Genomic DNA, 144,179 nt, shown 5'->3' with positions numbered 1-144,179 from the left:
CAATGGAAACAGTGACAGACTTTATTTTTTGGGGGGCCCCAAAATCACTGCAGATGGTGACTGCAGCCATGAAATTAAAAGACCCTTGCTCCTTGGGAGTAAAACTATGACCAACCTAGACAGTGTATTAAAAAGCAGAGACATTACTTTGCCAACAAAGGTCCGTCCAGTCAAGGCTATGGTTTTTCCAGTAGTCATGAATGGATGTGAGAGTTGGACCATAAAGAGGGCTGAGCACTGAAGAATTGATGCTTTTGAACTGTGGTGTTGGAGAAGACTCTTTAGAGTCCATTAGACTGAAAGGAGATCAAACCAGTCAATCCTAAAGGAAATTAGTCCTGAATATTCATTGGAAGAACTGATGTTGAAGCTGAAACTCCAATACTTTGGCCACCTGATGTGAAGAACTGACTCCTTAGAAAAGACCCTGATGCTGGGGAAGATTGAAGGCAGGAGAAGGTGACGACAGAAAATGAGATGGTTGAATGGCATCACCAACTCGATGGAGATGAGTTTGAGCAAGCTCTGGGAGTTGGTGATGGACAGGGAAGCCTGGCATGCTAAGTCCATAGCATCACAAAGAGTCGGACATGACTGAGCTAATGAACTGAACTGAACTGAAATAACACATGGGAGAAAGAAGAAATCAAAAAAGTAAGAACATATTTTGAACTGATGACATTCTGCTAAAGCAATAGTTAGGGGGTAAATTTCAAGCACTAAACACCTGTATCAGAACAGAAGAAGGTCTCAAAACAATAACTTCAGCTTTCAACTCAGTAAAAAGAAGAGCAAATAAAACTCAAATTAACAAAAATAATGAAGATCAAAGTGTAAATCAGTGAGATAGAAAACAAAAACAATAGAGAAAATCAACAAAACCATATTCTTGTATGCCAATGTTTGTTGTTGTTCAGTTGCTCAGTCGTGTCCAACTCTTTGTGACCCCATGGACTGCACCATACCAGGCTTCCCTGTCCTTCGCCATTTCCCAGAGCTTGCTCAAACTCATGTCCATTGAGTCGGTGATGCCATCCAACCATCTCATCCTAAGTCGCCCCCTTCTCCTCCTGCCTTCCATATTTCCCAGCATCAGGGTCTTTTCCAATGAATTTGCTCCTTGCATCAGGTGGCCAAAGTACCAGAGGTACCAGAGCTTCAGCATCAGTCTTTCCAATGAATATTCAGGGTTGATTTCCTTTAGGATAGACTGGTTTGAACTCCTTGCAGTCCAACGGACTCTCAAGAGTCTTCTCCAACACCACAGTTCAAAAGCATCAATTCTTTGACGCTCAGCCTTGTTTATGGTCCAACTTTCACATCCATACATCACTACTGGAAAAAGCATAGGTTTGACTAGACAGACCTTTGTCAGCAAAGTAATGTCTCTGTTTTTTAATATGCTGTCTAGGTTGGTTATAGCTTTTCTTCCAAGTCTTTTAATTTTATGGCTTTTCTTCCCAATCTTCTAATTTCATGGCTGCAGTCACCATCTGCAGTGATTTTGAAGCCCCCCAAAATAAAGTCTGTCACTGTTTCCATTGTTTCCCCATCTATTTGCCATGAAGTGATGGGACCGGATGCCATGGCCTTAGTTTTTTGAATGTTGAGTTTTAAGCCAACATTTTCACTCTCCTCTTTCACTTTCATCAAGAGGCTATTAGTTCTTCTTAGATTTATGCCACAAGGGTGCTGTCATCTGCATATCAGAGGTTATTGGTATTTCTCCTGGCAATCTTGATTCTAGCTTGTGCTTCATCCAGCCTGGCATTTCGCATGATGTACTCTGCATATAAGGTAAATAAGCAGGGTGACACTATACAGCCTTGATGTACTCCTTTCCCAGTTTGGATCCAGTCCGTTGTTCCATGTCCAGTTCTAACTGTTGCTTCTTCATCAGCATAAAGGTTTTGCAGGAGGTAGGTCTGATGATCTGGTATTCACATCTCTTGAAAAATTTTCCACAGTTGGTTGTGATCCACCCAATCAAAGGCTTTAGCATAGACAGTGAAGCAGAGATAGATGTTTTTCTGGAATTCTCTAGCTTTTTAAATGATCCAGTAGATGTTGGCAATTTGATCCCTGGTTTCTCTGCCTTTTCTAAATCCACCATGTATATCTGGAAGTTCTCAGTTCACGTACTGTTGAAGCCTTGCTTGAACGATTTTGAGAATTACTTTGCTAGCAGGTGAAATGAGTGCAATTGTATGGTAGTTTGAACATTCTTTGGTATTGCCCTTCTTTGGAATTGGAATGAAAACTGACCTTTTCCAGTCTTGTGCCATTGCTGAGTTTTCCAAATTTGCTGGCATATTGAGTGCAGCACTTTCACAGCATCATCTTTTAGGATTTGAAATAGCTCAACTGGCATTCCATCACCTCCACTAGCTTTGTTCGTAGTGATGTTTTCTAAGGCCCCCTAGTCTCCACACTCCAGGATGTCTGGCTCTAGGTCAGTGATCACACCATCATGGTTATCTGGGTCATTAAGACCTTTTTTGTATTCTTGGCACCTCTTTATATCTTCTGCTTCTGTTAGGTCTATACCGTTTCTGTCCTTTATTGTGAAATATTCCCTTGGTATCTCTAATTTTCTTGATGAGATCTCTAGTCTTTCCCATTCTATTGTTTTCCCCTTTTTCTTTGCATTGTTCACTTAGGAAGGCTTTCTTATCTCTCCTTGCTATTCTTTGGAATTCTCATTCAGATGGGTGTATCTTTCCTTTTCTTCTGTGCCTATTGCTTCTCTTCTTTCCTCAGCTATTTGTAAGGCCTCCTCAGACAATCATTTTTCTTTTTTTTTTCTTTTTCTTGGGTATGGTTTTGATCACTGCCTCCTGTACAATGTTACGAACCTCCATCCATAGTTCTTCAGGCACTCTGTCTATCAGATCTAATCCTGTGAGTCTATTTGTCACTTCCACTGTATAATTGTAAGGGATTTGATTTAGATCATACTTAAATGGCCTAGTGGTTCTCCCTACTTTATGCAATTTAAGTCTGAATTTAACAATAAGGAGTTCATGATCTGAGCCACAGTCAGCTACCAGTCTTGTTTTTGCTGACTGTATAGAGCTTCTTTATCTTCAGCTGCAATGAATATAATCAATCTGATTTCAGTATTGATCATCTGGTGACATCCATGTGTATAGTCATCTCTTGTGTTGTTGGAAGAGGGTGTTTACTAGACCAGTGCATTCTCTTGGCAAAACTCATTAGCCTTTGCTGTGCTTCATTTTATACTCCAAGGCCAAACTTGCCTGTTACTCCAGGTAGCTCTTGATGTCCTACTTATTCATTCCAGTCCCCTATGATGAAAAGGACATCTTTTTTGGTGTTAGTTCTAGAAGATCTTGTAGGTCTTAATAGAACTGTTCAGCTTCTTTCAGCATGCCAATGTTTATCACAGCATTATTCACAATAGTCAAATTTGGAAATGACCCAAATGTCCATCAGTAGATAAATAGTAGCCAGAAAAGTTCAATCCATGGAGAGAGAAAGTAGATTATAGGATGACTTACCGGGGCTGTGGGAAGAGGGGAATGAGAAGCTATTGCTTAGTGGGTAAAGAGTTTCTGTTTGGAGTTGTTAGGTAGTTAAAATAGGAAAAAGGAGTCCAGAATGGCAGTGGCTAAAAGATAAGGAAGGGAAAAGCCTGGGAAAATAGAACAAAGCAAGGTCCAAGGACCGGAGTGAGGACCTCAGGTAAAACAAACAGCACTCCTGGCTAGCCCAATTTACATAGGGCAGGCCCAGGGGGAGGAGAAAAAACATATAAAAAGAGGAGCCAAAACTGGGCCAGGGGCCTCTCTTCTCTTGGAGTCTTTTGGGTAGGCATGCCCTCATGCCTTGAGGATGTATTTTTCCTTTACTTTCTAAATAAAACTGAGTTGTAACATGGAACTGTAACACTGGTTACATCTGAGAGCTGTAACACTGGTCCATCTAAGGGCTGGTCTGTCCGTCACTTCAAATTTTTGTTGCAATGAGACAGAATGGAGGAAATTACAAACTCCCTGATATCGTGACAAAAAAGTTTCAGAAATAGACAATCCTGATGGTTGCACACATTGTGAATGTACCAAATGCCACTGGATTGTACACTTTAAAGTGGCAAATTTTGTGTTATATATATTTACTACAATTTTAAAAAATTAATAATGTAGTATATCAAAAACTATCTAATTGTACAATTTAAATTGAAGGAGGAAACAGACAGAACAGGCTCCATCTTGAAAGCAGGATTCCATCTTGGGCTGGACTATGGACTTTGAGCTATATGCCCAGTATCTATGGAAACGACATACCAATGGAAAACCAGACCCCCTGGATGAAGGAGCCTCAGGACTTGTACCTAGATGCTCCATCACCTAAAAGAATATACTAATTATCTCTGTAACGGAACAGGAACAAAGTCGTAAGTCCCATTATGCTTATAGGGGTATGACCATAGGCCTATTGATAAATGTCCACTGTTTAACTATCTAGGCTTATGACAGATGAATCATGGGTTAACTTTGATCATATCTCTCTTTTACCTTGTCCAGACTAGTTTCAAGGAATTTGGGGAGGTGGGTTTGAGCACATACACTTAAGGTATATAAGGTTTTCACAAAAACTGGTCCTTGGCTAAGAGGAGACTCTGCCTTGGGCCCCATGGTGTAACAAACTGCACTCCACTATCTGCATTGTCCTTCTGAGTGAGTTTGTTTCCCAGAATGCGTGGCTACAAAAAAATGAGTGAGCTGTATGGTATGTGAATTTATATCTCAATAAAGCTGTTAAAAAAAGAGTCTATAGTTTATGATTTCATTTATATAAAACTCTAGAAAATACAAACTTATATATGGTGACAGCTGCCTTAATTCACTACCACATTTTCTTTTACTGCTTCCATTTTTCCTAACACTTTTTCAATTCCCTGATTGCCTCTTTATGTTAATATTTGTCTTGAGAAAACACAGGTCTGCGGAGGAGAAAGTGGTCTCATTTTGCCACAGGAAATGTGAAACTTGGGGACTTCTGAACCGAGGAACTGGTATTGGGGTCCACATCACAGTGATCCTTGATTACCCAAAAGTGTAGTTTAAAAGCCAGTGGCTTGCAGACCATGCAGAGGGCGCTAGAACTCCATTTCCCAGGAGGTCTCAGGGCACAGGGTGGAGACTGCGTCTGACGACAGGGGTGGGACTCGGTCGCTGCCGGAATGATGCCCGGATCCCGCCTTGTTCGCCCAGCCATGAGAAACCTGGGAGGCTCTGTGAGCTGCGGTTGAACGGCGCTGGAAGACGACCGCTTTGCCAGGTAATCCTTATCGAGAACCACCCGCTAGGCGGGCCCCTCGATCGCTGTTTTCTCATTGAGTCTCCCCATCTCCAGGACGGTTGCCTTAGTGATCCACTTCCTTGGATGGAAGGGATTTGAGAATGAGATGAATTGTATATATTCGGGGGAGATTGAGCCTGCCCTTCCTATTGGGAAGCCGACGTTAGGCACTTATCTGTCCCAGGATCACGAGTCCAACCAGAGTTCCAGAACCAAGTACCCCTGGTGGAAAGGCTGCGAAGGAAATGCCGAGCGGGCTTGTGGTGGCTATGGATGGGTCACTACAATTGCGTCTCTGGTTTAAGTTTCCAGGCACAGGATAGTCTCCCCTGGCTCCAAGTTGGGGAGTGTTCACATGGCTTCCTTCGTCCCCGAGATTCTCGAAGTTGTCTTTGACTGCACTTGAACCAAAAGAATCACTCTTAAACGTGAAAAAGCTTCCTGGACTTAGATAACTAAGTTGCAGAAAGTAATAAATAAAAATGAGGGTCTTCTGAATTGTTTTGTTTCAGAAAGTTGCAGAGTGATTTAAAGTGAATTAGACTTCTAGAAAGGGGGAGACTTGGGGGAGAATGTGCTAGAAATAGTAATACTTTGAACTGCATTTTTGTCCTTACTGTGTCTTTTATGTTGTGTGTCTAACCTAGGAGAAAATTGACTGCTGAGCAGTGTACATCTGAAGAAGGATGCTTTGTCAGATGAGATTGGAAGATTTTAGAAGAAACTATAATTCCAAGGTTAAAAGTGAGTGCCTTCTGAGATGTTGGTCTCTGCAGATTGAGGCCACTTTCAGTTTCCAATCCTAGAGGCATACTTGATCTCTGAACTGAGCTGGTATCTACTTCACAGTGCTACTATGAAGCTTAAATAAGATATGTGAAAGTATTTTACACAATGCCTATAACAGGCTCTCAGTTTTTATTTTCCACTTGCTTCCTCATAGCAACTATTTCCTCTGGGCCATGCATTACTGTGTATTATTGTTTACCTTTTTATAAAAGTCCTGCCTTTACCATAAAACTATAAGCTTCTATCATCATTTGTTGTTTTTAACCCTATTTTGAGTCCCTCCTAGCAGTACATTGTGCATAGTAGTACCAGGGAGAGTGGGTGGATAGTGGTGGTGATGAGAGGAAATCTGTCTGTAGGGAGAAACCATTGTGCTGGATGCTGGAGCTGAAAGAAACAAGCTTTTCTCCTAACAGTGATAAACAGAATATTTGCCTTTCTCTTGTAACTCCTAGCCTTATCTCAGAGATCCCAGCCCTTTAAAAAGCATTGTTTTTATTTTCAGTATTTTTAACCATTTTAAAGTGTACATTAACTATATGCACATTTTTGTGCAACAGATCTTTAAAATTTTTTCATCCTGAAAAATTGAAACTCTATACCCCTTAAACAGCTCCCTATTTCCCCTTCCCCCAGCCCCTGGCAACTACTATTCTACTTTCTATGAGTTTGAGTATTCTGGATACTTCATATAAGTGAAATCATGCAATATTTGGCTTTTTGTGACTTTACTTCACTTAGCATAATGTCCTCAAGGTTCATCCATGTTGTAGTGTATGAAAAGATTTCCTTTCCTTTTGAAGGCTGATCTATGTATGTATGTGTGTGTGTGTGTGTGTGTATTTCTTTATATGTTATCCATCGATGTACATTTAGGTTGCTTCCACCTCTTAGCTATTGTGAATAATGATGCAATGAACATGGATGTGAAATTATCTTTTTGAGATCCTATCTTCATTTCTCTTGAATTATATTTTTTAGTATTATTTTTAAACTTGTTGACTATGGAGAAGTTCAAATATACACACAAGTAGAGAAAATCGTATAATGAATATGTGGGCTGGATAAATGAATCAGCTGTACAAAGCACCTCCCTCCTTTTGCTGAACCCCTCCCTTTCATTGAGAGTTTGCACCAGGTGATTATGTTTTGTTTTGTTCAGACCTGCGATGTTCTAGGTACATTTCATCATCTAGGCCTGCCGTCAGTGACTTGAGTGCCTATCTGCAGATCATTTTATTATAGATACCAGGAGTACTGGTAGATGTAAACTAGTAGAAAAGAGTGTAGTTGACTTTTCCTAGTTACAGAGATGAGGAGCTAAACTTAGGGTGCAAAGTGGTCTTTGTGCCTCAGAGTTTTTCTCTGGTTCAGTAGCCACCAACCCCCCCCTCCCCATCAGATGCACTGTTGTCCTTAAAGCAGTCACTCTGAATGGTACCTAGAGGAGGCTGGGAAGATGAGTCATACAGGCAGTAATTGCATTCAGATGCAAAAGAAATTAATCCAAACTGGGAAAGCCAAGGAAGTTTATTTTCAAGGAATGCGGTGGTGACTTTGCCCTATTTCTACTGTTGTTATTCAGTTGCTAAGTGTCCAGCTCTTCACAACCCCATGGACTGTAGCACGCCAGGCTTCCCTGTCCCACTATCTCCTAGAGTTTGCTCAAATTCATGTCCATTGAGTTGGTGATGCTATCCAACCATCTCATCTTTTGTTGTCCCCTTCTTTTGCCTTCAGTCTTTCCCAGCATCAGGGCCTTTTCTAATGAGTTTGCTCTTCACATCAGGTGGCCAAATTATTTCCATTGACTTTGTATGTTTGATCCTCATGTCTGTTCCTAGATGGAAAAAGACAGAGCTGATGGTCAGTGAATACTCTGGGATGGTTGCCTACTAGGCTCTGGACTTTTAGCTGTGGGACCTGTGCCAAGGAAAGGAAGACTTCTAGGGGGAATACCTCACTGGTCAGAATTGGCTGTGTGAGCAGAAAGCTATTCCTAGTGGGCCTGTGCAAAGCATACTGAGAGGGCCAACTTTTCTTTAAAGGAAGGTGAATTTGCTCAGTCATGTCTGACTCTTTGCGACCCCATGGACTATAGCCTACCAGGCTCCTCCATCCATGGGATTTTCCAGGCAAGAATACTGGAGTGGGTTGCCATTGCCTTCTCCAGGGGATCTTCCCGACTCAGGGATTGAACCCGGGTCTCCTGCATTGCAGGCAGATGCTTTACCCTCTAAACCATCAGGGAAGCTAAGTTTTCTTTACCTTGACCCAAAATGAAGTGTTTGGTTTGGTTTAGTTTTTGGCTATGATATGGGCCTAATAAGACAACAGGATGGAGGATATATCTATTCCTCTGAATTCCCAAGGTGAGAAACTGATTCTCAATTTTTTTTCCTGTGATCAAATACATATGATAATGTATCACCTTTCCTCCATGTTCTGATACTTGAAGTTAATGCAATGAGGATCAAGTATGAAATTAGGGCAGTAGTTAAGAAGCTAAAGAAAATGGAGTGCTATGGGGGCACTGACACAGCAGGACATTGACTGGATATGAATATGGGGGTGTAAACATGGATGTGTGCATGCTAAGTCGCTTCAGTCATGTCTGACTCTTTGCGACCCTACAGACTGTTGCCCGCCAGGCTCTTCTGTCCATGAGATTGTCTAGGCAAGAATACTAGAGGGCTTGCCATACCCTCCTCCAGGGTATATTCCCAACCCAGGGGTCGAACCCACATCTGCTATGTCTCCTGCACTGGCAGGTGGGTTCATTAACACTAGCACCACCTGGGAACATGGGAGCTCATAGTAAACATGTTCCTTGGAGATCATCTGTGTTTCATCATTAACTCGCAAGTACTCGATTCATGAAGAAATGGACAAGAATATAGTGGTGTTATAAACTGTAGTTTTACTCAGATAAGGACAAAAGGGATGAGGCAGAAGGGTTTGTCTAGCATTGTAATCACATTATAGAACTTTTGCCTTCCCCAGCAGAATAGTAATTTTTGTGAAGTCATAATAGCTTCTAACACTTTAATGAGTACTTCCTATGTGGCAGGCACTAATGAGTACAGCACATGCATTCTTTCATTTAAGCTTCAGGTTAAAAACTTGCCCAAGTTCACAGAGCTTAGGAAGAGAGGACTGGTTTTCGATTCCAGGTGATCTGACTTCAGAGTCTGCACTCTTAGCCACTTCTCTATATGGCTGAATCTGACTGGCCTACTTTTCTCTCCAGTATTTTGATGCCACTATGGTTTTTGCAGTAGTCATGTACAGTTGTGAGAGTTGGACCATAAAGAAGGCTGAGCGCTGAAGAATTAGTGCTTTTGAATTGTGGTGCTGGAGAAGACTCTTGAGAGTCCCTTGGACTGTAAGGAGATCAAACCCATCAATCCTAAAGGAAATCACCCCTGAATTTTCATTGGAAGGACTGATGCTGAAGCTGAAGCTCCAATACTTCAGTCACCTGATGCGAAGAGCTGACTCATTGGAAAAGACCCTGATGCTGGGAAAGATTGAAGGTGGGAGGAGAAGGAGGTAACAGAGGATGAGATGGTTAGATATCATTGATGGACATGAGTTTGAGCAAACTCCTGGAGATGGTGAAGGATAGGGAAGCCTGTGGAGAAGGCAATGGCACCCCACTCCAGTACTCTTGCCTGGAAAATCCCATGGATGGAGGAGCCTGGAAGGCTGCAGTCCATGGGGTCGCTGAGGGTTGGACACGACTGAGCGACTTCACTTTCACTTTTCACTTTCATGCATTGGAGAAGGAAATGGCAACCCACTCCAGTGTTCTTGCCTGGAGAATCCCATGGACGGGGAGCCTGGTGGGCTGCCATCTGTGGGGTCACACAGAGTCGGACATGACTGAAGTGACTTAGCAGTAGCAGCAGCAGCAGGGAAGCCTGGCGTGCTGCAGTCCATGGGGTCGCAAAGAGTCAGACATGACTGAGTGAGTGAACAAAAACAAACAACAGTTTTTCAGGAACAGAGTGTATCTTTGCTGAGACTGTAGCCACAGATCTGAAGTGAGAGCTGTCTTTCCTTTTGTTTCAACTTTGGGAAACAAAGGTTTCTTCTTTCTACACCAATTTTTAAAAATTAGTTAACATTTATTTAGTATCTATAATATTTTAGTAGCTTTGATACAGTGTATGTGAGGCCTTATGACAATATTGTAACCTTTGTATATAATAGTTTTTAATCTTGTGGGGCTCACAGTCCTTTTTGTGTCTGATGACAGTTTTGGATCTTCTTTCCAGAAAAATTTACCTATGCACATACACATAATATTGTGCACAACTGCAGAGGTGGCTTCTAGAATCTTCTGAAGCCTATCTTCTAGCAGCCGTGGACTCCATGGTAAGAACTCTTGCCCCATACAACCTTTCCCAGCTTCTGTGGTGTCAGGAGGCCAGGTAGTGGGTGGGGGGAGGGCCTTACCTCCTTTATTATCAGAGAGAAATGTTTATATAGCTTAGGTTCCCTAGATTAACCAAACGTCTATGAACATTCTTTCCTTCTCTCTCATACATAGGACTCCAAGGGAAGAATGCAGACGATCAAATGTGTGGTTGTGGGAGATGGGGCTGTAGGTAAGACCTGCCTCCTCATCAGTTACACAACAAATGCCTTTCCTGAGGAGTATATCCCCACTGTCTTTGACAACTATAGTGCCCAGACATCTGTGGATGGCCAGATTGTCATCCTGAACCTGTGGGACACAGCTGGCCAAGAAGAGTATGACCGACTGAGAACACTCTCCTACCCCCAGACCAATATCTTCGTCATTTGCTTTTCCATTGGCAACCCATCTTCTTATGCCAATGTGAGGCATAAGTGGTACCCCGAGGTGTCCCATCATTGCCCCAATGTACCTGTTTTGCTGGTAGGCACCAAGAGGGACCTGCGAAGTGACCTTGAGACAGTGAAGAAGCTAAAGGAACAGAGCCTAGTGCCCACAAGTCCTCAGCAAGGCACTTCCCTGGCTAAGCAGGTGGGGGCTGTGAAATATCTGGAATGTTCAGCCCTGATGCATGATGGGGTCCGTGAGGTATTTTTGGAAGCCATCCGGGCTGTGCTTTACCCTGCCACAAAGAAGAACACCAAAAAGTGTGTCCTCTTATAGCTTTTGGGATGCTGGTTGGGGACTGCACCCACAGAGAAAAAAGGGGAAATTCCCTTGACAGCATTTAGCATTGCCAGTGTGAGCCACTTATCTATTCTCCTAGAAACCCTAGGCTCCAGGTTATTTGGCTTTTGGAGGAATGAAGAGAGGCTAGTTTGTACTTGACTGCTTTGAAATTCAGTCTGAACCTTTTAGAGAAAGTTTGAAAGTGAGAGAGTGTGTGTCTCTCCTGTCAAAGTGATGAGAGGAGACGTCACCAGGTGTTCTTTTTGGCACTGGCCAGGCCACAACTAAGCAGATCAGCCTAGTACTGTTCTTTGTAGGCTTTTGCTTGACTGTTTGAAATCTAATTTCAGCTTTCCTGGATGTATTTACCATTGAGCTAGTACCTCACAGAAGGACAGGGTTCTCTATTTTCAAATCATTACCTGAAGCTTTCTGATATACTAATTTTTGGAAACCATTTTAGGTGTGATTCCTGGGTGTTCCCAGTGTTGACATATTCTTTCCATTCTTGAGATGAGACATTTTTGCAATAATGGTTAAGCAGCATTTCTAGAGTTCTGTGAGATCGTAACAGATGTTTCTTAAAAGCGTTCTATGGGCCTCTGGCCTTTTGAGATGGCTCACACTCACTCCATCTGTGGAGTGTGTTTCTCTCTTAATAAGTCTGCTTGTTACCTAAAACAAAAAATGGTTCTGTGGTCAAATAAGGCAAGAATCATTGATTTAAATAATGCCAAATAGTTTCTTTTACTGCAGGAAATTTTATAACTTTTAATAAGTATGCAATATTTCCCAAACTTATTTCACTGACCTTTTGTTTTTTGGTCCCATGCAGCACCTATTAACATCTTTGGGAACACAGTTTCAGAGATGCTGGGTTACTGGGGACTGGGTATTCCCATGGTGGAGACTTAAAAAAGCGTAACGTGGTCCTATTCTTTGTGATGTTTCCTTCTCTGTGCCTTTGAAAGGAATGTTTACCGGCCATGGCCTTGTTACTGATTCCTCTTCCAGTCCTCAGGAGGTGGGTTTGGCACTTAGTCATAACAGTACATTGTCTGTGGGATCTGATGTTCAGATTTGCTTTCTGATTCTGCTAGCATTCTGGGCCCTGTGAAGTGAAAAACTGTGTCTCTGAGGCTTCTGTGTGGCCCTTTCTTCTCACATCACCCTTCCACTGTAAGGAAAGACCACTGAAGATTAACCCTCTAAATGAAACCAATGAAACAACCAAACAAGTAAGATGTCCTGCCAGTCACCCTCAAGGGGTTCTGTGATTCCCTCTGAGACTTCTCTTCTGTTGTCATTCCTCTGAGCCATTACAAAGGCTACTCTGCTCTTTTCCTGTTCCTCCTCTGTATGTCTCCCTGTTTGTGTGTGTTCATCCCTGTGTGCCTTTTGAGTTTGCTTCAAGAGTGTTGGAGTATGTTGGGTTTCCAGGCCGAAGGGGCTGTCCTCACCCTTGTGGCAGTTTTGTTGGTTTTCCTCAGTCTGCTCTGGGGCGAGATGAGTTGACTTCTGTCTCCCCGTGGACCTGCTGATCCTTCCCCTAGCTGTATTTTTGACCTTCATTTGATATGGAAGGAAAACTTCTCTACCTGACAGATAGTGATCAGCAACTTCACCATGCACATGTCCTCTCATCCTGCCAGAATAGCATGGGATTTTTGAGAGTTTGGGAAATGGAGCTAAAAGGATCTCATACCTCCCCTTGGGGTGAGTGAAGTGCCTGTGCTTTGCTCTGTGATTGTCTTGCTGTTGCTCTTTGACAGGATAAGATCAGAGTAACCTCAAGCTGACTGAACTTCCTGGATAGGGTTGCCAGATAAAATAATTTTTTTAACCAATTTTTTAGTGTAAGTGTGTACCTTGTAATATCTGGGACATGCTTAACACTAAAAAATTATTTTCTGTTTATCTGAGATTCAAAGTTAATGGAGCATCCTGTATTTTTATTTGCTAAATCTGTTAACTCTACTCTTTGAGAATCTGGAACCTGGAGGTCAAGCAAATATCAAGTATTGATAGAACATAAAAGGTTGTATAAATACTCTGTTCTTCCTCCTTTTCTTCTGGTTTCCCTTTTCCCTCACAGTGCACTAAAGTGCTTTTTCTTTTTCCTTCATCACTGTACTCGCCACTTCACGCAATATTCCATTGGTGTGTATGTCTACAATGTTAATTGTCTGAAGCTGTGGAGGATCCAGGATGAATACTGTTGTCCAGCACTTGCCTTCTCAGTTCCAATGTACTGTGTCTATTTTCCAATGTGCAACTCAGGGTCTCCTGAGGCTGGCAGGGATTCTGTATGAGCAGTGTGTTAACTTGAAGAGGGTGAATGTGGCCCTCCTCAGCTAAGGCTCAATCAGATCAGTTCAGTCGCTCAGTCGTGTCCAACTCTTTGCGACCCCATGAATCGCAGCACGCCAGGCCTCCCTGTCCATCACCAACTCCCGGAGTTCACTGGGACTCACATCCATTGAGTCAGTGATGCCATCCAGCCATCTCATCCTCTGTCGTCCCCTTCTCCTCTTGCCCCCAATCCCTCCCAGCATCAGAGTTTCTTCCAATGAGTCAACTCTTCGCATGAGGTGGCCAAAGTACTGGAGTTTCAGCTTTAGTATCATTCCTTCCAAAGAAATCCCAGGGCTGATCTCCTTCAGAATGGACTGGTTGGATCTCCTTGCAGTCCAAGGGACTCTCAAGAGTCTTCTCCAACACCACAGTTCAAAAGCATCAATTCTTCGGCGCTCAGCCTTCTTCACGGTCCAACTCTCACATCCATACATGACCACAGGAAAAACCATAGCCTTGATTAGACGGACCTTTGTTGGCAAAGTAATGTCTCTGCTTTTGAATATGCTGTCTAGGTTGGTCATAACTTTCCTTCCAAGGAGTAAGCGTCTTTTAATTTCATGGCTGCAGTCACCATTTGCAGTGATTTTGGAGCCCCCCAAAATAAAGTCTGACACTGTTTCCACTGTTTTCCCATCTATTTCCCAGGAAGTGATGGGACCAGATGCCATGATCTTCGTTTTCTGAATGTTGAGCTTTAAGCCAACTTTTCCACTCTCCTCTTTCACTTTCATCAACAGCCTTTTTAGTTCCTCTTCACTTTCTGCCATAAGGGTGGTGTCATCTTCATAAATGAGGTTATTTATATTTCTCCAGGCAGTCTTGATTCCACCTTGTGCTTCTTCCAGTCCAGCGTTTCTCATGAGGTACTCTGCATATAAGTTACATAAGCAGGGTGACAATATACAGCCTTGATGTACTCCTTTTCCTATTTGGAACCAGTCTGTTGTTCCATGTCCAGTTCTAACTGTTGCTTCCTGACCTGCATACAGATTTCTCAAGAGGCAGGTCAGGTGGTCTGATATTCCCATCTCTTTCAGAATTTCCCACAGTTTATTGTGATCCACACAGTCAAAGGCTTTGGCATAGTCAATAAAGCAGAAATAGATGTTTTTCTGGAACTCTCTTTCTTTTTCGATGATCCAGCGGATGTTGGCAATTTGATCTCTGGTTCCTCTGCCTTTTCTAAAACCAGCTTGAACATCAGGAAGTTCACGGTTCACATATTGCTGAAGCCTGGCTTGGAGAATTTTGAGCATTACTTTACTAGCGTGTGAGATGAGTGCAGTTGTGTGGTAGTTTGAGCATTCTTTGGCATTGCACTTTGGAAAGTGGGGCTATTATCGTAATGTGGCCACTGTGGAAGTCAACTGGCTTCTGGGCACTGGGCCCACTGCCCTTGTGTAAAGTTACTGGGTTTTTCCAAAGACAGTCAAATGGAAGTGTATTCCAGTCTCATGATGTTCTGATTGATGCCACCTTGGGTGCTCACAGGACTTTATGGTTGAAAGGGGCTAGACACATGGCTGTCATCTGGGTCTCTGGGAACTTTCTATTTAGCTACTGAAATCTTTTAAATTAGCTTTTAATTTAATAGTGCCTCCTGCTCCTCTTTTGCCTGTCAAATTCACAAATGTAAGCCTGGGTTTGGTTTGGGCAAACTTGTGTTCTCTAATAAATGGAGGTGTGATCCACAAGTCTGAGTGAATGGTTTTGTTTTGCTCTGATTTAATAGTCTTAAGTATACACTGACATCTTGGTTTTTATATGTAATTTGTATGAAGACTAACTGCTAATATCACTTTTAAATTTTTCACAAGGAATGCTAATAAACTTTTCTGATTTTACTGGGTCTGTTGTTTTCTAAAAATCCAAGCAATTCCTCCCCACCACCCCTTTGTCTTGTGTGTGTGTTAATTGCTATCTTGTCCAATTCTGCAACCCCATGGACTGTAGCCCACCAGGCTCCTCTGTCCATAGAATTCTCCAGACAAGAATACTGGAATGGGTTGCCATGCCCTTCTCCAGGGGATGTTCCCAGCCCAGGGATTGAACCCGGGTCTCCTGCCTTGGCAGGTGGATTCTTTACCGTCTGAGCCACCAGGGAAAGTGAATGGTTTCTAAATGCTTTTCAGCTTGCAAAAGAAGAAATAACTGTAACTGTCATATTGCACATGGTGCCTATGTGTAACTGTACTTATTTTTCTACATCAAATAATCAGCATAAGGAATTGTCTGTCCTGCTAACACTGATTCTCTAGTTCCTGCCCACCCCTCACCTATTCATCTCCAGGATTTAGCTTCATATCCTGGTTTTCAATAATGACGGACCAGTGAGTTGCCTGTTGGTGATTTTTCTCACTTATTACATGACATTCAGTAAACAATTCTCAAGCTCTTATTGTGTTACAGGCTTGACTGTGCCAGGGGTAGGAAAGATTCTGCATTTAATGTCTTTTGCCTCTTCCACTTAGCTCAGGAAAATCTCCTCCTGTTTGTTTTAAAAATGAACTAAGGAATTCCCTGGTGGTCCAGTGGTTAAGACTGTGCTTTCACTACTGAAGGCACGGGTTTGATCCTCCCTCCTCCCACCAAAATACCTAATCTTGGCTGGCAACTGTAAATAATGCTGGTATACTAGTAAGTGCACAGGAAGAGCAAAACCATGTTTTTTGTTTTTAAAAGCCACTTTATTGAGGTATAATTTACATACTGTACAATTCACCCATTTTAACTGTACAATGTAACAATTTTGAGTAAAGTTACTGAGTCATGCAACCATTACCAAAATTCAGTTTGACAACATTTCCATCACTGCAAAGAGATCCCTCATGTGGTTAATCCTGTTCCCATCCCCAGCCTTTCATATAAATGGAATCAAATATGTGGCCACTTGAAACTCTTCTTTCATTTAGCAAAATCTTCTCAAGTTTCATCCATTTTGTAGCAAATATGGGTAGTCATTTCTTTTTATTACTGAATAATATTCTACTGTATGGGGTACACCATATTTTATCTACTCATAGTTGAGGGACGTTTGGATTGTTTCTACCCTTTGGCTGTTACAAATAATGCTGCTGTGAACCTTCATATAGGTTTTGTGTGGGTGTGTTTTCCACTGTCTCGGGTGTATACCTGGGAGTGGAATTGCTGGGTCATATAGTTCAGTTCAGTTCAGTCACTCAGTAGTGTCCTACTCTTTGCAACTCCATGAACTGCAGCATGCCAGGCCTCCCTGTCCATCACCAACTCCTGGAGTCCACCCAAACCCATGTCCATTGAGCTGGTGATGCCATCCAACCATCTCATTCTCTGTCATCCCTTTCTCCTCCTGCCCTCAATCTTTCCCAGCATCAGGGTCTTTTCAAATGAGTCAGCTCTTTGCATCAGGTAGCCAAAGTATTGGAGTTTCAGCTTCAACATCAGTCCTTCCAATGAACACCCAGGACTGATCTCCTTTATGATGGACTGGTTGGATCTCCTTGCAGTCCAACAGACTCTCAAGAGTCTTCTCCAACACCACAGTTCAAAAGCATCAATTTTTCGGCTCTCAGCCTTCTTTATAGTCCAACTCTCACATCCATACATGACCACTGGAAAAACCATAGCCTTGACTAGACGGACCTTTGTTGACAAAGTAATGTCTCTGCTTTTTAATATGCTGTCTAGGTTGGTCATAACTTTCCTTCCAAGGAGCAAGCGTCTTTTAATTTCATGGATGCAATCACCATCTGCAGTGATTTTGGAGCCCAGAAAAATAAAGTCATATAGTAAATTAATGCAAATCACATTTTGAGTCAAGAATGGCATCTTTAATATTTATAGTAACTGAAATCCCCTTCCACATTCTACAAGTCTCTACCTCATTGAACCTGCTTTTCCATAAGCACAAGATTCAAGAGACTATATAAGATACATTAAAAAGCATTCCACTTTGCTTTTTTGTCTTATTAGTTAGGCAATAGTATTCTATTAACTTTTCATTACCAAAATGCATTTCAGCTACATGCAGGTTTTGGCAGACTTGTCATCTGGTCTAGAAATACAACTACTATTAAAATATTCCAGTCTCCTCCTGGGTTTATTTTCTGTTTTCCTCTCTTGTTCTGAACCAGACCAACATTTGTCTCTGAAAAAGAAAAATTCCACGGAATATTCATACAATGAAGTAATACATAGACATAAAAAAACCGAGGAAGAGTGCTATTAAGTGGTACAGTGTGGTTTCCAGACTATATTAGTAAGTGAAAAAAGAAGCAAGGTGAAAAGAATATATATAGTATGCTATCTTTTGTGTTTAACAAAAAAAAAGAATATATACACTCATTTGCATATATTTGCCGAAAGAAACACAGAAAGTATAAATAGTGAATTATGCTGTACACCTGAAACTAATGTGTTAGTGTCAATTATACTTCAACTGAAAAAAAAAAAAACAGGAAGGATAAATAAGAAATTAATGAAAATGGGTACTTATAGGGAGTGGGTGGCAATGGGGCACAGGGCATGGGAGCAAGACTTGTCTGGCAATAGCTTTTTATATAGTTTTGACTTTGATCCACATGAAAGTTTACATATTTTAAAAATAATGTATCATTTTTACTAAAAAGGATGATAAAAGCAAATCCTAAACTTGAATATAAATGGAAAAAACTCCACAGAGGAAAAAAAATGATTCATGTAATTTAAAAAAATTTCTTTCCTATTTCTGGCCAGGATGCAAGGCATGTGGGATCTTACTTCCCTGACCAGGATTGCACCTGTGCCCCCTGCAGTGGAAGCATGGAGTCTTAACCACTGGACTGCCAGGGAAGGCCCTGATTCACATAATTTTTAAGCATAGTACACTGTATATCCTTAATAGGATATAGTCTAAGGACAGAAGACTGCAAAGAACTTCTGAACTTTACTTAGGCTAATTTTTGGTAGTGGTATTGGTCTTATAATTCTGAAGAGTATGTATATATATATATATATATATATATATATATATATTGGTGTTGGGGACCAGAGTTTTCATTGTAAGAGAAGCAAGATACAAATATGAAATGGGGGAAGACAAGGGAGGACCCTGTGGTGTTAGATTTGAATTGAAGGTATTATTATAAAGTCATTTTTTTTTTTTTTAGCTCTCTCCACTGAAAGGGCCTAAAAGCGATGATGCCCCAGTTTCTAAACACCATTCCCCACTAAAAGGAACCAGGGCTCCTTGGACAAATAACGTGTACCAGGTTCAGGACAGGGAATGCAGAGTGATCCTGGAACATCTTGTGTCAAAAAGCAAAGAAGTGCTCAAAGACTAATGGAGTCATGTCAAAAGGACACAGGAGCCAGAGTGACAAATTTGGAACAGTTTGAGGATCAAAAAAGGAAAATGATGGTGTTAGACTGTAACACATTAAAATAAAAATGCAAGGAGGTAAGAAAAGGGAAAGTTCTGCTTTACTGAGTAAGTCCGATTAATAAATGTAGAAGGAATTAAGAATTAGAAAAATCACCCTTTGGCACTCGCACTCTCTGTTGAGTCCTGCCCCAGGCCACAGGTGTGAGGCCACCAAAGCCTCAGCAGAGCCCAGAATCAAGGTCACCTCCAAAGCTGACTGAACCCCTTTGTAACCTTGCCAAGAGCCCCCTGATCATCACTAACAAGCTTTCTGACTCCCAGTTAAGCAAAGATGCCCACTCCAGTAAATACTCTATAGTGTTCCAATCAATCACCTAACGTCAATCTTCTAGCAGGAATTTTGTCTTGAGGCTATCTGTACAAATTGGCTATTAACCTATGAAAAAACCGTCAACTCTCCCTGGTCTGTCAGAAGGTCTGCCTGCTTCACTTGCAGTGCCCACTTTATCTCTGTTCTTTGTTAATAAATTCACTCCCTTCTGAAATTCTTTTCCAACCCGCACTTGGACTGTCTCAACATTTGGTGGCCCGTACAGGGACTGCTCTCCCCGTGAGAGAGCCCCCACTCTCCTTTCCTCTTTCTTTTCTTTTGCCTTGAGCCCTCTGCCAACAGGCAAGTGGCTGTGGAAGCAATTAAAGAACTCTGCCAGAATTACTCTCTGGTGTGTTCCAAACGCTCCACTGCCCACAGTACCCCAGTAGCTACCACCCAAGTGGGTGAGGGCTCTCTTTTCCTTTTTCCTCCTTCTCCCTTGAGCTGAGGACCAGGCCAATAAAACTGTGCAGGCACAGGTCAGGCACTTAAAAGCCACTAGAAAAGACTCCCATGGCAGGATAAGGGGGTCATAGAACAGACCAGGCTACCAGAGCATCTGCCCTCAGCAAGACCATTTCTATGCACCACATTAGGCACGTATCGGTTCAAGCAAAACACAGCCCATTCCCCAGGCCACCGCCTTCCTGGCAGGACTATAAGGTGGATTCCTCAGCCTGTTTTCTCTGTCTCTCACTTTCTTCTCTCTGTCAGGATTAATTTACAGGAACCTAGGAGCAACCTCTGAATCATCCTAGAGAGTGCCTTCCATGTTTCAGGGAATTGCTAAAAGGTGAGTCACTGTTGGTTCCGGGAAAGTCTTTTCTGTCCTTTCTGGCCCTAGTCACCACGTGCATTTTCACACTGTTTGTGCCTAGGCTTGTTCCTAGCCACAGGGTTTTGTGCCACTCTCTGTCACATGTTCAGGGGTCACCTCTAACTATCAGACACAATTGTTAGGACAGTTGGCCATTAGCCACACGGTGCCTTGTTGCATGCAGAGGGTTCATTGGGACATGCAGGACTCTTTCTGTGGCCGGTGAACTCTCAGTACCCCCATTCCAAGAATGGGCTCAGGTATGTCTCAAGAACCACCTTCAGACTCACCTCTGGGTTGTGTTCTCAGGACCTGGAAAAAATTTGACCCTGGAAATCCTAAAAAAGAAAAGGCTCACATTCTTTTGCAACAAAACTTGGAGCCAGTACAAATTGGGGAAGCAAGAAAAATGGCCTCTGAATGGCACGCTTAAATTATAACATAATGCTCCACCTTGACCTCTTTTGCTGTTCCTTACGCTCAAACCTTTATGGTACTCAGTCAGAATCTGGACCTAAGGGATTCATGCCACATGTCTTTCTGTTGCTGCCCTATCCCCTCATTCCCCCTCTGTCTTTCCCTCTCCATCAGATCTCCTAGCTCAGGACTTTCTCCTAAAATCAAAAGCCAGGAAAAAATTCTCCTAACATTCTAAAGAATCCCTTTCTAACTCCTCCTATCTCTAGGGGTGGGGGTGGGCGGGGGAGAAGAAAGTGGGAAAAGAAACAAGCTTCCCCTAATCCTTCAAGTTCTCTTACTCCTTCAGAATCTTCTGATCAAACTAAGATCCCACCTCCCCAGAGAAAAGAGTCCCTGCGGGGACACCATCTTATCAGTCAGTCTGCCCCTGTCATCAGAGCCAATTTGAGAATTCTAATTTAAATTTAGCTATGAAACTATGACTACAAAAAGGAGAGATGACATTTTTGACACTGGATGGCCATGATATTCTTTAGACCCGGGGAAAAAACTGGTTAAAATGAAATCTTTTTGAAATTATAAAACTGGTTCTTTTTGTATGTGCAATTAATTAGGAAAAAGCTGGCTTATTAAAATACCTTTTTTTTTTTTTTTAGAGCTTTGACCCTACCTGAGAAAACAGAAACATGCCTAGGAAAAAAAACCTGAGGTTAACGCCTATCATGTCCTTGAGATACAGAGCCCACTCTGCCTGAGACTCCAGCTGTGAGCAAATTAGTAGAACTTCAAGCCAAGGAGAAAAAAGGGCAAAGAGACATTTTAAATCTGAAGCGAAACTGTGAGATCTCAGTCCAGATTTATGTATGTCTCAGTGTGTGTCTTTGTCTTTGAATAAGACGGCTGAGGTTATTTTGTCAATGAGCTCTATTTAATTGGCCTAAAGACAAGTAAGTGCTTATAAATAAAATAATTCTAAATTCAAGAAAAATGAAACTAAATGAATTTCAGATTCATGTGAACTGGGAAATATTCACTATTAAATTAATACCTGGTATTAACATTTGTTAATGTGATTAATATAGATGTATCTTAAGAACTCACTGTGAAGAAACTTTTAAGGAAAGAAAATGCAAATAATGTAAGAGCTTTGGGTGATTTATGTTTACCAATCTACAAAATGATGATATAAAGGAGAATTCATGGTTGCTGAAGGAAAGTATGATGTGTGTTTTTAAGAAAAAGGTATAATGAATGGAATTTCATTCTATTAAGGGAAAATCAAGCAGGGCAAAGGCTAATAGTTTTGCCAAGAGAACGCACTGGTCATAGCAAACACCCTCTTCCAGCAACACAAGAGAATACTCTACACATGGACATCACCAGATGGTCAATACTGAAATCATATTGATTATATTCTTTGTAGCCAAAGATAGAGAAGCTCTATATAGTCAGCAAAAACAAGACTGGGAGCTGACTGTGGCTCAGATCATGAACTCTTTATTGCCAAATTCAGACTTAAATTTAAGAAAGTAGGGAAAACCACTAGACCATTCAGGTATGACCTAAATCAAATCCCTTACAATTATACAGTGGAAGTGACAAATAGATTAAAGGGATTAGATATGATAGAGTGCCTGAAAAACTATGGACAGAGGTTTGTGACATTGTATAGGAGGCAGGGATCAAAACCATCCACAAGAAAAAGAAATGCAAAGGCAAAATGCTTGTCTGAGGAGGCCTTACAAATAGCTGAGAAAAGATAAGCTAAAGACAAAGGATAAAAGGAAAGATATACCCATTTGAATGCAGAGTTGCAAAGAATAGCAAGGAGAGATAAAGCCTTCCTCCATGATCAGTGCAAAGAAATAGAGGAAGACAATAGAATGGGAAAGACTAGAGATCTCTTCAAGAAAATTAGAGATACCAAGGGAACATTTCATGCAAAGATGGGCACACTAAAAGACAGAAATGGTATGGACCTAACAGAAGCAGAAGATATTAGGAGGCGGCAAGAATACACAAAAGAGCTATACAAAAAAGATCATCACGACCCAGATAATCAGGATGGTGTGATCAGTTACCTAGAGCCAGACATCCTGGAATGCAAAGTCAAGTGGGCCTTAGGAAGCATCACTACGAACAAAGCTAGTGGAAGTGATGGAATTCCAGTTGAGCTATTTCAAGTCTTAAAAGATGATGCTGTGAAAGTGCTGCACTCAACATGCCAGCAAATTTGGAAAACTCAGCAGTGGCCACAGGACTGGAAAAGGTCAGTTTTCATTCCAATACCAAAGAAGGGCAATGCCAAAGAATGCTCAAACTACCGCACAATTGCACTCATCCCACATGCTACCAAAGTAATGCTCAAAATTCTCCAAGCCAGGCTTCAACAGAACATGAACTGTGAACTTCCAGATGTTCAAGCTGGATTTAGAAAAGGCAGAGGAACCAGAGATCAAATTGCCAACATCTGTTGGATCATAGAAAAAGCGAGAGAGTTCCAGACAAATATCTACTTCTGCTTTATTGACTACGCCAAAGCCTTTGACTGTGTGGATCACAACAAAGTATGGAAAATTCTGAAAGAGATGTGAATACCAGACCACGTGACCTGCCTCCTGAGAAATCTGTATGAAGGTCAGGAAGCAACAGTTAGAACTGGACATGGAGTAACAGACTTGTTCCAAATCAGGAAAGGAATACATCAAGGCTGTATATTGTCACCCTGCTTATTTAACTTACATGCAGAGTACATCATGAGAAATGCTGGACTGGAAGAAACACAAGCTAGAATCAAGATTGCCGGGAGAAATATCAATAACCTCAGATATGCAGATGACATCACACTTATGGCAGAAAGTGAAGAGGAACTAAAAAGCCTCTTGATGAAAGTGAAAGAGGAGTGAAAAAGTTGGCTTAAAGCTCAACATTCAGAAAACAAAGATCATGGCATCTCGTCCTATCACTTCATGGCAAATAGATGGGGAAACAATGGAAACAGTGACAGACTTTATTTTTGGGGGCTTCAAAATCACTGCAGATGCTGACTGCAGCCATGAAATTAAAAGATGCTTGCTCCCTGGAAGAAAAGTTATGACTAACCTAGACAGCATATTAAAAAGCAGAGACATTACTTTGCCAACAAAGGTCCATCTAGTCAAAGCTATGGTTTATCCAGTAGTCATGTATGGATGTGAGAGTTGGACTATAAAAAAAGCTGAGTGCCGAAGAATTGATGGTTTTGAACTGTGGTGTTGGAGAAGACTCTTGCGAGTCCCTCGGACAGCAAGGAGATCCACCCAGTCCATCCTAAAGGAAATCAGTCCTGAATACTCATTGGAAGGACTGATGCTGAAAACTGACTCATTTGAAAAGACCCTGATGTTGGGAAAGACTGAAGGTGGGAGAAGGGAATGACAGAGGATGAGATGGTTGAATGGCATCACTGACTCAATGGACATGAGTTTGAGTAAACTCTGGGAGTTGGTGATGGACAGGGAAGCCTGGCATGGTGCAGTTCGTGGTGTTGCAAAGAGTCGGACAGGACTGAGCGACTGAACTGAACTGACTGAAGGGAAAAAGGAAGTAAGTCTGAACTTACTGGTGGCTGTTCTCTGAATGGGCAAATAAAGTGATAAATACAGAAAGTGAAAGAAAGTTTTGTGAGAAGTGGACCCCGAGAAGAGAGTTTTGTGCATGGTACAAGTTTCTTAAGACATTAAACTGCCTTTGAAATCTTTTATTGTTACTGTGCCTAAGTGAATAACTATTATTTCACAGTGAATATAAGCTGGTACCAAACTGGAATTTGGTTTCTCTCCTTGTTAAATGAATAAAGTTTTCTTAGAATGCAGCTTTTTGATAACAGACTATGTAAATTCCCTTGCCTTTAAGTGATTTATATTTGTTTTTAAAATCTTTTGTTACTTTGGTAAACTATTATTTCACAATGATCTATGAAGACTATGGCACACATAGACAAAGCTCATTCCACTTCTACAAAAATTAATCCCTCATCGACTGCTAAATTAGGGAATTTAAAATGGATAAACAATGGCCGTAAATCAGAGTTATGGGAAATCTGCTTGGCTTTTCCTGGCTCCCTGACATACCTCACTTATATTTGATGGGATAAAGTCTTTCCTAACTTCGGGGTTAATGCTCTCACAAAAGAGGAAAAAATGTTTAAAAATGTGCTTTGCACTTTGGGTATACTTTCTACAATCTCCAGTGATCAAGGCACACACTTCACTGGACAAATCATATCATCATTAACAAAAACTTTTCAAACTTCTGAAAACTATCACTGTCACTATCAACCTCAATCATTAGGCAAGGACAACAGAAGGAAAACTAATTACATGGGATTAAATAAACTGCTAAATATGATTACAATTCATGACTTTTTGTCTGACATATTACTAGCTTCTGATCTTTGTTTCAGATATCAAGAAGCTTTTCTCCTCAAGCTACTTATGGTTTAAAACAATTTGGTAATCTACACCTGTGGGTAAAATTAAAACATTTTTCTTTTCTCTCTGCCTTGGCCCTCTAGAAATTGGAGACACTTGAGTTCTGAATAGATTTATCAGGTAAATAAAAAGATTGTCTCCTGACAAATATAGACATCTCAAAGTATAGTGGGGACCTCTAGAAGAAAAAACTCCACCTCGACAAAAACTGATGACAGGCCTGTGGCATCTGTAGTCAATGGACCAAATTTATTTTAAAAACAAATTAGTTTTGGCTGTGTTTAAAAAAAATGGGAATAATTTTAGAAAAAAAAATATTTCACTGAATATTAAATTCTAGTTTTGTTAGTTAAGGTCTGTGTTTACTGAAAATTCACTTCTCATTTAGTCCCTTGCTGTTATGTTATACTGTTACAAGATAAAACTCAGATGCTTCATGATCTACAACCAGCAGATTAACATCAGACTAAGTCAGACCACATGGTATATACTGGACTACACCTAAAAAAAGTTCTTTAATTCTTACTTGTGAACTTACTATTACTGCAAACTATATTATTTTCTATATTGCCAGTTTTATAAGACTATTCTCTTACATTACCAAATGTGTGACTGAGCCTCTAATAAAATGATACATAGTTCCATATGAAATCAATGATTGTAATAATGTAACTCTAGATGGGAAGAAGTAACAAGAGGGAGTATTTTCCTGGACTGTAACAGACCATTAGTAACACAGATAAGGTCCAGGACTTTTGCTACTTTCATGGCTTAGTCCAGTAACAGAACATTGAGTGGCCAATCAAAATGTCTTCACTAGACTTGGGAATGTGCCTTCCTAGCAACGTGGGACAAAATGATCATAAAATGCCCCTAAACCAGTGGTCAAATTTAAGGCAATGAAGGGGCCCTGCCAACTGAAAACTGGCACTTGCCATCTGCCTCTACAAAGAGTAAATCAGGAGCCACTCCAGTTGCTGACTTTCAACACCCCCTCAAAGGAGTTCAGGGTAGAAATCATGAATGAGGCATTCTGTGCTCTGGGGAAAACTGGCAGAACAGGCCTCAGATTGTTATATATTTTCAAGAAAAGATTTTCATGAGCCCAAATTCTTGCATCTTCTCATACCTAGAGAAATACCAACATCACAAGCCAACATCTAGCCCTGGTTCTCCTGGCTAGCCCCTCTTCTAGGCCCCTTAGCAGCTTTTCTACTTCTATTCATCTTGGGGCTATGTATCTCTAACTTCCTGTTAAGTTTGTTTCTTCTAAAAAATGGTAAATAAATCTCCAGATGGTACTACAAGGATATAAGCTGGCTGACATATGGATTATGTTGGAACAAGTGGTCTTGTCATTCCATGGACTCTCATCTTCCTCCATATGTGCACCCTGACAGAGAGTGGGCATCAGGACCCAGACCCCATGATGCCCCTGTCCAGCAGGAAGAAGCCAGAGCAGTCTCCACCCCTTTTCCCAATGACCTGTGTCCCCATGTCCCGCGGAGATAGGCAGGTAGTTAGACATGAGCAGGGTGTTAAGGGGCCAAAGATCTGGCCCATTAATAAGAAGGGGGGAATGCTGAATCCTGCCCTAGGCCATAGGTATGAGGCCTTGCACCAAGGCCTCAGAAGCAGAGCCCAGAACTAGTCACCTCTGAAGCTGACTGAGCCCCTTTGTAACCTTGCCAAAAGCCCCCTGATCATCAGTAACAAGCTTCCTGACTCCCAATTAAGCAAAGATGCCCACTCCAGTAAATACCCTATAGCATCCCAGCCAATCACCTAACATCAACCTTCCAGCCAGAATTTTGTCTTAAGGCTATATAAATTGGTTATTAACCCATGAACACCGTCAACTCTCCTTGGTCTCTGTCAGGAGGTCGGCCTGCTTCACTCATAGTGCCCACTTTTATCTCTCTTTGTTCTTTTTTTTTTTTTTTTTTGAAGTTCTTCTTCCAATTTTATTTTATTTTTAAACTTTACATAATTGTATTAGTTTTGCCAAATATCAAAATGAATCCGCCACAGGTATACATGTGTTCCCCATCCCGAACCCTCCTCCCTCCTCCCTCCCTCTTTGTTCTTAATAAACTCACTCCCTTCATAAATGCTTTGTCTGGAAATTCTCTTCCAACTGTGTTCCAACTGCCTGAACACTCTCCTAATATAATTGATTCAGGGAAGGATCATCGACAGATGCTACAACCTTTGGGTGTAAGGACAATGGGGAACAGAACGTTCATACAATTTCAAAGTATCACCCCCATAGATTATTTACTAATTACAAAAGGCAAAATGTCCCATTGCAATGGAGAGATCTGTTGGGCACCACTTTCTTGAAGTGCTCAAGTTTAGCATTATCAACATTGGGACAACCTGACATTGTGCCTTCTGATAGCCAGTAAGATATTTAACCAGAATCACTTGGAAGAAAAGACTACAAGAATTCATAGTATAGCATATTTTCAAGACAATTTCCCTGGATTCTTTCAAATAGGTAGTGTCATGCAATACAAAGAAAAATGCTGGTGGATTCTGAATTCAGAGGCTAAAGATTAATGCAATGCATGAACCTTGAGTTGATCTCGGATTGAAATGTAAAATGCTCCAGTTAAGACAACTGAGGAAATTTAAATGTGGATTTTATGTTAAATGATATTGACTTAACGTTAAGTTTTAAAGATGTGCTAATAGTATTATGGTTAATGACAGAGGATGAGATGGCTGGATGGCATTACCAACTCGAAGGACATGAGTTTGAGTGAACTCCGGGAGTTGGTGATGGACAGGGAGGCCTGGCGTGCTGTGATGGGGTCGCAAAGAGTCGGACACGACTGAGCAACTAAACTGAACTGAACTATGTAGAAAAGTGTTAGTCACTCAGTCAAGTCCGACTCTGCAAGCCCATGGATTGGGACCCACCAGGCTTCTCCATCTATGAGATTTTCCAGGCAAGAATACTGGAGTGGGTTACTGTTCCTTTCTCCAGGGGAACCTTCCCGACCCAGGGATCAAAACCTGGTCTTCCGCATTGTAGGCAGACTCTTTACCGTCTGAGCCACTAGGGAAGACTATTTTTAGGGGTGAAGAATCACAGTATCTGTAACCCACATTCAAATGGTTCAGGAGAAAAAAAAAACTAGCAAAATATTAAAATCGTGAATCTAGGTGAAGGTTCGGCTGTTCATTTTTCTCATCTCTTACCATCTTTTTTTCCAAAAAAGGAGGGAAGGAAATCTATTTTTATAAGGGAATGTCAATTCAAAACAACTAACTTGCACTAGTGCCTTCGGCACAGTGCGATACACAGCCAGTTTCTCTTTGGGACGGTGCAATAAAGGCGCCAACAGAGCAGACGGGAAGAACGTGAACGTGCGTGCTCAGTCGTGCCCGACTCTGCAAATTCTATGGGCTGTATCCCGCCAGCCTCTTCTGTTCATTCCAGGCAAGTATACTGGAGCGGGTTACCGTTTCCTCCTCCAGGGAATCTTCCCAACCCGGGGATCGAACCCACGTTTCCTGTGTCTCTGCATTGCAGTCAGAACATTCTTTACCACTAGAGCCATCCCAGAAGCCCACAGAACCGAAGAAACGGTTCTAACGCTCATTTCCGTGGCAACGAGGAAGTGGGTCACGTGATCCACGAATCGCCTTCTGATTGGAGGAAGATCCGTCGCTCTTCCCCAAGGTACTGAGACAGCGCCCGCGCAGATTAGCAGAGGGGGGAGGGGCCAAACAGTCTCTTCGACCAACGGTTTTTCACAGATCCAGCCTCCTGATCGCGTATTGTCCAATCAAAAGCCCTTAGTAACGTAGTGTTACCAATTCTCCTTTTCTCATAGGACGGGCGGTCTTTCCGGTTCCTTATTCGGCTTCCGGTGGGAGCTTATCGTAGCCAGGAACTCAGTGAATTACTTCTGGGCGAATGGTTTTTATTTCCGGGCTATGGGACAAGACAGTGCCGTTTAGCCTCCTGTAGCCGCTGAGGCAGCGCTGCCGCCGCCGCCATCATGTCAGACACGGATAGCGATGAAGATTCCGCTGGAGGCGGCCCATTTTCTTTAGCTGGTTTCCTTTTCGGCAACATCAATGGAGCCGGGCAGTTGGAGGGAGAAAGCGTCTTGGACGATGTGAGGGGGTGGGCGTGGGCATAGAGCTAGAGGGTATATCGGCTGAGGAAAAGGTGGCGTGAGCAGAGTTTAGGATGCTTGGAGAGTTGAGAGTGCTTAGGAAACTAGAAGAGAGGAAGATGTGGCCCTCCCTTAGTGAGAGGGCGCACTTAACGTACGCGAAGAGAGAAGCGGTTGCCTTGCTAGTAGGTTGTGTAGTAACAATCTACTAGCAAGAGAGTGAGGGGGCTCAGTTCTGGGCGAGGGTGGGGACAAGAGGTGAATGGTAAGCCAAGTGGCGCTGAGATGGGTGGCTTTGGCGGAAAAATAGCCTAAGCTACTGAGATTACTTTCAAATCGTTGCTATGAGAACCTTGGAGATTCTTGAAACTGTCTGCATTTTTGACATCACTGACTGGAGATGGCTGTAATTAGCTAGAGCGAGAGGGCAGACCGGCACCAAATCCTGTGGTTCGGGCCCCAGTTCTTAAAACAGCCAGTGTTAAGACCATCCATTGCAGGCCTCTTCTGGTCCCAGTGCACACTTGCTTACATAGTTTTTCCACCATTCACTGACATTCATGAAATTGTTTCCTGTGCCCAGTCGACTCTTAAACCTATCTTCATTTAAAGTTCATTTTCTCAAGGAGAAAATACTGACCAGTATTCCTCCTTCGCTGCAACACACAGTAAAGATAACAATAAAGTTCTTGATTTGTTTTCTCTAGTCGGAATTACCTGTTTTCTTAGACTTTATTCACTGATATGCTATTTAATTTAGTCTTGGTGGTGGTTCCTTGAATAATTTTTCCTTACGTTACTTTAAAGGATGGTGATGAAATTGAATATGATGTGTTATATCTGATCAATGTGGACGTCGAAGATGTACTTCACAGTTCTCAAATGTGATGCTTCTTTTAGCATGCTGTGGAGTCATTTATATGGGTTTAAACTTTGTTGTGGATCTGGAAGTAAACCTTGTGGTGTGGGAAACTTAGGTTTAGTTATTGTTTTTGACTCTGGTTTTGACTCCCTTTTTCAGGAGTGTAAGAAGCACTTGGCAGGCTTGGGGGCTTTGGGGCTGGGCAGCCTGATAACTGAACTCACAGCAAATGAAGAATTGACTGGTACTGATGCTGCCCTGGTAAATGATGAAGGTGAAGTCTGGGTCATGGGGAGTATGGTGGGGGAGGAAGCTAGCCACTTACTGTACATGTACTTTTCAGTGGGAATTATCTAAGGGAGTGAGAGTTCCTGGCACTTTATTTAGATCTACCCCCCCACTTTTATTTATAGGATGGGTCAGGAGTACAGAAGATGCTGTTGACTATTCAGACATCAACGAGGTAGCAGAAGATGAAAGCCGAAGATACCAGCAGACAATGGGGAGCTTGCAGCCTCTTTGCCATGCAGGTGATTCGTCAGTGCCATCAATAAGAGCATTCTAGTACTTTTTTTTCTTTTTTTTCAAAAAAGATTTATTTATTTATTATTTTTTGTCTGTGCTGCATCTTCGTTGCTGCATACTTTCTTTGGTTGTGGTCAACAGTGGCTACTCTTAGTTATGGTGCACCAGCTTCTCATTGTGGTGGCTTCTCCTGTTGCAGAACACAGGCTCTAGTCACAGGCTTCAGTAGTAGTGGTGCATGGGCTCAATAATTGTGGCTCACGGGCTCTAGAGCAAGGGCTCAGTAGTTGTGGCACACAGGCTTAGTTGCTCTGAGGCATATGGAATCTTCCCAGACCAGGGATTCAACTTGAGTCCCCTGGGTTGGCAGATGGATTCTTAACCACTGGACTACCAGGGAAGCCCCTAGTACATTTTCTTGCTGTGTAGTTCAGTTTGTTTTTATCCAAGCTTTCTGTCATTGTACCTGCTTTTTATGTCTTTGCTTCTCTCCCTTTGTCAGCTCAGTTCCAAGTAGCTGCTATCCTTTTTTGTGTTCTGGGGCAGCATTTTTATACTTAGGCTTTTATTCCTTATACTGGTTAGTCCCAAATTCTTGGTGAATGCCAAATAAGAATGATAATGCTTTCCTCCTTATCATCTGGTATTTGAGTTCCTGTGGGGTTCACAGTACTAATTTAGATGCTATTTGAACTCAGTCTTTGCCCTCAAGGAATTCAAGAAAAATTAAGTATCCAGTTCATATATAAATGAGCACATGTATTTATTGGTTCAGCTTCTGTTGATCACTCACTACCTGTATGTTAACACAGTGCACTTAATGCATACTCACAACATTGGTTTTCCTTCCTGGTATAAGGTGCTACATTATAGAATCAGAATGTTAGAGCTCGAAGGGGTTTTAGTGATTATTTATTCTTAACCTCATCATAGATAGACTTGAACTTCAGAGAACTTTAATAAAATGTGAAACTTTATTAAAAGTTCTATAATTAGCTAGTGGCAGGCCTTGACTAATTAAACATTTCAGTTTATTAAACATTGAGCACCCATTATATACTATAAACTGAAATAGTATTGTACAAAGATAATAAAATCCATTTTCTGATTTTTGAGGAGCTCCATTCTGGTCATAGTTCATTCTTTCCACTGCCCTATACCATCTTGGGACTTTTGTATGAAGTTGTTCATTGTTTATTCATTATCCATTTCTTTGAATTAGATTTCAGCTTGTGGAGAAATGTAAGTAAAACCTTGGTAAATAGCTGAACTTAAGTTTCTTCAGAGTCAGTTAATGGATTTGAGTGCTTCTTTTTTTAATATATTTATTTTTATTTACTTATTTGACTGCCAGATCTTAGTTGCAGCACTTGAGATCTTCAGTCTTTGTTGAAGCATGCAAGATTTTTAGTTGATATTTAGTTGCAACACGTAGGATCTAGTTCCCTAACCAGGGATCAAACCTGGGCCCCCTAAATTGGGAGCACAGAGTCTTTGCCACTGGACCACCAGGGAAGTCCCTGGGTGCTTCTTATATAAAGAGATAAACTACATTGTATACACAAGAAGTAACTTAGAAAAACAGAAAATACAAGCTTTACTTTCAGGGATATTATTATCATTTGGAAAAGGCAAAATAAACGAATGCTAAACAAATCTCACAATTTGTATGGAGACATTAAAGACCCTGAATAGCTAAAGGAATCTTGAAAAAGAAAAAGGGAGCTGGAGAAATCAGACTCCCTGACTTCAGACTATATACTACAGAGCTACAGTCATCAATATAGTATGGTACCAGCACAAAAATAAAAATATAGATCAATGGATCAGGACAGAAAATCCAGAAATAAGTCCATGCACCATAGAATCCACCTTTCAATGCAGGGAAGTGGGTTCAAGCCCTGGTCAGGGAACTAAGATCCCACATGCCACAGAGCAACTAAGCCTATGCACCACAACTAAGACCTGATACAGCTAAAAATAAATAAATAAAATAAATACCAAAAAAAAAAAAAAAGAAAATCTGCTGGCCAATTACCTTCATACTACTTATTTCTATCTCCAAACCTTTACGAAGCCATGTTACCAAACCAAAATGTCATGCTGCTCCTGCTGCTCCTCTCTGTCAAACCTTATCTTTCAAAATTCACCTCCATGAAGCCTCTAGAATGCCTTATACCTACTTCTAATTATTCCAAAGAAACACCCTTGTAAATCAAGCTGTGTGAAGGGGCCAATGCCAGGGAAGGAGGAAGCTAAGGGCATAGATGAAGGTACCCTCAGAAGACAAGATAACTTGGAAATGAGCTTCCAGAGCACCAACACTATCAAATATAGTATCCTCCTTTTCCAGGAAGTCAATTCATACAATCCAATTAAGAACCCCGTATCTAGCTTCTTCCTTACTATGCCTAGCCATGACAACAAATCCAAATCTGAAAATTATAACATTCCCTGAAAATCAGAGCTGAAGTCAGGCAGGTTGATTCCTCCAGTTCCATTCTTCTTTCTCAAGATTGCTTTGGCTATTCGAGTTTTTTTGTATTTCCATTCAAATTGTGAAATTATTTGATCTAGTTCTGTGAAAAATACCAATGGTAGCTTGATAGGGATTGCATTGAATCTATAGATTGCTTTGGGTAGTATACTCATTTTCACTATATTGAATCTTCTGATCTAGGAAGGCAGGTTTCTTAACCACCGTACCACCAGGGAAGTTGCCCATGGAGCAGTTAGACAGCACCTTTATGTACACATTACTTGGAGTTTCATGCTGTAATAATCCCTCAATTTTCTTGTCTGCTTATGTGTGTTAATATTTACCTCATTAATAAGACTTTGGTGGGAATTTAAGTTCATTATCACATGGTATGAAATCACCTACATAGAACAGTGTCATGGTAGGAGCTCCTTAAATGTTGCTTGTCTTCCCTTCCTAAATGAAAATGAAAATGGATACTTGTTGCTTTGGGATTTTGATTAGGAAAAGGGTAGAGGGGGACTTCCCTGGTGGTTCAGCAATGAAGAATCCACCTGCCAATTCAGGGAACATGGGTTTGATCCCCAGTCAGGGAACTAAGATCCCACATGCCTTGGGGCAAGTAAGCCCACGTGCCACAGCTATTGAAGCCGTCTTTCTCTGGGGCCTGCATGCCTAGAGCCTGCTTCAGGATGAGAAAAGCTACCACAGTGATAAGCCCGTGTGCTGCAACTAGAGAAGGCCCACACAAAGCATCACGCTCAGTGCAGCCGAAAATAATAAAGGAAAAGGTTAAAGAGGCCAACTAACTGAGAGACTGTTTTTGTGAGCTAGATGTAAAGTTACCAAAAGTTACCAAGGTCTGGAGTAGGGTGACAGTTGTGGAAAATGATAGGCAGGGTCAGACTTTAGAGTTCCTGATAAAACATCAGTAGGACTTGGTAAGTGAGAAAGTGTGTTGGAAAGACACTGTTGTTAAACTAGGCTTAAATTCTGACTTTGTCACTTAAAATTATATGACCCTAAGGAAGTCACTTAACTTCTGTAGCTCAGAATAATTTCTGCTTTGTAGCGTTACTGGGAGGATTATAGGTAACTAAAAATACCTGGCACATAATACCTGGAGCTCAATGAATAGAAGTTGCCTAATGACTGCTATTAATGATTTATTGGAAAAGATGTGTTGGGTGTAAGAGATTGATGAAGGAGACAGGAGGCTAAAATCATAAGCTGGGAAAATGAGGATGGAGGTGGTATTGATAGTAACAAAAGGGAATTTAAAAGAGTTGAAGGATATTTCAGTGTGATAGTGAAGTATAATTGTTGAATAGCTGAATGGAAAACCTCTTTAGGCAGCAGAACATGCAGTACAATTGTAGAGGGGCTAAGTCAGGGCAAGACATAGAGGTTTGGATTTAGTCTAGATAAAGACGATTCTTGAGAAAGGGAATGAAGAATTCAGTGGTTGAAGGTTAGTGGAAGGAATAACAGGCTACAGAAGTCAGACAGAAAAAGTGTCAAAGACTTGGAAGGTGAGAAGAAAGTCCAGTTTTAAACTGACAGAGAAAGAAGATTGTTAAATTTAATTATGAGGTTGAGCAGGTTGAAAAGAAACAGTGTTTGACCAGGAGAAAGAGCAGAGGTTTTATTAATAAACAGTTCTTGGGGGCTTCCTAAATTCCTGTATAAGATATACATAGTGTTACAGCATTTGGCGATACATTGTCATCTCTTTCTGAAGGCAGAAGCTGTACCTCTTGTGTGTTCTCAAGGAATCTGCATAGTTCTTCATATGATGCTTTAAAATATTGAGTGACAAAGGAGCTCAAGGTTGTTGTGTGTCATTCTGGATATTGAACTCACTTTCTTGGTTTTATTAGATTATGATGAGGATGACTATGATGCTGATTGTGAAGACATTGATTGCAAGTTGATGCCTCCTCCACCTCCACCTCCAGGACCAGTGAAAAAGGATAAGGACCAGGATGCAATTGCTGGTGGTAAGTAGAGACTTACTTACTTTTATCTAAGGAGCAAGTTCTATTTCTGGTCCAGATTTTTGGCATGCTCATAGGGGGCTATTCAGATTAAGCCGCTAGGAAATGATACAACTTCTATAAGCAATTCATACAATTTTAAAATTTCAGTGTTAAAGGTAAAATTTAAAACATTTGACAACAGTATTTTAACATGGGCTCAAGAAAAAGTAGTTTAGGTTGATGTGGTTCTCAAATCTGACTGCCCATCATAGGCACCTCAAGTCTTCAAAAAATTGCAGGTTTCTGGCTCTCACTCCTGGAGAATCTATGTGATCCAGAAGATCTGGGGTAGAGCCCAGGGATTTCACAGAATTTCCTCAAGTAATTTCTGATGCAACTGATCTGTACTGGTATTTGGAAACTACCTGTCTAGATGATTCTCTTTAAAAAAATGATTAAATGAGAAGGTACCTAGAATGGGTATAAATCATTTACAGCCAGCTGTCAGATTCAGAGATTTCAAAGTCAGGGACTTATCTCACCTATTCCTATGTCTGCAACTGTGGTAAGTCATCCTGTTCTAGGCTAGAAGGTTGGGGAAGAGCAGTGTCTTTGATCTCTAGTGTTTTGAGGCTTATGTCAACCTACATGTCTCCTAGTAGAGTTTTAAGCCCTTTCCTTTTTAGTCTGCAGGCTAAATAGCATTTGGTAACTTTGTGTCTTAGATCTTGTTTTATGCTAAATAATTCCATGGTTACCCTGTGGGCTTAAATGTTTCCAGTTTATGGGTTCCTGAATCGGGCATGAAAAGGCCTGATTGGTATAAAAGTGTTATGTAATTTTTCTATTGGTCACATTTCTTTAACCTAATATAGAAAGTAGTAAATGTAGTAATAGTGTTTGTTTTCTCTCATCACAACCCCAGGGTACCAGGTACAAGGTGAGTTGTGGATGGTGGGAGATAATGCATTGGAATGAGTTTTCCGGGTTGCATACCTAGTAATCTGGGTGCTTAGAACTGTATCCCCTGCCATTGAGCCATGCTTAAGCCTAGAGTGGGTGTTGGCTGAATTTGAGGAAATATGCTCACAGTTACATGCCAAAGGGGTTTCTCTTCCTTGTTGCAGTGTCTGAAGATGGAGAAGGCATCATCTTGCCCTCCATCATTGCCCCTTCCTCTTTGGCCTCAGAGAAAGTGGACTTCAGTAGTTCCTCTGACTCAGAATCTGAGATGGGACCTCAGGAAGCAGCACAGACAGAATCTGAGGATGGAAAGCTGACCCTACCATTGGCTGGGATTATGCAGCACGATGCCACCAAGCTGTTGCCGAGTGTCACGGAACTTTTCCCAGAATTTCGTCCTGGGAAGGTACTTTTGGTGGAGAATGCCTGCATTCCAAACCACTGCCCTCTTGTAAATACTGAGTTTTGTTGAGATATTGAATATAGAATGAGCAGAAAGTAAAGGTTTCCTTATTCAGTGATATTGTATTGGGTCTTTTTTTAAGTTTTATGCCTTGATCATATTAATACATGTGATTTATATAGTTCTCATTAGGAATTGTCCTTTCCCTCTTAAAAGAACTAGTCCAAATTATTAAGGAATACTTTACTTTCTTGGTTGGTGTTGTAAATCTGAGTTCGGCATTTCTTGATCCCTCCCTCACAGTTGAGTAGACTTCTCAAAGGAGTTCTAGCTCAGAGCTACTGTCGTCTTATCTGACATTGGGTCTCTTACATAGAAACATGTTTTGTGTTCTAGGTGTTACGCTTCCTACGTCTTTTTGGACCAGGAAAGAATGTCCCATCTGTTTGGCGCAGTGCTCGGAGAAAGAGGAAGAAGAAACACCGTGAACTGATACAGGAAGAGCAGATCCAGGAGACGGAGTGCTCAGTAGAATCAGAAGTCAACCAGAAATCTTTGTGGAACTATGACTATGCCCCACCACCACCTCCAGAGCAGTGTCTCTCTGATGATGAAGTAGGCAAAATAGAGATCTGGAATTAAGACCCAGGAGGGCAACAAATGAGTTCTTCCTAGCTTAGGTCTAAATTGAAAGTAACACCTTAGTGTCCTGTGCCTATTATCATTAAGTAGTCATGATTTCAGTCCCAGTAGCTATCCCTTCCTTGTTGTAATAGAGAAGTATTTTGGGCAGGCAGATGGTGATATACTGGTGAATAGGAAAGTTGAATGATAGGCAGAGTGTGACATGATACACCTCCATTGTTTGCATTTTAACCTCAGTCCTTATGGATTCTCTAAGTTCCCCCTCCTGCCCATTAACTCCCTATAGCCTTAGGGCATCTGGGATCAGGATGTCTACCTCCCCTTCTACTTTGTTCTGTTACAGATCACAATGATGGCACCTGTGGAATCCAAGTTTTCCCAGTCAACTGGAGATACAGATAAAGTGACAGACACCAAACCAAGAGTGGCTGAGTGGCGTTATGGGCCTGCTCGACTGTGGTATGATATGCTGGGTGTCCCTGAAGATGGCAGTGGGTTTGACTATGGCTTCAAACTAAGAAAGATGGAACAGGAACCTGTGATGAAATGTAGAATGGCGGATGTAAGCAACACGGTATGTAAGAAAGGAATCACTGTGCCCAGAGCCCTATCAGTATTACTTTACTTTTCAATTGGGGAGACACTGAGTAGGGTTTCTTTGGTGGGAGATTGAGGTGTCTAAACCTTTTGTTTGGTGTGGTATATCGCCCTGGCAACTTGGCCCTATTGCAAGGATTCTTGTTTGTGAAATGAGTGTTGTGCCAGACTAGGAGTGGGAGGAGGCAGGTATTCCTTCATTATCAGGTGTGTGTCTCTCAAGTCAGGACCACATTTGATGTATCTGATTTATCTGCTGTGGGATTTGAAATGGGAACTCTGACCAGTGACCATTCAGGGATTTGTTGTTCTTCCCCTACTTCTGTAGGAATACAGGATACCTGAGGAAAGCAGTGGCACCGATCTTCTGGCTGATGAAAACTTCCTGATGGTGACACAGCTGCATTGGGAAGATGATATCATCTGGGATGGGGAGGATGTTAAACACAAAGGGACAAAACCACAGCGTGCTAGCCTGGCAGGCTGGCTTCCTTCCAGCATGACTAGGAATGCCATGGCTTACAATGTTCAACAAGGTTTGCATCTGTGCCCACTGTGTCCAGCACCCTGCCCTTCACCTCAGTCATCTTAAATAAGCTTAGCTGTGATCTTTGCTGCCGAGGGACAGTGAAATGTTTTAGATCTGAGCCCTGATTCTAGTCCGTAGTTTTTTTACACTGTTAATGAGCTAGGATGGACTCTGATTTCTCATTAAAAAAATGTGAAAAGTACTTTAAAGTTAAAAATATTTCTGAGATATAATAATGCTTTTATCTTTATAGTCTACTTTTGTTTCCAAAGGCCCCTTTATCATTCTAGAATTTGCTTTTTCCCTCCTTAAATACACATGCACACACAAAAAAAGGTATGCTATGCTTAATGTAGAAAACTTTGAAAATACAATGCAGTATCAAAAATAACTGGTAATTTTAGAGACTATCAGTTCTACCTTTTTGGTGTACTATGCTTTCAGTGTTCTATCCTGTATGTGTATGTAGCTGAGCTTATTCCTAGAGGTACAGTTCTATGTGTTGTGCTTTTTACTTAATGTTATTTTATGTCATTTAAAATTCTTCATAAAAATGTTTAATGACATGGGAAACTCATTTTAAATGGAAAAAAAAAGCCTAGATATGCACACTATATAAACAGAAAATTTCCTGAAAGGGAAAATACCATGAGATTCACAGTGGTTCTTTCTAGTTTGTAAGATCACAGATAGCTGTGCAGTTTTCTTTATATCTTTTCTGTCTTTTCCAAATTTTCTTGTCTTAATCTGGATTTCTTTTGTAATTCAGTGGAAAACCAAAAATGTCTTATTTTTTAAATATAACAAATAATTTTTTTCTTTTTTCCTTCCATTCTATCTAGAAACACTATTGGTTACATAGTAGTCATATATGGATATCTTCATAATTTTTAGTTACTATTGTATTTTAAATATACTTTGTTACATTTATTGTTAGCATATCTTATCGTATTATTACCATAATTTGTTTAATCAGTCCTATGTTAAATATTTGGTTGTTTAAATTTTGACTATTATAAAAAATACTGCAGTGAACATTTGTTGTCTGCAACATTTTTTAACAGTGAGAAATACATTGTTTCCAATAGGTTCTTTTTCAGTAGCTACATGAGTAACTACTAGCTTTTACTCCTTTTCCCTTGGCTAGAATTGAAGGGAGCATGAAATGTTTTGTTTATTCTTTCCTCCTGTTTTGACTAGGTTTTGCAGCAACGCTGGATGATGACAAGCCTTGGTACTCCATTTTTCCCATTGACAATGAGGAGCTGGTATATGGACGTTGGGAGGACAATATCATTTGGGATGCTCAGGCCATGCCCCGGTTCTTGGAGCCTCCTATTTTGACACTTGATCCCAATGATGAGAACCTCATTTTGGGTATGGTACTGGCTGGGTCAGTGTTCCTTCCCCATAACTGATAGCTTGCTGTCCTAATGTCAGCGGGCAAGAGGAAATCAGAAGGGTTGGGAAGGTCAAGACTGGAAGCTTCTAGATAGCAGTTTGAGACAGCAAAGTTGTGGCTCTCAGTTTCTAATATTGTGTATTGTTTTAGGGAAAACTCATAATGTAGAAATGTTGGAAAGTAGTACCTTGGAGATGTCAGGAGTATAGTTTGATTGGTTGGACTAGAAGTGGTCTTGGGGGAGATGAAAATCTGGTTAGGAATTGCAAAGGTGTCAGTAGGAAAGTTGAATCTTCAGGGATAACAACTCCAGGGTGACTTGTTTCCTCCTTAGAAATTCCAGATGAGAAGGAAGAGGCTACTTCTAACTCTCCCTCCAAGGAGAATAAGAAGGAATCATCTCTGAAGAAGAGTCGAATTCTGTTAGGGAAAACAGGAGTCATCAAGGAGGAACCACAGCAGGTCTGTGAAGGGAAAAGGGATTTGGTGTTTAGAAGAACAAAGAAAGGTAATGAAGAAGGGTAGTCTGACTAAGGTTTATTTGATAACCTGTCATTAGAACATGTCTCAACCAGAAGTGAAAGATCCATGGAATCTCTCCAATGATGAATATTACTACCCTAAGCAACAGGGTCTTCGAGGCACCTTTGGAGGAAATATTATTCAGGTAAAAGTAGTGTTTTTTTTTTCTGTGGTGAATGTGAACCACTCCTTTGTTTTGGTGTAGACATGAGTAAATCTTTCTTTGACTGGAGTTCAATTTGAACCCTTATATTTCTATCTTAGCATTCAATTCCTGCTGTGGAATTACGGCAGCCCTTCTTTCCTACCCACATGGGGCCCATCAAACTCCGGCAGTTCCATCGCCCACCTCTGAAGAAGTACTCTTTTGGGGCACTATCTCAGCCAGGTCCCCACTCAGTCCAGCCCTTGCTAAAGCACATCAAAAAGAAGGCAAAGGTATGATTGAATCTTGGTTAGGAAAAAAAAAAGAGCTATAAAAGACATTGGAATACAAATGGGGGAGATGGACTGGATATTAGATGCTTTTAGGAAATCGTCTATTTTCTTAGTGATAAAATATTATTGTGGTTATTTAGGAGAATGTCCTTATTCTTGGGAGATGCATGGCATGTGAAAATCAAGTAAAATGTCATGATAACTTCAACTTTAAAAAATGGTTCATGGACTACCCTGATGGTCCAGTAGTTAAGAATCCACCTGCCAATGCAGGGGACATGGGTTGAATCCCTGGTCTGGAAAGATACCATATCCCACAGAGTTGCTAAGCCTGTGCACAACTACTGAAGCCTGCATGTTCTAGGGCCAGTGTTCTGCAACAAGAGAAGTCACCCACAATGAGAAGCCCACACACCACAGTGAAGGAGTAGTCCCCACTCACTGTAGCTAGAGAAAGCCTGTGTACAGCAACCAAGACCCAGCTTAGCCAAAAAGAAAAAAAGGAAAAAGGTTTCAGCAAAATCTATTGATAGTTATAGCTAAAACAAATATGGTAAAATATAAAGTAATATATAAGTGGTGGGATAATAAGTGTTCATAGTTTTGACTTTATGCATAAACATTTTTGCAATAAAATAGGAAAAAAAAGCAAGTAAAGTTTTTGATGTCTCAGTGAACAGTATCACTGTATGTAATTATTGTCCTGTCAGTAGCTGTACTGTATTCTCCTTGTTCTCGGCAGATGAGAGAACAAGAGAGGCAAGCTTCAGGTGGTGGAGAGATGTTTTTCATGCGCACACCTCAGGACCTCACAGGCAAAGATGGAGATCTTATTCTTGCAGAATATAGTGAGGAAAACGGACCATTAATGATGCAAGTTGGCATGGCAACCAAGATAAAAAACTACTATAAGCGGGTGAGTCTTCTCAGAAAAATCTTTGTTGTTAATAAATAATTGTGGTTAAATATTCAGCAACCATATGTGAACATACATATATTTTTTTAATACTAGAAATTTATTGGGAGAAAGGAATGGTATCTGTTTTGCAGTTAGTAGTATTAGTAGAATGCTATGCTCATGGAATGTTTTATTTAGGCTTATTGATTATGTTCTGGGATAGTAACTGGGTCTGTTGCATTCCTTATAGAAACCCGGAAAAGATCCTGGAGCCCCAGATTGTAAATATGGAGAAACTGTTTACTGCCATACATCTCCTTTTCTAGGCTCACTCCATCCTGGACAATTGCTGCAGGTGAGGAATTATTTCCTGCTATAACTTTTTCCTAAGGAAATTGACAGATGAGCTAGTCAGCCCAGAAAGAACCAATTCTGTTTGATTGAGACACTGTTTAACTAAAGTATGGGAAAGAACAATAAAAGCTAAAAATTATTATAATCCAAAAATCTGTTTTTGCATCTTTTTATTAAAACTGGCTCCTTATTATGTTATTCTATAAGTTAAATTTTAAATAGTCTTTTGGAAATACATAGTGGTAAGAAGTCCAAAAACATCTGGGTAGCATAGGGAAGTCAACTGGATTAATAATTTACTATAGTTAATTTATGAATGTTTAATTTGTATGTGTAAGATTGGTGTGTTTTGAGTATTGAACTACACCCCAGCTATAGTGAAATGGTTTTTCCCCTCTCTGTTCTGATGGGTATAGAAATGCCTTCTGGTAACCTAGCTTTTACATACTTTGTTAAGGGAAGGTATAGAGGTCCACGAATGATGTGAGGAAATCTTTAGCACTCTACTACCTTGTTTCCCCCTCACCCCCTCCCCAGTTTATTTCCCTTGGCAATCTTAACCAATTTAACTGTTCTTATACCTAGTTTATCCCATTGTTTCTATTGCTTATTCTCTTAAAGCATCTACAAAGCACATTTTTTTTAATCCTTTGCATCTATAGTCCATTTCCACCAGATTTTGAGTATCACCTTCATACTGTTGCTAGAGTTCCTGTCCCTATAACTTTCTGTTGAAGTTTTCTACCAGTTCCTACCCTTTTGTGGCTACTTTTGTAGTCTCTCAGATATCCTTTTTCATCTTCCCCTGTGACTCTTTTTCCACATTTAGAATTTTCTTTCCACACCTACGTATTGGATCCTCCCTCTTTCTGTCTACTTTTCGTATTTTTTTGAGAAGTCTTTCTTTAGAATCTTAACGACAGGTTCTTAATGACAGTTTGATCCTCATCCGGCTGCCACTTAAACAAGCTCAAATGTTTCTGTCCTGCATCTTTAGTTTGTCTATTTTAAGCATAGTTTCTAATTCATTAGTTGTTTTTTAAATTAATTTACTTAACAAATGTTTTGATTTCACATATTATGTCAGGGGCTCTGCTGGGATCTAAGATAAGCAGTATGGTACTTTTTAGATTATAAAGTGATTTTCAGATGTAATCTTCATAGTAATCCTGTGAGTATAGGAGTTTTAAGTATCTCCATTTTGTAGATGAGGAAAATTGAGCTCATAGATATTAAGTAACTTATCTGACATCATACAGTGAGCTAGCACAGCCAGTGTCATCTATAGTGTCAAATCCTATAGTTTTCCCACTACTGACTCTTAAAGGTGACCAATGGGTAAAAAATTATCTGTCTAATCCCATTTGATATTCCATATTTTAATTTATGTTACTCAATAGACCTTAGCTGGCATAATGGGGATGGAGAGCCACCAAGCTTGATTTTCCATTCTCATGAGTTTACTAAATTTCCAGGGCTTCTCTTATATTACTTTTGTGTTTTTATTTTTGTTAGGCATTTGAGAACAACCTTTTTCGTGCTCCAATTTATCTTCATAAGATGCCAGAAACTGACTTCCTTATTATTCGTACAAGACAAGGTTACTATATTCGGGAATTAGTGGATATTTTTGTGGTTGGCCAGCAGTGCCCTTTGTTTGAAGTTCCTGGGCCCAACTCCAAAAGGGCCAATACTCATATTCGAGACTTTCTCCAGGTAAGAATGAGAGGATACGGAGGGGGTCTGGATGTACATAAAAGGATATTTGGATTTGGGGTCATATCAGGGAAGATAAAACATATTATGGGCTTAGCAGGGGAAGGGACCCTGGTGAGGAATTTTATCCTTATTTTGCCAAATAAAAAAAATTTGGTATGTTGAGCAGGTTTTTATTTATCGCCTGTTCTGGAAGAGTAAAGATCGCCCACGACGGATCCGAATGGAAGATATAAAAAAAGCCTTTCCTTCTCACTCAGAAAGCAGCATTCGGAAGAGGCTAAAGCTCTGCGCTGACTTCAAACGCACAGGTCCTCAGTTGACTGATTATGTTTCTCTGCCTCTTTCCAAGAAAGGATTAAGGCTTCCAGTCAAAGGATAAGCATACAACTAATAAAATAGAAAAAAAATTGAAGTCATCAAAAGGAGGTAGCAAATCTTCTGATTATGGAGGCTCTGATTGGTAATTTAATTTTGCCAGTCAGGAAATTCAGTTTGATTGTTGATGTCTTAGATGTAGGAAACCTAGAAGCAGGGCTTTTCTTGGCCAGACATTCAAACTGGCTAAGCCTGATACCTTCTGGGACATTGCCTGGTTCAGTCTTGGTTTGGTATCCCTGTTAATGGCAATGAAAGGGCCTTTGGAGTTCCGAATGGTCTCATTTTCTCTTATCTGTTCTAGGCATGGATTCAAACTGGTGGGTTCTGAAGTCTGATTTTCGTTTACCAACTGAAGAGGAGATCAGGGCTATGGTGTCTCCAGAGCAATGCTGTGCTTATTACAGCATGATAGCTGCAGAGCAGCGACTGAAGGTGAACACTTTCCTTTTAGGCACCACCTATGCCTGTGGGTGTTTTTCAGAGAGATGAGGGTGAAGAACTTTCCTCACTAGCTTAGGAATGATGCATACTAGATTATTACTAATTATTTCAAAAGTCAAACTGTATAAGGTACTTCATGAATACCAGTTCTGGGGTAAACTACATTGTAGATAAATACCAGTGGGAAGGCTTAGTGAGGGACTTGGGGAATATTGTTTTGCTTTGAAAATGGTTGCTCATTCATTTGGGTGATGGCTTTAATCTCTATTCTTAGTAAGACAGGTGTATAAGCAAGGAAAGTGCTTCTTAGTTGTTTTCCATAGCCTTCCAGGTGGGCAGAGATGCTGATGGTGCTGGACATGTGGTTTGGAGAAGGATAATGTCCTTATTAGGCCAAAATAGGAAAGATCTAGCTGGGGTGGGACAGCACAGTTGTGTCCCACTGAGTTAATGAGCATCTCTATTCAGCTTCCTCATGGGCCCTAACTATCCACATATGTTAGCTTAAGGGTGTAGGGTGGTGATAGGTATACCTAAGACTTTACAGACTCCATTCTCTATGCAAAACTGTGCATTGGTGTTCTGTGCTTGGTATTTGGTGAAACTTGTGCTTTGCATTTTCCAATTTATCGATTGACTTACACACGGATTTGTCCTCTTCCAGGATGCTGGCTATGGTGAGAAGTCCTTTTTTGCTCCAGAAGAGGAAAATGAGGAAGATTTCCAGATGAAGATTGATGATGAGGTGAGATTTTAATCTTTATTAGTACATCCCATTTATCCTTAAAAAAAAAACAGGCTTATTGAGATGATTGACATACAGTAAATGGCACATGTTTAAAGGGTACTATTTGGTGCGTTTTGATGCATGTTTATACCTGTGAAATTGTCATGACAAGATAATGAGTGTATCTGTCACCTCCACAAGTTTGTGCCTCTTTAAAATCCCTTTCTCCCCTCTCCTCCTTTCTCTCTAACTCTCCCTGTCCCCTGACACCCATTGATCTGCTTTCTGTCACAGATTAGTTTGTATTTTTTAGTGTTTTAGATAAATGGAATCATACAGTTATATTATGTATTCTTTTTTTAATTGTGGTAAAATACACGTAACATAAAATTTATCATCAAACCTTTATGTGTGTAGTCAATGGTGTTAAAGTACATTCACACTATTCAGCCAATTTCCAGAACTCTTTTCATCTTGCAAAACTGAAACTTGATTACTCATTAAATAGTAATTCCCCCTTTTTCCCTCCCCCAACCCCCTGCAACCACCATTCTACTTTCTGTCCCTATGAATTTTACTACTCTAGGTACTTCGCCTAAGTGGAATCATACAGTATTTGTTTTTATGTCACTGATTTATTTCATTTGGCATAATATTCTTAATACTCATTTATGTTGTAGCATATATCAGAATTTCTTTCCTCTTTTACGCTGAGTAATATTCTCTGGTATATATGTACACACACACAAACCATGGAATATTGTTTTGGTTATCCATTTGTCCGTTGATGGACATTTGTATTATTTCCACATCTTGGCTGTTGTAAATAGTGCTGCTGTGAACAAGGGCATGCAAATATCTCTTCAAGACCCTGCTTTCAATTCTTTTGCATATCTACCCAGAAATGGAATTACTGGATCATATGGTGGTTCTATTTTCAGTGTTTCGAGGAGCCTCCATAATGTTTTCCAAAGCATCTGCACTGTTTTACATCTTGTCAATGATGTATAAGGGTTCCAGTTTTCTCACACTTTAAGCAGCATTTGTTATTTATTGTTTTTTTTGAAAAGTACTCATCTCAATGGGTGTGAGGTAGTATCTTGGTGGTGTTTTAATTTGCATTTCCCTGATAGAATCTTTTCATGTGCTTGTTGGCAGTTTGTATGTCTTATTTTGAGAAATGTGTATTCAAGTCCTTTGCTCATTTTTGAAATGGGTTGTTTGGTTTTTGTGATTGAGTTAGTTGTAGGAGTTACATATTCTAGATGTTAACATCTTTTCAGGTGTATGTTATACAAATATTTTCTCTCATTGTGTAGGTTGCCTTTCACTTTGTCATGTGCTTTGATGCAGAGAAATTTTACATTTTGATGTAGTCTAGTCCAGTTTACCTAATTTTACTTTTGTCCCTATGCTCTTGGTTCCACATCTAAGAAATCACTGCCAAATCCAGCGTCAGGAAGCTTTTTCTCTGTTTTTTTTTCTTCTTCTAAGAGTTTTACATTTTTAGTTCTTACATTTCAGTCTTTGACTCATTTTGAATTAATTTTTGTATATGGTGTAAAGGTTCATCTTTATTATTTTGTGTGTGAGTATTCTGTTTTCCCAGTACCATTTGTTAAAAGTGTACATTCTTTCTTGTCTGTGTTCTTCACTCTAATTATGCTGAGATTCATCCAGGTGGTTGTGTGTATTATTAAAGCTGGGCTTCCCTGGTGGCTCAGAGGTTAAAGCGTCTGCCTGGAATGCAGGAGGCCCGGGTTCGATCCCTGGATTGGGAAGATCCCCTGGAGAAGGAAATGGCAACCCACTCCAGTACTCTTGCCTGAAGAATCCCATGGAGGGAGGAGCCTGGTAGGCTACAATCCATGGGGTCGCAAAGAGCCGGACACGACTGAGCGACTTCACTTTCACTTTCACTCTTATTGCTGTATAATATTCCATAGTATGGATGTACCACAGTTTGTTAATCACCTGTTGAAGGACATTTTGGTTGTTCCCAGATTTTGGCTATTGTGAATAAAACTCCTATGAATATCCATGTATAAATCTTTATATGGACATATGTTTCTTTTTTCTTTCCTTGGGTAAATATTTAGAAGTGGAATTGCTGGATTGTATGGTAGCTCTGTTTTACCTTTGGAGGAACTACCAGACTTTTCCACAGTGGCTACACCATTTACATTCCTACTAGCAGTGTATGAGCATTCCAGTTTTTCCACATCCTTGTCGACACTTGTTATTTTCCATTTATTATATTATTGCCCGCCTATAGTGGGTGTGTCATTGCAGTTTTAATTTGCATTCCCAAATAGCTAAAGATGTTGAGCATCTTTCTATGTGCTTATCATCCAGTAATCTTCTTTGGTTGAGGATCTATTTATCTCTTGCCCATTCTTATTTTTAATTAGTTACTTGTTTTCTTCTTGAATTTTGAGAGTTCTTTATATATTCTGGGTCCCAGTCCTTTATCAGGTATATGATTTACAAAGATTTTCTCCCAATCTAAGGCTTGTCTTTTAATTATCTTAGCAGTGTCTTATGAAGAGCAGAAGTCTAACTTGTAAACCTTCTCCTTTGATGCTTACGGATTTTGTGTCAGGTCAAAAATTTTATCTAATTCAAAGTTGCAAAGATTTATTATTTTCTTCTAAAAGTTTTATTGTTTTAGATTTTAGGTTTAGATCCATTTTGAGTTAATTTTTGTTTAGGGTGCAAGATGTTTAGATTAAGGTTCATCTTTTTGCATATGAATGTCCAGTTATTCTAGTACCGTTTGTCAAAAAATTAATTGATCTTTTAAAACAAAAGTTTGATCATATCACTCTTGCTCAAGGACTTCCTATGGGTCCTCATTTGTTTTAGGAAGTAATCCGTAACATGATTCACAAGGCTCTGTGTGATTTTGGTCTTGTAATATAGCTCTCATCTCCTCTCATCTGTCACTGACCATCTTATACTCTTAAGCTCCAAACATACTAAAGTTCATTCAGTTCCCTAAATTTATTTCTGCTGCTTTCTAGGATTTTGCAACTGTTATTCCCTCTGCCTAGAATATTTTCCTCTCCCCTCCTCTATCATCTGACCTTCATCTGCAAGTTATATTCTTTTGGAAGCTTTCCCTGACTCTTGCCCTCACTCCCACCCTTCATTCAGATTGGATCACCATCCTTTCCTTCTTTGTATACATATAGCACTTTTTACTTTCCTATCATGGCAGTATTGAATTTGGTTGGTTTATTTGTCTCTCCCTCACTGACATTAGGCCCTTGAGAAAGTAGTGCTTGATGTGTAGATATTCAATAAATATTTGTTAAATGAGTGAATGCTTGTCAGTGAGGTCAGGCAGAGTGAGTAAAGAATCATTGTTGTATGTACTGTACTTTTGAGGTTGGAGTGAACAATGAGTGGATGTCAGAATTTCCGAAATGAAAGATTCTTTTGAACGGCCTTCAAGATTGAATCTCGAATAGAGAATTGGCCACTTTATAGCTAAGCTAATTACATATACCTTTTCTGGTCTGTTTAGACAAGCACATTCCCCTTTTCTTAATTGCCTGCTTATTTTATGTGATCAATAAACACCATTTAGGGTTCTAGGAGAGGACAGGTCTTTTTGACCAAACCTGTGGCAGAAGTGGAATACACTTTGGTTTATTGCTACTGAGACTGGGGCCAGTACTTTGTAGAGCATGTTTATCATCTAATTGGGAAGTCTGTATATGGGTCATTCTAAAGAAGGTATTTGAGCAATTAGACAATCAAATGTGGTCATCAGTCTAACTTAACTCTTTGAAAATCATGAGGGTGAGGACAACACTGTCTTTGAGAACTCTCAGTCAAACCCAAGTGATATGGAGCTGAAGAGGGCAGTACCACTTTTCCACATATTCCTACTTACACTGACTGAGACTTTGGCCTCTTACTTATTATCATGATTTAAGTACCATAGAAAAGAACAGGCTGTGTCCTGGGCAGCTTTATGTAGCTATTGATCTCTGTGAACAGTTTAAGAAAGCATCAGATTGTACATTATTGTTATTATCCCCACCTTCTAAGTGTGGCTAGACATAGAGCAAATGTTTTTCACCACCCCCTGAATCTTTTTCATACTTCAGGTTCGCACTGCTCCTTGGAACACCACACGGGCTTTCATTGCTGCCATGAAGGGCAAGTGTCTCCTGGAGGTGACTGGGGTGGCAGATCCCACAGGGTGTGGTGAAGGATTCTCCTATGTGAAGATTCCAAACAAACCAACACAGCAGAAGGTGAGACTGAATATCTGGAAGGTGAAAAATCAGGGGAGGAAGAAATAGAGGTTAAAGAATGGAGATGAATGGATGGGGATCTGGGAAGCCATGGAAATGTTAACAGTATATCTTAGGTGCCTACTATAAAGAGTTCAGCTTACTAGGATTCTTTCTTGTTTTGTTTCTGAGGTAGGATGATAAGGAGCCTCAGCCAGTGAAGAAGACAGTGACAGGAACAGACGCAGACCTCCGTCGCCTTTCACTGAAAAATGCCAAGCAACTTCTCCGTAAATTTGGTGTGCCTGAGGAAGAGGTGGGCATGGAAGAGAAAAACTTCGAGGCTCCCTGGGGCTCTTTATAGAGAGGGGAAAGCTTAGAGGCAGATATTAAGAACTATCTGGAGGATTTTGTCATTTAGGTTGTGGTAGACTGAATCTTAGAGACTTCTTCAGGAGTTAGCTTTCTCAAAGCTTTCTGTCTAACCTGCTTTGGGTGATTTTTTTTTTTTTTTCTGATTTCTCTTCAGTTATATTTTTATTTTTTTTTCTGATATGGTTAGTTTTTTTTTTTTATTTTATAACTTTACAATATTGTATTGGTTTTGCCATATATCAAAATGAATCCGCCACAGGTATACATGTGTTCCCCATCCTGAACCCTCCTCCCTCCTCCTCCCCATATCATCCCTCTGGGTCGTCCCAGTGCACCAGCCCCAAGCATCCAGTATCATGCATCGAACCTGGACTGGCGACTCGTTTCATATATGATTTCTAACCATGTGCACTGGTTTTTTCCTTTGAAATCTCCAAATGATTTGTGTGTGTGTCTCTCGTAGATTAAGAAGTTGTCCCGCTGGGAAGTGATCGATGTAGTACGCACAATGTCAACAGAACAAGCCCGCTCTGGAGAGGGACCCATGAGTAAATTTGCCCGTGGATCAAGGTTTTCTGTGGCTGAGCATCAAGAGCGTTACAAAGAGGAATGTCAGCGCATCTTTGACCTGCAGAACAAGTGTGTTGTTTTAGTACTGCAGAAGATCTAAGCTGGAAAGGGGAGGGGATCTCAGACATTATTTTGTAGGGGAGAGAAGGTCACCTAAAAATGTGACTAGGTGGTCAGGTATCTGAGATTTCAGGTGATATCTATTCATGATAGTGCTGTGGTACCTACTCCCTTCAAAACAATAGGCAAAGTTTTTGTTTTTTTGGTTTTTTTTGTTCTTTTTTTTTGCTTTTTTAAATTTTGTATTGGGATATAGCTAATTAACAATGTTGTGATAGTTTCAGGTGAACAGCAAAAGGACTCAGCCATACATATACATGTATCCATTCTTCCCCAAACTCCACTCCCATCCAGGCCTGGCAGAGGTTTTCAGTGGCGAGAAGTGCTAGGTTCCATGGCAAATCTTGTGGCCTGCTTGAGCCTGGCAGCCATTACAGTGGTAATAGGGGATTGTGGGAGTTTTTTGGAGGCTTAGTGTTTAGAGGATGATAATGCCCTATAAAAAATGACTACTATGCTGATTTGTTGTTTCTCAGGCTTTTTCCAAGAATTCTGAAAGAGTTGCTATACTATTTCATATTTTGAACTTGCCTCGTTGACTAAATTTCTAGGAAAACTTGTAGAGCTTTTCTGTTCAGGGTTCCATGTTTTAGTGGATTTTGAATATTTCTCTTTTAAGGTTGATTTCTCAATTTCCTACTCTTGCCTAAACTAAAATTGTTTTTTCAGCTTTTTTTAAAACTTATGTTTCCCCTCCTTTTTAATTTAACATTATTTTGTCTTTTTAGGGTTTTATCATCAACTGAAATCTTATCAACTGACACAGACAGCAGCTCAGCTGAAGACAGTGACTTTGAGGAAATGGGAAAAAACATAGAGAACATGTTGCAGAATAAGAAAACCAGCTCTCAGCTGTCACGTGAACGGGAGGAGCAGGAACGGAAGGAACTACAGAGGATGATACTGGGTAAGGGTAGTGACTTTACAGATACACAGACAAAAAAAAGAAAGATCAAAAAATTGTAAATAACTGCTCACTGATAACTAAGATAAAGATGGAGGCAGGAGAAGTAGGACATGAGTATAGAAAAGCCCATAGATGAATTAGAGAGATTCTGCAAACTGGACTCTAGGTGTGTCTGTGGGGCACAAATTGAAGAGATGCTGCCAGTCTGCTACTGCCTTTGTTTGTATCAGGCCTGGCCAAACCAGGGCTATCAGTGCTCTACATCACTTGAGCTTTCTGGGCATTCATCCTAGAGGGTAAGAGTTTTTAATACAAAATCCGTGGATGAATTTGGGGGTTGTTCATGAACCCTCTGAAATCACATGTAGAAGTCTGTACAGGTGTACTTTTTCTGAGGAGAAGATCCATGGCTTTTGGAAGATTCTCAGAGGAGTCTTGGATTCTAAAAAGAGTTTAAACTCACCAACCCTAAATTGCATAAATTGAGGGTGGGGATGATGAAGGCCTGAACTGGTTTGAGATGTGGTCATTGGGAATGAAAAAAGGAGAGAGATCAAAGTTAAGGTTTCACTCTGGCTTGCTGTAAAGATGGTGGTACCATTGATTAGGGTAGTACATTTCAGAAAAAGAAGCAGGTTTAAGAAGGAAAGGTATAATATGTGGATTTTGAGGTCCTTATGACACTCCCCAGTATAGATGTCAAACAGGCAATTGAGAACTCGGATGTAGATACTGAGAGAGGATAAAGGCTGAAGATGAACGCTTTAAATGACTACACTCACAGTAGTCTTTCCTTTGTTTTCCCTTTGTAAAAGCTTTGTGTGATTCGGTTGTTCTGACTACTTTGTAAAAATATGATAAAGCCTTTCCTTGAATGTGGTCTTGGACCAGCAATGTCTACATCATATGGAAGCTTGTTAGAAATGCAGTATCAGGTTTCACTCCAAACCTACTGAATTAGAATCTGTATTTTAACATGATCCTCAGATGATTCCTGTTCATTCATATTAAAGTTTGAGAAGCATACTCTAGGCCTTAAGACCCTGGAGTTTTTCTGTGGTGTCATTTCTGCCTGCCGCACCCTAGCCCCCACCCCCGTCATCCCCAGTGCTTGGGTGCTTTTCTATAGTGTGATCATCAAGTACTTCCTACTTGGACTTTCCTTTTGTGCATTGGTTCAAAGAAATCAGAATACAGCTATTGCTCTGCTGTCCTCCATATGACAAACGTGTTTCTTTGAGCTCCTCTCAGAACTTTCTGTACTTATAAAAATGGGAACATTGACAGTGATAAAATGAAGTCAGGAAAGGACAACTAGTGTATCCTTGGGGCTGGTGGTGACTTTGATGCTTTCTATAGAACAATAGTTCTGTGGCATGTTGAGTTTTGGGGTCTCCACTCAACCCCAAGAAAATAGCCATTTAGGTGGTAGGGGGACTGTGTGGAAATCTTTTTCTCCTTGCAGCAGCAGGCTCAGCAGCATCAGGAAACAATCACAGAGATGATGACACTGCTTCTGTGACAAGCCTTAATTCTTCTGCCACTGGCCGTTGTCTCAAGATTTATCGCACGTTTCGAGATGAGGAGGGGAAAGAATATGTTCGCTGTGAGACGGTCCGAAAGCCAGCTGTCATTGATGCCTATGTGCGCATACGGACCACAAAAGACGAGGAATTCATGTGAGTTTGACTCCCCACTTGCCAGTGTGATAAGGAGAATGATAATGATGGGGAAGTGGGTGAGGACGGATACTTGAATTTTAGTGACAAGATTCTGCACAGTTGTCCCTGGAAATCTGTGTTAACTGCGAACCATCTTGCCTTTAGAACTTTGGGTTTGAACAGAGCCAGATCACAGGGAGAATCCCCAGTTTGCTGGGTCCTTTGTGTTTTTGTTGGTTGGTTGGCAAAAATCTTAGGGACTCCTCAGGGCTCCTCATTCTGAGAGAGGTACCCCTCTGCACATGGAAGACTGATGACCAGGGTAAGTAGGAATACAATGTAGCCCCTTTTGTTTCAGTATTACTTTAGTTCTGAGATGTTTGTTATCAGGACAGTCTTCTTGGTTTTAAGTTCGCTTATGGATCCGTGAATTTTTTTCCCCTTTATATAGTCGAAAATTTGCCCTTTTTGATGAACAACATCGAGAAGAGATGCGAAAAGAACGGCGGAGGATTCAAGAGCAACTGAGACGACTTAAGCGAAACCAGGAAAAGGAGAAGCTTAAGGGTCCTCCTGAGAAGAAGCCCAAAAAAATGAAGGAGCGTCCTGACCTAAAAGTAAGTATAGTGTAATATGATCATAACTAACAAAGCAGAGAAAGAAAGCATACCTTTTCCCTTAGCTTTTGGCATCCTCCCTTACTGGGAATGAAGGCAGTATTATGGAAAGCTAGTTTGAACTGATGTGGCCACTTTGGTGTTATAAATGCTATTACAACTGGAACTGACAATACCAGATTTAATTTGGTGTCATTGGGTGTCATTTTATGCTTCATCCATTGAAAATATTTTCTGTGAGTTGAGACAGGTGTGGTGGATTTTTTTGACATGTATATTTATGTACATATGTAGACACATCTTGTTTTTAAATTGCATGTGTTAAAAGCAGTGACTGAGAAAACATACAATACAGGTTGCTTTGCATAGTTTAGGTATCACTGTGCAATGTAACGTGCAGCACAAAATGGGGCAACTGTGGTTCAGTGGAAAGAGCCGTGGACTTGGAAACAGAAAATCTGGGTTCAGGTTCTTGTTCTGCCATTTAGTAACTGTGACCATAGCCTCTCCAACCTGTTTTTTCTTCTTTAAAATGATACCTATATCACAGTGGTATTGTATTAAGGAATGTAATACATGGGAAGCACTTTATACCTGGTAAAATTCTCAACAAATGTGAACTATTAACATGTACTGAGCTCATTAAGTATTCTAATGTTTCTTGTATGTGATATTATATGATACAGTATTGATTCCATTTTACAGATGACAGTGAGGGCAATTGCACAACTAAGATGGAGACTTGTTTTGTTGTTGTTTTGGCTGTTTTGTGTGTGGAGTGTTTTTTTTTTTTTGGCTGCACTGCACTCACTGCCTGTGGGATCTTAGTTCCCTGACCAGGGATTGAACCCAGGCCCTCTGCAGTGAGAACACAGAGTCCTAACCACTGACTGCCAGGGAATTTCAAGAGACTTAGTATTATTAAGCCTTTTCCTTGAGACTGAGAATATACTCATTCTGGCTACCTGTGCTGCTGAATGCAACCTTGGGCTTTCAATAGCCTTTCTTCTGCATTTTTAATGTTTTCATAGTTTACAACTTAAGTTGGGTTAAAAATCCTCTGCCTTTTCTTCCTCACTTGATTTTTAAAGTAATGTTCAGTCTCTGGATTTCATTTTGTTTTTAACGTGTCACTTCCATACATATACTTTTGTTCGGTGGCTTCTGGTTGAAAGGTGTGTGAGAATAAAAGTTCTGGGCCTGCCTTTGTTTCTCTTCTGCCTTCTATGTTATTTCTTAAAGCTAACATGAGAAGCCTGCTTACCTCTGACATGTTGATACTTTTCCTTTTACAGCTGAAATGTGGGGCTTGTGGTGCCATTGGGCACATGAGAACAAACAAATTCTGCCCTCTTTATTATCAAACAAATGCTCCCCCTTCCAACCCTGTTGCCATGACAGAGGAGCAGGAGGAGGAGTTGGAAAAGACAGTCATTCATAATGATAATGAGGAACTTATCAAGGTTGAAGGGACCAAGATTGTCCTAGGGAAACAGCTAATTGAGAGGTAAGAGCGGTAGGAGAGATCTGTTGGAGGTTGGTGATATTGGTGGGGGGCAGGGGTGGATGTGATGTATTCTCTGAAGTGGAACTGAGGACATAGGAACTTTAATGGACTTTCCTCAGTAATTGTTGCCAGTAATGGAAATTACAGTCTTGTAAAGCACTCATTAGGCTCCACCACCTACTTGCCCTTGGGCATGCTGTTCAACTTTTCTGAGTCTTAGTTTCCTTATTTACAAAATAAAATCACCCTTTCAAGGGTAACTATGAAGATAAAATGAAGGAGACTATATAAAGCAAGTAGTACAGTACCTGGTATATAGTAGATGCTCTTCCTGTTCTAATTCCAGGCACTTGTAATATCTGTAAGGTTCCTGATCTCAGATGTTCTGATAATGGACCAGCCAAAAAGATTGAGGAGACAGACTATACTTATACTTACCTAGCCCTTGTCGTCAGAGAATTTGATAATCAAGTAGAAAAGTTTTTATTTTTTTTAATTCATTTTTTACAATGTTGTATTGGTTTCTGCTGTACAATGAGAAAAGTTTTTAAATTAAAAAAAAATCCTCCCAACTTTTTTTTTCCAGGCATTTTATTTTATTTATTTTTTTATGACCCCCAACTTTTTAGTTTGAAAATTGCAAACCTACAGAAAAGCTGAAGTAATAATATAGTATGTTTTTTCTCTAAATTCACCAACCATTAACATTTGTCACATTTGTTTCATCTTTATATATCTAAAACATTTTCTTTTTTGCTGAAACATTTGGAAGTTGTAGGCATCATGACATTGCTCTCAAATTCTTTAGCACACATCTCCAAAGAATAAGGACATAACAAACATGATACTTGGAGAAGGAAATGACAACCCATTCCAATATTCTTGCCTGGAAAATCCCATAGATAGTAGAGCCTGGCAGGCTGTAGTCCATGGGGTCACAAAGAGTCAGACATGACTGAAGTGACCTAGCATGCACAAACATGATACTACACCTAAGAAATTTAACATTAATTCAGTAGTATCTAATATTCAGTCCTTATTCAGATTTCCCCAGTTGTCTCAATATTATTTATTGCCTACACCCTACTTCCATTCAGGATCCAGTTCCAGTTCAAACATTAAGTATTTTGAATCTCTCTTAATGTAAAACTGTCTTCCCCATGTTGTTTTTCATGACATTGAATTTTTTGAAGAGTCCAGGTCAATGGTCTCATAAAATATTCCACATTCTAGATATGTCTGTTTTTGTATTGATTATATTTGGCAAGATTACAGCAGAAGTAATATTATGCATTTACTGCACCACATGAAAAGCATATGATGTCAGGTTTCCTCAGTATTTTGATCATTTCATTAAAGTGGTAATACTCAGATTCCTCTATAATAAAGATATTTTTTTCCCATTGTAATTAATTTGTGGGTGAATATCCTGTTCTCTTACAATATTTCTCTCAATAGTTTTAACATCCATTGATGATCATTACATAACTCAGTTATTACATAGAGGGTTGCTTAATTGTTTTTCTAATTCTATCATTCTTAGAAATTAGTTGTTTTTTTTTTTTTTGCTAATTCTATCATTCTTTATACTAACTGACATTCTGTAAAGCGGGACTTCTCCCTCTTTTTTTGAATATTACTATGGATTCTGAAATTCTTCCTTTTGTAAACTATATTAAAATTTGTTAACATCATTATTAATTTGAATGCCCAGATTGTCCCAGATTTGATCCCTTCAAGCCAGAACCTGTGTCCTTTTGAAATGAACCTATAAATTTTGCAAACTTCTTTGCTTTCTGGCACTAGATGTCAGGCTTTCCTTGAAATTTCTCTGTCCCAGACCCAGAATCAGCCCTTTCTCAGAGAGTCCTGGTTCCTTTTATTGGGGAATAGTATTTTGGAACCAATATCTAGGTGTTAGGTATGCTCACTGGCACTGAGATGTCACTGCTTCTAGGTTCTTAGTAGATAGAACTAGGAAATATATAAATATTGTAAGTCACAACCTCATTCAATACTTCCAATACAAATTATATCTATAGATTCTTTGTCTTTTTCTGTTTTTTAGCTATAGTTTGCATTTTATTTTTAGCTTACACTTTTTAGGTTCTTGATTTAACTAAAAAAATGAAAACGTTATATCACCTCTATTTGTACATCATTAAGTTTTATTCTTTTTCTGTTTTATATTTATATCCTGTTTGGTTCCCAGCATCAGTGTATTTATACATTTGCCCATCCTGTGATATGTGCAACATAATTTGAGAATTTGGAGAAGGAAATGGCAACCTACTCCAGTATTCTTGCTTGGAAAATCCCATGCACAGAGCAGCCTAGCAGGCTACGGTTCATGGGGTCGCAAAGAGTCAGACATGACTGAGCAACTGAGCACACATACTACTACCAACAACAAACATGTAAAGTAGATTCAAGATATTTTCTGTAATTTGTTGTCCTTGGATTATATGCCACTGACGTTATACAGTCAGGGTATTACATTCAAAATATATTTATTTTTTGAGTATGAATTTTTAATTTAATATGTAATTATACTCATTTATTCTGTTTAGATTTGAGAGTTTTTTCCTAGTTAATTTATCAACATATATAGTAATGTTTTGAAGCACCTTAGAAAAAGAAAATATAGTATCTTGATATATGATTAAAGGGAAGTAGGTAGTTGGGCTTTTAATAATTGAGGGAAACTCAAACTAGTTTTTTCTCTTCTTTTCGGCCACTCCGTGTGGCATCCGGGATCCTAGTTCCCCAACCAAGGATTGAACCCATGCCTCCTGTAGTGAAAGCATGGAGTCCTAACCACTGGACCATTAAGGAAGTCCCTAGTTTTTCTTTTCAAACAAGCTTTAATTTCTTCCCTTGTTTCTATTCTGAATAAGTTAAATTTCCTAGCCCTTTTATCCTGAGATAGAATGTTCGAGATAGAAAGATTTTTGAAATTCCTTTAGCCTAGTTCCTTTATCTTCTAAGTAGGAAACTGAGGTGAACTTGTGGCTTGCCTAGTTCTTTATTAATTTGGAGATACTATGAGGTCTTGCCCAATCTGAGCCTTAGGATGTGGATGTCTGGCATTTAGTTTGGCTTTTTACCCCCCAGACTCATGCTCGGGTACTTTGGGCTTTTTCTTTGTGGTTGATTTTTTTCTGGGGGCTAGAAATACGGACTGCATGCTATGAAAGTGTTGTGATTATTACAGTGCAGATGAGGTTCGCAGAAAATCTCTGGTTCTCAAATTCCCTAAGCAGCAACTTCCTCCCAAGAAGAAACGGCGAGTTGGAACTACTGTTCACTGTGACTATCTGAATGTGAGTATCTGCATTGCTGCTTTCTGACCAGATGGGATTCTCATTAATTCCCCCAGTCCTCTAAGCCGTGGCCCTGATACAGCCTTAAATTCTCACTGTGGCGTTGCCCTGAGAATTACATGTACTGCTCATTACAAGGTTTCCAAATGTATTCTTTCTTTAATTTAAAGAAGCATTCTGATATTTTGTTTCTCCTTAGAGACCTCATAAGTCCATTCACCGGCGCCGGACAGACCCCATGGTGACATTGTCATCCATTTTGGAGTCTATCATCAATGACATGAGAGATCTTCCGAATGTGAGTTCACCGCATTCAGGTCTGCAGTATGGATTGCAAGGCCCTTTGTTCTGTCTGATTTCAGATAGAGGGCAGTATAGTCCTCAGTTGAGTTCAGTTCAGTTGCTCAGTCGTGTCTGACTCTTTGCGACCCCATGAATCGCAGCACGCCACGCCTCCCTGTCCATCACCAACTCCTGGAGTTCACTCAGACTCACGTCCATCGAGTCAGTGATGCCATCCAGCCATCTCATCCTCTGCCATCCCCTTCTCCTCCTGCCCCCAATCCCTCTCATCATCAGAGTCTTTTCCAGTGAGTCAACTCTTTGCATGAGGTGGCCAAAGTACTGGAGTTTCAGCTTTAGCGTCATTCCTTCCAAAGAAATCCCAGGGCTGATCTCCTTCAGAATGGACTGGTTGGATCTCCTTGCAGTCCAAGGGACTCTCAAGAGTCTTCTCCAACACCACAGTTCAAAAGCATCAATTCTTCGGCGCTCAGCCTTCTTCACAGTCCAACTCTCACATCCATACATGACCACTGGAAAAACCATAGCCTTGATTAGACGGACCTTTGTTGGCAAAGTAATGTCTCTGGTTTTGAATATGCTATCTAGGTTGGTCATAACGTTCCTTCCAAGGAGTAAGCATCTTTTAATTTCATGGCTGCAGTCACCATCTGCAGTGATTTTGGAGCCCAAAAATATAAAGTCAGCCAATGTTTCCACTGTTTCCCCATCTATTTCCCATGAAGTGATGGGACCAGATGCCATGATCTTCGTTTTCTGAATGTTGAGCTTTAAGCCAACTTTTTCACTCTCCTCTTTCACTTTCATCAAGAGGCTTTTTAGTTCCTCTTCACTTTCTGCCATAAGGGTGATGTCATCTGCATATCTGAGGTTATTGATATTTCTTCCGGCAATCTTGATTCCAGCTTGTGCTTCTTCCAGCCCAGCGTCTCTCATGATGTACTCTGCATATAAGTTAAATAAGCAAGGTGACAATACAACCTTGATGTACTCCTTTTCCTATTTGGAACCAGTCTGTTGTTCCATGTCCAGTTCTAACTGTTGCTTCCTGACCTGCATACAGATTTCTCAAGAGGCAGGTCAGGTGGTCTGGTATTCCCATCTCTTTCAGAATTTTCCACAGTTTATTGTGATCCACACAGTCAAAGGCTTTGGCATAGTCAGTAAAGCAGAAATAGATGGTTTTTTGGAACTCTCTTGCTTTTTCGATGATCCAGCGGATGTTGGCAATTTGGTCTCTGGTTCCTCTGCCTTTCCTAAAATCAGCTTGAACATCAGGAAATTCATGGTTCACGTATTGCTGAAGCCTGGCTTGGAGAATTTTGAGCATTACTTTACTAGCATGTGAGATGAGTGCAATTGTGTGGTAGTTTGAGCATTCTTTGGCATTGCCTTTCTTTGGGATTGGAATGAAAACTGACCTTTTCCAGTCCTGTGGCCACTGCTGAGTTTTCCAAATTTGCTGGCATACTGAGTGCAGCACTTTGAGGCCCACTTGACTTTGCATTCCAGGATGTCTGGCTCTAGGTGAGTGATCACACCATCGTGATTATCTGGGTCGTGAAGATCTTTTTTGTACAGTTCTTCTGTGTATTCTTGACACCTCTTCTTAATATCTTCTGCTTCTGTTAGGTCCATACCGTTTCTGTCCTTTATCAAGCCCATCTTTGCATGAAATGTTCCCTTGGTGTCTCTAATTTTCTTGAAGAGATCTCTAGTCTTTCCCATTCTGTTGTTTTCCTCTATTTCTTTGCATTGATCGCTGAGGAAGGCTTTCTTACTCTTCTTGCTATTCTTTGGAACTCTGCATTTAAATGCTTATATCTTTCCTTTTCTCCTTTGCTTTTTGCTTCTCTTCTTTTCACAGCTATTTGTAAGGCCTCCTCAGACAGCCATTTTGCTTTTTTGCATTTCTTTTCCATGGGGATGGTCTTGATCCCTGTCTCCTGTACAATGTCATGAACCTCCGTCCATAGTTCATCAGGCACTCTATCTATCAGATCTAGGCCCTTAAATCTATTTCTTACTTCCACTGTATAATCATAAGGGATTTGATTTAGGTCATATCTGAATGGTCTAGTGGTTTTCCCTACTTTCTTCAATTTAAGTCTGAATTTGGCAATAAGGAGTTCATGATCTGAGCCACAGTCAGGTCCTGGTCTTGTTTTTGCTGACTGTATAGAGCTTCTCCATCTTTGGCTGCAAAGAATATAACCAATCTGATTTTGGTGTTGACCATATGGTGATGTCCATGTGTAGAGTCTTCTCTTGTGTTGTTGGAAGAGGGTGTTTGCTATGACCAGTGCATTTTCTTGGCAAAACTCTATTAGCCTTTGCCCTGCTTCATTCCGTATTCCAAGGCCAAATTTGCCTGTTACTCCAGGTGTTTCTTGACTTCCTACTTTTGCATTCCAGTCCCCTATAATGAAAAGGACATCTTTTTTGGGTGTTAGTTCTAAAAGGTCTTTTAGGTCTTCATAGAACCGTTCAACTTCAGCTTCTTCAGCACTACTGGTTGGCTCATAGACTTGGATTACTGTGATATTGAGTGGTTTGCCTTGGAAACGAACAGAGATCATAAGAACTTCAAACTCCTTATTCTTTGGGATATAGTTTTTTATTTATTTTTTAACAGTTAGTAGAGGAAACAGTCAGACCTGCTCCATCTAGAGAGATTCCTTTGAGAATTGATGGCCAGATAGAGACAGGTAAGATGTGAGAGAGTCTTGAGGAATTGGTTATGGCAAATGTTCTTTGCTCATGGATGGTGCTGGCTCTTGTTTGCACAGACATACCCTTTCCACACTCCAGTCAATGCAAAGGTCGTAAAGGACTACTACAAGATCATCACCCGGCCAATGGACTTACAGACACTCCGTGAAAATGTGCGTAAACGCCTCTACCCATCTCGGGAAGAGTTCAGGGAGCATTTGGAGCTAATTGTGAAAAATAGTGCAACCTACAATGGTAAGAATCACCTGTCTTTGACTGCAAAGGTGACCTTTCACATCCTTAATTCCTTACTAGTCCTAAATTCAAAGTAGATTGGACTGATCAAAAGGACCTACAATGTATTAGTGAATTTGAGGGTTATGAAAATCAGGTAACGTGTGTTTTTAGTCATTTAATAGATATTGCTGCTTTTTATTCCCACTTTTTAATGTATCCTCTGGAGAATTTGGAGTCTATCTGTTGAAATGAAACAATTGGATGGGGAGTATGGGAGGAAGAAGTGAGCCTAGGTAAATAGAAGAGGCATGTGCTGTGGATGGAACCCCCACAGAGTATGTGCTTGTGACTGTATTTGTCTTTGATTTGATCTACAAATACGTTATAGGGGCTGTTATATTTCTACTTTGCTCAAAAACTGAAAATATAAGGAGGAAGAAATCTGTTTTCTGAGTCTTAAAGAGTTCAAGATATAGTACATACAGCTTTTGCCCATGTAAAGGATAAAATTTTCTGATTTCCAGTTGTATCCTTGAGCACAGATTCATCTCGAAGTATAGAGATTAAGGAAGGGTACAGATTAACCATGGCACTTAATAATTGAATTACCTTAGATGACTTATTTAGCATCTTATAACCTTTTCCGTTTTTTCACCTGTACGCATGCGACAATAGTTGTACCTAGATTTTAATACCTTTCACAAGCAGCCCTGACCTGTTTATCTAGTCTCATTTCCAATGACTGGCTCCCATACCTACTATAGATATAGATTCCTGCCACACTCAGCATTGTATTTCACTAAATATCCTATCCCATGTCTTCATTCCTTTGCACAGTCTTTGCCCTTTGTAAGGAATGCCCTTTATTCTCTTTCCATTCATATTTCCAGCCTAGCTCATATCCTCGCTTCATGAAGATGTATTCACATTGCTCACGGTACCCATTTTTCAATCATCTGTGCCCCTTAGCACAATTAAATCAACTTTTATAGCTCTTATTATGTTACATATAATTGATTATATATTTGATTTTCCTACCACTTTGTGACCTCCTAGAGAGACCATTCATCTTTGTATTCCAAGGGCCTAGCAGAGTACCAGACACATACAAAGGAAGAATAAATTTGTTAGGTCCAACTATCATTTAAGTTGGCAAGCATAATTGCATAAAAAAAAATGGGTAGCTAAGAGCTGACATTGAAAATGCAGAGCTTGAGGTACCTGTGGGTCATTTAGGGGTAATGTTAGTAAAAATTTGGAAATGATTTTCTCCTTACATCCCCCTCTAGCTCAATCTTCTTTTTTCCTTATACCCAAATGATGATAATAGTAATGATACCACCATCAGTGGTATTACTATCCTTCCAGTTATACAACCTAGAAATATGAGTCATCGTTGATTCACTCTCCCTCTCCCGCACTCATAGATCACTAAGTTCCATAAATTGTACCTTCTAAATTTTGCTAGAACAAATTCCCTTCCTTTTGGTCTCCATTGCAACTGTCTTAGTTGAAGCCCTTGTCATCTCTTCTTTGACCTCTTGCAATTGCTTCCAGACTTTCTCTCTGCTGCTTGCCTTAGTTCTTCATACTGTTGACAGGGTATTTTTTTCTGATATACAAGTTTGAAAAATTACTCTCTAGCTTAAAATCTTCAGTGCCTTTGTATCTCCTATTAGACCACTGTAATATGTCCCGTCCAGCCTTTCCAAGTTCCATTTCTGGTTTCTCTTCCTCACACGTACCTGTATTCCAGTTGTACAGAACTACTTGTGATTCCTGTTGTGAAATGTGTTGCTTCATGTTTCCATGAATTTGCTTAGTTAAATGTTTTTGCACACTTCTTCTTCCCTCTGGAATGTTTTTCTACAATACTATCTACCTGGTGGACTTCTCTTCATTAATGACATTGCTCAAGTATCAGTCACAACAAGCCTTTCCTGGTACTCAGATTTAATTGTTTTAAAACTGTTGCAAACCCTCCACAGTTCATAGTAATCAGTATATTCCTCTATTTGCACTTACACTCACTTTTTAAAAACTTTTATTATGGAAATTGTTAGGCATATACAGAAGTAGAGAGAAGGTAAATAAACTTCAGTACACCTATTCACCCAGTTCAGGACTTACCAGCATATGGCCAGTCTTGTTCATTATTTATATTTCCAGATATCATATCATTTCACTCATAGATACTTCCAGCACTTATACCTTGTTGTATAGCAATTTATTTTCATGTCATTTTCTTTGACTAAACCAAGAACTCTCTAAGGTAGGACTTGTGTCTTATTTTCCCTTTAATCTCATCATTGAACATATCACAGTCATTAAAAAATTGCTGAATGAACAAATAAATGCCAGCTAATTAATTAATAAGTAGTTGAGAATAGAGCTAAGGTTTAGGCTCTGGGGAGCACTTACTTTGAAAGAATTGACAGGAAGATAAACAAAGGATACTGCAAGGAAATAGAATTACTGTTTAGAAGAAAATGTTTTGACTATCCCTATGATGAGCTTAAACTAGGGTAGCCATAAGCAGGGAATGTAGGTGATAGTTGGAGGATTTTGTGAAACTCTTGTTAGGGACTTCAGGGAAACTAAAGTAGTAGTCTGAGCTAGGATGGAGATTGTTTTCTGACAAAGGCTTTGGATTAGCCATGTGTTGGGCAGACATCACAAACCATGAGTTCTGCAAATGAAAATTGCAGTCATAAATTTTGAATGCTAAAGATGATCTCTTTAGTCATCCTTAAATAAATTGTCATTTCCCTATCCATAGTATTATTTTCAAGGTATTAAAGGCAGCAGTATCAAAGGTAGTCTGCTGTGTGTGGATATACACAATAAGGGAGAGAATTAAAATTAGTGTATTCATCCATATTATTCATCTGGTATGTGTTAGGCACTGAAAAATAGAGGTAAGACTGAACATCTGTCTGACTCAGCAGCTAGGTTGGTGCAAGTCTGGAAAGGTGTTGGTACTCTTGCCTCCTGTGTCCGTGGTCTCATCTCTTCCTGTTTGTTTCTCTGTAATCTAGGGCCAAAGCACTCACTGACCCAGATCTCTCAATCAATGCTGGATCTCTGTGATGAAAAACTTAAAGAGGTAAGACATTTAAAATGAGAGAAAGGCAGTAGAATTTGAAGCTGGCAGGTACCAGAATTGAGGAAGTAGGGAATGTAACAGAAGATTAGAGAAATGAGGGAGAAGCAGGTCTTTTGTACATTAGAGTCGGGAAGGGACCTTAGAAATCATATAGTCTAATTACCTCCCTTTTGTTGATGGAAAAACTGAGGTCCATAGGAGAAACTAACTTGTCTTGGGCATCGTGGCTGTTAAATAGTAGAGCTAGGATTAAAATCTAAAATCCACATAACACTTTAGAAAGGGCTAAGGAAATTGACTTCCTGGAAAGCCAGCTGAAGCTAAGAGACTGTTTTGGCAGGGATAAATTTTAATTTTTAAAAGATAATCTGTATTTTATCTTCTTAACAACAACAAAATATGGCAGCTGTACAGGCCTAAAAAATATAAATGTGATGATGTTAATATTGAAGTAGAAATTTCATAAAAGAAGATTGCCAAATGGCCAATAAACATGAAAAGATTATAAGTTTGGTTGATCATTGTGGAAATAAAAATTTAAACCAGTTAAACCAGTTAATACTTCATACCCACTTAGAAAGGCTAAAAAAAAAAAAAAAAACAAAAACAAAAGGCATGGTCTTCCCTGGTGGTCCAGTGGTTAAGAATCCAACTGTCAATGCAGGGGACACAGGTTCGATCCCTAGAGGGGGAAGATTCCACATGCCACAGGGCAACTAAGCCCGTGTACCTCAGCTGCTGAGCCCAAGCTCTAGAGCCCGTGCTCCACAACAGGAGAAGCCATTGCAATGAGAAGCCCATGCACAGCAACAGAGACCCAGTGCAGCCAAAAATAATTTTTAAGAAGATTTTTAGTGGGTTAAGACATGGAGCAATTGATATACAGACTTTTTCGTAGTGTAGTCTAAAATGAATTTATTGGGTTAGATTCCCTTGTATAAAAGTTACTAATCAACAATAATGTGTTCAGTGTTTTCAGTGATAGTTTTACAGCAAAAACAGTGTGATATTAAAACTTAATTTGGTGAAGATGTTTTTGTTGTGGGAACTAAGCTGTTGTTGCCCAAGGGTGTATATTTTTGATGATCTACAAGACTAGAAGATAGAATACCTATAAGAATGGTTGACACATCTCTTTTGATCCTTTTACTGGAGTATTATTTCTTATCTGAATTTTTGTCTGGAACAGATGAGTTTACAATTCAAAGTTAGACTTTTTAGGACAAGAGAAATATTAATTGTCCTTAATACTCTATGATGATTATACCTCAGGAAAGCCTTTATGTTTCCTTTGCTTTGTTTCATGTCAGAAAGAAGATAAATTGGCTCGTTTAGAGAAAGCAATCAACCCCTTGCTGGATGATGATGACCAAGTGGCATTTTCTTTTATTCTGGACAACATTGTCACCCAGAAAATGATGGCAGTTCCAGATGTAAGTGGTCTGTATGTTGAATATTGTGAAGATAGTACAAAGGAAAGAAAAGGACAAAAGAGTGTCTGCATGTGTGTGTATCACTGGGGAGTCTGGAGTGTGGTGTTTGTCAATTCAAACTGGTATGTAATTTTTTCCTTTTTTATAACTGGTATATAATTTTAAAAAGAAACCTTTTTGCTATATGAGTGCATTATCATTGAAATCAAAGAGGCCAGGAATCTGTGATATAGAGAGGGTCTTTATTCCTGTTGTTGACATTCAGTATTTAATGCTTCTGAGTAGCTCAGGAGAGAAATTAGGATGCCAGGTAATATGGGAGGCTTTGGATTTAGAGGTGCTTCTTAACAAAGGAGAGTTTGATAATTACCCAGCATTTGTTGTCTTTTGTTTCAGTTTTTCCCTTTTGCAACTTTATGACAGGGCTACCATGTTGGGTCTCTATATCATTTTGTTATAATGATCTTCCCTAGGGAATTCTGAACTGAGTTTCCTTTTGTGTTATAGGCATATGTTGTGTATGCAATAATGCTGTGAACCCTCTGCAATGGGACTAGGGGATGCGAGATTTTAATTGTGAATATAGAGCAGGGGTCCTTACCCTGTCAGGGCACATGAACTCTTAAAAGAATCCGTGAACCCCTTAAATTATATGCAAAGTTTTGTATGATTATGTGTCTTTCTGGGAAAAGGGTCCATAGCTTTTGTCAGGGTCTTAACATTATGACGCAGTGAAGGTTGAGAAGCTCTGGTATAAAGAATGGTTTCCATTTAATTTCTCATGCTTTCTTTTTACAAGTCTTGGCCGTTTCATCACCCAGTTAATAAGAAGTTTGTTCCAGATTATTACAAAGTAATTGTCAGTCCAATGGATTTAGAGACCATACGTAAAGTGAGTGATTTGGTCTAAAATATCTTTTTGGAAGCAAGTAACTTTATATGTGTATCTGAGTCCCTTGATTTCTTTTAATCACAGAATATCTCCAAGCACAAGTATCAGAGTCGGGAGAGCTTTCTAGACGATGTCAACCTTATTCTGGCCAACAGTGTTAAATACAATGGTGAGTATTTCTCCTTTTTTTCTCTTTCCATCAGTATATCCACCCAACATTAGTTAGCATTATTAAAAGTTAAGTGCATAAAGCAGGCTTGAGCTGTGATAGTCAGCAGAGTCAATCAAATGACTTAACTGCATTTTTTTAAAAAGACATATTTTAGTGTGTTCTGTAAAGTTTGCTAATAATGTTTAATGATGACAAAGCAATGTACATTTATTTTCTAAACTTCAAAAGCACAGACAAATGAAATGAGAATAAAAATCATATGGATGTCACTTTGGGCCATCACTACTTTCCATGAGTTGTGAAAGCTTACCTATTCCCCAGGCCCTTTGATGGAACTTAGGGAAATGTGTTAACATAGACAATCGTGTGCTTCCTCAGAGCATGGAATTCCTGCTCAGTATATGAACTGATTGAATGATATGTGTCAGGTTCTGTGCTAGCTACTCCCGTCTACTGATGGGAAAGACATCACTGTCCTCATGTAATTCACAGTCCAGTCAGTGAAGAGAAACAGTTAAAATGCAGCTTATCAGGGACTATATTAGAAGGATGTACAGAGTGCCCTAGAGGAGATGAAGGAGCACCTTCACTTAAGGGTTAGGAAGGCTTTGTAAACAAGTTAATAAATTTCAGTTTTGAACAACTTACTTGTTAAATAAACATCTATTGAGCACCTAGTATGTGCTGGCACTGATAGATATTACAGGTATAAAATCAAATTAGATATGTTCTCTGCCCCCAAATTGGCTATAGTTTAGTTGGGAAAACAAAAGAAAAATCACAGAACTTGTTGTAATGCTAGATGCATGCACAGAGTGCCAAAGTAAAGCAGAAACAAAATATCTTAATCAGAGTGGGATGAGAGGAAGCTTCCTATAATAGAATTTTCTTAAGCTGAGTTCTAAAGGATCAGTGGAGTTTACTAAGCAAAGGATGTGGAGGAGACAGCATTATAGGCAGAGAGAATAGCATATGTGAAGGCACAGAAGCCTGAAATTACATCTTGGGTTCAAGAAATGAGTTATTGGGGTTGCAGTTAAGTGTAGAGTTAAATGTAGTGAATGACTGGTTATATGTAGAGAAGTAGATGTCAAATCATAAGAAGACCTGCTGCTGCTGCTGCTAAGTCGCTTCAGTCATGTCCGACTCTGTGCGACCCCGCAGATAGCAGCCCAATAGGCTCCTCTGTCCCTGGGATTCTCCAGGCAAGAATACTGGAGTGGGTTGCCATTTCCTTCTCCAGTGCATGAAAGTGAAAAGTGAAAGTGAAGTTGCTCAGTCGTGCCCGACTCTTAGCGACCCCATGGACTGCAGCCTATCAGGCTCCTCCATCCATGGGATTTTCCAGGCAAGAGTATAGGAGTGGGTTGCCATTGCCTTCTCCATAAGAGGACCTAGTGTATGCCATATGCCATACTTAAGAGTTTTTCAGGCACTTCTCTGGTGGTCCAGTGGTTAAGACTCCACACTTCTAATGCAGGGGGCAGGGGTTCAGTCCCTGGTCAGGGAATTAAGATACCACATGCCACATGGTACAGCAAAAAAAAAAAAAAAAAGTTTTTCAGTTCAGTCGCTCAGTCATATCTGACTGTTTGCGACCCCATGGACTGCAGCACGCCAGGCTTCCCTGTCCATCACCAACTCGCAGAGCTTCTCAAACTCATGTCCATTGAGTTGGTGATGCCATCCAACCATCTCACCATCTGTTGTCCCCTTTTCCTCCTGCCTTCAGTCTTGCCCAGCATCAGGGTCTTTTCCAGTGAGTCAGCTTCTTGGCATCAGATGGCTAAAGTATTGGAGCTTCAGCTTCAGCATCAGTCTTTCCAATGAATATTCAGAACTGATTTACTTTATCCTAAATGGAAGAACACTGAAAGAATTAAGCAGTAAAATGACAATCCCACGTAGCTTGTGAAGCAAAAAAGAAGAGGGAGCTAAGGGAATTTAAGAGCATTGCCTAGCATACTGAGGTCTCAACTAAAAATCTACATGTCTATATGACTTTTCTCCTACAGTATTCAGCAGCCCAAGTAGTGTGGCTGTTAAGTTCATCAGAAGGGACAGAGAATTAGGAGGAGGAGGTGAAGGAGGGGACAACCGGAAAGACAGATGAGAAAATGGATATTCTGGGTATAGAGGATAGAATATCATGGAGGAATGAAAGAACAGGGCAAGTTCAGGGAACTGTACTTGGCTAGAACCTATATATTTCATTAAGAGAAGTGGTAGGAGATGAGATGAGCCTTCTAGTTTATTCCATCTAGGTTGGGTTAAAAGAATCTACTTTGTCCCTTGTATCCTTCTTATTGCTGATTGTAAAGTGGAAATGCAGGTCATTTATCTTTCCATTATTGTTCCCTGAAAATACCTAAAGCTAATCAGCCCAAATTCTGGTAATAGAAGTTAGCAGCCTCACAGGTGTCTTAAAATGAATATAACAAGTAATAAGCTAGCAGGAATGTTACAGAGATGATGCTTGGCCTGGTAGCTGCCTTAAGATAGAGGGCAGGTTTATGAGGAGCTTAGGTAAGGCAATAAGGAGAAAAACCCAGAAGATGGTAATTGGAATGAGCAGAGGGCAGTAGACAGATCACAAGACAAAAATCAAATGCAAAATGAAAATGAATAAATATTCGGTTGTATCTGGTAATCAAAGAAATAAAAATTGAAGCAGATAAACCATCTGTTTTTTGCCTATTAGATGAGCTTGGTTTCCTTTTTAATGGAAGTATTCAAAATGCTAGTGAGGTAGGTACTCTTACATATGCAGTATAAAATTATGAGACATTTCTAGAAAGCTCTTTGATAGCACTGTGACTTAAAAATAGTTAAGTGAACAGATCTTATAGTCAGGTAGACTTGAATTTGAATATTGCCCCCGCCGCCCCACTTCATAGCAGTATGACTTTGGACAAGCAACTTAGACTCTGCTTTCTCATCTGTAAAATGGGGGAAATAATAATACCCTCCTCAGATGGCTATTGTGAGGATTACAGGAAATAATGAGTGTAAGTGCTTAGCATGTAGTAAGATAATCTGTCCTAATCAGAGATACAGAAAAAGCTATTCACAATAATGTCATTTATATTAATGAGAAATAACTTTGGAACGGTTAATGTAAAGGGAATGACTAGTTAGTGTGCCACCTGCATGATAGATTATTGTATAAAGATTGAAAGCTTATTCTAAAAAAACTAATGACAAGAGTGCTTAGAATGTTAAGTGAGAAAAGTAAAACACATAACTTTAATTTCATCTCAGTTATGCTTTTTATGAAAAGATACATACATTAAAAAAAAGTGATGGTAATAGTGGTTATTTCTGAGATGTAAGGTTAGGATTATCTTCATGTTCATCTTTTATAGTTTTCCAAGTTTTCTACTGGTATGGAAAGCAGGGAACTCTTTCAAGAGGAGGTCATTTTTGAGCTAAAATTTAAAGGATGATGATTATTGCAGCTAATTCTTTATTGAGCACCTGCTGTGCTGAGCAGATAGTCAAGTGGAGAAAGGTAGGGAAGAAGTTCCAGATAGAGAGTGCAACTGCTAGAAAGATGAGAGCACCTTGGACAGGGAAGTGCAAACAGTTGAGTTTGGCTGTGGTGCAGAGTGGGAGCTAGTTTTGGTGTTAATAAAGGAGTTTTTAAAGTTCAGTTCAGTTCAGTCGTTCAGTCGTGTCCGACTCTGTGACCCCATGCATCACAGCACGCCAGGTCTCCCTGTCCATCACCAACTTCCAGAGTCTATTCAAACTCCTGTCCATCGAGTCAGTGATGCCATCCAGCCATCTCATCCTCTGTCGTCCCCTTCTCCTCCTGCCCCCAATCCCTCCCAGCATCAGGGTCTTTTCCAATGAGTCAGCTCTTCGCATCAGGTGGCCAAAGTATTGGGAGTTTCAGCTTTAGCATCAATCCTTCCAATGAAGTTCAGATTAGATCAGTCGCTCAGTCGTATCCGACTCTTTGCGACCCCATGAATCGCAGCACGCCAGGCCTCCCTGTCCATCACCAACTCCCGGAGTTCACTCAGAGTCACGTCCATCGAGTCAGTGATGCCATCCAGCCATCTCATTCTCTGTCGTCCCCTTCTCCTCCTGCCCCCAATCCCTCCCAGCATCCAATGAAGTTAGGTGGGCCCAAATCGTGAAAGGCACCTAGTATGTCTTACTAAGCCTTTAAAAGGACAAATCACCAATAAAGAAACTATTGACAACCATCCAAGTTAAAGCACTGAGAGCTTGAACTAAGTTACGAAGCGATAAAAATGGAAAGATGGGGACAGATGGTAGAGATATTGAGGAAGTAGAATTGATAACCTTCATAAATGGCTAGAAATTGAGGGTATAGGTACAGGACTACTGCTAAGTCACTTCAGTTGTGTCCGACTCTGTGCGATGCCATAGATGGCAGCCCACCAGGCTCCCCTGTCCCTGGGATTCTCCAGGCAAGAACACTGGAGTGGGTTGCCATTTCCTTCTCCAATGCATGAAAGTGAAAAGTGAAAGTGAAGTCGCTCAGTCATGTCCGACTCTTTGCGACCCCGTGGACTGCACTCTACCAGGCTCCTCCGTCCATGGGATTTTCCAGGCAAGAGTACTGGAGTGGGGTGCCATCGCCTTCTCCAAGGTAAAGGACAGAGAGAATTAAAAATGATGCCAAGTACTCCTGTTCTTTTGGTGAAAACAGAAATTGGTACAAACTTTTTAGAGGACTATAAATGTGTATTCCCTTTGACTAAGCAAGTTCATCTCAAAGGAATATTTCATACAAGGTTGCAAAGGCATATGTGCAAATGTACATATGTTTGTAATTGCAACTTTGTAATTAAGGAAACAGCATTCTAAAATATCCAACAATAAGAAATTATTAGTAGTTAAACTATGGTACATCTATATGATGGAATACTGTTTAGCCATCAGAATGGTAGATTAGCTAACAAATAAAGCTGTATCTTGTATATGCTGATACCCAAATATATCCAAGATATGTATTGATGAAAACTAGATCACTCAACAGTATATACAGAAGGATTTGTACATTTAGATCCTATGGAGGCCAGACAGGTAACATAAATGAGTGAAATGGGCTCAGTAGTAATGATGAACTGAAGAGCCCATCTAAAGGGCTCAGTCACTAGTTCAATTGTTGTCATAAGGAAGAATTACTAAAGGGAGAGGTGGAGGATAATCTTCACTTTATGCTTTTTTGTACTTAGATGTTTGAATTTTTTTAATTGAGCATGAAGTACTTTTGTTAATTTAAAAAATCTGGTTTTTAGAAGGGCAGATAAGTCAGATGACATTCAGAATTCTGACTTGGGCAAACTGGTGGTATCATTGACTAATATAGTTGTCCCTCGATGTCCACAACTCCTAGGAATACCAAATCTGTAGATGCTCAAGTCACTTGTAAAATGGCATAGTATCTGCATCTAACTGTCACACATTCTCTAGATTACTTTAAATCATCTCTAGATTACTTACGATACCTATACAATGTAAATGCTATGTAAATAGTTATAAATACAATGTAAATAGTTTCCAGTGTGCAGAAAAATCAAGTTTTGCAATTTGGAACTTTCTGAAATTTTTTTCACAAATGTTTTTGCCCAATGATTCCATCATTGTGGAACCCATGGATGGATACAGAGGGCTGACTATAATAGGAAATAAAGGAGGAGTAGTTTTGGAGGAAAAGTGGTAGAGTTCAATTTGGGCTGTGTTGTATTGAGGTAGGATATCCAAGTAAAGACTTTGAGTAGATAATAGAGGTCCAGAGCTCAGAAGAGAAGTCTGTACTGTTTGTATATATGGATATTTTTTCAAATCATCAGCATATAAAAATATAAGTGGATGAGTTCAAATAGGGAGTCAGGTACATTCCTTGAACCCTCTGATGCTATAGCTGAAATACACTTGTATGTTTTTCTGGGTAGAAAGACCATAGCTTTATCAGATTATCAAAGTTATGTGTGACCCAAAAAGGTTAAGAACCACTGTTAAGAGAGAATGTAGGATGAGAATATATTTGACAGATACCAAACCAGCATTTAAGGGATAGGGTGGAGAATACTGGGGAGTGACCAGGATGAAAAAAAGGAAAACCAGAAGAGAGTAATGCTCTAGAAACCAAGAGAATAGGAAAATGGCCAGCAGATCAAGTGCTACAGAGAAGACCAAAGAGAATGGTCATTAGAAGAGCTAGTTTAGTACAGTGGTAGAATCAAAAGCCAGACTACAGAGGATATGAGTGAATGAGAATTTAAAAAGTGGAGGCTGAAATTTGCCTAAGAAGGGAAGAAGGAAGACTCTAATCAGTGTGTTAGAAGGGATGAGTCAGTTGGACAGAGGGTATCTTTGTATAGATGAAAGAGAAGAAAATAAAGAATATGAGATAAGATCCCTGTGAGAATGGGAATATAAACATTGAGAATGTTTCTGCCCAGTAGCCTCTCATTTTCTCTGCAAAATAGCAAATAGGGCCTTTTGCTAAGAATGAGTGAAGTGGTGGGAGAGAGAATTTGAAGAGAAATGTAGATAAAGGTTTGAATTAATACAAATTTTGTATTAGGGAAAATCTGTTTATAGTTTAACATGTTTCAAATTTCTTACCAAGTTATTTTAAATCCCCCCACCCCCACCTCCTGATGAAGAAAGATAAATAACAGCAGTCCTATAGCTTACTTTGGTATACTGCTGTACATTGCCTTAGTTTTTGAACTAAAGTTAGGAGAGGCCTGATAGAGACAGGATTTAATGGGGATGCAAGTTTCCTTTGGATCAGAGAGAGAATGAAGAGACTGGACAGATACAAGGCTGAGATAAGGAAATGTAGGATATTGGAATTGAAACTTTCAGAGGTTAAGCAGTAAAATCTGCTTAACAGTTAGCAGTAAAGACAGCATTCTAGATATAGCCATGGATATGTTTGGCTGGAATGGAGGTGCAAACCATTGGCATGAAGATTTACAAGGATTTTGGATAGGTGGTACATACGAACATTAGAGTAACCCATCATAGTGGAGAGGGATTTGGAGCCAAGAAGATTGTGCCAGGTGTGTAAGTCCTTGGTAATGTGAGTTGGTTAATGATGGCGAGTAAAACTGAAGAGCAGAGATCTCAAACTCAAGTGGCCTATAGGGGCCAGGCTAGTAATGTAAATGAGTTGAGGTGGGCCAAGTGTGGATTGAACTCTGAAAGCCAAATAAAAACATCTATCTGCCGGCCCAATCTAGCTCCAAGGCAGCTCGTTTTCAACCTCTGGCATGGTAGAGAACAAGCCTAAAAGTAGGAGGAATTTTTTTTTCCCCAAGGGGAAGTAAATAATAATTTGGTAGCAGCAGTAGACAGCCTAGAAGGCTGTCTTCCCCTCATCCTTAATCAGTGGGTGAGAGTATAAGAAACCTCTGAATAGGGCAGAAAGGGTTAGTGGTGTCATGAGATAAGAAATGTGATCTTTGTTTTGTGCTAAAAGGATATCCATTATGGAGTTGAAGGCACATATGAGATGTTTCCTACCATCAGGTACTATATACAAAATAATACTTTTATTTGAAACTGTGTTGGTCTGGCCAGATATGAACCTGCCTCTATTTCTAATTAATAGTAATAAAGTCCATGTGGAATCTATTCCCTGCTTTAACATTTTTATTTCAAAAAAATTTTCTAGCAAAGTTAGTAGAATGGTATCTCTGATTAACATTATTTTGACCCTTTCCATTCAAATTCTTCACACATATCATTCTGCATATGGCATATTTCTATAGCATTTTACATACTTTGATTATCATGTATGTAACATATGAGCTAAGTTGTACATAGCTAGAATGCTTAGCACTAAGGTTAGGGTCATTGGGCAACAAGTGAAAGATAAGTAATACTTCACCCAGAAGTATGCAGTACACGTTGGAGGACTCAGGTCTTGTACTAGAGGTGGTGATAGACTGCACACTAGTGTTTAAGCCTCTAGGTCTGTTCACCTACCACATAGGTGCTAAATCAATTGCAGAGCCTCTGTTCATGTTCAGATTACATTTGAAGGAATATTAATAATCAGAGAAACGCAAAACTTGGGATTAGAACTATTCGCAATAGTCTTAAAAGTCACATAACATTCCATGTCAGTGAGAATGATATAGATAAAGAAATCCTGTCTGAAAAACACAACCCAAACTTTATACCAGTCTTAGCAAAACCATAAAGTAGTTGGCAGAGGCCTTAATACTTAATGTTTGATTAAATTTAAGATAAACTGCATAGTCTGTGGGCTTCCCAGGTGGCTCAGTGGTAAAGAATCCACCTGCCAATGCAGGAGACAGGAGACACAAGTTTGATCCTTGGGTTGGGAAGATCCCCTGGAGGAGGGCATGGCAACCCACTCCCAATATCCTTGCCTGGAGAATCCCATGAACAGAGGAGCCTGGCGGACTACAGTCAATGGGACTGCAGAGAGTTGGGCGTGACTGAGCATGCACGCATGCCCGCATAGTCTGTACCAATAGATGATGCCAAACTATTCGTGATGAAACCCCTTTTCCCAAAGAATTTCCTAACAAGTTCCTCCTCCAGTGTTCTTCAAACCAAAAATTAATAAGAAGCCATCTTACCTATGATAAGTAGATCACACATCATAAAATCTCAGTGCCTGAAGTTTTAGAATGCTCAGCAGGACCCTACAATCTAGATTAGATAAAACAATAAATTTACCCAAAAAATCTCCAGGGAAGTTTTTTCTACACTTTTGTTTGAGTAACTCCCAACCCTGTGTGATCTCTAATAGTTCTGTGTCTAGGACTCTTTTATGGAGCTCATCATATACACATGTGCAGCTTAGCATTCAGCTGAAGATTTAAGAGAGCTTTTCTGCAGATCTTAGATTGTCTTGTGGAGTTCCCACCTCTCCAGTTCTGTCCTGCAATTTCTAACTGTTCTAGCCTCTTCAGACTCCAGTATCTGTTTCTATGGCTTAGTCAGACTGCTGTGCTTTTGTTGGATTCAGCAGAAAGCCAAGGACAATTGTAGGGCTTACTTCCTTTATTTCCTTTCTCTCAAGAATGACAGTCCTATACTTCCTGGTTGGAAACAGTTGTTTCATTTGTTTTTTTGCAGTTTTCTGGTTACAGTGGGAAGACTAATTCAATAGCAGTTACTCTGTTGTGCCCAAGAAGGTCTTTAGGTTTACTGTATTTTCTGACATAGAAATTTCATTTTTATGTAGTTATATTTATCAGTCTTTGCTGTTTAGATTTCTGTATAATTGTTTAAAAGACCTTCCCTACTCTGAGATAGCCAACTATATTTTCTTCTAATATGTATAGTATTTAAACATTTACTGATTTTTAAAAATAGAATCTAAGATATAAGGTAAATATCTAACTTATTTTCTCTTCCAAAGAATTAGCCAAAGTGTCCAAGTTGTACTTATGGAATGGTCTGTCCTTTTGTACATTAGTACAAAATGCTACCTTTATCATGTAGTAGATTCTTATATATTCTTTAACCTAGTTTGGAGCTTTCCGTTTTATTTATTTGTTTATCTAATCTGTACTATTATCACCAGATAGTGTCTCTGATTATCATTCAGACTTTATAATTTTAAATTCCTCTGATGTGACTATCTTTCCTCTATTAGCCTAAATAAACTCTAGGATCATTTTTGTTAAATTCTAACTTGTCAGTGACAGATAATTTTGAAATCTTATTTTAATTTATGGATTAATTTGAAGACAATGTGTATCTTTGTAATATGTTTCTCCATCTAGAAGCTCATGTTTCTTCATTTATTCGCATGTTCTTTTACCTTTGTCAATAAAGACTTTTAGGTTATGTTGTATAATTTCTAGGCATCTTTTGTTTATTTCTATATATTTTATAGTTTTTATTGCTATTGAGCATCTACTTTTTTTGTTGTTGAGTTTATTCCTGGCTAATTTAAAAGTTTTGCTACTGTTGTACATGTGCTCCCCTCCTGCAAAGTGGTTATTAAATCTAAAGGTTTCAATCAGTTTGAAGAATAGTATTGTTAACAGGTTAATATAATGCTTAAAGTATTTTTGTATACTAGTTTCTAAGTCTGTAAGTTTGGCCATTAATAAATATTAAGGTTCTTTTTTTCTGTTAATAACTTTCCTTGAATTGGGGCCAAGGTATAAGTATTCCTACATAGAGGTTGAGTCTCACATCATTAAAGAGAATAAAATCTCTTTTGATATCACTTCAGCCCCTTGCTGCCATCCATTCTTTTCATAGCTGACTTTTTGTTTTTATTGTGGTAAAATATACATGAAATAAAAATTTACCTTTTCAACCATTTTTAAGTTTACAGTTCACTGGCATTAAGTACATTCATAATATTGTGCAGCCATCACCACTATCGGTTCCCAGAACCATTTCTTTATCCCAAACAGAAACTCAGTATCCCCATTCTCCCATTCCCCCAGTTCTTAGTAAACTCTATTCTACTTTCTTTCAATGAATTTGCCTCTTCTAGGTACCTCATATGAGTAGACTCATACAATAAATAGAATATTTGTCCTTTTGTATCTGGCTTTTATTTCACTTTGCATAATGCTTCCAAGGTTCAACCATCCATGTTGTAGCATGGGTCAGAATTTCTTTTTTCTTTTTTAATGAACATGTAATGTGTCTCTCCTATTCTTTACCTGCCATTCATGTCTCACTCAGCTTTAATCTAGTTTCTACCCTGCCAAGCATACCAAATGAACAGGATCACATAATTGCCAGGTATAGTGGGCACTTTTCAGTCCTTATCTTTACCTCACCCCACTCTTTGACATCATTGAGCATTTCTTCCTTGAAATTATAGTATGATTGGCTTCATGACAACTTTCAGCTCTTACTTTCCTCTTACCTCTTAGACCATTACTTTTCAGTCTCCTTTACTGAATGTTATTCTGCCTGTTACTACAAGTTTAACCACCACCTCTTTCTGATGACTCTCAACTCTATTCTGGGCAAAGATCTATATATATCCCAACCACCTGCTGAACATTCCCTCTTGGATGTCCCAGTGGAACTTGAAACATGCTTCAATCTGAATATTCTACTATCCTTCTCTATTCCAACTTTCTCCCTCTGTCCTTTACTTGACTCACTCCTTTACTGTTTCCAGTCTGGATTTAATGGGTTACTAGCATCTTGCCGGGAGAAATATCAATAACCTCAGATATGCAGATGACACCACCCTTACGGCAGAAAGTGAAGAGGAACTAAAAAGCCTCTTGATGAAAGTGAAAGAGGAGAGTGACAAAGTTGGCTTAAAGCTCAACATTCAGAAAACTAAGATCATGGCATCTGGTCCCATCACTTCATGGCAAATGGATGGGGAAACAATGGAAACATTGGCTGACTTTATTTTTCTGGGCTCCAAAATCACTGCAGATGGTGACTGCAGCCATGAAATTAAAAGACCCTTGCTCCTTGGAAGTAAAGTTATGACCAACCTAGACAGCATATTAAAAAGCAGAGCGATTACTTTGCCAACAAAGGTCCATCTAGTCGAGGCTGTGGTTTTTCCAGTGGTCGTGTATGAATGCGAGAGTTGGACTATAAAGAAAGCTGAGCGCCGAAGAATTGATGCTTTTGAACTGTGGTGTTGGAGAAGACTCTTGAGAGTCCCTTGGACTGCAAGGACATCCAACCAGTCCATTCTAAAGGAGATCAGTCCTAGGTGTTCGTTGGAAGGACTGATGCTAAAGCTGAAACTCCAATACTTTGGCCACCTCATGCGAAGAGTTGACTCATTGGAAAAGACTCTGATGCTGGGAGAGATTGTGGGCAGGAGGAGAAGAGGATGACAGAGGATGAGATGGCTGGATGGCGTCACCGACCGATGGACATGAGTTTGGGTGAGTTGGTGATCACAGGGAAGCCTGGCGTGCTGCAGTCCATGGGGTTGCAAAGAGTCAGACACGACTGAGCGACTGAACTGAGCATCACTGAGTAGCAGCTGGAAACCTCACTTTTATTTTTGATTCTTCCTGTTGAATAAATCCCTGACTTCCAGCATATCACTAAAACCCTCATTATATTTTGCCTAAATTATTACAATAAATAGTCACCTGGCCAATATCCCAGCCTAGACTTCTCACCTATCATTTGCATTTTTGTCAGATAGACCTCTTTAATTGGAGAGGGAAATGGCAACCCACTCCAGTATTCTTGCCTGGAAAATCCCATGGACAGAGGAGCCTGGTGGATGGTCCATGGGGTCATGAAGAGCTGGAATGACTGAGCGACTAAACAACAGACTTCTTTAATAATTCATACTTCTTATAAAAAAAGTCAAATGATAGAGAAATAGATAGAATTAAATATTAACACTTCCGGAGACACTGCTTTGGGAAAGATCCCTAGTGTTCTTACTTGCTGCAAGTAATAAATCTTTCCTTCTCCTGAAAAAGAAGAGAAAAGCTTCTTTCTACCCGCACACTCCTATTTCTATGGTTTTATTCCCTAGAGGTAACAGTTTGGTGTATATCCTTTTATACTTTTTTCTGTACTTGACTCAAAACATGGTAAATAATTACACATTAGTTTTTAACTTTTTGTCTTTTTTTTTCTTTTGGCAACAATGGACATTTTTATAGATAATTATTCTGTAATTTGCTCTCTCTGTTCATGAATATATCCTGATCCTCTTTTTTTAAGCTTCTATTTTGAAATAATTTTAGACTCAAGAAATTACAAAAATAGTCTATAGAGACCTGTATACCCTTTATGTACCTTCCTCCAGTGGCAACATCTTAGATAGCTGTGGTTCAATATCAAAATCAGGAAATTGATGCATTATCATTAACTAGATTACAGACCTTATTCAGTTTGCACCTTGAAAAAAATCTATATTCATCTGTGCATGTGTATTTTTTATGCAGTTTTATGCCATCACCTAACCACCACAATCAAGGTTTAGAACTGGTCTGTCATCACAGAAGAACTCCCTGATGATACCTTTTGTATTCCTGTCCCTCCACGTGCACACACCTTTCTCCTTGTTCCCTGGCAACCACCTAGCTGTTCTCCATCTCTGTACTTTTGATACTTGAGCATCTTATACAAAGAATAGTACAATATTTTTGAGATTGACTTTTTTTTCACTAAGCATAATTCTCGAGATCAATTCAATTTATTGTATGTGTCAGTAGTTCATGTTTTAAGTTGTTGAGTAGTGTTCATTGTACCAGAAGTTTGTTCAGCCGTTCAGTCATTGAAAGATACTCAGTTCTCCAATATTTTGCCATTGTGAATAAAGCTGGTATGAACATTCGTGTATAAGATTTTGTATGAATGTAAATTGTCCTTTCTCTGAGATAAATGCCCAAGAATGAGATGGTAGATATATGTGTAGTTCCGTGAGAAACTGCTATACTCTTTTCCAGAATGCCTGTACCATTTTGCATTTTCTCCAGCAATGAACTAATCATACAGTTTCTCTGCAGTATTAGTATTACCACTATTTAAATAAATTGTATCTGTTCATCTTTTTCATTGTGTTTTTACTTTGCATTCCCCTAATGGCTATTGATATTAAATATCTTTTCATGTGCATATTTACCACCCATGTATTTTCTTCAGTGAAGTGTCTGTTTCTTTGCCCCAGGTTTTTTTTTTTGGCTGTACTGGGTCTTTGTTGCTGCTCAGGCTTTTCTCCCGTGATGGCGAGTGGGGGCCACTGTCTAGTTGTGGTGTGCAGGCTTCTCATTGTGGTGGCTTCTCTTGTGGAGCACAGGCTCTGGAGTGTGTGGGCTTCTGTAGTTTCAGCACGTGGGCTCAGTAGTTATGGTGTATTGGCTTAGTTGCTCCACTGCATGTGAGATCTTCTGGGACTTGGGATCAAACACATGTCTCCTGCATTGGCAGGTGGATTCTTTACCACTGAGCCACAAGAGAAGTCCTGCCCCAGTTTTAATTGCATTGTTTTCTTATGATTAATGAGTTTTAAGGTTTCTTTATGTATTCTAGGTATGCTTCCTTTATTAGATATGTGATTTACAAAGAATTTTTCTAGTCTGTATCTTTTCAGTCTTTGGACAGTATTTTTGGGAGAACAGAAATGCTTAATTTTGGTGAAATCCAATTTATCAGGTCTTTCTTTTTGCATTGTACTCTTGGTACGTCTCTAAGGAGTTGTTGCTTTACCCAGGATCACAAAGGTTTTGTCTTATATTTTCTTTTTTAAAAAAATTTTATTATGTATTTACTTATTTATTTCTGGCTCTGCTAGGTCTTCATTGCTGTGCAAGCTTTTCTCTAGTTGTGGCTAGTGGGGGCAGCTCTCTAGTTGCAGTGTGCAAGCTTCTCATTGCGGTGGCTTCTCTTGTTGCAGACCAAAAGGCTCTGGGGCTCTTGGGCTTCAGTAGTTGCAGCACATGGGCTCTGTAGTTGGGGTTCCCAGACTCGAGAGCACAGGCTCAGTAGTTGCGGTACATGGGCTTAGCTGCTCTGCAGCATGTGGGATCTTCCCAGATTGGGGATCGAACCCGTGTCTCCTGCATTGACAGGTGGATTATTTACCTCTGAGCCACCAGGAAAGCCCTTTTATATTTTCTTTTCTAAAAGTTTATAGTTTTAGTGTTGTACATTTAAATCCATGATCCATTTTGAATTTATATACAATATGAGATTTAGCTTGAGGTTTGTTTTCTTTTTGCCAATGGATGTTCTACTGTTCCATTAGTGTTTGTTGAGAAGACTATTCTTACTTCAGTAAATTGTTCTGAGCGTCTTTGTGAAAAATCAGCTAAGTGCATGGGTCTGTTTCTGGGTTTATTTTGTTCCACTGACCTATCCCTCTGCACACTGCCGTGATTACTGTAGCTAAGCTACTGTAAGTGTTAACATCAGGTAGAGTGATTCCTCTCACTTTATTCTTTTTATAAATTGTGTTCTTTTGCCTTTCCACATAAATTTTAGAAGTATTTTGTCTATATCTATAAAAAAAAAAAGTCTTGCTGGAATTTTAATAGGAATTGAGTTAAACCTATAGATCAATTTAGAGAAAATTAACATCTTTACTGATCCTGTCTTATTGTTGGTACATAGAAATCTCTATCATTCTTTTTAATGTATTCCATAGCATGTATATTTGTATCATAATTGATATCCTTGTACATTTGTAGGAAATTTTGATAGATGTTCTAAAATTGTATTCTAAGAGGGTTGTACCTGTTTATAATAAAAATGACAGTGAAGGAGAATGTCTGTTTCCCTACAACCTCTCCAACTCTGGGATTATCAGTGTTTTAAAGTCTTTGCCAAATTGTGTCTGTAAAATTCAAGTATATAACTTAAACTGAAATTTTCCATCGTAAAAAGTTACATGCGCATTAAAAAAATCAAACCATATAAAATTGTATAAAGTGAAAAAGAAAAATCTCCCTGTCCTTCCCCTTTACCCATCCTGTTCTCCAGAGTACCATTGGGTTTGGTGTGAAGTATCTGGGCCTTTTTTATACATACCATGTATTTTTTTTTTTTTATAACAAATGAAAGCATATATTTGGTTATACAGTTTTCACCTGACATTGTTATGGACAATTTTTCATTCATCTAAGTATGTGATATTGTTTAAGTAAATTCTGTTTCTATATGACTCAAAAAGGCAAAAGAATGAACTGTATAGCATTATGAATGCTTCAGAAAAAAATTGAATTTCTACTTTGTTTTAAAACTGCTGTGGCTACTGATTATGGATAACAGTATGGAGATTCCTTAAAAACTAAAAATAAACCTGTTTGCAAAGCAGAAATAGAAACACAGACTTAGAGAACAAACATGGATACCAGAGAGGAATGGGGGGAAGGGCGAGGTGGGATGAATTGGGAGATTGGGATTGACATATATATAGTATTGATGCTATGTATAAAATAACTAATGAGAACCTGTATAGCACAGGGAATTCTACTCAATGTTCAGTGGTGACCTTAAATGGGAAGGAAATACAAAAAAGAGGACATATATGTATACATATAGCTGATTCATTTTGTTGTACAGCAGAAACTAACACAACATTGTAAAGCAGCTATACTCCAATAAAATTTTTTTAAAAAAAAGAAAAAATAAATAAGAATAGAGTTACCATATGATCCAGCAGTTGTACTCCTAGGCATTTGTCTGGAAAAGGTGAAAACTCTAATTCAAAAAGATATATGCACCCCAGTGTTTATAGTAGCACTGTTTACAACAGCCAAGATATGGAAGCAACCGAAATGTCCATCAACAGATGAATGAATAAAAAAAGAATGCACACACACACGCACAATGGAATATCATTCAACCATAAAAAAGAATCTTATGATACTACTTTATGTGAAATCTAAAGTGATACAAAAGAACTTATTTACAAAATAGAATAGACTCACAGACATAGAAAACAAACTTACAGGGCTTCCCTGGTAGCCCAATGGTTAAGAATCAGCCTGCCAATGCAGGGCACACGAGTTCAATCCCTGGTCCAGGAAGATCCTACATGCCATGGGGCAACTAAGCCTGTGCACCACAACTACCGAGGCTGCATGCTCTGGACCCTGTGCTCTGCAATAAAGAACCCACCACAACGAGAAGCCCATGCACCATGAATAGAGAAAGCCTCTCGCAGCAGCAAAGACTCAGTGCAGTCAATAAATAAATAAAACATTGAAAAAAGAAAACAAACTTACAATTACCAAAGGGGAAAGGTGGAAGAAGGGTAAATTAGGTGTTTGAAATTGATACACATTGCTATATGTAAAATAGCTAAATATCGGAAACTATTAATATATTCAATATCTTATAAAAACCAATAATGAAAAAGAACCTGAAAAAGAATGTATATAAATAAATGAATCACTTTGCTGTATACCTAAAACTATCACAATGCTGTAAATCAACTATACTTCAATTAAACAAATACTGTGGCTTCTACTATGTATAAAAAAGGTACAAGGATATATTGTATAGCACAGGGAATATTAGCCAGTATTTTATAACTAAAGGGAATATAATGTATAAAAATTTTGAATTACTATGTTGTACACTTGAAACTGATATAAATCAACTATGCCTCAATAAAAAATATGTGAGTGTCTATATGTATATTAAATCTGGCACTGATTTTTTTAAAGCTTTCTACTGCTACTGAGATTTTATTTTTTAATTTTAATGCTATTTTTTCTCTGAAACCTTTTAGATAGCAGTAATACTTGTTTGCTGTCTCACTACTAGAACTACAAAGCTTGTAGCTTTCCTTTCTTCTCCTGACATTACTAAAGAGCGAAATTAACTTAGAAATGAAAAAAGGAATTTTCTTTGATTTTAGTAAAGTATCAACTTTCCAAAGCTGTCACTGAAATTATCACTATTTAGGGATATTTGAATTTGAATTACATATGATTCTGTAGGCCACTGCCAGTCCTTATGAATGAGGCAAAGTATAAATATAAATATATTTTTTTTACATTTGCAGCTGCTTTGCCATGATTTACTAAATAAGGAGAGAAGAAAAACAAAAATTTTCATTTTTGCAAACAAAAACATTTCTTTTTTGCAAATGGGTCACTTGTTCTCTTGTAAGGCACAGTGGTAATTCATAGACAGCCTTATCTTTCATATTCATTTTCATGCCATTCCAGAAATTATTCTAAATTCTGATTTTCTGTATAGTAATTCTTTAGGGACTGGGAAATTGAAACTTAGTTTCTATTTACTCTCTTCTCCCCCACAATAGCCCCAGCTTCTTTATTATTCCCACAGAGGCCTTGTTGTCTGTGTATGTCTTTTCACTGGATGACTCTTTTCTTCCTTAGCTGTGAAACCTAAAGCTGATCATCCTACTTTTAGTAAGCACCTGATTACTGCAGAATATAGAGCACAATTTTTAGTTTTATGGAGGTGGTTATGGACCCCTTTGAGAATCTGATGGAAAAGCGTGGATCTTCTACTCAAAAAAATACATATTACATACAAAATTCTGTTTGCAGTTTCATGGGGTTCATGGATCTCTCATTACCACCCCATTCAAGAATTTCTGGTATAGGTATAGATATCTGGGTATTTTTATCCTTTTTCAGTGGTGTTAACAGTGGTTTGCCAACTCCGCCACCATCTTTCATCAAAAATACTTCAGTGCTGTGGAGCTCTGCTCAATGTTACGTGGCAGCTTGGATGGGAGGGAAGTTTGGGGGAGAATGGATACATGTATATGTATGACTGGGTCCCTTCAGTGTTCACCTGAAACTATCACAATATTGCTAATTGGCTATACACCAATACAAAATAAAAGGTTACAATAAAAGGATACCAAAAAAAACACATTAAAAAAATACTTCAGTGTTATTTTTCATATATGTAGAGTTAAGTAGCTGAAACACTTGTAACTCCTGAGAGCATGGACTGTCAAAAACTGAGAACAGACACAGCTAGTAATCAAAACACATAGAGAATTGTATTTGCTATATAAATAAGTATATTTTTATATTCTGGAGTATTATTAGTGGATATTTCTTTAGAGTTATGTGTTGCAAAGAAAATGGGGAATGAAGACACATCTTTTAAAAAATTTTTTTTATTATTATTATTTTACTTTACAATATTGTATTGGTAAAATGGTTTAAGGGAGAAAACTTTGCAAATGTATAAAATTAATTTTCCCCTGCATTATAAATGAGAAGATTGAGATATTGAAAGGGTTGATTTATGTTTCAGTTTCAGAACTGAAGAGCTGAATTCTTAATCTGTAGGCTGGAATTTTAGCGATGAGTCAGGTTCTTGTAGGTGTATGAGCCAGGATACTGCCATAAGCTGCTGATGTACTTGCTCAGTAAAGGAAGCCTGTGACTTGTATGCAGCCTATTTTCTCTAGCATCATGCATTTCTAATCAGCATGAAACCTTATATGGTAACTTTTGCCGTCTGTCTCCATCAGTACTTTGAGGACCAACCTCCTGGTGGCTTTAGGAGATTAGAACTCAGAAACTTCAGCTGTGGACGCCTATCTCTCAAAACTGTTCCTGACTGTGAGCCAGCTCTGGCTGTCTTTATGTCCTGAATATCTTTTAGTTGACTTAAGTTTTCCTTCTGGTTTGGCCCTGGCAGCTTGTGTGAGGACACAACTTTATTTTACATCTTTTATGAAGAATAGATGGACCTTTGCTTGTGAAAAATTTAATCTGAAATGAACTTATTTGTTTGTATAAAAAGTATAAAGTGTTAGTCGCTCAGTCATGTCCAGCTCTTTGCAACTCTGTGAACTGTAGCCCACCATGCACTTCTGTCCATGGGATTCTCCAGGCAAGAATACTGGAGTGGGTTGCCATTTCATTCTCCAGGGGATCTTCCCAATCCAGGGATCGAACCTGGGTCTTCCTCCTTGCAAGCATATTCTTTACCAGCTGAGCCACCAGGGAAGAATAGCTTAATAACAATACTCAGAGTAGTTATGTAGTTATGGCACGAAAATGTCACATGGGGTATATTTTTTATACTTTACATCCTGATAAATAGTAGGTTTAATTCAAGGATCACCTCCTCTATGAAGCCTTTCCTAATTCTTCTTTCCCTCTTCCATCCCAGCATCGGTCACTTCCTCCTCTATGCCTCTACTAAACCCTCTTATGTATTTTTTCACTGCGTTGTATCACCTCATTTGTTTATAGTCTGTCTCACTGGGCTCCCTGGTAGCTCAGACAGTAAAGAATCTGTCTTCATTTCAGGAGACCTGGGTTTGATCCCTGGCTTGGGAAGATCTGGAGAATTCCATTGATAGAGGAGCCTGGCAGGGTGACAGTCCATGGGGTTGCAAAGAGTTGGACACGACTGAGTGACTAACACATACACTGTGCTAAGACCATAAGCTTCTTGAGGATATCGTCTGTATCTTACTCATGTCTGTGTATTATGCCTGGCACCTAGAGGTACTCAAAAATATTTTACAAATGAGGAGGTGAATAATTAGTATATTAAAGAATATTATAAAGCACTTAACAACTCAGTTAAGTTGGGAATAACAACTCAGATGCTTTCAGGCTCCAGGCATAAACAAGCAGACCTGGTAGGAACTGTGTGAAACACATGCCTTATCTAAAAGGGGCAGCTGCTACTCAGATCCAGCCCATTGGTGCTTCACGAGAATGCTGACCGTGTGTTGCCACCTTTTAATTTTTTGAGAGAAGCCAGACATTTGGGTTTTTATATGAAATCTCTTGATTGTTAAATGTTGCCAACTAATTAAGCTCTTTTTAAGCTTTTAATTGAGGTGTAATTTACATACAGAAGTGTATGAGTACACAGCTCAATCCATTTTCACAGACTGAAGTGATTTTTAAATTGAAGTATAATTGACCTACAACAATATATATATGTATATATATAGACATATATATATTACGCTGTATATAACATATATATAACTGTATATATATATATATATATATATAATATATACATACAGTTCCAGGTATATAATACAATAATTTGGTATTTCTTCACATCACAAACTGATCACCACCTGAACTGATTTTTTGTGAGCCAAATAAAACTGATTGACCTGCAAGCCACCAATTTACAACTTATAACAAAATCTATATGGGGAACTGTGTAGTTTGGTTAAGAATCACCCAATAGGTTAACTATCTTAAAGAGACACATCTGTCAAATGCAGTGTGTGGACCTTATTTGGATTATAATTCCCCCCCCAAAAAAAATCAAATGTAAAAGAGCATTTATAAAACAATTGGGGAAATGTGAATGTTGACTGGCCATTTAATAATATTAAAGAATTATTGTTAGCTACCTTAGGTGTAATATGGTTTTTTTTTTTAATTAAAAAAAATTTATTTATTTATTTGGCTGCACTGGGTCTTAGTTGTGGCATGCAGGCTCTTTGTTGCAGCACGTGGGTCTAGTTCCCCGACCAGGGATCAAACCCAGGCCCCATGCTTTGGGAACATGGAGTCTTAGCCGCTGGACCACCAGGGAAATCCTCAGTAGTTGTTTTTTTTAATAGTTGTTACTGTGTTTTATTTTTTAGAGCAGTTAGAGCAAAATTGAACAGAAGGTACAGAGTATTCCCATGAACCCTGTATCCCTACACATGCACAGCCTCCCCTGTTATCCACATCCCCCACTAGAGGGATACATTTGTTGCAACTGATGAATCTACATCATTAGCACCCAAAGTCCATAGTTTGCATTAGAGTCCACTCTGGGTATTGTACATTTTATGGGTTTGACATGTTTAATGACATGTTTAATGACATACCATTATACAGTCGTCCATGTTCATTTCTTTTAAAGAGTCCTTTAAGACACATAGTGAACAATTTATGGATGAAATGCTAGAATTTGCTTCAGAATAATTTGGGAAGAGTGTGAAAGTTGGTGTGTAAATGAAACAGGATTGACCATTTATTGATAATCGTTAAAGATGGGTAAGAGGTACATGGGAGTTCATTATGTTAGTGTCTGGTTTTGTATGTGTTTGAAATTTTCCCCCTCCAAAATTAGAGCAAGAGTCCAAGTTAAAGCTGAAGCATGATTTTTTGGACCTAGGACAAGAGGACACCACTGCTGATGACAGAAAGTGCATTTCTGGAGCTGAAGCAATGGCATTCTCTTTTTTCATTTATAGGGCCTGAAAGTCAGTATACTAAGACTGCTCAGGAGATTGTGAACGTCTGTTACCAGACACTGACTGAAGTAAGTGAAAAAGAGGACGTCCCTGTAGGATCTAACTTTTTGGAATCCTTTTGTTCCCTAGGGCTGAGGGAGGCCTTCTCTGCCTATCCTTTTTTAAAATGTAATATCCCACCCCAACCTTCAACCCACAGTCTGTATTCTTCCCTTCTTTATTTTCTTACCCAGCACTAAATGTTTTTAATAAGCTGTATAATTATTTACTTTATTACCATATGTATCCTTGTATCCTGCCACGAGAATACAAGCTTCATGAAGACAGGGATTTTTTTCACAGGCTGACATCACTTTAGTAAGTTCATCAGAAAGTGGTTTTTATAAACTTATTTTTCTGTGCTCATCTTTTAGCTTTTTAAATTATATTTATCTTTAATTGACTGATGATTACTTTATAATATTGGTTTAATTTCTGCCACACATCAACATGAATTAGCCATAGATGTACATGGTCCCCTCCCTCTTGAACCTCCCTCCCACGAAGACAGGGATTTTTGTTTGCTTCTCAATGTCTAAAACACATGTTGAATGAATTCACTGCTTTTCTTCCTCAGTATGATGAGCATTTGACTCAACTTGAGAAGGATATTTGTACAGCTAAAGAAGCAGCTTTGGAGGAAGCAGAATTAGAAAGCTTGGACCCAATGACCCCAGGGCCTTACACACCTCAGGTAAGTCTGAGGACTAGAAACTTCCTCTTACAGTTTTCTTATTGATTTTGGAAATTGGGAGCATGTTAACAGATGTATTTACTGAGATACCCTTCTTCTCTGTCCTTCCTCTTCATATGCCTTTCGTGTGCTTTCTTGTCTTCTCAAAGGCTAAGGTGAGTGAGGGCCATGGGTCTTGGTAGCCTTGTTGGATCCAAAAGAGACAGGCGTGGGATGTATGAATGGGGTGGGGTCTTAGTCGTTTAGGCAGTATTTAGGAGTACCAGACTCCTGACTACCATGGCCAAAGGCATCCTCTTGAATCCCTGGAGTTCCTTTGTCCCCAGCATTGGGGTTCTGTGTATGCTGTGCTAAGTCGCTTTAGTCGTGTCCAACTCTTTGCGAACCTTTGGACTGTAACCCGCCAGGCTCTTCTATCCATGGGATTCTCCAGGCAGGAATACTGGAGTGGGTGGCTATTTCCTCCTCCAGGGGATCTTTCTCACCCAGGTATCGAACCCGCATCTCTACATCTCCTGTGTTGCCAGGCGGTTCTTTACCACTAGCACCACCTGGGAAGCCCCATTAGGGTTCTGTGACATCCCAAGAGTATAGACATGGGCCACATTATTCCCTCTGAATTATCTTAGTGTAGCTCAGACGTCACCCATTTTCCTGGATTGACTTTCTCTCCCTGTAAATGAAGAAGGTAATGTTTATAATGTTCTTAAATTTCCATGTCAAAGATTAGAGAGCAAGATTAATAAGAAATTTTTAGTCTTTCTGATCTGACCCTTGAATATACTGAGAGTATTTCATCTGTACTGTACTCTTAGAGGGCCAGCATATTTGAAGACTAGGACTTAACCAGACTATAACTGTTGGAGGCACTGTGGTAAAGTGGAAAATACATGAAGTTTGGTATAAAACAGTCCTGGCTTTGAGTCTTAGCTCTGCTGCTATCTAGCTTTGTGAACTTGGGAAGTTGACCCCTCTAATCCAGTTTCCATTTCTCTAAAATGTACTTTTCAGGATTGTTGTAAACATTAAATGAGGCCATTTGCCTAGCACACAGTAGACATTCAATAAATGTTTATTTCCTTATGCGTATGAAAGTCATCTACAGGGTTCTCAGAGGTTCTTTCGAATTTAACCAAATATTCTAATACAAGTTTCTCCCAATTCCCACTGGAAAACTTTTTCATTCTGCTCAGGTTTCACTCTGAACTAATAAATGCAGCCTTTGTGATCTTTGTTGGATAATTGCTGTCTGTATCTCATTCATACAGTCTCCCTATCTATCTTTTACTCTCTCTTTTACCCTAAAACCTAGGTCACTGAGGGGCCAAATACAAAGAGCCCTAAGATACTTGCTCCAGGCCCAGAACAAGGAAAAGCTCTAGGAGTATGTGGGCAGATTGGGTCAAGGGGGCTTGGGTGAGTGATGTTCCCCAGGAAGGTCCTATTTGCTAATAGGCCCAACAGCTTCCACAGACCCTTTCTGGTAAGTTAAAGTTTAGCCATCATTCCTCAGGAGAGTCTAACTACTGAGCGGCACATGGTTTGCTCTGGTCTATGACAGCATCAGTCTAGCCCTGTGGTGAGTCCTTCCCCTCCCATGCTGTCTCAAAAATAGCTGAGGAAAACCTGGCAACTGTGCTCCCTCCTGAGCAGTAACTGTTTGGTGCAGTTAGAGGATCTCCTGGTAAGAGTAGGGTGTAGGTATTGCCTCTTCATTATTCCAGTTCACTCTCTTATCATTGCCTTCACTCATATATACACATTTAGTAAGCCCAGTTCATTACCTCTGAACCTGAGGAAGATGCATGTGAGTGATTGTCCTTACTTAATATTACTCTCAAACCCAAATGCTATTAAATATTAAAATGTGTGTAAGTTTCCCTGGTGGCTCAGACGGTAAAGCGTCTGTCTGCAATGCGGGAGACCCGGGTTCAATCCCTGGGTTGGGAAGATCTCCTAGAGAAGGCAATGGCACCCTACTCCAGTACTCTTGCCTGGAGAATCCCACGGACAGAGGAGCCTGGTAGGCTACAGTCCACGGGGTCGCAAAGAGTCGGACACGACTGAGCGAGTGCTTTGCCTTTGCCTTTTTAATACAATTTTGTTGTGTAGAAATATGACAGTAATCATACTTTACTGCCACCTCTAAATGGGTGGTAATCAATATATTTTCACTCAACTATTTCTACCCAGCTTATATTGCACTATACATTCAGCTTGACATGTTCTCTAAAATTGCTTGCTTTATATTTTTCCACATAGTGTTTCATTCCCTAATTTCCTCTTCTTTTGTTCCACAACTACTTTATCTGCACTTGTAATCCTTTTGAATTCAGTTTTTCCTTTCTCCAGAACCCTGTTCCCATTCAGCCTTGTTTGTTTGCTTTAAAAACAAAACCAAGAGCAAAGTAACACATATGTGGGTTCTTTGTTGATAAAAGTACATGTTCATTGTGACAAATTGGGAAACATACAGAATAAATAAATTACTTAAAAATCAAGTCCACCACTGAGAAAGAACCAAACCACTGTGAACATTTTGGTGTGTTTCTTCAAATCTGTAATGTGCGTGTGTGTGCATTTATAACGTGAAATTGGTCATTATTATTTTGTGTCTTGTTTTCACTTCACATTATATTATGAGCATTTTATTTCATTAAATGGTCTTTGAAGACATTTTTAATAACTGTGTGATATTTCTACCCTCAGCCAACTTTTTAGAGAGCCCTTTCCTAAATGAGCAGGCTTTGCTAGCCTGTTAATTTTTAGTCCCTCCTGCCCTCCTTTCCCAGGTGGTGCTAGTGGTTAAGAACCCACCTGTCAATGTAGGAGACACAAGAGACTCGGGTTCAGTCCCTGTATCAGGAAGATCCCCTGGAGGAGGGCATGGCAACCAACTCCAGTATTCTTGCCTGGAGAATCCCTAGGGACAGAGTAGGATCTCAAAGAGTCAGACACGACTGAAGCTACTTTGCACACCCTCCTTTCACTGAATAGTCCATTTGCTAAATCCCTCTTCACTTTAGGAGAAGGAAGAGGGAAGGGAGCTATAATTTTTTGACTGCCAGGCATGGGGTAAGGAGCATGTATACACATCTCTTAATTTTCCCAACAACCATGTGAGGTGGACATTACCATCCATGTTTTAAAGTTGAAACTAAGACTTAGAGACATTAAGTTATTTGTTTAAGTTACTCAGCTAGCAAATGGTGGAGCCAGGACTCAAACCTAGGGCAGTTTACTCCAAAGTCCGTGGTTTTTCACCATGCTATTTTGCCTCATATTATCCTCTAGTGAGCTCATAAGCTATTACCCCTTTCCATGTTCTGGTTGGAATTGACATTTCTTTATCCCATTTTAGATGTCTCTACACCAAAACAGTCAGAATAGCAGTGGTGTGGAGCCCTGGGCCTAAAAGCAATAAGACCACACTTAGAAGAAATTAGGTTATTGACCAGAGAGGCTATTAGGACATAGAATTGTCCCATAGCTTGGATGCTTTTCTGCTTCAGGCTTTTGATCACATACATCGGATGCCTCTTTGATAGAATGAGCAATATTTGTGAGAGCCCCCAAAACTTGCCCATAAAACTGTGTCAAAACTATGTTTTTTTTTTTCCTTAAATGGATTGTTGTGCATGACCTTTTCTTCAGTGAATGCACTAAAGGGGAGTTCTCTGAATTTTTTACTCCCTTTACTAAATAGAAGCTAAGTTGTATGATTTGTGCCACAGCCTCCTGATTTGTATGATACCAACACATCCCTCAGTATGTCTCGAGATGCTTCTGTATTTCAAGATGAGAGCAATATGTCTGTCCTGGATATTCCCACTGCCACTCCAGAAAAGCAGGTGACACAGGTAGGATAGTCTTTTTCTCTTAGTGAGATTGGTAGTATGCTTAGGGGTAGGGGATGGGTGAGTAATGGTGGTGATCTATGACATGTGTCAAGGATGATGATCAGACCCCTTGGCCCTGGGAGTGAAAGCCTGGAAATGTGATTTCAAGGTGGGATGGTGGCAGGTCACGTGACTGGCTTGTCTTCTGTCATGATGGGCAGAGTCAGGCACAGCAGAACTTAAGACACAAGTGTGAAAAGTGTGTGAGGCATCAGAGTATCCTGACTGGAAAGACCAGCTGCATTCAGAGACATAGTTCAAAATAATTGCCCTGCTACCTTAACTGTACATGTGTTATCAAAGTTGTTTTTAAAATTAAGCTTTTTAAATTGGCCTTTTCTAGAGGTATCAGCAGATACTCCTGATCTGAAGCCAGAAATCTTATCAGCTGATCTCGGTCAAGGTTCCACTGGCGAGTGCAAAATCCAGGAGGGTTTTTCTGTCCCAAAGAGTCCAACACAAGCTAGGAAAAGCTTGTTTAGAAGGAAGTCTCCTTGTGATGCTATACTAATAACAGACCAAGGACCTTCCTATTCTTTGGGTTTAATTTTTACCCTACCTGTGATTTCCAAAGAATGAATGGGGGAAAATGCACATGCTTTGAGCTGTGTAACAGTCCCCACTAGCTGTGGGGTTGGCCGGGATATCAGGGAGGAGCATCTGTCCTGGGTGAGAGCCCCTGGTTAACTCCTCCTACCGGCATGTCCCTCAATGATGTACTATTTGTGTTCCTTACTCAGATGCACCAGGGCCGAGGTAGGCTGGGCGAGGAAGACTCTGATGTAGATATTGAAGGGTATGATGATGAGGAGGAGGATGGGAAACCTAAGACACCAGCCCCAGTGAGTATGCTTACAGAAAGCTTATGGTTTCATTATACCTTTATATGGTAGGTGCCCCAGAAGTACAGGATAGGCCAAGTCCCCAGGCAATACCATAGGGTCTCTATAGTGAGGCCCAGTATGACTTTAATCCTTGGAACCAGCTGACCAAATCTATCCACCAAAATTATATCTTGTAAGGCAGCAAGGGGGCGGCTGGTGGTGGCTTCTGGTCTCTTAGTTGGTCAGTTAATGGTCTCAACTGGTCTCCTTTAGGAAGGTGAAGATGCAGATGGTGATCTTGCAGATGAAGAGGAAGGAACTGTGCAACAGCCTCAAGCCAGTGTCCTGTATGAGGATTTGCTTATGTCTGAAGGAGAAGATGATGAGGAAGATGCTGGGAGTGATGAAGAAGGAGATAATCCTTTCTCTGGTACATAGCTCACCATAGCACACTCAGGGCTCAGAGGAAGCTCTGGGCCACATATGCTGTTACCAAAAGCTGTTCTTTTATTGAAGTCCCATTAATAGACCTCAGGGTGCTGAGCATTCACTCATAGGATGATTAAATTCATTGGTCTTAGAAGAGGTGAAAAAATACAGCATAGGTAGAAAAAGATGATAGTCAGAAAAGCAATGCCAAAGCAGCAAGTTTGATTTGAATACTTGGATAAAAATGAGAAAGATGTGTTATATGTGGCAAAAGGGAAAGAAAATTAAGGAAAAGAGATGTTTTGTGAATTAATTGCAGTGGTAGGGGAAGAATATAGAAGGAGATGATAGGGGAAAAAAACCAGATTGCACTGAAATGGTTTTTTAATTCATTTTCCAAACTATACATCTTGTCAATGTTGACCCTAGGCAGTCCTCTGAGGTGGAGAGTCCAGGCAAGATACCTGTGTAGATGCATGGGATTAACTAGTTCTGGAAGACTAAGCCAAAGATGTTAATTCTGTCAAGCTTATCTCAGGATTTCTCTTTTCATAGCTATCCAGCTGAGTGAAAGTGGAAGTGACTCGGATGTAGGATCTGGTGGGATAAGACCCAAACAGCCCCGCATGCTTCAAGAAAACACAAGGATGGGCATGGAAAATGAAGAAAGCATGATGTCCTATGAGGGAGACGGTGGGGAGGCTTCTCATGGTTTGGAGGATAGCAATATCAGGTAATCGATAGCAACATGCTACGTACGGGGGCTGTGGCATCAGTGCTCAGCTATGATGTCAGAGGGCCCAGCATCATATTACTTTCATCCATCAAACGTTGCTTGAGCACCTACTAGGGCCAGGCACTATGCTAGGCCCTTGGGGATACACAAAGGAGCAAGACATATCCTGCCCTTGAGGAGCTCACAGTCTAGTGGAAGAGACTGATACAAAATCATTGCAGTACAGTGTGAGAAGAGCTATATAGCATAAGTTTAGTACAAAGTGCCAAGTCACACTGAGGAGGAGGAAGTGTCTCACTCTGCTTGGAGTAATCAGGGAGTATCACAAATGAGGGGACATTTGAACTGGGCCTTACAGGATGAATAGAAGTCTACTAAGTATATAAGTGGCAGCAGGTGAGGAGATTCTTAGAGGTGAAACAGTATGTTCAAAGGCACAGAAATATAGCAAAGAAATTCCAGACCAAAGGGAAGTTGTTGGGAGTTGTGACTCTAGAAGCAGCAAGGGATTATGTTGTTAGAGGACCTTAACTGGCATGCTAAAACATGTGGATTATGGTTAATGAGAATCATCACTTTAAGGAAAAGAAAGTAACATCAAGTTTATGTGTTAAATAACTCTAGGGCAATGATTGGGCTTCCCTGATAGCTCAGTTGGTAAAGAATTCACCTGCAATGCAGGAGACCCTGGTTCAATTCCTGGGTTCAGAAGATCCGCTGGAGAAGGGATAGGATACCCATTCCACTATTCTTGGGCTTCCCTTGTGGCTCAGTTGGTAAAGAATCCTCCTGCAGTGTGGGAGACCTGGGTTCGATCCCTGGGTTGGAACGATCCCCTGGAGAAGGAAAAGGCTAACCACTCCAGTATTCTGGCCTAGAGAATGCCATGGACTCCATGGGGTCACAAAGAGTCAGACATGACTGAGCAGCCTTCACTTTCACTTTCAGGGCAATAATAAGAAATTCAACTAGGATCTGTTAGGAGTGGAGGAAAGGGAAGGGACATATTTAAGAGCTGTTTAGAGGATAGATCATTTGGATTTAAGAGGTAAGGAGATTAGATACGTAATGAATGGGAATGTCACTGACATAAGAAAGAGGGAAAACAGGTATTAGATGGAGTGGGAAAGGAGGCAAAAAATGAATTTGTCTTTGGATATGTTAAGATACATATGATACATCTAAGCCAAAGGTATCCAGCAAGCCACCAGCAAGCTTGGTGGCTCAGACGGTAAAGAATCCACCTGCAATGAGGGAGACCCGGGGTTCAATCCCTGGGTTGGCAAGAGCCCCTGGAGGAGGGCATGGCAGCCCACTCCAGTATTCTTGCCTGGAGAATGGACAGAGGAGCCTGGCAGGCTACAGTTCATGGAGTCACAAAGAATCAGACGTGACTGAGCGACTAAGCACACATCAGGCAAGCAGTTAAGAGCCTTAATTCATCGAGCAAATATTTGTCACAAATACAAAAGCAACTAGGATGTTATCCCTTCCTTCAGGGAGTTCAGTTTAGTGGGAAGTCTAAAACAGGCAAACAGATGATGATCACAGTGTAACATGAAAAGTGCTGTGATAGGAAACCACAGGATTTTTCTGGGGCTTGGGTAGGAGTGGAGTAGGGGAGCTGGTTAGAGAAACTGAGCTGAATCAGAGTAGGAGTTAGCTAAATGAAGAAGAAAGGGAAAGGCATTCCAGAGACCAAGAAGAGCATATATGAACACACACAGACATGAAACACTTCTCAAGAATACAAGTAGCTCAGTGTGGTTGGTGCTTTTCATCATGATCGGTGTAATAGAGACAGTTTAAAGAGGTAGGTAAGTAAGGACCAAATCATGAAGGGCCTGAGAATTTTGGGCAGACATTGAATGAGAGTAGTATGATCAGATCTGTATTTTAAAAGATTGCTCTGTACCCCAGAAGAAAGATGGGCAGAAGCCATGAATTAATTCACAGAAGAAATGCAAATGGCCAATAAATTATGAAAACTTAGCTTCCCTAAGAATCAAAGAAATGCAATAAAACAACCAAATGCAATTTTTTTCCTATCAGATGGGCAAAGATTAAAATGAATAATAATGCCCAGTGTTGGAAAAGACATGCGTAAAAGGACGTTCAGAAACCACTGGTTGGTAATAGAAATTGAAAAAATGGGGTAGGTGAGAGAGGTATAGCAATTTATCTTACAAATCAGAAGCTTAAAAAATGTATATTCTCTTTGGCCTCCCAATTCCATATCTAGGGAGTTATTCCATGGGAATAATAAAATAACCTTCATCAAGATGTTTGTACAAGGATGTTCATCACAGCATTGTTTCTAATAGTGGAATAATTGAAGACAGGTTAAATGTTCTAGTGAGAGACTGTGAAATAAATCATGTTACAGCCACACAGTGGAATACCACACAGCTGTTAAAATGATGCTATCGATGTATGTTTATTGACATGGAAAGATGTTCATTATAAACGTTAGTGAAAAAGCAGATTCCTGAAGAGTATATAGAGCATTCCAATTTTGTAAATTAAAAAAAAAAATGTTTAAGCATCAAAGTAAACGGCATAGAAAAAAATTTGGAAGGTCATATACCGAAAGATTATCTCTGGGTAGTAGAGTTATTGGTGATTTTTTTCTTTTTTTTCTGCTGTATATTCTAATTTTTTTAAACCAGTAAACGTGCATTACTTGTGTGATTTTTTTTAAGTAAAATTAAGAATAAACAAACAAACAAAAATAAAGAGCACTCTGGCAGAAATGTGAAGAAATTAATTGGGGAGAGCAAGACTGGAAGAAGACTGATGGCAGTGGTGCAGGCCAGAGATCTCAAAGAATGAAGCCAGAGCAGGCAGAATAGGGCTGGAAAGATGGAGATAAAGGTGAGATATATTGAAGAGGTAGAATCTTTAGGACTGTTGACTAATTGGATATGTAGATGAGTGAGGCTATAAGTGGTCGACAAACCTACGAGGCTTATCAGAGCATTTATGGTCACGTAAGCTAGCAGTGTGTTGTTCAGGTGTAGGGGAGTTTCATTCAGATTCTTGCGTATATGAAGTTGGCAAGTTGATGTTTTAGAATAGGATCATTTTTCTCTCAGGTACCCGTAGAATAGTCCAGAGCCATCATTTTAGTGGCCAGGGGAGGTGAGATGGGCTGATCCCTTGGTGGCACTGAGAACGGGACTGGTCAGCTAGAGGATGGTGTCCGAGCTTGAGAGATGACATGTTTCTTTTCTCAGTTATGGGAGCTATGAGGAGCCTGATCCCAAGTCGAACACCCAAGACACAAGCTTCAGCAGCATCGGTGGGTATGAGGTATCAGAGGAGGAAGAAGATGAGGAGGAAGAGCAACGCTCTGGGCCGAGCGTACTAAGCCAGGTCCAGCTGTCAGAGGACGAGGAGGACAGTGAGGATTTCCACTCCATTGCTGGGGACAGTGACTTGGACTCTGATGAATGAGGCTTCCTTTCGGCCTCCTTGGTCCGCCTTCCCTGTTCTCCAGCCTAGGTGGCTCACCTTTCCCCCATTTGTTTATATTTATTTGTTATAGTGTCTGATCCTGAAAATACCAAATTAATTAATACTGTAGCTTTTTAAAAAATAATAAGTAAGTGATAATAAATTAACTCTTCTGATTTTTCTGGGGCAGTGCCACCCTTTGATTTAAAACCAGGCAACCCCCTTTCCCCACCACTAACAAAAAGAGAGCACTCTCCTCCTTCTGCAGTACTCTCCTTAACTCTATTAATTGCTTTTGGTATCATTTTGTTCCTGGGGAAGGAAGAGAAATTATGAAATAGCTAATAACTTTATGTCCTCTTGATGTATTAGAAAATTTCCAAGCATGATATCACCTCAGTTTTCTAATTTGCAGGCTGTAACCATTGACAGCCCCCTGTTGGGACAGAGAATTGCGTTCTGGTGGACTCTGTGCCACACTAAAACCATAAACCTAATGGACAAACTGAACTGCCCATTATTTATTATTTATTTGATTATACAATGCCTTGTTCCTAAGTGGATTGGAGGCAAATAAATTATAAATCTTTGAAACAGCATATTTGTCAGAAATGATATGTCACCATGTAAATGTGTTCTGTCCTTCCCCCACCCCCAGGGGAAATGGTAGGGAAATGGTAAGTTCTTTAGGGCAAAGACTGTGTCTTCTGTTTCTTTTCATGCTTAGGATATGGTTCTGTGCAGAATAGGTACTCAGTAAATGTTCCTAGAATCATAAAATCCTCAACAGATTTGTTATTAAGCATCTGCTCCATGATAAGCGTTCTATCAGCTCCTTGGGATGCAAAATTAAATAAGACACATTCCTTTTATTGAAAGATCTCACCATTAAGTTGGGGGAGGGGGAGGGAAATTCAAAACATGTTAATAAATCATTACAGTACTGTAAGATAAGTGCAATTAAGCTAGGTATAAAACATAGGAGAAAATAGAGGAGCAGTCATGTCTGAAAAAGTCAGGGAAGTCTTCTTAGACATACTTTTTAAGCTGACTGTTGAAGAATTAGTAGGAGCTTGCCAGATGGAAAAGTCTAGGCAGAGTGTCACATGAAATGCAAAGGCCAAACTCCAGAAATGGCAAATAGCAGAGTGTGTTCCTTGTTTGTTTGTTTGTTTGTTTGTACCTGCCTTGTTCCAGAAAGGATTTAAGGTGGTTTATGTTCCAGTCCCTCCATGCTGGAATGGCTCTAGGTGAGACTGAAAGATGGACAGGAAGCATATCATCAAGAGCTTTGAATTGATGCTAATGAATGTGAATTTTATATTAATTAGAAATGAAATGTGCTAGTGGAGTGATAAAATATGATTTGTGTTTTAGAAATTCTCAGTATATTGAATGAAGAAATAAATTGAAGAGTCATGTGTAACAAGTGTGATCCCATTTTTGTAAATGATAAAACCACATGTATATATTTATATGTGTTTACATATACTTGTATATGCAAAGGAAAAAGTCTGAAAGGATTTACACAAAATGATTGACAGTGATAACCTCTAGGCAATGAGATTGGAAGGGAAGGGGCTAAATGTTTATTTGTATACTGGGTGGGGCACTGTGCTTTTATTTCTGTATTTGAATTTTTATAAGAACATATTATTTTTGTAATAAAAATTTAAAAAAAAATTCCAGTGGTAGTGTGGAGAATGGTTTGGAGGGTGGCAAATATAGTTGAACTAGGACTGTGGCATTAGGATAGGGAGGAAGGGGGTGAATTTGAGAGAGATTTAGGGGACAGATCAACAGGACTTGGTGACCAGTTGGCATTTGGGAGTGGAGAAGGAAAAATGGAAGATGACTTCCAGAATTTTGGTTTAGGAGATTGGATGGGTACATGGTATTCATTCATTCAGCATTTATTGAGCCACCAGGCTTCCCAGGTGGCGCTAGTGATAAAGAGCCTGCCTGTCAATGCAGGAAACATAAGAAACCCACAGGTTTGGTCCCTGGATCAGGAAGATCCCCAGGAGGAGGACATGGCAATCCACTCCAGTATTCTTGCCTGGAGAATCCCATGGACAGAGGAGCTTGGCAGGCTACAGTCCATGGGGTTGCAAAGAGTCTGGCACAACTGAGCCACTGAGCACACACGAAGGTCACAGAGAGCTCTGTAGGCAAAAGAATCTGGACTTAATCCTAAAGGCAGTAAGAATCTATTGAAGGATTTGGATAATTTTAGCAGCAGTTTGGGCTATGGACTATAGAATAGGACTGGATATGGTTGTGAGTCATTTAAGCAAAGTACGAGTAAGTTGTTCTTATGCAAGAACAGGCAAAGATTTGAGAGAATTGAGGGGAGGTAAAATCTACAGGTGATTAAATGTGAGGGATATTTCAGTTAATTCGTGAAGAAACATTGATTGAGCCTAGTGAGTACCAGGCATTATTGTTGGTGCTCTGAATATAGCAGTGAATAAAACATACCCCCTTCCCTCATAGAGTTCAGGATCTAGTGGGAGAGGAAGACAGATAAGTGAATGAGAGTGAGAGAAGTACTCTGAAGACAAAGTGATATGAGAGGGTTTGGGGTGAGGGTTCTAATTTAATGGTCAAGGAAGACCTTGCTGAGTAGCTGTCATTGGTGTGTAAATAAGCATGTGTTGCTGTGATAAAATATTTTTTAAAAGTCTGAAAAAGGAAGCAATGAAAGAACCAAGAAAGTTACTTTGAAAGACTGGCCAGAAGTATGAGGAAACCAGGATACACTGTTTTTGTTGTTGTTCAGTTGCTAAAGTGTGTCCAGCTCTTTGTGACCTAATGGACTGCTGCACACCAGGCTTCCCTGTCCTTTGCTATCTCCCAGAGTTTGCTCAAACTCATGTCCATTGAGTCAGTAATGTCATCCAACCATCTCATCCTCTGTCTCCCCCTTACTTGCAGAAAGGTCAATCAAATAAAGACTGAAATTTGTCATTTGAACTTGGCAGTTGGTGAGCCTTGTGAAAATAGTTTCCTTGTAATGGTGGGTACAAAAACCAGATGGCAGGTGGGTTGAAGAACTCAATGTGAAGAAGTAGAAACAGAGCTTGGTTTGATTAAATAATTGTTGTCATTCACTTTGCCAGCTTCTGTACAGAGAGCTCTTACCTGATTTCATTTGATCCTGAACCATCTGAGATAGGTGTTACTATTCCTGTTTTACTAATGGGGAAACTGGACTGGAGAAGGGTCACCTTTAAGACCAGAAAGATGAGTATTGGATAGAGAAGCAGCTAAGAAGGAAACCATACCTCTGGGCATTTGTAGACCCTGGTAAGAAGTTTTGTCTATATCCTGAAAGTAGTGGGAAATTTTTCAGTGGGACTAGAATTGAGCTTGAAAAGGTGACCTCAGGATTGTGTTTCCAAAACATGAGCTCCATATCAGTGTAAAAATAGCCAATCTTTTCCTATTGGTAGTTTAGTTAAGCTTCTTTGGCAACTCCAGGGTTTTAGGAATTATGTTGCAAATATTTGCTGAATATAATAATCTAATATTCCCCCCTGACTTTGAAGATAAATCACTGATGTGCTTCAGGAACACTGATTCCTAGGCCCCAGTTCAACCTTCTTGAGTCACAATGCCTAGGGAAGATTGGTGGTCTGTATATTTTACAGATACCCCAAGTGATTCTTTTCTTTCCAAGTGATTTTTCCCCCACACCACGTGGCTTGAGAGATCTTAGTTCCCTGTCATTGAGTCGCTAAGTCATGTACGACTTTTTGTGACCCCAGGGACTGTAGCATGCCAGGGTTCTCTGTCTTTCACTATCTCCCAGTTTGCTCAAACTCATGTCCATTATGTTGGAGATGCCATCCAACCATCTCATACTCTCTGTCGCCCCCTTCTCCTGCCTTCAATCTTTCCCAGTATCAGGGTCTTTTCCATAAGTCAGCTCTTTGCATCAGGTGGCCAAAGTATTGGAGCTTCAGCTTCAGCATCAGTCCTTCCAGTGAATATTCAGGACTGATTTCCTTTAGGACTGACTGATTTGATCTCCTTGCAATCCAAGGGACAAACTCTCAAGAGTCTTCTCCAACACCACAGTTTAAAAGCATCAATTCTTAAGTGCTCAGCTTTCTTTATGGTCCAACTCTCCCATCCATACATGACAGCTGGAGAAACCATACCTTTGACTAGATGGACCTTTGTCAGCAAAGTGAAGTCTCTGCTTTTTAATACGTTGCTAGGTTTGTCATAGCTTTTCTTCCGGGGAGCAAGTGTCTTTCAATTTTGTGACTTGGATCCCAAGAAAACAAAATCTGCCACTGTTTCCACTTTATCCCCATCTATTTGCCATGAACTGATGGGACCAGATGCCATGTTCTTAGTTTTCTGAATGTTCAGTTTTAAGCCAGCTTTTTCACTTTCCTCTTTTACCTTCAACAAGAGGCTCTTTAGTTCTTCTTTACTTTCTGCCATTAGAGTGATGTCGTCTGTATATCTGAGGTTGTTGATATTTCTCCCGGCAGTCTTCATTCCATCTAGTGATTCATCCAGCCCAGCATTTCGCATGATGAACTCTGCATATAAGTTAAATAAGCAGCAACATTCCCAAATTAATGCTATCCTCTGTATCAGCTGTTTTTAAAACAAGTGTTACATCAATGGAAATAGGGGTTGCTTATTGTAAATTTAAATTCCTGGGCTTGAAATGTGCATTTTTAATATGCATACCTATAATTCTGATGCACATAGTCCTTGTAACAGTATTCACAATGATCCTTTGGTAAACATAAGCGCTTTAGAAAAAATATAGAATTGCAAATTTTTAATTATCAGGATATTGGAGAAGTGAATGGCAAACCACTTCAGTATTCTTGCCTTGAGAACCCCATGAACAGTATGAAAAGGCAAAAAGATAGGATACTGAGAGATGAACTCCCCAGGTCGGTAGGTACCCAGTATGCTACTGGAGATCAGTGGAGAAATAACTTCAGAAAGAATGAATGGACGGAGCCAAAGCAAAAACAACACCAAGTTGTGGATGTGACTGGTGATGGAAGCAAGGTCCGATGCTGTAAAGAGCAATATTGCATAGGAACCTGGAATGTCAGGTCCACGAATCAAGGCAAATTGGAAGTGGTCAAACAGGAGATGGCAAGAGTAAAAGTCGACATTTTAGGAATCAGCAAACTAAAATGGACTGGAATGGGTGAATTTAACTCAGATTACCATTATGTCTACTACTGTGGGCAAGAAACCCTTAGAAGAAATGGAGTAGCCTTCATAGTCAACAAGAGAGTCAGAAATGCAGTACTTAGATGCAGTCTCAAAAACAACAAAATGATCTCTTTGTTTCCAAGGCAAACCATTCAATATCATGATAATCCAAGTTTATTCCCTGACCAGTACTGCTGAAGAAGCTGAAGTTGAACGGTTCTATGAAGACCTTCAAGACCTTTTAGAATTAATACCCAAAAACGATGTTCTTTACATTATAGGGAACTGGAATGCAAAAGTAGGAAGTTAAGAAACACCTGGAGTAACAGGCAAATTTGGCCTTAGAGTACAGAATGAAGCAGAGCAAAGGCTAATAGAGTTTTGCCAAGAGAACGCACTGGTCACAGCAAACACCCTCTTCCAGCAACACAAGAGAAGACCCTACACATGGACATTACCATATGGTCAATACCGAAATCAGACTGATTATATTCTTTGCAGCCAAAGATGGAGAAACTATACAGTCAGCAAAAACAAGGCCAGGAGCTGACTATGGCTCAGATCACGAATTCCTTATTGCCAAATTCGGACTTAAATTGAAGAAAGTAGGGAAATAGACCATTCAGGTATGACCTAAATCAAATCCCTTACAATTACAGAGTGGAAGTGACAAATAGATTTAAGGGACTAGATGTGATAGACAGTGCCTGATGAAATATGGATGGAGGTTTGTGACATTGTAGAGGAGACAGGGATCAAGACCATCCCCAAGAAAAAGAAATCCGAAAAAGCAAAATGGCTGTCTGAGGAGGCCTTAGAAATATCTGTGAAAAGAAGAGAAGCAAAAAGCAAAGGAGAAAAGGAAAGATATACCCATTTGAATGCAGAGTTCCAAGAACTCTTGGAGAGATAAGAAAGCCTTCCTCAGTGATCAGTGCAAGAAATAGAGGAAAACAATAGAATGGGAAAGAATAGAGATCACTTCAAGAAAATTGGAGATACCAAGGGAATATTTCATGCAAAGATGGGCACAATAAAGGAAAGAAATGATATGAACCTAACAGAAGTAGAAGATATTAAGAAGAGGTGGCCAGAATACACAGAACTATACAAAAAGATCTTCATGACCCAGATGATCACAATGGTGTGATCACTTACCTAGAGCCAGACATCCTGGAATGTGAAGTCAAGTGGGCCTTAGGAAACATCACTACGAACAAAGCTAGTGGAGGTAATGGAATTCCAGTTGAGCTATTTCAAATCTTAAAAGATGATGCTGTGAAAGTGCTGCACTCAATATTCCAGCAAATTTGGAAAACTCAGCAGTGGCCACAGGACTGGAAAAGGTCAGTTTTCATTCCAATCCCAAAGAAAGGCAATGCCAAAGAATGCTCAAACTTCCACACAATTGCACTCATCTCACACACCAGTAAAGTAATGCTGAAAATTCTTCAAGCCAGGCTTCAACAATATGTGAACCATGAACTTCCTGATATTCAAGCTGGATTTAGAAAAGGCAGAGGAACCAGAGATCAAATTGCCAATATCCATTGGATCATCGAAAAAGCATAAGAATTCCAGAAAAACATCTATTTCTGCTTTATGGACTATGCCAAAGCCTTTGACTGTGTGGATCACAATAAACCGTGGAAAATTCTGAAAGAGCTGGGAATACCAGACCACCTGACCTGCCTCTTGAGAAACCTATATGCAGGTCAGGAAGCAACAGTTAGAACTGGACATGGAACAACAGACTGGTTCCAAATAGGAAAAGGAGTACATCGAGGCTGTATATTGTCACCCTGCTTATTTAACTTATATGCAGAGTCCATCATGAGAAACACTGGGCTGGATGAGGTACAAGCTGGAATCAAGATTTCCGGGAGAAATATCAATAACCTCAGATATGCAGATGACACCACCCTTATGGCAGAAAGTGAAGAAGAACTAAAGAGCCTCCTGATGAAAGTGAAAGAGGAGAGTGAAAAAGTTGGCTTAAAACTCAACATTCAGAAAACTAAGATCATGGCATCCAGCCCCATCACTTCATGGCAAATAGATGGGGAAAAAATGGAAACAGTGACAGACTTTATTTTGGGGGCCTTCAAAATCACTGCAGATGGTAACTGCAGCCATGAAATTAAAAGACGCTTGCTCCCTGGATGAAAAGTTACGACCAACCTAGATAGCATATTAAAAAACAGAGACAAAAAAAAAAAAAAAAGGCAGAGACATTACTTTGCCAGCAAAGGTGCATCCAGTCAAGGCTGTGGTTTTTCCAGTAGTCATGTATGCATGTGAGAGTTGGACTATAAAGAAAGCTGAGTACCGAAGAATTGATGGTTTTAAACTGTGGTATTGGAGAAGACTCTTGAGAATCCCTTGGACTGCAAGGAGATCCAACCAGTCCATCCTAAAGGAAATCAGTCCTGAATATTCATTGGAAGGACTGATGTTGAAGCTGAAACTCCAATACTTTGGCCACCTGATGCGAAGAGCTGACTAATTTAAAAAGACCCTGATGCTGGGAAAGATTGAAGGCAGGAGGAGAAGGGGACGACAGAGGATGAGATGGTTCAATGGCATCACCGACATGATGGACATGAGTTTGAGTAGGCTGCGAGAGTTGGTGATGGACAGGGAGGCCTGTTGTGCCGTAGTCCATAGGGTTGCAAAGAGTTGGACATGACTGAATGACTGAACTGAACTAAACTGAACTAAACTGAATTATCAGGTACATAGTATTACAAATTTGCTTTTTGGTTCATAATAACTTAATATTCAAGGTTTTTTAAAGATAGTAAATTACCCTTAATGGTATGCATTCAATCTATCATTTATAAACGTCATGCATAAAGTGACAGTTTATATTACATATAAACTATAAATTCTGCAAGTTGGTTTAAATAGATGTGAGACTTTCAAAATCATTTCTTTAAAATTTTGCCTGTATAGGTTTGGATTTTCCACATTTGGGGATCTCGAAGTACTGTATTTTTCCATCAACTCTATATTACAGCTTTTAAATATCCATTCATCCTGATTTATAGAACAGAAATGTACGATTATATCCTGTCCTTGTGACTCTGTCACTTACATAGTACAAATAAGACCTTGTATCAACCAAAATTTTGACTCAGTTATCTTTAAAAGTGGTCAAATAACAGAATAAGCAGAATTAAATCACATTTTAGTAGGCAGAGGGTATGTCATATTAATGATTGCAAAACTATTCACTTTTTGCATGCTTCCTTCTTTTGAAATCAAGAATACTTTAAAGGGAGGAAATGGTTATGTGGAAAAGCTGGGAGCAAATAAATGCTCAAAACTGGAGAAATAGTTAAATACTTAGAAAGGAAAAAGAATTTGTCAATGAGAAGTGAAGATTGGTTGGGTGCCAGATACATTTTGCTTCAGTTTTGACAACTGTATCTGGAGAAAGTATATTAGAAACTTTATTTTAGACAACTCACTTCCTAAATTTCTTTATGCCAAATTATGACAGTCTGCCTATCTTTGAAAATAACATCAGTTTAGTGCTGGGCACATATGACCCTGAAGACAAGAGTTTAAACCAGTCTTTTTGTTTCTTTGTTTCTTCCTCAAATATAGTGGGAGTTAAGATAAGCTTTTATTTGGAAAACTCAGCAGTGGCCACAGGACTGGAAAAGGTCAGTTTTCATTCCAATCCCAAAGAAAGGCAATGCCAAAGAATGCTCAAACTTCCACACAATTGCACTCATCTCACACACCAGTAAAGTAATGCTGAAAATTCTCCAAGCCAGGCTTCAACAATATGTGAACCATGAACTTCCTGATGTTCAAGCTGGATTTAGAAAAGGCAGAGGAACCAGAGATCAAATTGCCAACATCCATTGGATCATCGCAAAAGCATGAGAATTCCAGAAAAACATCTATTTCTGCTTTATGGACTATGCCAAAGCCTTTGACTGTGTGGATCACAATAAACCGTGGAAAATTCTGAAAGAGCTGGGAATACCAGACCACCTGACCTGCCTCTTAAGAAACCTATATGCAGGTCAGGAAGCAAGTTAGAACTGGATATGGAACAACAGACTGGTTCCAAATAGGAAAAGGAGTACATCAAGGCTGTATATTGTCGCCCTCCTTATTTAACTTATATGCAGAGTCCATCATGAGAAACACTGGGCTGGATGAGGTACAAGCTGGAATCAAGATTGCCAGGAGAAATATCAATAACCTCAGATATGCAGATGACACCACCCTTATGGCAGAAAGTGAAGAGGAACTAAAAAGCCTCTTGATGAAAGTGAAAGTGGAGAGTGAAAAAGTTGGCTTAAAGCTCAACATTCAGAAAACGAAGATCATGGCATCTGGTCCCATCACTTCATGGGAAATAGATGGGGAAACAGTGGAAACAGTGTCAGACTTTATTTTGGGGGCTCCAAAATCACTGCAAATGGTGATTGCAGCCATGAAATTAAAAGACACTTACTCCTTGGAAGGAAAGTTACGACCAACCTAGAAAGCATATTGAAAAGCAGAGATATTACTTTGCCAACAAAGGTCCGTCTAGTCAAGGCTGTGGTTTTTCCAGTGGTCATGTATGGATGTGAGAGTTGGACTGTGAAGAAAGCTGAGCGCCAAAGAATTGATGCTTTTGAACTGTGGTGTTGAAGAAGACTCTTGAGAGTCCCTTGGACTGCAAGGAGACCCACCAGTCCATCCTAAAGGAGATCAGTCCTGGGTGTTCATTGGAAGGACTAATGCTGAAGCTGAAACTCCAGTACTTTGGCCACCTCATGCGAAGAGTTGACTCATTGGAAAAGACCCTGATTCTGGGAGGGATTGGGGGCAGGAGGAGAAGGGTACAACAGAGGATGAGATGGCTGGATGGCATCACCGACTTGATGGACATGAGTTTGAGTGAACTCCGGGAGTTCGTGATGGACAGGGAGGCCTGGCGTGCTCTGATTCGTGGGGTCGCAGAGATTCGGACACGACTGAGCGACTGAACTGAACTGAACTAAGATAAACTTTTATTAGTAAACAAAGGTTCTAGATTTTGGGAGGGGTGTGTGAGGTAACTCCTAGGTATGTAGTGGTGAAGCTCACCAGTCTAGAAGGAGAATTTTTTTTTAAAGCCTCCCAGGTGGGCTTCCCTGGTTGCTCAGTGGTAAAGAATCCGCCTGCCAATGCAGGAGACATGGGTTTGATCCTGGGTCAGGAATATCTCCTGGAGAAGGAAATGGCAACCCACTCCAGTATTCTTGCCTGGAAAATCCCATGGACAGAGGAGCCTGGCAGGCTACAGTCCATGGGATCACAAAGAGTTGGACATCACTTAATCAAAAAAACAAGTGATAGGGAGACTTGTTCCAACCCCCTGCCCCATCCTTCTCTAATCCCTGATTTAGATAATTTGATAAAGCTTTCCCAATATTACTGATACATTACAAAAATTCCTAGGCCTCAATATGTAAACTTAAAACTACAATTATGTAAAGTTTAAAAATAAAAAATTAAAAAAAAAAAACTAATTGATTTCTTATCAGTAAGGAATTTTCAGCCTTTTTCCGTTGTTCTCTATCAAACAATGGTTAAAACAATGGATCTTACCCAGTTTTTGGAGTATGGACAATTTTGAAAATAGGGTAAAAACTGAATTTTCCCTCCACAAAAAATATGACTACGCATAAAGTTTTTTTATTTAAAGAATTTTTAAAGTTTTATATTGGAATATGTTAACAGTGTTGCGTTAGTTTCAGGTGTGCAACATAGTGATCCAGTTATACATATATATGTATCCTTTTTCAAATTCTTTTCCCATTTAGGTTATTACAGAATATTGAGCAGAGTTCACTGCGCTGTACTATAGGTTCTTGTCAGTTATTTTAAATATAGCAGTGTGTGCGTAAGTTTTGTGTATAATATCAGGTGCTTCTTAGACTCCTGGTTAAGAAACTAAAAAGAGGTGTAGTCTGAGATTTCATGTAATTTACTCTCCAAAAGTATCTAAGTTGCAAATCATGAGCTAGTTATAGGCTGGATAGCCAATTTACAATAGAAAAATTGGGGCAATGCATTTTCATTCTCTTAAGGGAAATTTACGTGTCATTTCACTTCCTGCAACTTTCTAATTGCCAGCTGTAACTCCAGATTCCAGTAGAATTTCTTTGTGGACTACAAGGAAGAAAAAAAAATTCAACAAAATCCCACATTTCAGATCCAAGTGTCTTAGAAATAGTGTTTGTAGTGGTTTGAAATACAGTCTTTTGTGTGTGTGTGTGTGGCTTCCACAGCTTACTAGCAATTAAGTAACATTCAGTTTCCTAAGGTTGTGGTGATAGTTAAATGAGATAGTGCTGATGAAGTGCTCAGCACAGTGCCTGGCACATGGTTCACACCCAGTAAGTATTAGCTGTGGTTATTATCTCTTCTGAATAGACAGTAGTTCACACATTTAGACCAGTTTAAATTATTTTAGCTACTTAAAGTGAAATCTTGATCTTAATGTGAAATTGCAAACACCAGTTAGTCATATTCCAGACTAAGTAGAAATACTCTGGAGAGGAGGGCTTGTTAGAATTGCTTGAGGCATTTTCAAACTCCCATTCCCTGTTAGTCTTCTCCCCCCACATGGAGAGTTACTTTCACTCACACCTACAGTTTTATTATCCCCTTGGCTGAAAATCAGTGCCTTGGTGAGTCACTGTTAGATAAGAATATACACCGACAGAGGGGAAAGCTTCAGAACCATGTATTGACTTCATCTCTCTTTCTGGCAGGGTCAGAAAACAACATTTCAGTGTACTTGACTCTCCTTTATTTCAAATAAACAACTCTTAATGACGCAGTCAAATAAAAGTAAAATACAAGGGACTTCCCTGGTGGTTCAGTGGCTAAGACTCCATGCTCCCAATGCAGGGGGCATGGATTCAACCCCTGGTCAGGAAACTGAGATTCCACATGTGTAACTAAGACCCAGCACAGCCAAATCACTAAATATATTTAAAGTAAAACAAATACCTGATGGCTCTAGACTAGGGGTCCCCAACCTTTTTGGCACTAGGGACCAGTTTCATGGAAGAAAAATTGTCCATGGAATAGGGCAGGGTCGGGGGATGGTTTCAGGATGATTCTTATAAGGAGTACGCAACCTAGATCACTCACATGCACAGTTCACTGTAGGGTTCACGCTTCTATGAGAATCTAATGTCATTGATCTAACAGGAGGCGGAGCTCAGGCAGTAACGTCAGCGATAGGGAGCAGCCGTAAATACAGATGAAGCTCTTCTTGCTTGTCTGCCATTCACCTCCTGCTGTGCAGCCCAATTCCTAACAGGTCACAGACCACTACTGATCCAGTGTTGGGGACCCCTGGTCTAGACAGCTCCAAGTACTATAATAAAGCCAAAGTATTGGAAATATGAAAAAAGCATAAGAATTTATTCACCACTATCTTTAGTAATTTAAATATTATTTTAGCTTTTCTTCTAAGTTTCTGGATGTGTTTCAGAAATTCAAGTTTAAAATAAAAATTTACACTTGTTTTTTCTTTTTTTGGCCATGAGGCTTGCAGAATCTTAATTCTCCCACCAGGGATTGAACTTGGGCAGCAGCAGTGAAAACACTGAATCCTAACCACTGAACCACCAGGGAATTCCCAAAACTTGGGGTTTTAAAACTTCTGCTTCTCATTTCATTTTCTCTTATGATTTCATTTTTTTTTTTACTTTAGAATCAAACTATAAGTTATCATATTTAACTCTCAGGTCAGCAAGTAAGTATGGCTTCTCCTAACTGTAAGCAGTAAATATCAGACTGGGCAGAATTTGCCAGAAAATATAAATTCTTAAAAAAGCTGAGGGTTACTCTACCAGATCAACTTACCCAAACTAAAATCCAACTGCCTTCATATTAAAATGTATAACTGAACAATAAAGTACAAAAATAAATAAATACAAAAGGCAAACAATAAAAGGTGAGATGAGAAATTTCTTGCAACTAAATGAGAAGTTGTTCCCTTTAACTCCATCCTAGCATGATGATTTTTTAAATTATTATTTCAAAGTAAGTTACACAGTAATACATCCACTCAGTTTATACACATTTTACATACCAGTTTAGTCAATTAATTTCTAGTTTCAAGGGCTCTTCATTTTATAACATACAAATTCTAAGCTTTTCCATGCAAACCTCTAATTATTCAAATTTCTTTTTTTTTTAATTATTCAAATTTCAAGCAGTTAAACTGCTTTTGATTCAGTGGAAGCTGTGTAAAGAGGACAGCCTGGCACTTTCCCTAGGTGTCATGTCCTACCACAGATAGTGCCCAAGACTTAGAAGACAGTCTCTCAGTATACAGATAGATTGAGGCTATACTGCCCTGTCCCCTTCCCTCAGTACTCATTACAAAATAATAACTGAATTTCCATTAACTCTTCTGTTCTCCAACATATACTACCCTTGTGCGTTTTGCCAGGGAGATATTTACTTGCTGAGTCTCTGTGATATGCTTCTTCAGAGCCTCGAGATAATAGAGAGACATTCCTGGATGTGATTTACAAAGTAAACCAGATGACTTCAGCATTGTTTTCAGATGAAGATAACGTGTTCTAGTGCTTTTAAGTTAAACTCATATGGCTCTTTAGGCAATGGGCCTGGGCCTTAGTTTCCTCATTTGTAAATGCAGGATAGAAGGATAATCCTAAAGATTAAATGAAAAATACGTTGTGAAGTGCTTTGAATAATGTCTGCTGCTGCTGCTGCTGCTGCTAAGTCGCTTCAGTCATGTCCGACTCTGTGCAACCCCATAGACGGCAGCCCACCAGGCCCCGCCATCCCTGGGATTCTCCAGGCAAGAACACTGGAGTGGGTTGCCATTTCCTCCTCCAATGCATGAAAGTGAAAAGTGAAAGTGAAGTCGCTCAGTGGTGTCCAACTCTTAGCGACCCCATGGACTGCAGCCTACAAGGCTCCTCTGTCCATGGGATTCTCCAGGCAAGAGTACGTATATGTTAACTCTTAACTCTTATTTTATTATTATAAATAATAATGATGAGTAGAAGAAGAGAGGTGGACCTTCCCTTGTTCTAATTCTACAGTTCATCAATTCCTAAATCACCATCTACCAATGTTGCAGTTCAAGTAGGAAAGCAAGACATGTTGGTAAAACAGTGAATGTAGAACTGTTGGGAGGTAATATGTCCACTCAAGGAAGACCAATTGGCTACCCAATGAGCTGACTACTGGTAGCATTCATTCTAGCCCATGGTCTCTGCCTCACCAATCAGAAGCTGTGTCTAAACCTTAAATCCAACTAATATGTAAACATTTATTAATTTATCAACCAGCAATGAGAAATTTAACAAATAGGTAAGTACTCATATTTGCTAATTAGTACGTTCTCTACTAGTTGACAAGTCTGCATCAGAAGGTACTGTATTAAGAATATTGCTCAGTGAGGAGACAATCAGAACCAGGGCAGTAAGTTGGATTTTACCTTTAAATTTTTACTATGGAAATTTTCTAACATACCTAAAAGTAGAAAGAGGAGTATAACAATTATCAACATCTTGCCAGTCTTCTTTCATCTAATCCTCCTTTTCTTGGAGAGGTTCTTAGTGTGTGTTTGTGTTAGTTGTTCAGTCATGTCCAACTCTTTGTGACCCCATGGACTGTAGCCCACCAGTCTCCTCTGTCCATGGGATTATCCAGGCAAGAATACTGGAGTGTGTTGCCATTTCCTTCTCCAGGGGATCTTCCCAACCAAGGGCTTGAACCCAGGTCTCCTGTATTGCAGGCAGATTCTTCCTGTCTGAGCCACCAAGGGAGCCCTGGAGGGGTGCTGCAGTATTTTAAAACATATCCTAGATATTGTATTTTGCCAGAAAATTCTCCAATATGCATCTCTTATGGATAAAAACTTTAAGAACTCCCCTACCTTTATTATATATCAAAAATAACAGTAATCCCCCCAAACTATCTGATACCCACCTGTGTTTCAATGTCCCCATTTGTCACCAAAAAAAGGTATACATTTGGCTTGTTGAAGTCAGTATTCAAATATTGTATTTGGCTCACATGCCTTTTTTAATATATAAATTTATTTATTTGTGGGTCTTCTGTGCTGCACGGGCTTTTCTCTAGCTGCCGTGAGTTGGGGTTACTCTTTGTTGCTGTGCTTGGGCTTCTCATCACAGTGGCTTCTCTTATTGTGGAGCCTGGGCTCTGGGGCACATGGGCTTCAGTAGTTGCCATCCCTGGGCACAAGCTTAGTTGTTCCATGGCACATGGAATCTTCCTAGATCAGGGATCGAACCCATGTCTCCTGGATTGGCAGGCAAATTCTTTACCACTGAGCCACCAGGAAAACCCTCACATGGCTTTTAAGTTGTTTCTAAGCGTTAACAGTTCCACCTCTTTAAAAAAAAATGGCATTTGTTTAGAAAACCAGTCACTCTCACTTTCTTCCAGTGTGGCTGATTGCACCCCCAACAATCTCCTATTCCCTGTATATCCTGTTAATATATCCTGGGCAGTTAGACCAGGAGGTTTAGTTAGTCAAGTTCAAAAGACTTTTATTTTCGAAGGAGAGGGAGGAACAAGATGTTTCATAAGTGATGGTGTGTGCTTCCTATTGCATCACATCAGGAAGCAATCTGGTAACAAATCTGGTAACAAATCAGGTAACAAATCTGGTTGTTACATGGGCCGATCTGAGTGACTGGGATCAAGCTTGATAACCTCATGCACCCATCTTCTGTATAGGAATGGATCTGATACCAGAACATCCCCCTACACAGTGCTGGAGAGTATTGATAACTTTGGCCTCTACCTTGGACTGTCTTATCTGATGACTTGCAGACTATCTTTATTCTGTTAGTATCTCATTTCATCAGATGGAGTTCAGTATATTTGCTAAAATAAAAGGTTCTTACCTACAGAAACAGTCCATCCTGTGCTTTTCCCAAATCAACTTTATTGAATCTGTAGTATTAAAAATTTTTTATATGCTGGACTTCCCTGGTGGCTCGGTAGTAAAAAAAAAAAAAAATCCTCCTGCCAATGCAGGAGACATAGGTTAAATCCCTGATCTGGGAAGATCCCACATGCTGTGGAGCAGCTAAGCCTGTGCCCCACAACTACTGAGCCTGTTGCTCTAGAGCCTGGGAACCACAGATATTGAGCAGTGAGGCAACTGCTGAAGCCTGCGCTTTGCAACAAGAGAAGCCACTGCAGTGAGAAGCATGCATGCTGCAATTAGAGTAGCCGCCTGCTCACTGCAACTACAGAAAAGCCCGCACAGCAACAAAGATCCAGAAGACCCAGCACAGCCAAATAAAATTATTAAAATTTTTTTTCATATATCCCTTTCACAGATGGCTTATTTTAGACCCCTTACATTTTTCCTTTATTGGTTTTTAAATTATGAAATAGTTCATGTGTATAAAAATATAATGGAGAGTGGGGGAGAGATGGATTGCGAGTTTGGGATTAGCAGATGCAAACTATTATATAGAGAATGGATGAAAAAGGTCCTACTTATAGCATGGGGAACTATATTCAGTATCCTGTGATAAACCATAATGGAAAAGAATATTAAAAAGAATGTATATATCTCTATAGCTGAATAACTTGGCTGTAAAGCAGAAATTAACACAACATTGTAAATCGACTATACTTAAAAAAATAATATAATGGATATATTAGATATAAAGAATAGTAAAGCCATTAAATGTGTACCAACCACATAAGAAGGGCTTCCCTGGTGGCTCAGCGGTAAAGAATCTGCCTGTAACACAGGAGACATGGGTTCGATCCCTGGGTGGGGATAATCCCCTGGAGAAGAAAATAGCAACCCACTTCAGTATTTTTGCCTGGAAAATTTCATGGACAGAAGAACCTGGAGGGCTATAGTCCATGGGGTCACAAAGAATTGGACATGACTGAGCGACTGAGCATGTACCACATAAGAAATTATATTTTTTCTTCAATAGTTTTAAGTTAAAATAACTTTGGAAAAATAGTAGAGTTTCAAATATAGTACAGAGAGTTCCCCCCATATCTTTACCTGATTTCCTCTAATGTTAACATCTTACTCTGGTACATTTATTAAAACTAAGAAATTAGCATAGGTACAGTTCTATTAACCAAACTAGTGACTCCACTCAAATTTTACTAGCTTTTTCACTTACGCTCTTTTTCTTTCCTAGGATCCAATCCAGGATACCACATTGCAGTTAATAATTATGTCTCTTTAGTTTCCTTCAGTCTGTAAAAATTGCTTGGTCTTTTCTTGTCTTTTATGATCTTGATGCTTTGGAAAAGTACTGGTCCAGTATTTTCTAAAATGGCCTTCAATTTGGGTTAGTCTGATATTTTTCTCATTATCCTGCTGTTATGCATGTGGAGGAAGAAAGCCACAGCAGTGACGTGCATTTCTCGTCACGTCATACCAGGTGGTCCACAGAATATCAAGATAACTTATCAGTGATGTAAAAGCTCAATCACTTGGTTAAAGAACTGTCTGCCAGGTTTCTCCACTATAAAATTACTAGTTCTTTCCCACATACTGCTCCTTAGAAGCAAGTTACTAAGTCTAGTTCACACTCAAGGTGAGGGGAAATTAAGTTCCACCTCCTATGGAGAGAAATAACAAGGAAGTTGTGAACCTGTGATAGATTTCTTACTTTTTTCTTTTTTACCAGAAATAAGAGTTTATTTAGGAGTGGCAGAGGAATGGTAAATAAGGACATGCAAACTATAGCAAACCAGAAACCAAGGAGAGGAATATTACTTTTCAAAAAAAAGGGAAGTTGGGAAAGGCTGCTTTGTATGAAAGTCCACTGAAGGTGTTGACCTTAAAAATAAAACAGCCAGTTATTTTACCAGAAAAATGGATTCATTCAGGAATAGCAGAGAATTGCAATTTGAGATAATTGCTATAGAACTACAGGCAATTCTGCCAGACTCCTTACATCTCAACTCCTCTTAATTTTATTACTACCAGTATTACCTATTACCTACACTATCCACCAACCACTTCCTTATTCTTCACCCAGGAGTTAATTATGAATTTGTTATTGCCTTCTTGAAAGTTACAGGTATTTGTACAGCAGTTTCCTAGACTTGTCTGATTATCATAATGCCCTGGGGTGCTTGTTTAACAAGTTTCCCAGCCCCTCCTCCACAGTATGGTTCAGTTTGACTAGGATGTGGGCTTGGAAACAAGCTTTAAAGCATCCCACGTGATTCTTATTATGAGACCAAGCCTGAGAAACATTGACTTACACTATTTCTCCCTTCTCCCTGTTTTGCAATAGCTAAACATCGACTCAGAACATATTCTTTATGTTTATAGCTTCCTTGTTTATATAGTTTGTTTCCTCATTTCCCTTTTTCAAATTTAGGAAATTTGTATTTTCCCATCTTTCACAAAGTAAGGACATTTGAATGTAAATGACGAGAAATATTTCCAGTTGGGAAAGGGTAGGCGTTCTCCCCACTCTTTCCCTCTAGTTTTAGTCTCTTTTTCCCATTTTCCCTTTTGTTCTTGGAGCCTCTATTGCTTTTGCAAAAAGGCCAGAAGTTTTTCTTTAGGAGTTTATCTCTGCTTATTTCTTCTAAGGCTGGGGTGTGGGGAGTGGGAGGGTGGGAGGGTAGGGAGGTAGGGGGGTGGGCAACGCTTAGTAAGGATGCCATTCATTTTTGTTATCCTATTTCCGTAATAATAATTTCAATAACTATCATTTATTGATCACATAATATGCCAGATAGCATATTTTATGTATTAGACTGAACTATGGGAAAAACATTTTTGTAGGTCAAAAGGATTGAATGTTGGTGATTTAATATGTTTCAACCTAATACATTAACTTCTTTAATCCTCACAATAACCCTCAGGGTTGGTGATAGTAAACTCATTTTTACAGATGAGAAAACTGAAGATCAGAATAATTAGGTGACCTTTTGAAGTCACATATTTATAAATGGTAGAGCCAGGATTTGGATACAGGACTATCTGTTTCTGAAACCCATGTTTTTGAACACAATACTGCTTTAAAGAAAATGTTATAATGAAGATATGATAAAGCAGGCCCTGACACACTGTGTGTGGGAGTATAACTTAGTTCAATTTGGCTGAAAGCTATTTGACACTGCACCATGAGCCTTAAGAATTTTCATCCCTTTTTACTGAGTGCTGCTGCTGCTGCTAAGTCACTTCAGTTGTGTCCAACTGTGTGTGACCCCATAGACGGCAGCCACCAGGCTCCCCCGTCCCTGGGATTCTCCAGGCAAGAACACTGGAGTGGGTTGGCATTTCCTTCTCCAATGCATGAAAGTGAAAAGTGAAAGTAAAGTCGCTCAGTCGTGTCCGACCCTCAGCGACCCCATGGACTGCAGCCTTCCAGGCTCCTCCGTCCACGGGATTCTCCAGGCAGGAGTACCGGAGTGGGGTGCCATTGCCTTCTCCTTGCATCGAGTAACTCCAGTTTAAAAACATTATCTTAAGGAAATAATCAGAGATGAACACGAAGATTTATATAAAAAATGCTCATCGAAGCATTCTATTTTTAATATTAAAAATTGGAGCATTCTATTTTTAATATTAAAAACTGGTGGCCTAGTGATTAAGATTCTGGGCTTTTACTGCTGTGGCCTGGGTTCAATCCCTGGTTGATGAACAGAGATGAACTGAGATTTCACAAGCTGCACAGCATGGTGAAAAAAAAAAGGAAACCATGAGTGTTCAACAAGAAGGAATTAAATTAAGATACAGCCACAAGATGGACAGGGGCAGTGGGAAAATGTTTGTGCTACAATGTCAAGTGAGACAAGCAGTATACAAAATTAAGTATGACCATATTTTTTTGTTAAAAAAATAAGTATAGAAAGACTCTGGAAAGAAATACAACTATATACTTTAATTTTTAAAAATCTTATAATAAAATATAATGTAAAAGATCTGAGTAAGTATATATATATTCAGTTATGCATATATATTCAGTTATGTATATATACATATATAGGTATTGTTTTATATATATATTCATTTATATGTATAACTGAATCACTTTGCTGTACACCAGAAACTAAAACAACATTGCAAACCAACTATACTTCGATTTTTAAAAAATGATGTCTTTTGATAAACAGAAGTTTGACTTTTAACAATGTTAAATATATCAAACTTTTCTTCTATGGTTTGTGCTTCCTATGTTTTGTCTAAGAAATCCTTCCCCATACTAAGGTTATAGAAATGGTCTCTTATATTTTCTTGTAAAAAGTTGAAAAATTTTGCCTTGCACACTAAGTCCTTAATGCATCCAGAATTGCAGCTCTCTTTTCTGTTCTTTTGTCACACTTTCCTATTCCTGTGCCAATTTCAAAATCTCTTAATTATTGCTTTATAATGCATCTTGATATAGGAAAGGGAAAGTTTCAATTCCCTCACATTCCATTAGCCTACTGATGGCAGATGAAATGATGGAAATGAGATCAGGGCCAAAGGCAGAACTCTGGGGAAAAGATCCAATATTTAATGTGTGTAGGGGAGTCAGCAAGGTGATTGCAAAAGAACAGTGAGCAAATGTGTAGAAGAAGTCAAGTAAGAACTAAAAAGCACCCATTGAATTTGGCAGAGTGCCAATTTGGAGTGGTAGGAGTAGGAAGTACTAGATTTTTACTGACTCAAATAATTATTGGACAGAAATATAATTCTTATATATATATATATATACCACTTAAAATAACAAAAATAATAAGATGCCCAGGAATAACTTTAAATAAAAGGTTTCTAAGACCTTTATGAAGAAAATAATGAAATTTTACTAAAAGATATTAAAGACTTAAATAAATAGACACCAGATTCATGAAGAGGAAGATCCAATATTGTAAATGTGTAAAGATGTCCTAAATTGATTTATGGATTCCAATTTCCATCAAAATTCTATAAGGGTTTTTCATAGAACTTTACAAAATAATTCTAAACTTTGTATGGAAGAGGAATAGACTGAAAATAGCCAAAAAGACAAAGAAGATGAGTGAATCTGAACTTTCATATATCAAAATGCATTATAAAGCAATAATTAAGAGATTTTGAAATTGACACAGGAATCAGCAATGTGACAATAGAACAGAAAAGAGAGCCTAGAAGATAGAAGCGGCATTGCAGATTAGCAGGGAAAGGATGGACTGTTCGATGAACAGCTTTGGAACAGTTGCTTATTTATATAGGAAAAAGAAAATGAAATGATATCACTACTTCATACCTCAAGCAAAAAACAATTCTGGATGGATTAAGGACCTAGATGTACAAGGCAAAATTTTGCAACTTTTTACAAGAAAATATAAGAGAATATTTCTGTAACCTTGGTATGAGGAAGTATTTCTTAAAACATAGGAAGCACAAACCATGAAAGAAAAGTTTGATATATTTAACATTGTTAAGACAAACTTCTGTTCATCCAAAGACATAATTTTTTAAAAAATCGAAGTATAGTTGGTTTACAATGTTGTTTTAGTTTCTGGTGTACAGCAAAGCGATTCAGTTATATATAATTGAATGTATCTATACAACTGAATATGTATATAACTGGATATATATATATAACAATATATATGTATAAATGGATATATATGTACTTTTTTAGATTCTTTTCCATTATACTTTATTACAAGATATATAGCATAGTTCCCTGTGCTCTACAGTAGGACTTTGTTGTTTATCTATTTTATATATAGTAGTTTGTATCTGTTAATCCCAAAATCTTAACTATTCTCCCCCCCCCCTTTTCTACTTTGGTAACCGTATGTCTGTGAATCTGTTTCTGGTTTGTAAATAAGTTCATTTGAAACATTTTTTTTCAATTCTACATACATGTGGTATCATATGATATTTTTCTGACTTAGTACATAAAGTATAATAATCTCTAGGCCCATCCATGTTGCTGTGAATGGCATTTCATTTCATTCTTTTTTAATCACTGAGTAATATTCCACTGGGTGTGTATATGTGTATACACACACACACACACACACACACACACATATATATATATATATGCTGCATCTTTATTCATTTATCTGTTGATGGAAATCTAGGTTGCTTCCATGTCTTGGCTATTGTAAATACTGCTGCTCTGAACATTGGGGTGCAGGTGTCTTTGCAAATTAGAGTTTTCTCCAGATATTTGCCCATAAGTATGATTGCTGGATCATATGGTAACTCTATTTTTAGTTTTTTAAGGAACCACCATATTGTTTTCCATAGTGACTGCACCAATTTACATTCCCATCAACATTGTAAGAGGGTTCCTTTTTTTCCACACCCTCTCCAGAATTTTATTTGTAGACTTTTTGATGATGGCCACTCTGACAGGTGTGAGGTGATACCTCAAGGTAGTTTTGATTTACATTTCTTAATAACTAGTGATGTTGAGCATCTTTTCATGTGCCTGTTAGAGAAATGTCATCTTTGAAGAAATGTCAGTTTAGGTCTTCTGCCCATTTTTGGATTGAATTTTGTTGTTGTTGTTATTGAGTTGTATGAGCTATTTGTATATTTTGAAAATTAAGCCCTTGTTGGTTGCATCATTTGCAGAGTATTTTCTCCCATTCCATGGATTATCTTTTTATGTAAATGGTTTCCTTTGCTCTGCAAAAGCTTTTTAGTTTGATTAGGTCCCACTTGTGTATTTTTGCTTTTATTTCTATTGTCTTGGGAGACTGATCTAAGAAAACATTGGTATGATTTATGTCAGAGAATATTTTGTCTATGGCCTCTTCTAGGAGTTTTATGGTGGCATGTATTTTTTTTTTTTTGGCTGCACCCCACAGCATGTGGGATCTTAGTTCCTCAACCAGGGATCAAACTCATGCCCCCTGCTTTGGAAGGCAGAGTCTTAACCACTGGACCACTGGGGAAGTCTGTGTCATATCTTATATTTAAATTTCTAAGCCATTTTTAGTTTATTTTTGTGTATGGTGTGACAGAATATTCTAACTTCATTGATAACTTCAAGGATAACTCTCCTGAATATATAAAGAATATGTAAAATGTATATATATATAGGATGTATGAAATGTATATTTAACTACCATATATCAATAAGAAAAAAACAAGCCACACAATAGAAAACTGACCAAAAGACATGAATAAGCATTTCACAGAAAAATAAGGAATGACAAACAATGGAAAGATGAACTAGTTCATCAGTAATCAGCGAAATTCAAAATTTAACCACAAAGAGATTCATTTTATACCCATCAAACTGACAAATGTTTAAAAAGTCTGATAATATCACCATAGTAAAGGAGGTTGTGCAATGGAAATCCAATTAATACAATCACTTTGGATATATTTTGACATTGAGTATATCTGAAAATGATCATGCTCTCTGACTCAGCAACTCTACTCGTAGATATGAGCACTAGAAAAATTCTTGCATTGAAGTTCCAGAAAACATGTACAAGAGTTCAAGAGTGTTCATGACAGCAGTGATCTTAACAGCAAAAAGCTGGAAACAATTCAAATGTCCCTCAGCAGGATATTTGGCTTCATAAATTGCAGTATAATCATAAAATGGAAAACTACACATTGGTGAAAATGAATACTTACTACAGCTACAATATCAACATGGATAAATCCCACAAACACATCCTACAGAAAAGTCAGGTTCAAAAAAATTCATACAGAATGATTCCATGTAAAACTCAAAACCATAGGTGAGAAAGCAATCAAGAAAAACAAAATTCCTGCAGGGCAGTTCTGTCTTGCGGGGAAGGAGAAGAATGCAATGCAGAAGGGCATACAGAGGGCTTAAAAATCTCAGGCAATGTTCTGTTTCTCAAGCTGATTGGTGGGTTACATGGGTATTCATTTTATTATTCTTTAAATCACATACATATATGATTTTATTATTCTTCATATATATGATTTAAATAATTAAATCATATGAATATATATGTATCTATTGTTTTGTATTTGTGATATGTTTCAAAAAAATTTTAAGCTGGGACTTCCCTGGTAGTCCAGTGGCTAAGACTCCACACTCCCAATGCAGGAGGCTGGGTTTCCATCCCTGATCAGGGAACTAGATCCCACATGCTGCTACTAAAAAAAAAAAAAAAAGATCCCACAAGCTGAAATAAAGATTGAAGATCTCATGTGCTGCAACTGAAATCTGGCACAGCCAAATAAATAAAAATACCTATTTTAAAAAAGTTTTAGGGTAAGAAATGATCATTGGAAGGCTGTGAAGGGAAGGAGAATAATAGTAATAACTAGAGGGAGAAATGGGATCATCAGATTTTTTAAAATACTTATAGCATGTTTATAGACTTTTTTCATTTATTCAACAAAAGTTTGTTGATACCATCTAGGTATAGGGTACTAGGCTGGGCCCTGGGGTATAGAGATACATTTATTTAATTATGTAGTTACTTCCTATTCTAAGAGCTGCTGCTGCTGCTGCTAAGTTGCTTCAGTCGTGTCCGACCCTGTGCGACCCCATAGACGGCAGCCCACCAGGCTCCCCCGTCCTTGGGATTCTCCAGGCAAGAACACTGGAGTGGATTGCCATTTCCTTCTCCAATGCATGAAAGTGAAAAGTGAAAGTGAAGTCACTCAGTCTAGAAATCATTAATTGATTTATTCATTCAACAAATATTTATTGAGTGAATACTCTGCCAGGCTGTGATCTCAGTGCTGGGAATATAGCACGGAACAAAATAAAATCCCTTTTTTTCCTGAGGGGAGAGAGACAATAAATAAATACTGTTGGCCCTCCACATCTGCGGGTGTTAAATCCATGGATTTAACCAACCATGGCTTGAAAATATTTGAGGGGAAAACTTTAGAGTTTCCAAAAGCAATACATGAACTTGGTACGTGCTGGCAACTATTTACATAGCATTACATTGTACCAGGTATCACAAACGGGCTTCCCAGGTGGCTCAGCAGGTAAAGAATCCGCCTTCAATGCAGGAGCCAAAGGAGAGGTGGGCTCCATCCCTGGGTTGGGAAGATCCCCTGGAGGAAGAAATGGTAACCCACTCCAGTATTCTTGCCTGGAGAATCCCATGGACAGAGAAACCTGGCAGGCTACAGTCCATAAGGGTTGCAAAGAGTCGGACATGACTGAAGTGACTGAGTACACACACAGGTATTACAAATCATCTAGAGATGACTTAAAACATATGGAAGGATGTGCATAGGTTATATGCAATTAAAAGACTCGAGCATCCGGGGATTTTGGTGTTGGAGAGGGTGTCCTGGAATCAATCCCCTCCCCCAGGATACCAAGGGATGACTGTATATGGAGGGTGGTGATAAGTACTATGAAAAAACTGAAGTCAAGTAAGGGTATAGAGAGAGAGTGTGTGTGGAGGGGAGTGAGTTGCTATTTTAGACAGTGTTCAGGGAAGGCCTTTCTGAGAGGGTGATATTTGAGCAGAGAACTTAATGAACTGAAAAGATAAATCATGTGGATATCTGGGGGAAGATCATCCCAGGCAGAGAGAACAGCAAGTACAAGGACACTGAGATAGTTGAGGTGCTTGGCGTGTTAAAGGAACAGCAAGGAGGCCATCATGTCTGCTATAGTGTAAACACGGGGAGAGAGTGGAAGGGGATGAAGTCAGAGAGGTTTCCAGGTGCCAGATTATGTAAATTCATGTGGCATGGGAAGCTGTTAGAAGATTATAGGCATGGAGTGACATGATTTTTATTTTTATTTTTTAAAGGGATCTCTCAGGCTTTGGGCTTCCCTGATAGCTGAGTTGGTGAATCTGCCTGCAATGCAGGAGACCCCAGTTCAATTCCTGGGTTGGAAAGGAATCTTGGATTTCTGGAGAATGGAAAGGCTACCCATTCCAGTATTCTGGCCTGGGGAATTCCATGAACTGTATAGTCCATGGGGTTGCAAAGAGTCGAACCTGACTGAGCAACTTTCACTTTCACTTTAAGCTTTGTGGTAAATATTAGGGGACAATGGCAGAAGCAGGGAGACTAGTTAGTAGGCAGTTGTAGTAATCCAGGCAAGAGATGATGGTAGCTTGGATGAGGTTGGTAGTAACGGAAATGGTGAGAAAGGATTAGAGTGGGGATGCGTTCTGAAGATAGAACCAACAGGATTTGCTGATGGATTGGATGTGAGGTATGAAAGAAAGAAGTCAGGAGTGACTCCCAGCCCTAAGAGACTGGAAGGCTAGAGATCCTATTTAGTGAAGTAGAGAACACTAAGGTAAAAGAAGGTTTGGAGGGGAAAATAGAGTTCCATTTTTGACATATTAGTCTTCTCTAGTGGCTCAGATGCTAAAGAGTCTGCCTTCAATGAGGGAGACCTGGGTTTGATCCCTGGGTCAGGAAGATCCCCTGGAGAAGGGAATGGCTACCCATTCTAGTATTCTTGCTTGGAAAATCCCATGGATGGAGGAGACTGCCGGGCCCCAATCCATGGGGTCAGACACAACTGAGCAACTAACACCCTTTGACATATTAGGTTGAGATGCCATTAATTTTTAAATTTAACTTCTGTATTTATTTCTTTTTTCATTAGGGGATAATTGCTTTACAGTGTTGTGTTGCTTTCCACCATACAACAATGCACTTTAGTCATAATTATATATATATGTGTGTGTGTGTGTGTATATATATATATATATATATATATATATATATATATATATAAAATCCCAGAGAAGGCAATGGCAACCCACTCCAGTACTCTTGCCTAGAAAATCCCATGGACGGAGGAGCCTGGTAGGTGGCAGTCCATGGGGTCGCAAAGAGTCGGACATGACTGAGCAACTTCCCTTTCACTTTAAACTTTCATGCATTGGAGAAGGAAATGGCAGCCCACTCCAGTGTTCTTGCCTGGAGAATCCCAGGGACTGGGGAGCCTGGTGGGCTGCCATCTATGGGGTCGCACAGAGTTGGCTGAAGCGACTTATAAGCGTATATAGTCCCACCCCTCTTGAGCCTCCCTCCCCAGTGAGATGCCATTTAGACACCCAAGTGGAGATGAACAAGAAATTGGCTCTATGAGTCTGGGGTTGAAGGGAGTGGTTGGGGCTAGAGATATGCATCTGGGAATCATCACTATGTAGATGGTATTTAAAGCCATAGAGTTAGGAGAGATTGATGCCTGAGAATTGAATGCAAAGAAGAGAAGTGGTTAAAGGACTGAATCTTGAGGTCCTCTGACAATAGAGAGTCCAGGAAGATGCAGAGGACTCATTAAAGGAAGTCAAGAAGGAACAGACTGTGAAGTAAAAAGAAAACTAGGAGGTGGGAGTACAATTTCTAGAAGCCAAGTGAAAAGAATTTTAAAAAGGAAGTCATCTAGAGATTATCATAATACATAATGCAGGTCAGACAGAGAAAAATGAATATCATGATATCACTTATATGTGGAATCTAAAAAAATGATGCAAACAAACTTACTCACAAAACAGAAATAGACTCACGGACAGAGAAAGCAGATTTATAGTTACCAAAAGGGAAAGAGGGCGAGGGATAAATTAGGAGTTTGAGATTAGCAGATACAGACTACAATATATAAAATAGATAAACAACAAAGACGTATAGCACAGTAAACTATATTCACTATCTTATAATAAGCCATAATGGGAAAGAATAAGAAAAAGAGTATGTGTAAATATATATGTATATATACACGTTGCTGTATAGTAGAAACTAACACAACTTTGTAAATCAACTATACTTCAGTTAGAAAAAAAGGAAGTCATGATCAACTATATAAAATGCTGCTCAGAGGTCCAGTAAGATGCTATCTGAGAACTGAGGCAAAATGGATTTGAATAAATGAAGGTAACTGTATTATTGACAAGAACCGTTTCCATGCAGCAGTGGTAGCGAAAGCCTAGTTAAAGTTGTTTTAAGAGAGAAGTGGCAACAGTGAGTAATAGACACTTGAGTTTTGCTATTAAGGGGAGCAGAGAAGGGAGATAGTATCTCAAGGGGGATGTGAGGATCTAGAAGTCATGTGTGTGTGTGTTAGATGAGAGGTATACTTTTTAAAAAATACATTGATTTTTGGCTTCTCTGAGTCTTTGTTGCTATTCATGGGCAGCAAGCAGGGGCTACTCTCTAGTTGTGGTGTGCCGGCTTCTCATTGCGTTGACTTCTCCTGTGGCTGGAGCCCGTGCTTCAGTAGTTGTGGTGCCCAGGCTTAGTTGCCCCCTGGCATGTGGAATCTTCCCAGACCAGGGATCAAACCTATGTCCCCTGCAGTGGCGGGTGGATTCCTAACCACTGGCAAGTCTGAAAGGTATACTTTCTTTTTACACTTAATATATTGTGAACGTATCTCACTCTCTCTCCACACACATACACACACCTCATTCATATTTTTTTTTTGGCTGTGCCACACAGCCATTCTTTTTTAATTGAAGTTTTCATTGAGGTAAATGTAAAAAATAACAGTGATCTCTTGTACAGTTTGCTAAACTAGTATGGTATCACAACCAGGATATTGACAGTAATACAACCCACTAATCTTTTTCAGATTCCAGTTTTCCTCATTATTTTTTAACAACCTATTGATAGACATTTAATTTTCCAATTTTTTGCTCGAGTCTCCTGGACTCTATTCCATTCTGTTTAATCTTCTTGTTTATTTCTAGACCACCATAAAACTTTTAATTACTATGCACTTAATTTTATCTGAGGGGTCAAATGACCTTATTATTCATCCTTCAAATTATTTTCTTTGGCTACTGTGGAGCATTGATGGCTTCCAATGATCCTCTCCTCCTAGTATTCATGCGTTTGTATAATCCCCTCCTCTTGAGTGTGGCCTGGACCTTGTGACTTAACAGAATACAGCAAAGGTGATGGGATGTTGCTTCCAGGACTGAAATACAAAAGGCATGACTTGTGTCTTGCTGGCACTGTGTTGCTTGCTTGCTTTGAGGAAGCCAGATGCCATGTTGTGAGCTTCCCCGCAGAGAGGCCAAAATGGCAAGTAACTGAGACCCTCAGTCCAACAGCCCACAAGGAACTGAATCCTGCTAACAACCACAGAGTGAATGTGAAAGTAGATCTTGAGATGAAGACAGTCCTGGCTGACACTTTGATCAAAGCCTTGTGAGAGACCCTGAGCTGTAGAACTTAGGTAAGCAGTGCCCAGTTTCATGACCCATGAGAAACGGTGAGAGGATAAATGTACAGTTTAGGGATTTTTTTCTTTTTTTTTTTAACTTAATTTTTTTTGCTTTCTTTGTTTTTAAATATATGGTTTTGTTTTAACTTCTTAATTTGAGGTAAGTATAGATTCACAGACAGTTGTTAAAAAAAAAACAAAGTAATACAGAGATCCCAACACCCTTCACGCAGTTTCTCCCAGTGGTAACATGTTGCATAACTATGGTGTACTGCACAACCAGGAAACTGACATAGATCCATAAACCTTCATAGTGCACCAGCTTTCCGTATGCTCATCTGGGCATGTGTTTGTATGTGTGTTTAGTTCTATGCAATATCACATGTGTTTTACAGTTACCAATCTTTTTATTTTATTGAGGTATACTTGATTTACAATGTTCTGTTCATGTCTGCTGTACAGCAAAGTGATTCAGATATACACATATGTTCTTTTTTATATTCTTTTCCATTATGGTTTATTGCAGGGTACTGAATATAGTTCCCTGTGTTATACAGTAGGACTTGCTGTTTATCCATCCTGTATAAACTAGTTTGTATCTGCTAGTTTGGGATTAGCAAATGCAAACCAATGCTTTCTTTTTTAAATTTATCTTTTAATTGGAGTATAATTGCTTAACAGTGTTGTGTTAGTTTCTGCTGTACAACAGTGTGAATCACCCATAAGTATACATATATTCCCCTCCCTTCTGAGCCTTCCTCCCCACTCCCCCATCCAGCCCCTCTATGTCCTTGCAGAGCACAGGGCTGAGATCCCTGTGTTATACAGCAATTTCCCACTAGCTGTTTTACATGTGGTAGTGTATATGTCAATGCTGTTCTCTCAGTTTGTCCCACCCTCTCCTTCCTCCACTCACACATGTAGTTTTGTGCCACTACCACCACTGTCAAAATATAGAGCAGTTCCAGCTCAAGACGGCTCATGCTACCCTCCCCCCCCCACTTTTTTTTTTTTTTTTTGGGCTGTGCTGGGTCTTCATTGCTCCGAGGGCTTTTCTTTAGTTGTGGTAATCAGGGGCTACTCTATTGTTGCAGTGAGTTGGCTTCTCATTGCTGTGGCTTCTCTTGTGGAGCAAGAACTCTAGGATGCTTGGACTTCAGTGGTTGCCGCTCCTGGGCTCTAGAGCACAGGCTCAGTAGTTATGGCGCTCAGACTTAAGTTGCTCCGCTGCATGTGGAATCTTCCTAGATCAGGGATCGAACCTGTGTCTCCTGCATTGGCAGGCAGATTCTTTACCACTGAGCCACCAGGGAAGCCCTCATGCTACCCCTTTATAGTCCCTGAGCATAGAACTTCAAGTTAGCAACATTTTTTTTTTCTTTCAGTACTTTAAAGGTGTTGCTCTGCTGAATGCTGGTTTACATCTAGTTTATATTTCTCACGAGAAACCTGTTGTCATTTTTATCTTTATTTCTCTGTAGATATATTTTTTTCTCTGGCTGCTTTTAAGATTTTTTCTTTATCACCAGTTGTAAACAATGTCATTATGATGTGCTGTGGTGTGTGTGTGTGTGTATTTTAAATAGTGGTAAACATACATAAAATTTGCTGTTTTAACCATTTTAAGTGTATAGCTGACTGGCATTAACTACATTCACAATGTTGTGCTTCCATCACTACTATTTCTGACACCCTTTATCACCCAAACAGAAACTTTGTACCCATTCAGCAATAACTCCCTATTCCCTCTTGCCCCTAGCCCCTAGTTACCTCTATTCTACTTTTTGACTCTATGAATTTAACTACTCTTAAGTATTTCATATGAATGGAATCATACAGTATTTTTCCAGTTTTGACTGGCTTCTCTCACTTGGCATAATGTCTTCAAGATTCATCCATGTTGTAGCATGTATCAGAACTTCATTCTTTTCTTGTGGTTGAAAAATATTCCATTGTATGTATATATCGCATATTACTTACTAACCATTCTTCTACTGATGGACACGTGGTTTGTTTCCACCTTTTGGCTATTGTGAATAATGCTGTGAATAATACTTGTGTACAAGTTATCTATTTCAGTCCTTGTTTCCAATTCATTTGAGTGTATACCTAGGAATGGAATTTCTGGATCATATGGTAATTCTATGTTTAACTTTTCGAGGAACTGCCAAACTATTTTCCATAGCAGCTGCACAATTTTGCATTCCCACCAGCAATGCATGAGGGTTCTAATTTCTCCGCATTTTCAACCATGCTTGTTAGTTTCATATATATATATATATATACACACACACACACACACATATATAAATATATATATATATATGTGTGTATATATATATATTAGCCTTCCTAATGGACGTGAAGTAGTATCTCATTGTTATTTAGATTTTCATTTCTCTTGTGGGTAGTGCTGTTGAGCAAAATCTCATGTGTTTGTTGGCCATTTTTATATCTTCTTTAGAGAAATGCCTATTTCAGTCCTTTACCAATTTTTGAATTTGCTGTTGTTGTTATTAGCTTCTAAGGGTTTTATAATTTAGGTATTTGATCCATTTTGAGTTACTTTTTGTATATAGTGTAAGGTAAGGGTCTAATGTCATTCTTTTGTATGTGAATAACCAGTTGTTCCATCAAACTTCAGCTGAGGATGGAGAACAGGGGAGTGGCCACCCATGAAGTCATCTTCCCAGGGAGGAACCAGCTCTGGGAGAAAACCAACACTATTTCTTAATGAGACTGTCCTTTCCCAATAAATGGTCTTGGCATCCTTGTCAAAAATCAACTGATCATATATGTGAGGGGTTTGGGGGGCTCTCTACTCTGCTCCATTGGTCTATGTCTGTCCTTACACAGTGCCACAATGTTTTGATTCCTGTATAGCTTTGTAGTGAATTTTGAAACCAGGAAGTGTGAGACCTCCAGGTTTGTTAATTTTCAAGATTATTTTCACTCTTTGGGAGCTCCTTGAGATTCAATGAGAGACTTTATTTTTGGGGGCTCCAAAATCACTGCAGATGGTGACTGCAGCCATGAAATTAAAAAATGCTTGCTCCTTGGAAGAAAAGCTATGACCAACCTAGACAGCATATTAAGGCCCATCTAGTCAAAGCTATGGTTTTTCAGTAGTCATGTATGGATGTGAGAATTGGACTATAAAGAAAGCTGAGCACCAAAGAATTGATGCTTTTGAAGTGTGGTGTTGGAGAAGACTCTTGAGAGTCCGTTGGACTGCAAGGAGATCAAACTAGTCAATCTTAAAGGAAATCAGTCCTGAATATTCATTGGAAGGACTGATGCTGAAGCTGAAGCTGAAGCTCCGATACTTTGACCACCTGATGCAAAGAACTGACTCATTGGAAAAGACCTTGTTGCTGGGAAAGATTGAAGACAGGAGGAGAAAGGGACGACAGAGGATGAGATGGTTGAATGGCATCACTGATGCGATAGACATGAGTTTGAGTAAGCTCTGGGAGTTGGTGATGGACAGGGAAGCCTGGTGTGCTACAGTCCATGGGGTCACAAAGAGTCGGACATGACTAAGTGACTGAACTATACTGACATTCAGTATGAATTTCACTATTTAATTCAATATGAATTTCAGGGTGACTTTTTCTATTCTATTCAATATGAACTTCAGGGTGAGTTTTTTTTTTTTTATTTCTGCAAAATCTCCACTGGTATTTTCTTCTGTTGTTTGTTTGTTTGTTTTTTGACTGTGTGGCATGCAAGATCTTAGTTCCCTGACCAGGGATCAAACGCACACCCCTTGTAGTGGAAACTGGGAGTCTCAGCCACTGGACCACCAGGAAAGTACTTCCACTGGCATTTTGATAGAGATTAAATTGACCTGTAGATTGCATTGGGGAGTATTGTTGTCCTAACCATACTGGATGCCAGATGTGAAATTTACCTTGTTCAGTGCTGGATGTTCTTACACTACTATAGTTAAGTGAGTGAGTTAAGTGAAGTCGCTCAGTCGTGTCTGACTCTGCGACTCCATGGGCTCTAGCCTACCAGGCTCCTCTGTCCATGGGATTTACCAAGCAATAGTCCTAGAGTGGACTGCCATTTCCTTCTCCAGGGGACCTTCCCAACCCAGGGATCGAACCCAGGTCTCCCACATTGTAGACAGATGCTTTACCGTCTGAGCCACCAGGGGTTTTATAGATGTGCTTAAAGTCTTGTTCTGGGAAGTTCAGTTCAGTTCAGTTCAGTTCAGTCGCTCAGTCGTGTCCAACTCTTTGCAACCCATGTATCGCAGCACGCCAGGCCTCCTTGTCCATCACCAATTCCCAGAGTTTACCCAAACTCATGTCCATCGAGTCGGTGATGCCATCCAGCCATCTCATCCTCTATCATCCCCTTCTCCTCCTGCCCCCAGTCTCTCCCAACATCAGGGTCTTTTCCAATGAGTCAACTCTTTGCATGAGGTGGCCAAAGTACTGGAGTTTCAGCTTCAGCATCAGTCTTTCCAATGAACACCCAGGACTGATCTCCTTTAGGATGAACTGGTTGGATCTCCTTGCAGTCCAAGGGACTCTCAAGAGTCTTCTCCAACACCACAGTTCAAAAGCATCAATTCTTCGGTGTTCAGCTTTCTTCACAGACCAACTCTCACATCCATACATGATCACTGGAAAAACCATAGCCTTGACTAGACGGACCTTTGTTGACAAAGTAATGTCTCTGCTTTTGAATATGCTATCTAGGTTGGTCATAACTTTCCTTCCAAGGAGTAAGCATCTTTTAATTTCATGGCTGCAGTCACAATATGCAGTGATTTTGGAGCCCAAAAAAATAAAGTCTGACACTATTTCCACTGTTTCCCCATCTATTTCCCATGAAGTGATGGGACCAGATGCCATGATCTTCGTTTTCTAAATGTTGAGCTTTAAGCCAACTTTTTACTCTCCTCTTTCACTTTCATCAAGAGGCTTTTTAGTTCCTCTTCACTTTCTGCCATAAGGGTGGTGTCATCTGCATATCTGAGGTTATTGATATTTCTCCCGGCAATCTTGATTCCAGTTTGTGCTTCTTCTAGCCCAGCGTTTCTCATGATATACTCTGCATATAAGTTACATAAGCAGGGTGACAATATGCAGCCTTGATGTACTCCTTTTCCTATTTGGAACCAGTCTGTTGTTCCATGTCCAGTTCTAACTCTTGCTTCCTGACCTGCATATAGGTTTCTCAAGAGGCAGGTCAGGTGGTCTGGTATTCCCATCTCTTTCAGAATTTTCCACAGTTTATTGTGATCCACACAGGCAAAGGCTTTGACACAGTCAATAAAGCAGAAATAGATGTTTTTCTGGAATTCCCTTGCTTTTTCTATGATCCAACAGATGTTGGCAATTTCATCTCTGGTTCCTCTGCCTTTTCTAAATCCAGCTTGAACATCAGGAAGTTCATGGTTCACATATTGTTGAAGCCTGGCTTGGAGAATTTTCAGCATTACTTTACTAGTGTGTGAGATGAGTGCAATTGTGTGGAAGTTTGAGCATTCTTTGGCATTGCCTTTCTTTGGGATTGGAATGAAAACTGACCTTTTCCAGTCCTGTGGCCACTGCTGAGTTTTCCAAACTTGCTGGCATATTGAGTGCAGCACTTTCACAGCATCATCTTTCAGGATTTGAAATAGCTCAACTGGAATTCCCTGACCTCTACTAGCTTTGTTTGTAGTGATGCTTCCTAAGGCCCACTTGACTTCACATTCCAGGATGTCTGGCTCTAGGTAGTGATCCACCATCGTGATTATCTGGGTCATGAAGATATGTTTTGTACAGTTCTTCTGTGTATTCTTGACACCTCTTCTTAATATCTACTGCTTCTGTTAGGTCCATACCATTTCTGTCCTTTATCGAGTCCATCTTTGCATGAGATGTTCCCTTGGTATCTCTAATTTTCTTGATGAGATCTCTAGTCTTTCCCATTCTGTTGTTTTCCTCTATTTCTTTGCATTGATCCCTGAGGAAGGCTTTCTTATCTCTCCTTGTTATTCTTTGGAACTCTGCATTCAGATGCTTATATCTTTCCTTTTCTCCTTTGCTTTTTGCTTCTCTTCTTTTCACAGCTATTTGTAAGGCCTCCTCAGACAGCCATTTTGCTTTTTTGCATTTCTTTTCCATGGGGATGGTCTTGATCCCTGTCTCCTGTACAATGTCATGAACCTCCATCCATAGTTCATCAGGCACTCTGTCTATCAGATCTAGTCCCTTAAATCTATTTCTCACTTCCACTGTATAATCATAAGGGGTTTGATTTAGGTCATACCTGAATGGTCTAGTGGTTTTCCCTGCTTTCTTCAATTTCAGTCTGAATTTGGCAATAAGGAGTTCATGATCTGAGCCACAGTCAGCTCCTGGTCTTGTTTTTGCTGACTGTATAGAGCTTCTCCATCTTTGGCTGCAAAGAATATAATCAGTCTGATTTCAGTGTTGACCATCTGGTAATGTTCATGTGTAGAGTCTTCTCTTGTGTTCTTGGAAGAGGGTGTTTGCTATGACCAGTGTGTTCTCTTGGCAAAGCTCTATTAGCATTTGCCCTGCTTCATTCTGTATTCCAAGGCCAAATTTGCCTGTTACTCCAGGTGTTTCTTGACTTCCTACTTTTGCATTCCAGTCCCCTATAATGAAAAGGACATCTTTTTTGGATGTTAGTTCTAAAAGGTCTTGTAGGTCTTCATAGAACTTTTAGGTAGGTAGAATAGGGAAAAGGAGCCCAAAATGGTGGTGGCTAAAAGACAAGGAAGGGAAAAGCCCATGAAAATAGAACAAAGGAAGGTCTGAAGACCGGAGTGAGGACCTCAGGTAAAACAAACAACACTCCTGGCTGGCCCAATTTACATAGGACAGGCCCACGGAGAGAAAAACATATAAAAAGAGGAGCCAAAGCTAGCTCTCTCTGTCTCTCTCCCCCGCGTGCTGGGGCGCTCTTCTTTTTGCACTGACGTGCCCTCACGCCTCGAAGATGGGTTTTCCTGGTATCTTTTATATAAAATAGAGCTGTAAGTAACACTGAGCTGTAACACTGATTTGTCTAAGAGCTATAACACGGTCCATTTGAGCCATGAGAGCTATAACACGGTCTGTCCAAGACCTGAGAGCTGTGACACGCCTAGGGGGCTTTAATGTCCGTCACTCCAGATCTTTGTTGTGATGAGACAAAAACAGAGGAGCATACAGTCGTCTGACATCTAGGTGCTGTGACTCGGGTTTAACCTGGCTGAAACAACCTCCACGCGGAAGAGGCCAAGCACAGCAGGAGCCCAACTCAGCGAAGTTTCCGTGGTAGAAGCTGAACGCGAAGAAAACCCAGTGCAGGGGAAGGCCCATCGTGCTGGAAACGGGGACAGTGAAAAATGAACTCAGCAGAAAGCTCACGCGGCTCAGTCTCAGATTCCAGAAGACCTCCGGTTAAGGTAGGAGGTCCTCGCTCCTATGGCTGGAGGGACATGCCTAACAAAATCTTAATTCCTTTACAGTCTTTAATTTCTTGTGTCCTCGAACCTCTCGTGAACAGGCGGGCAGCAGTGGGCACAATTGAGGGACTCTGGAGAGGCTACTCCTCAGCATGTCCTAAAGGCGCTATCTGCTGAGCCCCAGTAGATGTTACACAAGCCGGTGGGGGTTCTTCTGTCCTTACTTTTCTTTGTGCCAAGGATCAGACCAATGAAAACTGTGAGCACCGGTCAGATATTTAGCAAATTTTCCCGCACACTATGAAGGGGATCCCTTAGCATGTTTTTCCCACTGCTTTTTTTTTTTTCCTCCTGTCCTTCAGCTCTCTTTCCCAGGACTTGAGCCCTACCAAAACCCAGGATGCCCAGCTTCAGGACCTAATGAAGCTCAGGCTCTGATGTCTCATTGCAAAAATTCAGTTTGAGACAAAGCGATAGGTAAAGAATTGGACTTATTAAGATTCAGAGAGAAGCGCCCACTCTACAGGGTACTGGCCATGGAATGCGGCCTGGCTAGGTTTTGCGAGGGGGATGAATTCATATGCTGATGAGTAGGAAGATCATCCCAGCCATTGGGGAACCACCCACACTCTTCCATCTTTTGACAGTGCCTTGAAGCTGTCCTGCCACCTCTGGGTGTGTCTGTTGGCTTATAGATTGAGGATTAAGGTTTACTTGAATTTGACCTGTCATCTTGGACCCAGTTGATTTTAATTGGTTTACGTTATACCCTTGTGCTATGTCATTCTTTCAAAGGTTGTGCTCTGCCCCCCTTCCTTCCTGTTTCATGCTCTTTTCCTGAGCCCCATCCAGGCCCACAAGGTTGCCTCTACAATCTTCTGGAGCTGGCCTTGGGAGGGAAATACTGTGTAATATCCAACCCCCTAATCCTACCCAGTACTGGTCACACTGGAGATCGTGGGGATGCCCAACTCCAGTCTGGGGGTCCCAGGAGGTCATCACGCCTTGACCTGCCTAGGGATCTGGTCCTCAAAAGGTTGTCACGCCTCAACCTGCTCTGGGATCCGCTAGTCCCAGGGTTCCCAGGAGGTCGTCACGCCTCGACCTCCCCAGGGACCCAATTCTTGGGAGGCCGTCACACCTCTACCTGCCCGGGGATTCAGTCTCTAGGAGGCTGTCATGCCTCAGCCTGCCTGGGGATCTGCACCCTGACCTGGGGACGCCTGGCTCTCAGGTTGCAACAGTACTAGGTTGGATGAGCTTACATCATGATATCTATTCCCGTCCACTGTGGGCAAGCTAGCAATGAGTTATAAACCCCTTAATTCTACCCAGCAGTGGTCACGCTGGAGACCTTGGGGATGCCCAAACTCCAGTCTGGGGGTCCCAGGAGGTCATCACGCCTTGACCTGCCTAGGGATCTGGTCCTCGAAAGGTTGTCACGCCTCAACCTGCTCGGGGATCCACCAGTCCCAGGGGTCCCAGGAGGTCGTCATGCCTCGACCTGCCCAGGGATTCAGGAGGCTGTCATGCCTCAGCCTGCCTGGGGATCTGCACCCTGACCCGGGGACGCCTGGCTCTCAGGTTGCAACAGTACTAGGTAGGATGAGCTTACATCATGATATCTATTCCCATCCACTGTGGGCAAGCTAGCAATGAGTTATAAACCCCTTAATTCTACCCAGCAGTGGTCACGCTGGAGACCTTGGGGATGCCCAAACTCCAGTCTGGGGGTCCCAGGAGGTCATCACGCCTTGACCTGCCTAGGGATCTGGTCCTCGAAAGGTTGTCACACTTCAACCTGCTCGGGGATCCGCCAGCCCCAGGGGTCCCAGGAGGTCCCAGGAGGTCGTCACGCCTCGACCTCCCCGGGGACCCAATTCTCGGGAGGCCATCACGCCTCGACCTGCCCGGGGATTCAGGAGGCTATCATGCCTCAGCCTGCCTGGGGATCTGCACCCTGACCTGGCGACACCTGGCTCTCAGGTTGCAACAGTTCTGAGTAGGATAAGCTTCAGAAAGATTCACCCCTAAGCAAGTCCACCCATGGAATCAGAAGGAAGCCTATTATTTGTGGGACTGTGCCCAGTCTCAGCAATAACTCAGGGGCCCAATGAAAACCCCATTGTCTTTCTGGAAAGCCTAAAAGAGGCCCTCCAAAAGTTTACCAATCTGGACTTAGACTCTTATGAGGGACAGGTGATTTTAAAGGACAAATTCCTGTCCCAGTGTGCATCAGATATCAGAATTAAGTTACAACAGCTACAGCAGCAGGACCCTACTTCCTCTTTAGAAGAAATGGTCCAGACAGCCACCAATACCTTTTATAACAGAGAACAGGAGAAGGAGGCCAAGGCCCAGGAGAGGGAGAGAAAGACAAGGCATGCCCAGATGCTGGCCACCCTCCAGAGAAGCCCTATGGCAAACCCTGAGTCCTTGAAGGACAAGGCACTAGGCAAATGCCTAATCTGTAGACAGGCGGGGCATTGGGCCAAAGAGTGTCCAAACCGTGACAAGTCTCCTAAAATGGCTTGCCACAAATGCCATCAACTGGGACATTGGGTGGCACTCTGCCCTCAGGACCCAAGAGCCTCAAGGTCAAGCACCAAACCTTCCCTCACGATGGTTCAAGAGGACTGAAGCGGCCCACTCCAGCCAGCCGCCTGTCACAGATAACCATCACGGGGCTGAAGCCAAGGGTGCAACTGGATGTGGCAGGTAGGCCCAAAAATTTCTTGGTTGACACGGGGGCTACCTACTCTGTCTTGATCTCCTACTCCAGAGCCTTCTCCTCCCAAACCTGTACCATTTTGAGTGCTAAAGGAAAAAACAACTACTAAAAGATTCACCCAAGCACTTCTTTGTTGCTGGGATGGACAAATATTTTCCCACCAGTTTCTGGTGGTCCCTGAGTGTCCTACTCCATTATTGGGAAGAGATACACTCACTAAATTGGGGACCACCCTTGTGATGGGGAGTTTTTCAGGCCCTAGAGCTCTACAGCTCCTGGTTACTACTGAAGAACCCATTACACCTTCTTCAATAGAGAGGGACCAAAAACTATGGGAAGACAAAATTAACCCCCAGGTGTAGGACTAGGGAATTCCTGGATGAGCCCACCAAACTGAACCGGTCATCATTGTCCTCTGAGATCCCACTCGGTTTCCTAACCAGAAACAATATCCCCTCAAAAGAAAGGCTCGGGAGGGACTACAGCCTTTAATAAATGAATTCCTTGCTTGTGGGCTATTGGTCCCCACTAATAGTTCACCATGTAACACCCCAATCCTCTCAGTAAAGAAAAAGGATGGAACCTGGTGAATGGTTCAAGATCTCCGGATCATAGATGAAGCTGTAGTCCCCCTCCATCCCACATACCCAATCCCTATGTAATTTTGGAAGAAATCCCACCCAGTGCCAAGTGGTTTACAGTCTTGGATCTCAAAAATGCATTTTTTTGCATACCACTGGCTAAAGAATCCCAATATCTTTTTGCCTTTGAGTGGGAGGCCCCAGGAGAAAAACACAAATAGATGACTTGGACAGTATTACCTCAGGGATTCAGAGATAGCCCCCACCTGTTTGGACAGGCCCTTAGCCGGGACCTCCTAAATCTGGACCTGGGACCTAATGGGAAAATATCACAATACGTAGATGACCTACTAATCTGCTCTCCAGATGAGAAAGTGCCCAACAACATGCAGTTCAGGTTCTAAACTTCTTGGCAGAAAGGGGATATAAAGTCTCCCATGCTAAGGCACATATGGTCAAGATAAAGGTCACTAACCTGGGAGTTCAGATTACACACGGGTCCAAGAGGCTGTCCTCTGATCGGGTACAAGGAATCCTCCAGTTGCCCTCCCCCACGACTCGAAAACAATTGCGAGCTTTCCTGGGGCTAACTGGGTATTGTAGAATCTGGATACCCAACTATGGTCTAATTGCCCAGCCCTTATATGAAAGCTTAAAAGGAGATGATTCAATCCCACTAATGTGGGAAACTCCTCAAAAGAAGGCAGAGGCTACACTAAAACAGGCCTTAACTCAGGCACCTGCCTTGAGGTTGCCAGACCCAGAAAAAGCATTCTAACTTTATGTCCCTGAAAGAGAGGGAATAGCCTTGGGAGTATTAACTCAAAGGTTGGGATCTGAGCCCCAGCCTGTAGCTTACTTATCCAAGAGGCTCGATCCAACTGCCCGAGGCTGGCCCCTCTGCCTTTGAAATCTTGCAGCTATTGCAATCATGATAGAAAATGCTTTAAAACTCTCCTTTGGGGGCAAACTAACTATTTTTACCAGCCACCGAGTAAAACAACTCCTAAGTCAGAGAGGCCATTTATGGATGTCTGATCAAAGAATCCTCAAATATCAAGTAATGCTGATGGAAAATCCAGGCCTCACTGTATATCGCCTTGTGAAGTTCTTAACCCAGCCACCCTCCTGCCTACCCTCGAGGGCTCTCTCCCCTTTCACTCTTGTCTAGAAACCTTGGACCACTGGACAAAACCCCGAGAGGGATTGTCAGAAGATCCTCTGACCAATCCTGAGGAAATCTGGCACACTGATGGAAGCAGCTTTATCTTGGATGGAAAAAGAAGAGCCGGGTATGCAGTAGTCTCCAATTTTGAGACCATAGAGGCTAAGCCTCTGCCACCAGGTACTTCAGCCCAATTAGCTGAGCTCATAGCCCTGACTTGAGCTTTAGAGCTGGGAAAAGGAAAAAGAATAGCCATTTACACTGACTCCAAGTATGCCTTTCTGGTGCTACATGCACATGCTGCTATTTGGAAAGAAAGGGACCACTTGACCACCCGAGGGTCCCCAATCTAATATGGTGATCAAATTCTTAGACTCTTGGAGGCAGTCCATCTGCCCACTGAGGTTTCAGTCTCCCATTGTAAAGGACACCAAAAAGAGAGCACGGAAGTGGCACGAGGAAACCAAGCAACTGATTAGGCAGCTAAGAGAGCAGCATTACAGAACCATGACCTAATAGGGGTTGCCACCTTAGTTCCACAGACTAATTTGCCAGAGACTCCTTCACATACTGAAGGTGAGACTCTTAAAGCTAAGAGTGAGGGCTTTCAAGAAGATCATATGGGGTGGTTCCAAAAGGAGGGACTCCTTTTTCTGCCTGGGAACCTCCAATGGAAGTTGGTTAACTCCTTACATGCCACCACTCATTTAGGAGAAAAGGCCGTCCAAAGATTACTAGAAAGGTCCTTCAGAGGAACAGGCTTCCAAACAACTATAAGACAGGTGGTCTCCTCTTGTCTCACTTGCCAGTTAAACAACCCCCAAGGAGCTCGAAGACCCCAGCTGGCCCATCCTGTCCAGCGACACGGGGCCTACCCAGGAGAGGACTGGCAGATGGACTTCACCCAGATGCCAGTTTCTCAAGGGTATAAATACCTATTAGTCATGATAGATATATTCACAGGATGGATTGAAGGCTTTCCCACTCAGACTGAGAATGCTGAGGAGGTGGTAAAAAAACTGCTCCATGAAATCATGCCAAGATTTGGTCTGCCCAGGTCATTACAAAGTGACAGTGGGACATCATTTACTTCTAAGGTCACCCAAGGGGTCTCGAAAGCACTAGGCATTACTTATTATCTCCATTGTGCCTGGAGGCCTCAGTCTTCAGGAAAAGTAGAAAGAGCCAATCAATTCTTAAAATCAGCGATAAAAAAGATAACCCAGGAGACCTCCCTAGGATGGAAGGAGGCTTTACCAATAGCTCTCCTCCGCACCCATATTGTCCCTAAGGAACAGGTTGGTCTTAGTCCTTATGAGATGGTATATGGGAGACCTTTTGTTTATGTCAGTGACCTCTTCCTAGATCCAGAGGCTGAGACCCTCCAATCTTACACCATGGCTATTGGGCAGTTCCAACAGGATATACGTTTGTGGGGTATGAACCAGGACCCAAAAGATTCTAAGGAGTCACCACTATATGCTCCAGGGACTCAAGTCCTAATTAAAGTCTGGAAAGATGGGTCCCCAAAGGCTCAACTCCAGCCTACATGGAAGGGCCCCTACCCTGTAATACTTTCTACCCCCACAACAGTCAAGGTACAAGGACACGACTCCTGGATTCACTACTCACGAGTCAAGCCATGGAAGAAAACAGAAGAGGACACTCAATACACCTGTGAGCCCCTGGGAGATCTCAGATACCTATTCAGGACTACAAATGAGTGCCATTCTAATGAACACCCCCAAAATCTGGTTTCTGGGGGTAAGATTTCTCAGGATAGCTCTAAAGAGCCAACACAGCTTGGTAGGGACTGTACTCCAAAACAGACAGGAGATAGATCTTCTGATCCCTGAACAAGGAGGGACTTGAGCCATCCTGGCGATGTGAATTTAAAATTGGCTAATGCCCCTACTAATCCTTGTTATAATATATTGATGATGCTTATGATTATTCCATGTACTGACAATTGCCTAACCTGTTTTGTCTCTGCCTAGGTCAACAAGCTACAACATGCAGTGCCAGTTCAACAAAGATATAAAACTACAGCCGAACACGGAAAATATCACACACTGTTAGATGGACACCGCTATAAGGACTCTGAGGATTGAGACTAGCAAGAGAGGGAGGCCCAATACCCCTCGCCATTCCAGTTCAGCAGGAAGTAGCCAGAAAGACCTCGATGCTCCTATTCCCAAAGAATTGGGCCTCCCATCTCTTGAAGGGGGGAATGTTAGGTAGGTAGAATAGGGAAAAGGAGCCCAAAATGGCGGTGGCTAAAAGACAAGGAAGGGAAAAGCCCATGAAAATAGAACAAAAGAAGGTCCAAGGACTGGAGTGAGGACCTCAGCTAAAACAAACAACACTCCTGGCTGGTCCAATTTACATAGGACAGGCCCAGGGAGAGAAAAACATATAAAAAGAGGAGCCAAAGCTAGCTCTCTCTGTCTCTCTCCCCTGTGTGCTGGGGCACTCTTCTCTTTGCATCTTTGGATCGATGTGCCCTCACGCCTCCAAGATGGGTTTTCCTGATATCTTCTAAATAAAATAGAGCTGTAAGTAACACTGAGCTGTAATCCTGATTTGTCTAAGAGCTATAACATGGTCCGTTCGAGACCTGAGAGCTATAACACTGTTCAAGACCCGAGAGCTGTGACATGCCTAGGGGGCTTTAATGTCCGTCACTCCAAATTTTTGTTGTGATGAGACAAAAACCGAGGAGCATACACTCGTCTGACAAAACCGTTCAACTTCAGCTTCTCCAGCGTTACTGGTTGGGGCATAGGCTTGGATTACCACGATATTGAATGGTTTGCCTTGGAAACGAACAGAGATCATTCTGTCGTTTTTGAGATTCCATCCAAGTACTGCATTTTGGACTCTTGTTGACCATGATGGCTACTCCATTTCTTCTAAGGGATTCCTGCCCACAGTAGTAGATATAATGGTTATCTGAGTTAAATTCACCCATTCCAGTCCATTTTAGTTTGCTGATTCCTAGATGTCGACGTTCACTCTTGCCATCTCCTGTTTGACCACTTCCAATTTGCCTTGATTCATGGACCTAACATTCCAGGTTCCTATGCAATATTGCTCTTTACAGCATTGGACCTTGCTTCTATCACCAGTCACATCCACAACTGGGTATTGTTTTTGCTTTGGCTCCATCCCTTCATTCTTTCTGGAGTTATTTCTCCACTGATCTCCAGTAGCATATTGGGCACCTACCGACCTGGGGAGTTCCTCTTTCAGTATCCTCTGGGGAGTCCCTCTTTCAGTATCCTATCATTTTGCCTTTCATACTGTTCATGGGGCTCTCAAGGCAAGAATACTGAAGTGGTTTGCCATTCCCTTCTCCAGTGGACCACATTCTGCCAGACCTCTCCACCATGGCCCGCCTGTCTTGGGTGGCCCCACACGGCATGGCTTAGTTTCATTGAGTTAGACAAGGCTGTGGTCCGTGTGATTAGATTGGCTAGTTTTCTGTGATTATGGTTTCAGTGTGTCTGCCCTCTGATGCCCTCTCGCAACACCTACCGTCTTACTTGTGTTTCTCTTACCTTGGACGTGGGGTATCTCTTCACAGCTGCTCCAGCAAAGTGCAGCCGCTGCTCCTTACCTTGGACGAGGGGTATCTCCTCACCGGCACCCCTCCTGACCTTGAACGTGGAGTAGCTCCTCTCGGCCCTCCTGTGCCTGTGTAGCCACCGCTCCTTGGACGTGGGGTTGCTCCTCTCAGCTGCCGCCCCTGACCTCGGACGTGGGGGTAGCTCCTCTCAGCCGCTCCTGGCTCCTGGGAAGTTAAGTTACTTGGCAACAATTTGATCTTTTTGAGACTTGTTTTTCTGTTTTTTTTTCCCCCTGCTAAATCCAGAATCAAAGCAGCCTTTTAGTCTTGGGCTAATTTTGCTCTACTACTGAGGCAAAACTCTCATCAATATTTTTATCCTGTCTTGTGACGTTTTCCCACACAGGATGTGGGAATACAAACGATCTGTCCTTTTGTGAGCTTTGAATATTTTCCCCTCTAATCCTTTCAGGTGGTTCT

The 144,179-nt window shown here is 40.1% G+C and overlaps 2 protein-coding genes and 1 non-coding gene across 19 annotated transcripts; all 3 read left to right on the top strand.

Annotated features, from left to right (window-relative positions):
- The first annotated feature begins 4,996 nt into the window (after nucleotides 1-4,996).
- LOC133243187 (rho-related GTP-binding protein RhoG-like) lies at nucleotides 4,997-21,637 on the top strand. Of its 4 annotated transcripts, none has more exons than XR_009735015.1 (6): nucleotides 4,997-5,304; nucleotides 5,973-6,069; nucleotides 10,395-10,494; nucleotides 10,670-10,727; nucleotides 18,338-20,131; nucleotides 21,232-21,637. XR_009735015.1 is itself a non-coding variant. In XM_061409748.1 (4 exons), the coding sequence occupies exons 3-4, from the start codon at nucleotides 10,492-10,494 to the stop codon at nucleotides 11,258-11,260; spliced, it is 594 nt and encodes a 197-aa protein (XP_061265732.1). In that variant the 5' UTR covers nucleotides 5,163-5,304; nucleotides 5,973-6,069; nucleotides 10,395-10,491; the 3' UTR covers nucleotides 11,261-15,468. The 4 variants fall into 4 exon arrangements, 1 of the variants encoding a protein (XP_061265732.1); XR_009735016.1 differs by having other exon boundaries at nucleotides 5,000-5,304; nucleotides 18,751-20,131; XR_009735017.1 differs by having other exon boundaries at nucleotides 5,162-5,304; nucleotides 20,053-20,131.
- Nucleotides 21,638-28,927: 7,290 nt separating this feature from the next.
- On the top strand, nucleotides 28,928-142,741 carry TAF1 (TATA-box binding protein associated factor 1). Of its 14 annotated transcripts, none has more exons than XR_009735013.1 (41): nucleotides 28,929-29,180; nucleotides 30,202-30,316; nucleotides 30,456-30,572; nucleotides 34,927-35,046; nucleotides 36,153-36,394; nucleotides 36,788-37,006; nucleotides 37,380-37,610; nucleotides 37,962-38,169; nucleotides 39,363-39,539; nucleotides 39,899-40,026; nucleotides 40,124-40,231; nucleotides 40,351-40,524; nucleotides 41,267-41,440; nucleotides 41,673-41,777; nucleotides 43,292-43,492; nucleotides 43,662-43,803; nucleotides 44,175-44,305; nucleotides 44,979-45,059; nucleotides 49,160-49,309; nucleotides 49,485-49,604; nucleotides 50,127-50,302; nucleotides 51,082-51,260; nucleotides 52,726-52,939; nucleotides 53,373-53,538; nucleotides 54,834-55,045; nucleotides 58,260-58,368; nucleotides 58,568-58,666; nucleotides 61,461-61,638; nucleotides 64,659-64,726; nucleotides 66,037-66,159; nucleotides 66,959-67,051; nucleotides 67,136-67,220; nucleotides 88,843-88,910; nucleotides 89,459-89,575; nucleotides 93,310-93,435; nucleotides 94,215-94,316; nucleotides 94,572-94,728; nucleotides 95,283-95,460; nucleotides 135,434-135,654; nucleotides 140,138-140,311; nucleotides 142,129-142,741. XR_009735013.1 is itself a non-coding variant. In XM_061409741.1 (39 exons), the coding sequence occupies exons 1-39, from the start codon at nucleotides 29,061-29,063 to the stop codon at nucleotides 135,525-135,527; spliced, it is 5,607 nt and encodes a 1,868-aa protein (XP_061265725.1). In that variant the 5' UTR covers nucleotides 28,929-29,060; the 3' UTR covers nucleotides 135,528-135,739. The 14 variants fall into 14 exon arrangements, 12 of the variants coding, with proteins under 12 accessions (XP_061265728.1, XP_061265725.1, XP_061265727.1 ...); XR_009735014.1 differs by having other exon boundaries at nucleotides 140,138-140,258; nucleotides 142,129-142,737; XM_061409741.1 differs by lacking the exons at nucleotides 140,138-140,311; nucleotides 142,129-142,741 and having other exon boundaries at nucleotides 135,434-135,739.
- Nucleotides 46,751-46,822, top strand: TRNAS-GGA (transfer RNA serine (anticodon GGA)). The gene has a single exon. It is a non-coding gene; the product is annotated as a tRNA-Ser (tRNA).
- Nucleotides 142,742-144,179: the final 1,438 nt, after the last annotated feature.

This window comes from Bos javanicus, chromosome X (assembly GCF_032452875.1).
Source record: "Bos javanicus breed banteng chromosome X, ARS-OSU_banteng_1.0, whole genome shotgun sequence".
Taxonomy (NCBI): domain Eukaryota; kingdom Metazoa; phylum Chordata; class Mammalia; order Artiodactyla; family Bovidae; genus Bos; species Bos javanicus.
This window is presented reverse-complemented; position numbering and strand designations above follow the sequence as displayed.

What these genes read in the sequence shown, in the direction of transcription:
- TAF1 (XM_061409735.1), top strand. Translation starts at nt 29,061, where the DNA reads ATGTCAGACACGGATAGCGATGAAGATTCCGCTGGAGGCGGCCCATTT. An exon ending in AGTGTCTCTCTGATGATGAA is followed by an intron (nt 37,007 to 37,379) that starts GTAGGCAAAATA and finishes GTTCTGTTACAG; the next exon opens with ATCACAATGATGGCACCTGT. An exon ending in ACAAACCAACACAGCAGAAG is followed by an intron (nt 49,310 to 49,484) that starts GTGAGACTGAAT and finishes TTTCTGAGGTAG; the next exon opens with GATGATAAGGAGCCTCAGCC.